The sequence below is a fragment of the Pristiophorus japonicus genome, chromosome 12, assembly GCF_044704955.1.
Source record: "Pristiophorus japonicus isolate sPriJap1 chromosome 12, sPriJap1.hap1, whole genome shotgun sequence".
Lineage (NCBI taxonomy): Eukaryota > Metazoa > Chordata > Chondrichthyes > Pristiophoridae > Pristiophorus > Pristiophorus japonicus.
Window position 1 is genome coordinate 55,846,313 of NC_091988.1, and position 144,179 is coordinate 55,990,491.

The following is a 144,179-nucleotide window of genomic DNA, read 5'->3' on the forward strand; positions in this document are numbered from 1 at the left end:
GAGAGCGGGGATGGAGAGAGCGAGAGAGACTGGGGATGGAGAGAGAGAGAGAGAGACTGGGGATGGAGAGAGCGAGAGAGAGACTGGGGATGGAGAGAGCGAGAGAGAGACTGGGGATGGAGAGAGCGAGAGAGAGACTGGGGATGGAGAGAGCGAGAGAGAGACTGGGGATGGAGAGAGCGAGAGAGACTGGGGATGGAGAGAGCGAGAGAGACTGGGGATGGAGAGAGCGAGAGAGAGGGGGATGGAGAGAGAGAGAGAGAGACTGGGGATGGAGAGAGCGAGAGAGAGACTGGGGATGGAGAGAGAGAGAGAGAGACTGGGGATGGGAGAGAGCGAGAGAGAGACTGGGGATGAGAGAGCGAGAGAGACTGGGGAAGGAGAGAGAGAGAGAGAGACTGGGATGGAGAGAGCGAGAGAGAGACTGGGGATGGAGAGAGGCGAGAGAGAGACTGGGGAACGAGAGAGCGAGAGAGAGACTGGGAAGAGAGAGAGCGAGGAGACTGGGGGAGGGAGAGAGAGGAGAGAGAGAGCTGGGGAACGGGAGAGAGACTGGGGAATGGAGAGGAGGGAGAGAGAGAGGAGAGAGAGAGAGAGAGAGGAGAGGAGAGAGAGAGAGAGAGAGAGACTGGGGAATGGAGAGAGAGAGAGAGAGAGAAGAGAGACTGGGGAATGGAGAGAGAGAGAGAGAGAGAGAGAGACTGGGAATGGAGAGAGAGAGAGAGAGAGAGAGAGAGAGACGAGATGGAGAGAGAGAGAGAGAGAGAGAGAGAGAGAGAGAGACTGGGGAATGGAGAGAGAGAGAGAGAGAGAGAGAGAGACTGGGGAATGGAGAGAGAGAGAGAGAGGGGAATGGAGAGAGAGAGAGACTGGGGAATGGAGAGAGAGAGAGAGAGAGAGAGAGAGAGAGAGAGACTGGGGAATGGAGAGAAGAGAAAGAGAGAGAGAGAGAGAGAGAGAGAGAGAGAGACTGGGGAATGGAGAGAGAGAGAGAGAGAGAGACTGGGGAATGGAGAGAGAGAGAGAGAGAGAGAGAGACTGGGGAATGGAGAGAGAGAGAGAGAGACTGGGGAATGGAGAGAGAGAGAGAGAGACTGGGAATGGAGAGAGAGAGAGAGAGAGAGACTGGGGAATGGAGAGAGAGAGAGAGACTGGGGAATGGAGAGAGAGAGAGAGACTGGGGAATGGAGAGAGAGAGAGAGACTGGGGAATGGAGAGAGAGAGAGAGACTGGGGAATGGAGAGAGAGAGAGACTGGGAATGGAGAGAGAGAGACTGGGGAATGGAGAGAGAGAGACTGGGGAATGGAGAGAGAGAGACTGGGGAATGGAGAGAGAGAGACTGGGGAATGGAGAGAGAGAGACTGGGGAATGGAGAGAGAGAGACTGGGGAATGGAGAGAGAGAGACTGGGGAATGGAGAGAGAGAGAGAGACTGGGGAATGGAGAGAGAGAGAGAGAGACTGGGGAATGGAGAGAGAGAGAGACGGGGAATGGAGAGAGAGAGAGAGAGAGAGACTGGGGAATGGAGAGAGAGAGAGAGAGAGAGAGAGACTGGGGAATGGAGAGAGAGAGAGAGAGAGACTGGGAATGGAGAGAGAGAGAGAGAGAGACTGGGGAATGGAGAGAGAGAGAGAGAGAGACTGGGGAATGGAGAGAGAGAGAGAGAGAGACTGGGGAATGGAGAGAGAGAGAGAGAGAGACTGGGGAATGGAGAGAGAGAGACTGGGGAATGGAGAGAGAGAGAGAGACTGGGGAATGGAGAGAGAGAGAGAGAGAGAGAGACTGGGGAATGGAGAGAGAGAGAGAGAGAGAGAGAGAGAGACTGGGGAATGGAGAGAGAGAGAGAGAGAGAGAGAGACTGGGGAATGGAGAGAGAGAGAGAGAGAGAGAGAGACTGGGGAATGGAGAGAGAGAGAGAGAGAGAGAGAGAGGAGAGAAATGGGGAATGGAGAGAGAGAGAGAGAGAAACTGGGGAATGGAGAGAGAAGAGAGAGAAACTGGGGAATGGAGAGAGAGAGAGAGAGAAACTGGGGAATGGAGAGAGAGAGAGAGAAACTGGGGAATGGAGAGAGAGAGAGAAACTGGGGAATGGAGAGAGAGAGAGAGAGAGAGACTGGGGAATGGAGAGAGAGAGAGAGAAACTGGGGAATGGAGAGAGAGAGAGAGAGAGAGAGAAGAAACTGGGGAATGGAGGAGAGAGAGAGAAACTGGGGAATGGAGAGAGAGAGACAGAGATTGGGAAATGGAGCAGAGGGAGAGTGAGACTGGGCAATAGAAGAGAGAGAGACTGGGCAATAGGAGAGAGAGAGAGAGACTGGGGAATAGGAGAGAGAGAGAGAGACTGGGGAATAGGAGAGAGAGAGAGAGACTGGGGAATAGGAGAGAGAGAGAGAGACTGGGGAATAGGAGAGAGAGAGAGAGACTGGGGAATAGGAGAGAGAGAGAGAGACTGGGGAATAGGAGAGAGAGAGAGAGAGAGAGACTGGGGAATAGGAGAGAGAGAGAGAGACTGGGGAATAGGAGAGAGAGAGAGAGACTGGGGATAGGAGAGAGAGAAGAGAGACTGGGGAATAGGAGAGAGAGAGAGACTGGGGAATAGGAGAGAGAGAGAGAGAGACTGGGGAATGGAGAGAGAGAGAGACTGGGGAATGGAGAGAGAGAGAGACTGGGGAATGGAGAGAGAGAGAGAGAGAGACTGGGGAATGGAGAGAGAGAGAGAGAGAGAGAGACTGGGAATGGAGAGAGAGAGAGAGAGAGAGAGAGACTGGGGAATGGAGAGAGAGAGAGACTGGGGAATGGAGAGAGAGAGAGACTGACTGGGGAATGGAGAGAGAGAGAGAAGAGAGACTGACTGGGGAATGGAGAGAGAGAGAGAGATACTGACTGGGGAATGGAGAGAGAGAGAGGGGAATGGAGAGAGAGAGAGAGAGAGAGAGAGTGGGGAATGGAGAGAGAGAGAGAGAGAGAGACTGGAGAGAGCGAGAGAGAGAGAGACTGGAGAGAGCGGGAATGGAGAGACTGGAGAGGCGGGGAATGGAGAGAGCGGGGAATGGAGAGAGCGGGGAATGGAGAGAGCGGGGAATGGAGAGAGCGGGGAATGGAGAGAGCGAGAGAGCGGGGAATGGAGAGAGCGAGAGAGCGGGGAATGGAGAGAGCGAGAGAGCGGGGAATGGAGAGAGCGAGAGAGCGGGGAATGGAGAGAGCGAGAGAGCGGGGAATGGAGAGAGCGAGAGAGCGGGGAATGGAGAGAGCGAGAGAGCGGGGAATGGAGAGAGCGAGAGAGCGGGGAATGGAGAGAGCGAGAGAGCGGGGAATGGAGAGAGCGAGAGAGCGGGGAATGGAGAGAGCGAGAGAGCGGGGAATGGAGAGAGCGAGAGAGCGGGGAATGGAGAGAGCGAGAGAGCGGGGAATGGAGAGAGCGAGAGAGCGGGGAATGGAGAGAGCGAGAGAGCGGGGAATGGAGAGAGCGAGAGAGCGGGGAATGGAGAGAGCGAGAGAGCGGGGAATGGAGAGAGCGAGAGAGCGGGGAATGGAGAGAGCGAGAGAGCGGGGAATGGAGAGAGCGAGAGAGCGGGGAATGGAGAGAGCGAGAGAGCGGGGAATGGAGAGAGCGAGAGAGCGGGGAATGGAGAGAGCGGGGAATGGAGAGAGCGGGGAATGGAGAGAGCGGGGGAGACACTGGGGAATGGAGAGAGCGAGAGAGAGAGAGAGAGACCAGGGATGGGGAGAGAGAGAAAGAGAGAGAGCCAGCACCCCCTTCCTCTCCAACATGGCAGGTTTAAAATCGTATCTGAAAGGCAGCACCTCTGAGTGCAGCAGTCCATGAATACTGCACTAACCTGTCAGCCTAGAGGATGTGCTCAGGTCTGAGAGTGGGGGGGAGGCGGGGGCGGTGTTGAAGCCATGATTTTTTGACTGAGGTGAGAGAGCTACCACTGAATCAAGGCTGACATGAACTAAATAAATTGTCCGGACTCTTCGCAGTACATTTCCCAGTGTGTGTGTGTGTGTATAGCAACAATCCCAATGTATAAATCCCTCAAATATATGGCAGCAATACTGACTTGTGACTCGTGTTGCCTTGTCATGTCATCTATTTTTCTTGTGCTTATAGGAGGCAAGAAGAAACCATTGAAACAGCCTAAAAAATCAAACAAGGAATTAGATGAGGTATGTATCTTTTTGTGTAATGGTCACTGGGTTTAAGCTTGGCTGAAGTTAAGTAGTGGCACCACTTTTTGGAAGGAGCCAGTCTTGCTGTCCAGTGCCATGACCTTTCAGTCAACCACTGATCACTGACTGTATCCAGATTCGGTGGAATAACATGCAATACAAATGTGGACATAGTTACTGGGCAAGAATAACCACGTTTTACAAAGGTCAAAACAAGGAAGACCATTTGTAGCACCTCGTCAACTTTCTACGTAAATCGAAGTTCTGCCCTCATTTTACACCCCCATCACAGCATCTAACTGCCTCTTAAATCATACTCTTTCTCTACGTGTAAGACCGTTAGATTGCCTGGAAAAGTCGCATCTTGGCACGAGTGCTTGTCTTTTACTAGTTTATGCCCGTGCCCTCTTGCAGTTGTGATATAACTTAAAGTAGTCCTTTGGATATGCCCTTCCTGTACCACTTTGTATCGAATGTACATCTTTAGGGTTCCCTCTCATTTATCTCCTTTTTAAGGTTGAAGAGTCTGAATTTTGTAAGTACTTCTCATAAATGGGTTATGTGACATTTGCTGCATTGCCCTTCCCAGCACCGCCTCCAGGTTTGGTTGTTTCCCTTGTGTCTCGGTGCATAAAGGGTGGCTGGACTAGAGCACTGCGCTGGTTCACGAGAATGTACGGTATACCGAATATAGCTCGGCATTCTGTTCGCTTTATTGATTCAAATGAAGAATAGACTAAAACCAAACCAAGATTACCGCTTTTTGTATCAACGTATGTGATTCGATTTGGGAAGGAGGGGTGACTGTCCAAATTCACCTCACGGAATTGTGACAAGATTAACAAAGTCTTAAATGCTTTTCTTCTATCAAAGCGTGACAGTGAATTTACACATGGTCTGTGCGGGGCTGGCTGAAAGAACCTGTTTCTTCAAGTCCTTCTAAAACTGGCTATTTCTGACTCGAGTCATGTAGTTCCAGTGGGGACTGCGTCACGTGGGTCAATTGGTCACGGTGCTAGAGCCGTACCCCATCCGAGACAATCCATGACCTTTCATGGAATCGTCACAGAAGGTCACAGCACTTGGCATGGCCAATTGTCAACAGCAACCAATAAAGCAAGCCGAAGGCTCAGTTACATTCTCTGAAGGATGTTCATGTACCAGTTAGCCTGCATAGTACGGCAAATTCTTGCGTTTTCCTTTTATTTTTGAATAAGTAGGGAGCACTGCAATTAGAAAGACTTGCATTTATGTAGAGCCTTTCACGACTACCAGACATCTCACAGCACTTTGCAGCCAATGAGGTACATTTGAAGTGTAGTCACAGTTGTGATGTGGTAAAATTAGCCTCGGAGCTAGGGAAGGGCAAAATACGAGCCAAGGTTGCGCTGGTCACTTACCAGTGATGTGGATCGATGTTGGCTGTGAGGACTGAGGCTCAGCTTTAACTGGTCAAACATTCTGCTGACACCTACTGTCTGGGTTCAGACATGCATGTAGGCAAGTTGGATGAGGTATTGAAGGGATTGATTAGAAGTGCAGGAAGAGGTTTAGTTGGGGAGTTCCAAAGGGTACGACTGAAAAATCTGCTGTCCATGGTCTGGCAAAGTAAGGGGAATGCACAAAAGCTCAATGTCAAATGGAAGGTTCAGCAGGGAATAGAGAGTTGGAGAAGATTGCAGAGATAGGGTGGGGCAAGATGATGGATTTATAGAGGAGGTCGAGGCTTTTAAATGTGATGCCTTGGGAGATGAGGTGACTTTTGGCAGGTCAGTGAGGCTGAATGGGAGAGAATAGATGATGGCATTTGGGTGAGTTGGATTTTATGGAGGATGGGAGGCCAACATGGTGAGCGTTAAAGTCTGGAGATGATGCAGGCATGGATAATCGCTCAACCATTGGTGGCCATGCCTTCTGTTCCCTAGGCCCCAAGCTCTGGAACTCCCTGCCTAAACCTCTCCGCCTCTCCGCCTCTCTACCTCTCTACCTCTTTCCTCCTTCAAGGTGCTCCTTAAAATCTACCTCTGACCAAGCTTTTGGTCACTTGCGCTAATTTCTCCCTGTGCGGTTCGGTGTCAAAAGTTTTTGTCTCATAATACTCCTGTGAAGCACCTTGAGACGTTAAATGCGCTATATAATTGCAAGTTGTCATTTTGTTTAGCCAGCATGCTCCGTGTTTGCTGAAGTCATATAGCCTGAATGACTTCCCCATGTCCTTGCAGGATGATGTTGCTTTTAAACAGAAGAAGAAGGAGGAGCAAAAGAAGCTTGACGAGATGAAAACGAAAGCTGCGGGCAAAGGCCCACTCGGTGAGTAACTTGATTGCTGAGTTTGGGGGGAGGGGAGGAACGTCACTACAAGAAAACAAGTTTGACAGTAAATGAAAGTCGATATCTGGCCCATGTGTGACATCAGCAGCACAAGGCCGGTCAGGAAAACACCCCTCTCTCCCACCCTTTAAACTCAAAAGACTTGTGCTCACTGACCATGGACAGATCCGGTTGTTGCAGGAAACCACAACCGTGCTGGCGCCAAGTGTTTTTATGTTGGTGTTCTGCAACAGTGCTGTCAAGCATGTGTGGTGGTGTGGATGGTCAACCAATATCTTCATCAGTAATGGCCGTGTTTTGGACTGATGAACGCTGAATGAGATTGACCAATATGAAAGAGTCAAATATACTACTGCGGTCTCTGATTCCTGTAACCGCAATCCAACGTGCATAGTGATAATTGAGGTATCACAGAACACTAGGACAGCTTATTTATAGTTTAGGGAGATGGAGAGATACTACGGTAAATATTAAGAGGAACATAAGAAGTAGCAGTAGGCCATTTGGCCCCTCAAGCCTGCTCAATGATATGGCTGATCTGATCTTGGCCTCAACTCCACTTCCCTGCACGCTCCCATAACCTTTGACTCCCTTATCGTTAATCTTTACTTATTTCATTCACCCTGGTTTCACCATTCCTTATGCACCAATCTCCAGTTGAGAATGCAGATCAAAATGCTGTCACGAATGCCGATTTGAAGTCTTTTAGACAGCGTGGCAGCAGCACAGGATTTAGCCATAAATATTTCACGATTTTACAGTTGCACTTAGTGGGTAATTAAAATCTCCTAGACCAATAATTTTGTTAGCCTCTCACTGTTCCCTCTAGTTCCTCTTCCATTTCCCTCCCACATTAGGGAGTCTAAAGCACAGCACCACTAATGTAGAATCCTAAAATGGTTACAGCACAGAAGGTGAACATTTGGCCCGTCGGGCCCATACCGGCTCTCTGCAAGAGCACTTCAGCTAGACTCACTTTCCCCGTAGCCCTGCAATTTTCCTTCAGGTACTTACCCAATTACTTTTTGAAAGCCATGATTGAGTCTGCCTCCACCACCCTTTCAGGCAGTGCATTTCCGATCCTAACCACTCGCTGCATAAAAAAAGTTTCTCCTCCTGTCGGCCTTTAGTTCTTTTGCCAGTCAACTTAAATCTGTTCTCTGGTTCTCGACCCTTCTGCCAATGGGAACAGTTTCTTTCTATCTACTCTGTCTAGACCCCTCATGATTTTGAATACCTCTCTCAAATCTCCTCTCAACCCCAGTTTCTCTAGTCAATCCATTTTTTATGTTGGATCTCTAACTATATTGATTTTGAACCATTTTTGTGTACATCTGTCCCCTCTCCAGCTTGTATTCTCTCTTCTGCCAATATTACCACTTCTCCTCCCATCCCTCCTAAAAAAAATAACCCAATATTTAATGTTCACTCCTGTTCGGTTTTCAGCCCAGTTTCTGTCAGTGCTGTTAAATCAGTATGACTTTCTGCGACATAATTGCAATACTTATACAGGTTGAACCCCTCGGGTCCAGGGCTCTCTGGTCCGGAAACATCCGTGGTTCGGCATTAGTTTGCAGAACAGCCGCTTTCCTGGGCTTCGAGCTCACTGTTAAGCGCTCTCGTAATGCTCAGCATCTCTCTGCTTCCTCATTGTGGAATTGTGGAACTTGACGGTGCATTAAAGGGGCATCAGACCTGAGACAGACAGACAGAAATGACCAATCACCAACATTTCCTACCTCCCCTCCCTCATTCAGCGATCACCAGCACTGACTTCCCATGGTTCAGAAAATTCTCTGTTTTGGCACCAGTCAGGTCCCGAGGTTGTCGGACCAGAGAGGTCCAACCTTTAATTTAAAAAATAAAATAAAAAATAATGCTACTCGTTTCCCATGATTTTGTTTTGTGCAAGCGAATGCCTCATTTCATTATCTTGGTCTTTTCCCTGCTTATAACTAGTTGATTTGATTTTTCCTTCTCGAAACCCTTTATTTCTTGTACATGCTATTCCTCTTTTGCTAAATTCTTTTAGTATAGTTACCTCATCTGTTTCTACTCTCTTTACATGTTTTTTTTCTCATTGCTTTTCCTTGCCCCATAACTTTCTAATTGAAAATACTCTTTGCTTCCCTATTTATTCTTTCCTGTTCCAGTGGAGCCCATTCTTGCAGAACAGCTCCCTTTCTCCCAAGAACTGTGCCAGTGCCCCATAAAATGATCCTCCTGGTGACCTGGCCAATATTTATTCCTCAATCAGCATAACACAGATTATCTGGTCATTATCACATTGCTGTTTGTGTTGACTGCTGTGTTTCCCACGCTACAACAGTGACCACACTCCAAAAGTATTTAATTGGCCCGAAAGCGCTTTGAGACATCCGGTGGTCGTGAACACGCTATATAAATTCAAGTCTTTCCCTATTTTAGCACGTCCCTTCCTTCTTTTAGCCTGTGGCCAGGATGAAACTGTGCTCTTGGGGCACTCTTATCTGTACTGAAACAGATAATGTCTCCTATTACTGCTGCATTCCTAACTGAGTTGCTAATCTCTCTCTCTCTCTCTCTCTCTCTCTCTCTCTCTCTCTCTCTCTCTCCTCCTCCTCCTCCTCCTCCTCCTCCTCCTCCTCCCCTCCCCTCCCCCCCCCCCACATATTAACCCTTGAACTGTGCTTTTTGTCTGTTTTGTCCCTCCTCCCCTGCCTCAGTACACCTCTCCCTGAAAGCAGTCCTGTCATTTGTTGTCAGGCTGTCTTGGCCAATGCCAACTAAGGCAAGTGATTTGGCATGGTGTGACATTATCCCCTTAGAAATATCTCTCAACTTACATTCCCACCTAGCTTTGTATCATCAGCAAACTTGGAAATATTACATTTGGTCCCCTCATCCAAATCATTGATGTACATTGTGAATAGCTGGGGCCCAAGCACTGATTCTTGTGGTACCCCACAAGTTACAGCCTGCCAATCTAAAAATGACCTGTTTATTGTCCGTTAACCAACCCTCAATCCATGCTAGTACCTTACCCCCAATCTCATGAGCCCTAATTTTGTTTAATACCATTTTGGGTGGCACCTTATTGAATGCCTTCTGAAAATCCAAATGCACCACATCCACTGAATTCCCCTTAAGAATTCTGCTAGTTACAACCTCAAAAAACTCCTAACAGATTCTTAACATGATTTCCCTTTTATAAATCCCTGTTGATTCTGACAATCTTAGTATTTTCTAAATGTCCTGTTACCACATTCTTAATAGATTCTTTCCCTACTACTGATAGGCTAACTGGTCTGTAGTTCCCTGTTTTCTCTCCCTCCTTCCTTAAATTTACATTTGCTATCTTCAAATCCGTGGGAACCATTCTAGAATCTGGAATTTTGGAAGATGGCGATCCATACATGGCGATGATACTTTCTATTTGTTTTTCCCTGTTACCATTCCCTAATGAAGTGGGCAAGTGACTTATTTTCAGTTCCCCTTCCCAAAAAATGAGTGCTTCAGTATAATCCCTTACTAACAATTCTGAAATAGTGGCTTAGGGCAATTCTTTTTCATATTTTGCCTTCAATCTTTGCTAGTGCAGAATGCCTAAAGTTTTGCTGGACTTGTGGCCATCCATTCTGAAAAGGATTTGTAAGTTACTTGTCTCCAAGCTTCTAGCCAATAGCATGTGTTTCCCAGGCATAGAATAGTACAGCACAGGAGGAGGCCATTGAGTCTGCACCGGCTCTTTCGAAGAGCAACCCAGTTAGTCCCACTCCTTGGCTCTTTATCCCTGCAATTCTTTCTCCCAAGTAATTATCCAATACCCTTTTGAAGGCTACCATTGAAACTGTGTCCACCACCCTATCAGGCGGTGCATTCCAAATCTTAACCACTCATTGCCGAAAGAGGTTTTCCCTTCACGCTGCCTCTGGTTCTTTGAGTAATCAATGAGTAGGTAATTAAAACCTGCCCTAGTTAAGTCATTTGTCATGTAAAAATTCCTGGTAGACTTGTGTCCTACCACCACACCCTACATTGGGACTTAGAAGACTTGAAAGAAAGAAAGAAAGTATGAATTGAAGCAAGTTGTGTGTGCGGACTTGTCCCAGTGGCTCGGCCAGTTGAGGCAGTGAGTAGTGTACTTGTTCACACCTGGAAGTTCCCAACTGAGTTTGCTATTCTCAGCTGGGTCAGTGGCTGGGATGCTACATTTAACCTTAGAGTTCCGGTGTTGGGAGAGACGAAAATCAGACGAGGTTCCAGTTTCTGCTTAGTGTCCAGTGACCGGGGATGTGCAGGTAGGATTGGGCCCCAATGGTCAACCAGTTTCTGGCACTCAAATCTGTGCTCAACGTGTGAACAGTCGGCACTCTGGTCTCCCTACTACTTGAGGGATATACTAGCATTGGAGGCAGTTTGGAGAAGGTTCACTAGGTTGATCCCTGGGATGAAGGGATTGTCATATGAGGAAAGCTTGGGCCTGTACTCATTGGAGTTTAGAAGAATGAGAGGTGATCTCATTGAAACATATAAGATTCTGAAGAGGCTTGACAGGATAGATGCAGAGAGGATGTTTCCCCTCGTGGGGGAATCTTAAACTAGGGGACATAGTTTCAGAATAAGGGATCGCCCATTTAAGACTGAGAAATTTCTTCTCTGAGGGTTGTGAATCTTTGGAATTCTCTGCCCCAGAGAGCAGTGGAGGCTGGGCCATTAAATATATTCAAGGCTGAATTAGACAGATTCTTGAACTGTGGGGGAGTCGGGGATTATGGGGAACAGGCAGGAAAGTGGAGTTGAGGCCAAGATCAGATCAGCCATGATCTTATTGAATGGTGTGAGGTGCTGGAGGATGTCTGATGCCTGATGCCTGTGGAGTACCCCAGCTAGGCGTAAGTGCTTTCAGGAGAGAGCGAGCAGAGGAAATAGTGTTCAGAAAGGAGAACCAACAAAAGCAATACTTGTGAGTTTATACAGGTGGTCTTTTTTTTTGCAGCTGCTGGAGGCATTAAGAAGTCGGGCAAGAAGTAACGGGGAAACATTGGAAGGTCCAAAATGAACTGTTGATGCTGCATCATTCGTCTGTCTCCAGGAAGTGGGGGGCTGCATTGTGACCTGCTTTTGTTACTTTTTGTCCCTGTAAATTGTATATTTGTTTAAAACCAATAAAGTGTTTTTTTTCCTGTTTTTTTTTTTAAGTGTCTGTTGTCACTAGAATGTAATAGTTGTATTTTTGTTTTCATTTGAACTGTTCATTTTATTATTTTTAAATGGCCAATAGTACAGTTACAAATTTGCCCTTCCAAACTTGGGTTGAGTCTGGAGACTATTTTGAGTTGTGTAACACATCAGGCTGAAGTATTGCTGGGTGCAATTTGAGGAGGTGAATTTTAAAATTGTGAGGCACGTGTGAGAGTGCATTGGTCGTGTTACACGAAGCCTGGTGTTAACATCAGTCTCTGGTTGCTCATTGTCTGTTTCAGCAGATTGGAACCGTATCCAGCCGAGGTTATAGGGGCATATGGACTATTGTCACTAACCTGTCTCGGTGCCAATTACTATCCATTTCCAAAAGGGGTTGGCAGATGACATACCTCAAAGTTTGGGCCAGGCAGAGGCGATGAGCCTGGAGAGGTGCAAGTGCAGGGCTTGTTGGGTCTGAGCATTCGCTGTTAGCCGCGTGGGTCCTTGCTGACTACAAAGAATGTGATTGCAGCACCGGGTGGAAGGAAGCAAAGGAGGATAATCTGATTATCGTCCATGGAGAGGAGCTTTGTTGCAGCTAATTTTTTACTTTACTTAAGGGATGTGGGTGTCTGCATTTACTGCCCATTCCTCATTGCCCTTGAACATCTGAGTGACTTGCTAGGCCATTTCAGAGAGCAGTTAGGAGTCAACTGTATTGCTGTGGGTCTGGAGTTGCATATAGTCCAGACCAGGTAAAGGACGGCAGCTTTCCTTCCCTAAAAGACATTAGTGAACCAGTTGGGTTTGTTACGACGATCAGATAGTTTCATGGTCACCATTACTGATACTAGCTTTTTATTCCAGCTTTAGTTAATTAACTGAATTTAAATTCACCAGCTACCGTGGTGGAATTTGAACTCCCGCCTCTGGATCATTCATTGAGGCTTCTGGATTACTAATCCTGTAACATAACCATCATCACCATAGGCAGTCCCTCGAGTCAACTTTACAATCTATATTAATTACTTAAATGAAGGTGATAGAAAATTCAAACAGGCTGCATTTAGACAGGCTGTGAAAATTCACAGACAACAAGTCAGAGATGCTACATGAGTGGTAGCATGTTGCATTAAGTCATCAATCAACTTGACATTTTAGGACCTTGGGTAGCGAGCCAATTAAAAGGTTAAAAGACTATTAATTGAGCCAATAAGGTCAAAGAAGGAGAGTTCTTTTCTGTAAATTGATCCAGGTATAAGTACAGCCATTTTGACCATGCGGTCCCAGAAGGACAAAGACCTGGTTTAAAGCCACGAACTTGTTACTGGTGTCTGCCAAAAATAAAGTGACATTAAAACTACAATCGGAGTTCGTATTTCATTGGAAATTAAGAGATCTAACAATTTTGGCGTCAAGAACACGATCGCTGAGGAAAGAAACTGAATTTTGGACATCGGACCTACATACTGAGGTAAGGACTCTTTACAAAAGTCCTCGGTCAAAAGTCTAAATTTGCCTCTCCTACGTGATTCCCAAAGCCTCCGGTTTGCGAACCCTCCCGTTGGTAGTCGGCTCGAGGTCCCATAGACGTCTAAACTTCGGCGGTGTGTTAGTTAATTAATCACCGACCTATTGATCGGCTGGAACGCCTACGACTTGAGACCACAGTAAAGAAATCAGTATTATGGCAGCAGGAGATAAGAGCAAAGAATTGCCTACAACTGTTAAAGGTGGGCGGACACCACCTGAGGTTTCGCTAGATGAGATTCTCGAACAGTTGAAAGAATACATAGAGTAACAATTCAACTTATCTAAAACCTGTATTAAGATCGAACAAAAGTACGGAACCTCCAAAGGACAATGGTCCTTGGACGAGATTAAAAAGGTCTGGGGAAAAACGACCCGTATGAAAAATAAAGAGCGAACTAGATGGTCCCTAGCTGTTATGGGAAAGATCCGAAACCGGAATGAAATTATAATGCGTTCCCAACATGATCGAGAACTGACCAGTACAAAGGACCAATTGCAAGCTGTTTGTGCACAGCTGCGACAGAAAATGCTTGAACTTGAAAAGCTGGAAGCGGAAGTTAAAGATCTTAAAGGTGAAATTAAAGAATGGAAAAAATCATTAGGTCAAGAGACAGTAATAGGAAAAGGAAAATGTATTGATGAATTCCCAGGGTACCCATGTTTGGATAAATTAAAAGCACAAACCCGAAGACACGACCGAAGAATAGATACGGTTTCTGAATCCTCCGACGATACAGTGTCGGAGGATGATGAAGAATTAGGGGTGCGCTTTGCCCCGTTTAAAAAAAGACGTGTTGTAGTCAAATCAGAAGAGACTGCGGATGAGGGCGGAACCAAAAAAACAAAGAGAAGGGTGTACGAAGAATACTTAGTTCATGATCCGGCAGACCCAGAGAAAATTGATAAATGGTCCAAGGAATTGCCCAATCCAAAGAAAGGGAGAGTAAAAACGTGGGACCAATTGGACCGCTTAAGAAATATATATCAACTTCATCCCTGGGACGGAGTGCAAATTTTGACCATAATGGTGCCAAAAACACAGGGAAGAAAATTACACGACAAGGTAGAAGAAGCTTTGGGGCAGGATGAGCAAGATTTAGATGCAGGATGGGAGGCGATTAAACACTAGCTGCAAGCCTTCAGTCCAGCTAAGACAGACTGGGGAAAAATTGCAGCCTGCCAACAGAAAGGAACAGAGGAGGTCCTGGAGTATGACGAGCGGTTTAGATGCACGTGGCTAGAACATTCTGGTATGAATAATATGGATGAACAAGTGTTTGGACCTCTGAAAGCAGCTTTCGTAGCAGGTCTAAAGCCAGAACTGTCCAAAATGCTTAAGGTAGTGTTACCGGACTGGGAAGATAGAGGAGCTACCTTTGCAGCATTGGTGGATCGATGTAACCAATTAGATCGGGATATGGGAGCTAAAGTCCGAGCTGTACAGGCTATGGGATGGAAATCCCAGGATTCCGATAAACAGTCATTAGGAAAATTACCCGGAAAATGTCATTATTGTAGAAAAGAAGGTCACTGGGCCAAGACGTGCAGGGCAAAACAGCAAGGTCGTGGCTGGGGAAGAGGACGCAGCCAGGGATACAATTCAGCCAACAAACCAGGCTTGTCACAAGATAATGACCTCATAGAAGCATTTAAGCGACTGACAATACAACAACAGAAGGAGTTACTTGGGATAGCAAAAAACGATTAGAGCCCACCCTGGCCCCCCTCCTCGCACTAATACAACAAAGGGGAGATGGGCTATATATAACTGTGAGGGTGGGCAATAAGGATGTGGACTGTCTTTTAGACACAGGGGCGGAATTAACATGCTTACCCCTACAATATGGAGACCTTTTGCAGTTGGATGGTAGGGCACGTACCGCCTATGGAGTTGGGGGCCATAAAATGGAAATTAAAAGGACAACACCGGTACTTATAGGGCTGGGTCCACATGAACTAACCACGCCGGTCTGGATAGGCCCAGTAGATCAACCCCTTTTGGGAATGGACGTTCTAATCTAAATAGATTCATCATTGCATTTCGAGAATGGTCGGGTGACATGGTCAATTAGAACTTTGAAGAAAGAAGAATTGAAGGAACACCCGATATGGGCTAAAGATAAGCTCGATTGTGGCCTACTCCAGATGGAGCCTGTGTCATTTACCGGGACCAAGCCTCCATGCACTGAACAGTATCCCATCAGTCCAACTGCCATCGCGGGAATCTTACCGGTTATTCAGCAATTGGAGAAACAAGGGGTGCTTATTAAAACGCATAGCTCCTCCAATAGCCCCGTGTGGCTGGTACAGAAATCTAATGAGACTTGGCGTTTGACTGTCGATTATAGGAAAGCTAACCAGTGTATTGATTAAAAAGCTCCTTTGGTCGCAGATCCCTCCACCATTTTTAATGCCCTCAAACCGGAACATAAATATTTCTCGGTTATAGATATGGCCAACGGATTTTGGTAGGTGCCTCTGGCACCGGAGGTTCGACAGTGGTTTGCTTTCACTGTCCAAGGACAACAGTATACTTGGACCCGGTTACCGCAGGGTTTCCACAACAGCCTTACGGTATTCCACATGGCTTTACAAAGCCATTTGCAAGAATTACCTCCCCTGTCATCCACAGTCATCCAATATGTAGACGATATCTTGCTAGCTTCAAACACGGAAGAACAGCATGAACAAGATTTACGAGCTTTGCTGGACCACCTTTGGCTGAAAGGACATAAAGCCAGCATCGACAAAGCACAAATATCCCAAGAAGAGGTTGTATACCTGGGACAAAAGATTTCACAAGGAAAGAGAGAACTTACCCAGGATAGAACTGCAGCTATTCGGGCTGCTAAAAAACCCACCACTATTCAGGAACTAAGGTCTTTTTTGGGATTGTGTAACTTTAACAGAAATTGGATTGACTCCTTGACACAGCTTGCTCAGCCATTGAATGATATTTTAAAGGGGAAACGTGCCTCTAAAGAAGCCATCACCCTCACTAAGGAACAGCAAGAGGCCTTCCTGAGTTTGAAAAAGGCTTTGTGTTTGGCACCGGCTTTGGGAATCCCCGACAGTGGTAAGCCATTTACCCTGTTTGTCCATGAGAAAGAAGGATATATGACAGCTATACTGACACAAGAACATGGGGATCGGCAAAGACCTATTGGCTATTATTCGGCAAAACTGGATGCGGTAGCCCTCGGATGGGGAAGTTGCCTCAGGGCCATGGAAGCGGTAATGATCACTGCGGGTCTAGTCCTCGACCAAAAGCTGATTGTCAAGTGTCCCCACACCGTACAAGCTTTGCTGTCTATGAATAGAATGTCTCAGGTGACAGCAGCAAGATGGACCCGCTGGACAGCAGTTTTGGAAGCTCCTAATCTCCATATCTTCCGGGCCAGCCCGGTTAATCCCGCAACTATGCTCCCGATGTCAGAATCGAGGGAGCAAGAGGGGGGAGAATGTGAAGAGCATGACTGCATGGAGATTTTAAAAGAAACAGAAGAAGCAGCATTAGCAGCAGAGGAGCCTCTGCACAACCCAGACCTCATCCTGTTTACAGATGGTTCCTCCTTTGTTGACAATGGTACCAGAAAAGCAGGATGGGCAGTTACAACCTTATATGAGGTAGTGGCAAAAGGATGTTTACCCTCAGGAACGTCAGCACAACAGGCCAAGTTACGGGCCCTGTCAGAAGCATGTCAAATAGCAGAAGGACAGACAGCTAATGTCTACACAGATTCGCGTTATGCTTTTGGAGTCGCTCACGACTTTGGTCTGTTATGGCGGAAAAGAGGATTCCTCACTGCTGCTGGTACACCTATCCGAAATGGAAAAGAAGTCCGAGACTTACTGGAGGCCATACAATTACCTCAGGAAGTGTCCATCCTGAAGTGTAAGGCCCATACCAAGGAAAATACCACAGAAGCACAGGGAAATGCCCTAGCCGACCAGGCAGCTAAAGATGCCGCCTCACAGGGTGTTCCCCCAGAAGAACCAACACAGATGTGCAGATTGAAAGCACTCAGGACTCTGACACGAGACCTTCAAACAATGCAAGGCGAGTGCTCCCGAGAAGAAAAATGGACATGGATTGAGGCAGGAATTAAGCTATGCGAAGATGGTGTCTGGAGACAAAGAGTTACCGACAAGCCAGTCTTTTTTAGCCCAACAGATCCACTCGTGGGGACACTTGGCCTCACAACAGATGACGGCACGGTTCCAGAAAAGCTGGTGGGGTCGGGGATTTAAAAAACATGCCCAGCTGGTAACAGACCGCTGTGTGGCCTGCCAGAAAAATAATTCTGGACCCATCACGGTAATGCCCCAACTGAGGCTCCCTGCCCCTGTCGGACCATTCCAGCATCTGCAGGTTGATTATCTATCTCTTCCTTCATGTCAAGGATACACTAACATTCTTGTCATGGTCGACAGATTCTCTAGATGGGTAGAAGCTGTCCCAACTAAAAGAGCCACAGCCAATCACACTGCAAAGGTCTTGTGTAAGGATTACATTCCCCGATGGGGAGTCCCGAGTAGCATTGACTCAGATCAGGGAACACACTTCACAGGTGCTGTCTGCCAAGAAGTCTGTAGGTTACTGAACATTACGTGGGATTTACACTGTCCTTATCATCCACAATCATCAGGACAAGTAGAACGAATGAATCGAACTTTGAAACAACGGCTTGCCAAATATCACCAAGAAGGAACACCATGGCCCCAGGCACTACCAATAGTGCTATGTAGCATTAGGGCAACCCCGAACAGAACTACAGGTCTAAGCCCATTTGAAATTATAACAGGAAGACCCATGTCGCTGCCAGGAACTATCGATTTACGGAAAGCTGATGTTCACTTAATGAGTGACACTTTGTTATCATACTGTCAGAACTTAACCAATGCTATTAGTTCTGTTTCCCGACAGATATCGGCAGCTTGGGGTAATCCACCCGAAGGAGGACACGATATCATCCCGGGAGTCTGGGTGTATGTGAAAAAGTTGCATAAAGAATCTTTGGGTGCCAAGTGGGAGGGACCTTATCAAGTGTTATTGATCACCCAGGCAGCTGTTAAAGTCCAAGGAAAGAAAGCCTGGATCCACGCTTCACACGTTAAACGAGCACCCATAACTGAAGCTGAAATTTAATAAGGACAATTACTTTTTGCGAAAATGTATAAATTTACTGTATTATTGATTGTAGGTATTCTAGGCATAGGCCTACTTCTTACTAGCCGACCTTCTGCACCAAAGAGAAATAGTAGGGTAGCAAGGGAATTACATGTAAATATCTTTTTATATATGTCATACATTTATGCCAAACAAGTTAACATTTCTAGTTGTTGGGTGTGTGCGCATATTCCTATTCACTCAAAGGGAGGGATTCACTTGAGGCCAGTTCCCTTGAATATCTCGGAAATGGCTGAGTGGATAATTAATCAAAACAAAACAGGCAATGCGTTTCAGGATACGGAAAACTGGGCACGTAAATGGAAGTCAGCAGGTTACAATCTGACTACCTTTGAAGGGGGATACCAACCGTGCTACAATAATTCCAAACGGCCCCCATTTTTTGTTATCATTAATACAACGGGAATAGGAAGACCAGGGGAATTGGTCTGTCTGATTAGAAACATCAAAGGAGGCCAAAATATGGGGTATAGTAACTGCTCCCGGAATTATAATATAATCAAGCCACGGAACCGTCCAAACTGGGCCGAGGTGGGAATTTTTAACAGGGATTCTGAATAAAACAGATGGAAAAGCCTGGACAGGCCCTGGAGTGTTGCTGACAAAGAAACAGCTAACATTCATTGCATATAATGGCACCTATTGGGTGTGTGGCCACAAGGCCTACCCTTGGCTGCCCCAGAATTGGACGGGATCCTGCTATTTAGCCTACATTGTGCCTTATATGAATCATATAAAGTCACTGTCGGAACATTTACACCATCCTAAGAGAGCTATCACAGAAACAGAGAGGTTCTTTGCCATTCTGATCTCCAGTTATGGGACCGCCAGACTGGCAAGGGAATCCATTAACATGGCATCTGTTGTGGAACGAGTAGCCAATGATACCTCAGAGGCCCTAGTTAAAATCAATGCAGAAATGGTAGCAATCCGCACAGTCGCCCTATAGAATAGACTGGCCCTTGATTACATCCTGGCTGAAAAGGGAGGTACTTGCACCCTACTCGGAACTGAGTGTTGCACATATATTCCAGATAGCTCCGAAGAAATTACCCACTTAGCGGAGCATATCCAAAAGGAGGTAGAAAAACTTAAGCAACCCCCATCATTCACTTTGTGGAGTGGAGCCACTGAATGGCTTGGTTCAATAGGAACTTCATTGGTGGAAGGTTTAATTCTATTTGTTGTAATTATTTTACTTTTATATTGTTTGTTTATGTTGATTAAATGTTGTTGCGACCAGGTGGCTGTAGCTGCTGTCCCGCATGTGAGACACCTTGCAGGTCCCAGCAGACCGTCTGTACGTGGCACAGGGGTATGTTATGCTTCAGGGAAGATTGTTTACTGGTTGAACTAAGATATTGATTTGGATTAAATTGGAATAAGGTTAATTAACCTACTAAAACCAGACTTCCATTGTGGCCACGATGGAACTCGGGTTGATGTCAATTTGTGTGGAAGCTACTAGTCCGGACATGTGGCGAAACACATCAACAAATTTTAGAAGGAAACTCTATTAACATGTATGAAATTATTTTGTAGAATGTTTAACCAGTGATACCTGATGTTTTATGATTCAGTTTGTGAAAGAATCAAAGGGGGGATTAATAGAGAATTCAAACAGGCTGCATTTAGATAGGCTGTGAAAATTCACAGACAACAAGTCAGAGATGCTACGTGAGTGGTAGCATGTTGCATTAAGTCATCAATCAACTTGACATTTTAGGACCTTGGGTAGCGAGCCAATTAAAAGGTTAAAAGACTATTAATTGAGCCAATAAGGTCAAAGAAGGCGATTCTTTTCTGTAAATTGATCCAGGCATAAGTACAGCCATTTTGACCATGTGGTCCCAGAAGGACGAAGACCTGGCTTAAAGCCAAGAACTTGTTACTGCTGTCTGCCAAAAATAAAGAAGTTAAAACTACAATCGGAGTTCGTATTTCATTGGAAATTAGGAGATCTAACAGAAGGGACCGAGTGTAATGTAGCCAACTTTGCTGATACAAAGGCCAATGCACACCAGCCACCACACGGGCTTGATGGAGTTAAGTCGTGGTCCAGTGGCAAGGATTAACTAAGACAACTGAGACCAGCTCTGCTGCACGGACCTAGTGCGCACACACTTCACAGTGTTGGCTGCTTCTGGACCCGAACTCGTGCCTCTCCTGGGCCCCGATCACGTCACTCTACGAACTCGCCGCTCCTGCTGTACCTGCCTGTGCTCCAGTCAGCGACCTGGATTTGGGTGATGTTAAATCCAGTAGCCCTCTTCAGTCCAGTCACATGCTCTTGTAAGGCCCCGACTTCCTCTGGTGTGCCTCTCACAGGTCAGAGCCACGCGAAATGCTGGGTCCTCTGCCTTCACACTCACATAACCACTACACTACCATTCCCTCCAATTGTTCAGAAACTTGAGCACATAAATCTAGGTTGGCAGTGGAGTGCTGTACTGTTGGAGGTGCTGTCAGTCAGATGAGACAAACCGAGGTCCCGTCTGCTCAGGTGGATGTAAAAGATACCCCACCACTCTTTTGAAGAAGAGCAGGGGAGTTATCCCCGGTGTTCTGGCCAATATTTATCCCTCAATCAACATAACAAAAACAGATTATCTGGTCATTATCACATCGCTGTTTGTGGGAGTTTAATGTGCGCAAGTTGGCTGTCGCATCTCCTACATTACAACAGTGACTACACTCAAAGTACTTGAGACGTCCGGTGGTCGTGAAAGGCACTATATAAATGCAAGTCTCTTTATAATTGCTTCTCGCTTTAAATTTGTCGAATAGTGATGGATAAAAATTGGATTGGCCCCTCGTTGAACTGAATTTGACAACTTTTATGTTGTAGCTTTTAATTTATGCAAAGATGTTTTTTTTTTAAATTTACTGCCAAATGCAGATTTGAAGGCCTTAACCTGATTAAATGGATCTTGTGATTGTTAACATTTATTTTAAAACTACTTCAAAAACTGGCAGAATTGAATATAATGTGCGCACCCAGTTTGGGACCTCTCAACCAGTGCCCCCACAGGAATCATGTATGTATGTATGTATGCCTGGCCATTCTTCGGTAAGAATTGTAAGTGTATAGCAGTAAATCTGGGAAGTCTATGCGCACTTGTTTTTTATGATTGCATTAAAAAAAATACTGTTAATTCTTGCAAATGAAACCGAAGAGGGATCTTGATAGATGTTTTTGAACACTGGTTCTGGATTTATAGATCTCTAATACCAAGCTGACGTATCTTACTCGAGAGTGGACAGAATGTGAAACTTGCTACCACATGGAGTAGTTGATGTGAATAGCATAGATGCCTTTAAGGGGTAGGCAGGAGGGAGAAAGGAATTGAAGGATAGGCAAATCGGGTGGGAAGAAACTCCTGTGGAGTAGGAAAGCCAGTTGGACTGAATGGCCTGTTTCTGTGCTGTAAATTCTATGAATTTGTGCTCCACTTATTCTGCCCTCTTGAGCATCCTTGATAATCAGTCAACCATTGGTGGCCATGCCTTTTGTTGACTAGACCCCAAGCTCTGGAACTCCATCCCTAAACCTCTCCACCTCTCTACCACTCTTTCCTCCTTCAAGACGCTCCTTAAAACCTACCTCTCTGACCAAGCATTTGGTCACCTGCCCTAATTTCTCCTCATGCGGCTTGGTGTCAAATGTTTTATCTCATAATACTCCTGTGAAGTGCCTTGGGACGTTTCACTACATTAAAGGCGCTATATAAATATAAGTTGTTGTTGAATGTAAAACAAAAACACATCCCTATATAATGCTTCAATTGTGTTGAATAGTGAATTTTCTCCCCTTGTAGTACTGTCTGTCTTCCACCAGGTGGTACTGCTGCATCATTTTGCTAAATCCAGGGGTAGCATATTCTGGCAGAAAACTGCACCCTTTGCAGACAACAAACACTGATTAAAACTTGCTTTTATATAGTGCATTATCATATTTCAAAGCACTTCATATACAATGTATTATTCTGAAATGCAGTGACTGTTCCTCATTCTAATAGTCTGCAGCTTTAATTGTTATGTAAATTTAAGTGTACATTTGTATATTAACTCAATTAAAAATGAAACTTTTACTGTAGCTACTTTTCAAAGGTTAGAAAATTTAAATTTAGGCTTATCTGTACTATGCTTATGAAAAGTTTATCTAAATGATTTGCATAAATAAAAGAATTGATAATCTGTGTGACAGAACTTTTATATATTAATTCTCGGGATATGGGCGTCACTGACAAAGCCAGCTTTTATTGCCCATCCCAAGTTGCCCTTGAGACGTTGGTGGTGAGCCATCTTCTTGACCCGCTGCGGTCCATGTGGTGAAGGTATTATGATGGGTAGGAAGTAGACTTGACTCTCCCAACGTACTCTTGGCAGGCCTCCCACATTCTACCCTATGTAAACTAGAGGTGATCCAAAACTTGGCTGCCCGTGTCCTAACTCACATCAAGTCCCGCTCACCCATCATCCCTGTGCTCGCTGACCTGCGTTGGCTTCCGGTTAAGCAATGCCTCAACTTCAAAATTCTCATCCTTGTTTTCAAATTCCTCCATGGCCTCGTCCCTCTATCTCTATAATCTCCAGCCCCACAACCCCCCCGAGATGTCTGCGCTCCTCTAATTCTGCCCTATTGAGCATCCCTGATTATAATCGCTCAACCATTGGTGGCCGTGCCTTCTGTTGCCTAGGCCCCAAACTCTATAACTCTCTACCTAAACCTCTCCGTCTCTCTATCTCTCTTTCTTCGAGACGCTCCTTAAAACTTACCTCTTTGACCAAGCTTTTGGTTATCTGTGCTAATTTCTACTTATGCAGCTGGGTGTCAAATTGTTTTATCTCATAATACTCCTGTGGAGCGTCTTGGGATGTTTCACTACGTTAAAGGCGCTATATAAATGTAAGTTGTTCCAGGATTTTGACCCAGCAACGAATAAGGTACAGCAATATATGTCCAAGTTGGGATGGCGTGTGACGTGGAGGGAAACTTGGAGATGACAGTATTCCTGTGCACCTGCTGCTCTTTGTTCTGGGTGTTGAAGGTCGTGAATTTGTGAGATGCTGCCGAAGAAGCCTTGGTGACTTGCTCCAGTGCATCCTATAGATAGAACTCACTGAAGCCTTGGTAGACTGGCGGTGGGGGGGGAGTGGATGTTTAATTTGGTGGCTGTGGTGCTGATCTCATGGACTTCTTTGTCCTGGATCATGTCATGGTCCTTCAGTCTTGCAGCTGCCCCCTTCCAGGCAAGTGGAGAGTATTCCATCACACTCCTGACAGGTGCCTTGTAGGTGGTTGATGTTGAGGAATTTGGTACTGGCAAATGCAGTTGCTGTACACGGGCAGAGACTACTTCAGCATTTGAGGAATTGTAAATGGAGTTGAACATTGTGCAATTGTTAGTGAACAGGCTGACTTCTAACCTTGTGATAAGGGTAGGTCATTGAGGCAAATGCAATTTAATTCTGAGAAGTGTGAGGTAATGCACTTGGGGAGGGCTAATAAGGAAAAGGTATACACATTAAGCGTGTCATGTATCTCACAGTACTGTATATAACTGTATCTTACCATGCTATATATGACTGTAACTAGATATGACCTGTAACCACAAGCATACTTTACCACCAGGGGTGCACTTGCAGGAGACACTGCATACCTGTTCCACACAGGTATATAAAGGCAGGTCTCAGGCAAGTGTGGCACTCGAGAGCTGTGAAATAAAGGTGCAGGTCCAGAGTGACCTTGACTTCAGCATGTGCCTCGTGTAAGTCTGTACTGCAGGGTCAGGACTTTACAGTGGCGACGAGTTACGGGATCACAGAATCCACAGAATGGCTACCAACGGCTCAGATGAGAAATACAATGCTGGAGATAATTGGGAGGACTTTATAGAAAGGCTCCAGCAAAGCTTTGTAACCAAAGACTGGTTGGGCGACAATAAGACAGACAAGAGAAGAGCCCATCTCTTGATCCAGCTGTAGCTCGAAAACATACGCCTTAATGAAGGACCTGCTGGCACCCGAGAAACCAGCAAGCAAGTTGTTTGAGGAGGTGAGCACACTGGTGAGAGACCACCTGAAGCCAGCGAGCAGCCTACACATGGCCAGACACAGGTTCTACAACTACAGACGCTGTGTGGGCCAGAGCATACCCGACTTTGTGGCGGAACTTTGGAGGCTGGCTAGTTTATGTGAGTTCTCCGATGAACTAAGGAGAGAAGTACTGAGAGACTTTATTATTGAAGGAATAGGCCATACAGGCATATTCCGAAAGCTTATAGAGACCAAGAACTTGACCCTAGAGGCAGCAGCACTGGTTGCACAGACATTCTTCGCAGGAGAAGAAGAAACGAGGTTGATCTACACTGCGGGTACGACAACTAACGAAACATCGGAACAAGGGGTTCACAGCGTAAAACGAGCCGCTACCCCCACACACAGACAAAGGCAGGAGAGCAGGCCTTCAACATCAGGCAGTGGTGCCAGAAGCCATCAAGGGCCACATGAACGGGCGTTCACACCTCATCAACCCACAATGTGAGCAATCAACTATAGACTGAGAGAAGCTCAAGAGAGATCAGCCAGACGCAGCTCATCCTTCGGAAACAATGGAAGCAGTCTGTGCTGGAGATGTGGGGGAAGGCACTCAACAAGGGGGTGTCAATTTCAGCATGCTGGTTGCAGAAACTGCAACTATACAGGGCATCTGGCTCGCATGTGCAGAAAAATAGCAGCTCGGCTGGTATACGAATCGGAAGGGTCGGAAAGCGGACCAGAAGACGGTGGGGACAGTGCCCGGAACGCTGGGGTACAGCGGGTCAACACGATCAATGGCCGCTGCTCCTACAACAAGACGCCTCCAATAATGATGAGGGTCCTACTCAACGGGATACCCGTCAACATGGAACTGGACACGGGAGCTAGTCAATCTCTCATGAGTGTCCAATAATTTGAACAGCTGTGGCCGCACAAAAGCAACGGACCAAAACTCACAAAGATCGACACCAAACTAAGGACCTATACCAAAGAAATCGTCCCAGTCCTTGGTAGCGCCATGCTCTCAGTCACACACAAAGGGACGGTGAACCGACTTCCCCTATGCATTGTCCCCGGAGATCTCCCAGCACTGCTGGGGAGAAGCTGGCTGGCAAAACTAAATTGGAAATGGGATGATGTTCACGCCATGTCGTCAGAGGAACAGACCTGCTGCTCAACAGTTCTAAGTCGTTTTGAACATCTCTTTCAGCCAGGTGTGGGCACCTTCAAGGGGGCTAAAGTTAAAATCTACATCACACAGGATTCCAGAGCGGTCCTTCTCAAGGCTAGAGCTGTGCCTTATGTGATGAGGAAAAAGATTGAACACGAACTGGACCAGCTTCTGCGGGAAGGCATTATCTCACCCGTGGAATTTAGCGACTGGGCAAGTCCCATCGTCCCCGTCATGAAGCCTGATGGATCCGTACGAATCTGTGGGGATTACACGTCTACCATAAACAGAGTCTCCCTACAGGACCAATACCCGCTGCCCAGAGCGGAGGACCTATTTGCCACATTGGCTGGAGGAAAACTTTTCTCAAAACTAGACCTCACATCTGCGTATATGATGCAAGAACTGACCGAAGAGTCTAAGCTACTCACCACCATCAACACACATCGAGACCTTTTTATGTACAATCGATGCCCATTCGGCATCAGGTCAGCTGCTATATTCCAGCGCAACATGGAGAGTCTGCTCAAGTCCATCCCGGGGACGGTTGTGTTTCAAGATGACATACTCATCACGGGCAGGGACACCGACTCCCATCTCCGCAATTTGGAGGAAGTACTAAGTCGATTGGATCGGGTAGGCCTAAGAGTTAAGAAATCCAAGTGTCTGTTTCTCGCGCCCGAGGTTGAATTTTTGGGCAGAAGGATTGCCGCTGATGGAATCCACCCAACAGAATTAAAAACCGAAGCAATTCGTCTGGCACCCAGGCCCCTGGAATGTCTCGGAACTGCGTGCCTTTCTCGGGCTACTCAATTACTTTGTGAACTTTATGCAGAATTTGAGCACACTGCTGCAGCCTCTCCACGTGTTACTCAGAAAGGGGTGCGATTGGTTTTGGGGGGACGCCCAAGAACGCGCCTTCAATAAGGCACGCAACCTTCTGTGTTCCAACAGTGTTTTAGCCTTTTTTGACCCAGGTAAAAAGCTAGTTATTACATGTGATGCATCAGCGTACGGGGTCGGGTGTGTTTTACAGCATGTCAATGATGCGGGTAAATTACAATCCATTGCTTATGCCTCCAGGTCACTTTCGCGGGCAGAGGACAGGTACAGTATGGTTGAGAAGGAGGCGCTCGCGTGCGTGTACGGTGTCAAAAAGATGCACCAATACCTTTTCGGGGCCAAGTTCACGTTAGAAACTGACCACAAACCCCTCACGTCCCTGCTATTCGAGTGCAAGGCAATAAACGGCAATGCCTCGGCGCGCATTCAGCAGTGGGCACTCATTCTGGCATCTTACGACTACACAATAAGGCACAGACCAGGCACAGACAACTGTGCCGACGCACTTAGCAGGCTACCCCTGGCGACCACGGAAGGGTCCGACGAACAGGACTGTGAAATAGTCATGGCAATCAATGCCTTTGAATCCACAGGTTCGCCCATGATGGCTCGCCAAATCAGAGTCTGGACGACCAGCGACCCCACGTTATCCTTAGTAAAAAGATGTGTTTTAACTGGTGACTGGGCAGAGGCTCGCGATGCCTGCCCCGAGGAGATCAAACCTTTCCATAGGCGCATGCATGAACTATCAGTATAGGCAGACTGCCTGATGTGGGGAAGCTGAGTAGTTATGCCCTTGTGAGGCAGAGAGGCATTTGTCCGGGAGCTCCACTGTATAGTAAATTCTATACATGATCAAATTTGGCTATTTGTCATTGAGTTTTCGGGCCAGTGTCCCTGATTTTCCAGTTTACTCTCACCTCTGGGAAGTTTTTTTTTAATTCAGTCACGGGATGTGGGCGTTGCTGGCAAGACCAGCATTTATTGCCCATCCCTAACTGCCCTTGGGGAGGTCGCAGTGAGCTGCCTTCTTGAAACAACTGGCTTGCTAAGTCAACCACATTGCTGTGGGTCTGGAGTCTAATATAGGCCAAACTGAGTAAGAATGGCAGATTTCCTTCCCTGCCATTAGTGCAGGACATTAGTGAACCAAACGGGTTTATTACGACAATCTAATGGTTTCATGGTCACCATTACTGACATCAATTTTTTAAAAGTTAATTGAATTTAAATTCCACAGCTCCATGGTGGGATTTGAACGCATGTCTCACAGATCATTAGTGCAGGTTTCCAGATTACTAGTCCAGTAACATAACCATTATGCTACTGTGCCCATATGTAGTTAAAGAGCCGCAGTAGTGGTCACCCCTGCCCACTGTCAGCTAGCATGGGGCCACAAATGAGGAAATAAATAAAATACATTGAAAAAAAAGGAAGACGATGAAAGTGTAAATTGTTGCACCTATAGCAACGCACTGACAGGCCAATAGTTCGATCTGCAATGCCTCAAACAGTTGCTGACTTTTTAGAGGGACTGAGCAGAGGCGAGTTGCTTTGTAACAAAGGGAAAAGTTAAGGAAAGTTATTCGAGAGTAAACGGATACTTCAGTGCCCCAGCAGGTTTTGTCCAAGGTTTGTAGCACAGCTTACTCCAGTATAGCGCTACAACTTCAGTTTGCATTTCAGGCGAATCATCTGATGATCCTGAATATAGTGAGCGCAAGCCTGGTCATTGATGACATACAGCATTCCCTGATTGATTAATGGCCATTTCCAGCATGTAACCCAACATCAATTAGGAGCAACGTGTAGGTGTGAGTTCCCAATTTCAGACTATCGTAAGGGAGAGGTGGGTGCAACAACAACAACTTGTATTTATATAGCGCCTTTAACATAGTGAAATGTCCCAAGGCGCTTCACAGGAGTGTTAATGTGATAAAAATTTTAAACCGAGCTGCATGAGTAGAAATTAGCACAGGTGACCAAAAGCTTGGTCAAAGAGGTATGTTTTAAGGAGCATCTTGAAGGAGGAAAGAGAGGTGGACAGGTTTAGAGTGGGAGTTCCGGAGCTTGGGGCCGAGGCAACAGAAGGCACGGCCACCAATGATTGAGCGATTATAATCAGGGATGCTCAAGAGGGCAGAATTAGAGGAGTGCAGACATCTCAGAGGGGTTGTGGGGCTGGATGTGATGGATGCAGACAAAGACAAACCTTGACAGAACAATATTTCCCTTCCCCTGGTTCTGCCTTAAATTGGTGTATATGTACATCGGACCGATAGATTGCACTCATAACTGATTCAACCCAGACAACACTGATTGTGTGGAACATCAATTAAATCATTTGTGCACATTAGATAGAATTAAACAGAGTCTACACCACAGAAACAGGCCATTCGGCCCAACAGGTTTATGCTCCACTCGAGTGCTGTCCTGTTCACTGATGCTGTCCAGGTCAGGTTCACTTCTCTCCTACTTGACCAATTTGAGTTCCACCTCAACAGGGTAGTGATCACTGACTTCCAAAGTCTGATCATAAAAGAAAAATATGGTTATTACCCTGGCTACTTCGTGCATTACCAATTAAGTAAAAGTAATGGCCGGGGTGCTGGCGCAGAACACTATGCGAATACCGCCCTGCCCCCACCCCACGCCTGCACTGTTCCCACCGCGCAGAGGGATTATATCGAATATACAGCACAGAAACAGGCCATTCAGCCCAACCAGTCCATGCTGGCGTTTATGCTCCAATCGAGCCTCCTCATGTCTTTCCTCATCTAACTCTATCAGCATCACCCTCCATTCCCTTCTCACTCATATGCTTGACCAGCCTCCCCTTAAATACATCTATACTATTCACCACTTCCTGTGGTAGCATGTTCCACATTCTCATCACTCTGGGTAAAGAAGTGTCTTCTGAATTTCTTATTTGATTTCTTGGTGACTATCTAGTATTGATAATATTACACTGTCCATGGCTCCAAACACTCCTTTCAGGTGAAACAGCAATTTATTTGTACTTTTAATTGAATATACTGTATTTGCTGTTCACAATGCGGTCTACTCTACACTGGGGAGACCAAACGCAGATTGTGCGGGTCGCTTTGCAGAACATAAGAACAAAAGAAATAGGAGCAGGAGTAGGCAATGCGGCCCCTCGAGCCTGCTCCGCCATTCAATAAGATCATGGTTGATCTGATCATGGACTCAGCTCCACTTCCCCGCCCGCTCCCCATAACCCCTTATCCCCTTATTGTTTAAGAAACTGTCTATCTCTGTCTTAAATTTATTCAATGTCCCAGCTTCCACAGCTCTCTGAGGCAGCGAATTCCACAGATTTACAACCCTCAGAGAGAAGAAATTTCTCCTCATCTCAGTTTTAAATGGGCGGTCCCTTATTCTAAGATCATGCCCCCTAGTTCTAGTCTCCCCCATCAGTGGAATAATCCTCTCTGCGTCCACCTTGTCAAGCCCCCTCATAATCGTACACGTTTTGACAAGAACACCTCTCATTCTTCTGAATTCCAATGAGTAGAGGCCCAACCTACTCAACCTTTCCTCATAAGTCAACCCCTCATCCCCGGAATCAACCTAGTGAACCTTCTCTGAACTGCCTCCAAAGCAGGTATATCCTTTCGTAAATATGGAAACCAAAACTGCACGCAGTATTCCAGGTGTGGCCTCACCAATATCTTATATAGCTGTAGCAAGACTTCCCTGCTTTTATATTCCATCCCCTTTGCAATAAAAGCCAAGATACCATTGGGCTTCTTGATCACTTGCTGTACCTGCATACTATCCTTTTGTGTTTCATGCACAAGTACCCCCAAGTCCCGCTGTACTGCGGCACTGTGCCATCTTTCTCCATTTAAATAATAACTTGCTCTTTGACTTTTTTCTGCCAAAGTGCATGACCTCACACTTTCCGACATTATGCTCCATCTGCCAAATTTGTGCCCACACACTGAGCCTGTCTATATCCTTTTGCAGATTTTTTGTTTCCTCCTCACACATTGCTTTTCCTCCCATCTTTATACCGTCAGCAAACTTGGCTGCATTACACTTAGTCCCTTCTTCCAAGTCGTTAATATACATTGTAAATAGTTGGGGTCCCAGCACTGATCCCTGCGGCACCCCACTCGTTACTGGTTGCCAACCAGAGAATGAACCATGTATCCCGTCTCTCTGTTTTCTGTTAGTTAGCCAATCCTCTATCCATGCTAATATTTTACCCCCAACCCCATGAGCTCTTATCTTGTGCAGTAACCTTTTATGTGGCACCTTGTCAAATGCCTTCTCGAAGTCCAAATACACCACATCCACTGGTTCCCCTTTATCCACCCTGTTCGTTACATCCTCAAAGAACTCCTTAAAATTTGTTAAACATGACTTCCCCTTCATAAATCCATGCTGACTGCCTGACTGAATTATGCTTTTCCAAATGTCCTGCTACTGCTTCTTTAATAATGGACTCCAACATTTTCCCAACCACAGATGTTAGGCTAACTGGTCTATAGTTTCCTGTTTTTTGTCTGCCTTCTTTTTTAAATAGGGGCATTACATTTGCAGTTTTCCAATCTGCTGGGACCTCCCCAGAATCCAGGAAACTTTGGTAGATTACAACCTATGCACCTCATCTTTTGTTTAGGCACTTTACAGCCTTCTGGACTCAACATCGAGTTCAACAATTTCAGACCATAATCTCGGCCCATATTTTTTTCCGTTTCCTCCTTTTTTTTTTACAAACCCCCACCCCCCTTTTCTTTTCTCTCTGATTCCCACGAAAGCTGGTGACGATTCTGCTATTCACACCCTATGTAGACTCATCTTTTGTTTCCTAACTTGTGCCATTACTATCTCATTTTTGCTCATCATCACTTTTGTCTCTCAAATCTCTCCTGCCTTCCACCCTATCACAGACCTTCCCTTTTGTTCTTTCCTCCCCTCCCCCATTACTAATTCCCTGGTCTCGTCCTCTAAGGGACCAACATTTACTTCAGCCACTCTTTTCCTTTTTATATACCTATAAAAACTCTTGCTATCTGTTTTTATATTTTGTATTAGTTTACTTTCATAGTCTATCTTCCCTTTCTTAATCACTTTTTTAGTCGTTCTTTGCTGGCTTTTAAAAGCTTCCCAGTCTTCTGGCCTCCCACTAGTGATAAGGGGATAAGGGGTTATGGGGAGCGGGCAGGGAAGTGGAACTGAGTCCATGACCAGATCAGCCATGATCTTATTAAATGGCGGAGCAATCAGTCCGGTGAAATGGCGGGTCACAGACCCGAAACGTTAACTCTATTTCTGTCCGGACCTGCTGAGATTTCCAGCATTTTCTGTTTTTATTTCACATTCCAGCATCCGCAGTATTTTGCTTTTGTATCTTATATCGATGGCCTCTAGTTATGCTCTTCCCCACAAGTAGAAACACTCTCTCTGTATCCACTCTATCAAAACATGTCATAATTTTAAAGACCTCTATCAGGTCAGCCTTCAGCCTTTTATTTCAAGAGAAAAGAGATCCAGCCTGTTCATCCTGTCCTGATAGGTATACCCTCGCATTTCTGGTATCATCCTTGTAAATCTTTTTTTCACCCTCTCCAGTGCCTCTGTATACTTTTAAAACTGGATTAAAATCTGCCCTTAAAACTCAATTCACAAAATCTGTTACCATCTGGCCTACCTGCTCGTCAGTCAGTTTCAGTGCTTCCTGGAAGTCGAAGGGCTTTGCGGAACTTGGAACAATCCCCTGATAAAACGTATCGCCATAAACGACAATTCTGTCAACAACAACAGGCACAGTCAGAGACAGTGCCAGAAGCAGTGTAAACAGAGAATTCTCTGTGGACTCCGCACACATCAATAGAAATGCTGCATTGCAACAAGACACTTTATACAGGAAACTAAAACAGTATATATTGTTAAGGAGTGCGATCTTATCCAAGACTGTTTCGTTTAGCGCGAGGTGCACTCATTTTGATTTAATGCTGACATACCATATGTATTTCACTCCTGAGAACAAATGCCGCTCCATATGCTTACATGGATTTGTGATCCATCTTATTCTTTTTGTTCATAATCTCATTCCTTATATTTCCCCAGTGTTGACAGCTCTGTCGGCTCCTGTCTCCCAGAGCGAGTTCAAAGTTTTCTCTTTTAAAAGTCCTTTCCCTTTGAGTGGAATTGTGTTTGACGTTGCTGGCATGAACCCTTTCCCCATATATGACCGAGGTAGTTAGGATTTTTGCCATATAGTTAATGAAAACGAAACCATTTTACATAGGTGGCATCTTGGTACAGGGTTTTCGGCAGGGAGATAATTGCTGTCCCAGTGGAGGAAGGGAACAAGTAGAGGTGAAGCGTGTCCTCAAAGAAGTGGGGAGAAAATGAATGAGCACATCAACCAGGGCTGCTCTTTCACATCGAACAGCCGGTTCGAGAAGGGCAATGCCACATGTCCGGGGCGGATGGGGGTGGTTGCAAGCTGGCTGCTTCCTCTTTCCCGAGTCTAGAACTAAGGGGGCGTAGTCTCAGGATAAGGGGTAGGCCATTTAAGACTGAGATGAGGAGGAATTTCTTCACTCAGAGGATTGTGAATCTTTTGGATGCTCAGTCGCTTGAGTATATTCAAGGCTGAGATAGATATGTTTTTTGGACTTTGGGGAAATCAAGGGATATGGGAATCCGGCGGGAATGTGGAGTTGAGCCATGACCTTATTGAATGGCAGAGCAGGCTCGAGGGGTCGTACGGCCGACTCCTGCTCCTTATTCTTATGTTCTCTCATGCCTAGAATGATAGGCAATACAATTTTAGTTTGCATTCCCACCTTCAAGTCAGAAGATTGAGGATTCAAGCCCAATTCGAACTTGAGCACCATGCTTAAAATGGCCCTTCAGTGCTGCACTGAGAGACATCTCGTCAAGAATTTAAACTCTCCCTGTTCAGGTGGATGTAGAAAAAAAATCTGACGACACTGTTTGAAGACCAGAAACTGTCGTGGAGCCAAAATACATACCGGTTTGTAAAACTCAAGTGGATAAATATCTACAAGAGAACAATTTTAAAGGATGCAGGTTAAAAACGGGGGAATGGGACTGAGTAGAAAGCTCATTCAGGTCTCATGTTGTGTGGAAAATGTTATGATTCAATGAGTTACATTAATTATGGATTAATATTGCATACAGCACAACAGATGGCCAGCAGTGAGTTACATAAAGAATATCCCATGCTGGCAGTAAGTTTTTATTAAAGGTACCTTCGGGAACGGCAGCCTGAATGAAGGTAATAATATAACAGTATTCTAGCCTTAGAATTTTTTTTGTGAAAGCAATCCATGGGGAAAAGACTACGTGAATAATACATCAACTTGTTGCTGGCAGTAACCCTTCAGGTCTTCTTTTAATGAGATGGTGATGTTAAGTGTACATAGCAACCAGGAAGGAGGCTGAGGAGGTGACTCACCTCGGGCAGCATGCACAGTGGCAGGGAAGTGCATTGAAGGTCCCTTGCTCCAGCTAGGTTAGCAGAAAGGGAAGACTGCTGGCACCCAGGCGATTCTGGGAGGGTGGCCGGAAAATTAGTGGGGCAGCAGTCGCTCAGAGCCACTTTCACACCTCTTCATGGGCAGTCAGAAATCCTGCCCATCTCCTCAGCTGGAAAATTACATGTAGTGGAGGGGAGGGAAGGCTCCTTCAAAAAATGGGGGAAGTAAATAACTGTAAAGGATGATGGGGAGGAGGAGGGAACCAGGCAATTAAGCAAGGACTTTGAACAGACTCTGTTCTCGTCCCAGGCTTGTGATCTGTTGCTTCACCTGTCATAGGCCTGGTCCGTCTTTTCATTTGCGGTCGTGTCCTCGTCATCCCCAATGAGCCAGTGGAACTTCTTATCTGTTCGGATCCGGATCGTCTTCATCTTCTTCTTCGATACGTACCTGCCGTCAGCATTGAAGTCTCCAAGTATCATGATGTTCTGTGGAAAGAGGAAGCTGTCAGGTGAGATGTGACACAAGGATAGCCCCTCCTGTGCGGTGTCTCATTGAATGAAGCCAGCTGAACTTAGAAATAACTGGTGGTGATATTAATGGATGTGCTTGTAATCCTCTGCTCACTATTTTAACGCAGTAACTCATTTACTTTAAATCGGTTAACTGCTCTCCAAAAAATAAATATCATACAAACGCATTAAGCATTGAATACATTCAGTCATTCCCAGGCTTAAATGTCTTATTTTTAGTAATGTTTAAATGACACTGTAATGCTTTCCATTCTTCCACAGGATTTTTATTTATCCCAAAATATTTCTTTTGATATTTTTAAGTAGTTACTTTATTGGCCCCTTATTGCAGCCGGTCCTAACTCACTACCGTGCTTGACAGTGTCCTGTAAGCAGTGATGCCAACATTGAGGAGAAGATTTGGGATGATGAAGTTAGGCAGATTGCAAACCCACTAAAGCAAAGGGAGTTGAGCGCTCCTGATGGCCAAGTCCTGAAAGGCGCCACTTTGTGTCAGCCACGGCTCTGGGTCAGAAGGTTGTGGGTGCAAGTCCCACTCCAGAGCAATTAATGAATATGATATAATTGTCGTCACGGAGACATGGCTCCAGGGTGACCAAGGTTGGGATCTCAACATCCAGGAATATTACATTCAGGAAGGATAGACAGATAGGAAAAGGAGGTGTGGTAGCGTTGCTGGTTAAAGAGGAAATTAACACAATAGTAAGGAAGGACATTAGCTTGGATGATGTGGAATCTGTATGGGTGGAGCTGCGGAATACCAAAGAGCAGAAAACGCTAGTGGGAGTTGTGTACAGACCATCAAACAATAGTAGTGAGGTTGGGGACAGCATCAAACAAGAAATTAGGGATGCTTGCAATAAAGGTACAACAGTTATTATCATGGTTGACTTTAATCTACATATAGATTGGGCTAACCAAACTGATAGCAATACGGTGGAGGAGGATTTCCTGGAGTGTATTAGGGATCGTTTTCTAGACCAATATGTCGAGGAACCAACTAGAGGGCTGGCCATCCTAGACTGGGTGATGTGTAATGAGAAAGGACTAATTAGCAATCTTGTTCTGTGAGGCCCCTTAGGGAAGAGTGACCATAATATGGTAGAATTCTTTATTAAGATGGAAAGTGACACAGTTAATTCAGAGACTAGGGTCCTGAACTTAAGGAAAGGTAACTTCGATGGTATGAGATGTGAATTGGCTAGAATAGACTGGCAAATGAAACTTAAAGGGTTGGCGGTGGATAGGCAATGGCAGACATTTAAAGATCACAAGGATGAACTTTAACAATTGTACATCCCTGTCTGGAATAAAAATAAAATGGGGAAGGTGGCTCAACCGTGGCTAACAAAGGAAATTAAGGATAGTGTTAAATCCAAGGAAGAGGCATATAAATTGGCCAGAAAAAGCAGAAAACCTGAGGATTGGGAGAAATTTAGAATTCAATAGAAGAGGACAAAGGGTTTAATTAGGAGGGGGAGAATAGAGTATGAGAGGAAGCTTTCCGGGAACATAAAAACTGACTGCAAAAGCTTCTATAGATATGTGAAGAGAAAAAGATTAGTGAAGACAAACGTAGGTCCCTTGCAGTCAGGTTCAGGTGAATTTATAATGGAGAACAAAGAAATGGCAGACCAGTTGAACAAATACTTTGATATCTGTCTTCACGAAGGAAGACACAAATAACCTTCCGGAAATACTAGGGGACCGAGGGTCAAGTGAGAAGGAGGAACTGAAGGAAATCCTTATTAATCAGGAAATTGTGTTAGGGAAATTGATGGGATTGAAGGCCGATAAATCCCCGGGACCTGACAGTCTGCATCCCAGAGTACTTAAGGAAGTGGCGCTAGAAATAGTGGATGCATTGGTGATCATTTTCCAACAGTCTATCGACTCTGGATCAGTTCCTATTGACTGGAGGGTAGCTAATGTAACAGCACTTTTTAAAAAGGAGGGAGAGAGAAAACTGGTAATTATAGACCAGTTAGCCTGACATCAGTAGTGGGGAAAATGTTGGAATCAATTATTAAAGATGAAATAGCAGCGCATTTGGAAAGCAGTGACAGGATCGGTCCAAGTCAGCATGGATTTATGAAAGGGAAATCATGCTTGACAAATCTTCTGGAATTTTTTGAGGATGTAACTAGTAGAGTGGACAAGGGAGAACCAGTGGATGTGGTGTATTTGGACTTTCAAAAGGCTTTTGACAAGGTCCGCACAAGAGGTTGATGTGCCAAATTAAAGCACATGGTATTGAGGGTAATGTATTGACCTGGATAGAGAACTGGTTGGCAGACAGGAAGCAGAGAGTCGGGATAAACGGGTCCTTTTCAGAATGGCAGGCAGTGACTAATGGGGTGCCCCCGCAGGGCTCAGTGCTGGGACCCCAGCTCTTTACAATATACATTAATAATTTAGATGAAGGAATTGAGTGTACTATCTCCAAGTTTGCAGATGACACTAAGCTGGGTGGCGGTGTGAGCTGTGAGGAGGACGCTAAGAGGCTGCAGGGTGACTTGGACAGGTTAGGTGAGTGGACAAATGCATGGCAGATGCAGTATAATGTGGATAAATGTGAGGTTATCCACTTTGGTGACAAAAACACGAAGGCAGAATATTATCTGAATGGTGACAGATTAGGAAAAGGGGAGGTGCAACGAGACCTGGTTGTCATGGTACATCAGTCATTGAAAGTTGGCATGCAGGTACAGCAGGCGGTGAAGAAGGCAAATGGTATGTTGGCCTTCATAGCTAGGGGATTTGAGTATAAGAGCAGGGAGGTCTTAATGCAGTTGTACAGGGCCTTGATGAGGCCTCACCTGGAATATTGTATTCAATTTTGGTCTCCTAATCTGAGGAAGGACGTTCTTGCTGTTGAGGGAGTGCAGCGAAGGTTCACCAGACTGATTCCTGGGATGGCAGGACTGATGTATGAGGAGAGATTGGATCGACTGGGCCTGTATTCACTGGAGTTTAGAAGGGTGAGAGGGGATCTCAGAGAAACATATAAAATTCTAATGTGACTGGACAGGTTAGATGCAGGAAGAATGTTCCTGATGTTGGGAAAGTCCAGAAACAGAGGACACAGTCTAAAGATAAGGAGTAAGCCATTTAGGACGGAGATGAGGAGAAACTTCTTCACTCAGAGAGTTGTTAACCTATGGAATTCCCTACCGCAGAGAGTTGTTGATGCCAGTTCATTGGATATATTCAAGAGAGAGTTAGATATGGCCCTTACGGCTAAAGGGATCGAGGGGTATGGAGAGAAAGCAGGAAAGGGGGACTGAGGTGAATGATCAGCCATGATCTTATTGAATGGTGGTGCAGGCTCAAAGGGCCGAAAGGCCTACTCCTGCACTTATTTTCTATGTTCTATGTTTCTATGTTTCCAGAGACTTGAGTGCAAAAATCTACACTGATTCCCAGTGCAGTACTAAGGGAGCGCTGCACTATCGAAGGTGCCATCTTTTGGATGGGACGTTAAACTGAGACCCTGTGGAAGTAAAAGATCCCATGGCACTATTTGAAAGAGGAACAGGGGAGTTATCCCTGGTGTCCTGCCCAATATTTATCCCTCAATCAACATCACTAAAATAACAGATTATTTGATCTTTATCGCGTTGCTTTTTGTGGGAGCTTGCTGTGCGCAAATTGGCTGTCGCGTTTCCTACATTACAACAGTGACTACACTCCAAAAGTACTTAATTAGCTGTAAAGCGCTTTGGGGCGTCCGGTGGCCGTTAAAGACGCTATATAAATGCAAGTCTTTCTTGTTTGGTTTTTGGTGTGGTACTGAGCCATCAGGAAGCTCATCAGGTTTGATCCGGCGTCAGTGGTGAGTTTGCCGACCTCAGTTGGAACAGGCATTAGAGATGCTACCATGTGCTTTGGTGCCTCAGGGTTAGACAGTGGCAAAATAAGCCAGGGTTTCTTCACCTGATCGCCAGCTAACGATACCCATGTGGGGCTCGTCTCTGACGCCCCTGCGACCTGTCAGGCATCCTGCCGACATTCATCCTCCATGCCCATACATTGGCCGAGACCCTAGAAGGTATCCGTGGGAGGCATGGCTCATGTTGGAAAAATGTTGGAGGACATAAATGGCGGTGCAATTGTTTTTTTTAAAGAGTGACACGAAAAAGAATAGGTTCCATTTTTAAACCACACTGGACTGTTCACTCCTAATGAGTGAGACTTGTCAGATCTTAGAAACATAGAAAACATAGAAAATAGGTGCAGGAGTAGGCCATTCGGCCCTTCTAGCCTGCACCGCCATTCAATGAGTTCATGGCTGAACATTCAACTTCAGTACCCCATTCCTATAGAAACATATCTTCACACACTTCCTAGGCCACACTGCACGTGGTCTTCTCAATCCCAAGCAATTTTATGTGGTGACCCTTTGGGATAGCAGTAGAATTACTCTTGAACAAAAGCAAACTACTCTTACACTCAGGGTGGCTGAGATAGCCCATGGGGCTTTAAATCTCTGAGTAGCGTCAAAAATAAGTTCTGGGATTATTTTTTACAATTTTCTCCTCCCCTCTCCTAGTGGTGCCGGCTTCTCCCGGGGTGCAGTTCCAAAGATGCAGCAGTCCTTCCGTTCCTTTACTTGTCCCATTACTATCTCCTTTTGCCTCACATCATCGTCCCTTTTGTCATTTCATCTCTCCTGCCTTCCATCCTATCAGAGGACTTCCCGTTTGTTCTTTCCTCCCCTCCCCCTTTCCCTGCCCTAACACCAGCTTAAAACCTGTTACATCTCTAACCTTTTTCAGTTCTGATCTGAAATGTTGACTCTGTTTCTCTCTCCACAGATGCTGCATGGCCTGCTGAGTATTTCCAGCATTTGCTGAATTACTCTTGAAATTCATTTGAATAGTTTATTCATAATCGTCAAATTTTGTTATGATTGCTGTATTCATAATTTTACCGCCAATAGTGCCATTTAAGGAACTATATGCAGTCGCTGGAATTCTCATTTGTCATCAATATAAAATAAGTCACCAAGAAATCAAATAGGGAATTCAGAAGAAACTTCTTTACCCAGAGAGTGGTGAGAATGTGGAACTTGCTATCACAGGGAGTGGTTGAAGTGAATAGTATAGATGCATTTAAGGGGAGGCTGGATAAGCATATGAGGAAGAGGGTTATACTGATACATTTAGATGAAGAAGAATGGGAGGAAGCTCTGGTGGAACATAAACACCGGCATGGACTGGTTGGGCAGATTGGTCTGTTTCTGTGCCATATATCCTATGTAATGCTATGTAAAAGGAGACAAGAGTAGATATGAGATTGTTGGACCCATTTCCCAATTAAAACCACCTTCTATTGTACATTCTGAATCACACTGATATCACAGTGTAATTCTCCCACCAGGGCCAATTCTGATACATGTGAATTTAATGTTACCATTCCTGTGCATGCTCTTTTGTTCATTTCCTCCCACCTCACCCACCCACCATACCAAGTCTGGCAGTTGTCACTTCCTTCCACAGATATCCCTGCCAATCTGCAGTTTCTACCCTCCCTCCCTCCCATATTGGTTTCTCTGATCTTAATCTGCACCATCTGCCTCCATCTGTCACTTCCACTCCAGTCTAACGTTCCCTTTCATCACTTTTGCCTGCTGCATTTTTCAAGTTCCACCTTCTCATTATTCCCAAAATTTTGTCTGTCCATCTATTTTGTATGCTTTGATTGGTCTATCAACCTGAATTTTCTCCCACCTCCTTGGCCCAGCACATTTCTTTGACAGGACTGTTGATCAGTGAGTGCGAATCAGGACAGGGCCCCAGCCATCTGAGTCATCATTGGGGCTATGGCATTGTTTCTTGACATGAAGATATTAGGACCACCTGCAACCAGCATTCAGTCCCGTAGGTTCTAGGTGCGATAAACTGTGCAGTGATCTGGTCAGACCACACCTTTAGTACTGTGTCCTGTTCTGAGGACCCAGGCACAAGGGGAGACATTCAAGCACTGAAGGCAGTGCAGAAAAGACCAGAGGTCTGTTCCATAGTGTCAGAGAGCTGAGCTATGCGGAAACACTTGGGAACTAGTTTTCAGTTAGGAAAGGAGCAATCTGAGACGTTTATAAGATAGTAAATGGTATGGAAGGGGTAAATCCGAAACACAACAACAACAACTTGTATTTATACAGCGCCTTTAACGTAGTGAAACGTCCCAAAGCGCTTCACAGGAGTATTATGCAATAAAATTTGACACTGAGCAGCATAAGTAGAAATTAGCGCAGGTGACCAAAAGCTTGGTCAAAGATGTAGGCTTTAAGGAGCGTCTTGAAGGAGGAAAGAGAGGTAGAGAGGTGGAGAGGTTAGACAGGGAATTCCATAGCTTGGGGCCTAGGCAACAGATTACAATCAGGGATGCTCAGGAGGGCAGAGGTGGAGGAGCGCAGATATCTTGGGGGGTTGTTGGGATGGAGGAGATTACAGACTTAGGGAGGGGCGAGGCCATGGAGAGATTTGAAAATAAGGGTGAGAATTTTGAAATTGAGGCTTTGCTTAACCAGAAGCCAATGTAGGTCAACGAGCACAGGGGTGATGAGTGAGCGAGACTTGTTGCGAGTTAGGACACGGGCAGCCAGGTTTTGGATCACCTCTAGTTTACGTAGGGTAGAATGTGGGAGGCCAGCCAGGAGTGCATTGGAATAGTCAAGTCTCGAGGTAACAAAGGCATGGATGAGGGCTTCAGCAGCGAATAAGCTGAGGCAAGGGTGGAGACAGGCGATGCTACGGAGGTGGAAATAGATGGTCTTAGTTATGCTGTGGATATGTGGTCGAAAGCTCACTTCAGGGTCAAATATGACACCAAGATTGCAAATAGTCTGTTTCAGCCTCAGACAGGAGTTGGGGAGTGGGATGGAGTCAGTGTCTAGGGAATGGAGTTTGTGACAGGGACTGAAAATGATGGCTTTGGTCTTCCCAATATTCAGTATTCTGCTCATCCAGAACTGGAGATCGGACTAGCAATCTGACAGTCTGAAAAGGCCACATAGTCCGCATGCCAGACACGAGACTCCCAAAGCAAATGCTCTACTCGGAGCTCCTTCACAGCAAACGAGCCAAAGGTGGGCAATGGAAACGCTACAAGGACACCCTCAAAGCCTCCCTAATAAAGTGCGACATCCCCACTGACACCTGGGAGTCCCTGGCCCAAGACCGCCTAAGTGGAGGAGCTGCATCCGAGAGGACATTGAGCACCTCGAGTCTCAACGCCGAGAGCATGCAGAAATCAAGCGCAGGCAGCAGAAAGAGCGTGCAGCAAACCAGTCCCACCCACCCCATCCCTCAACGACTATCTGTCCGCCTGTGACAGAGTCTGTGGCTCTCATATTGAACTGTTCAGCCACCAAAGAACTCACTTCAGGAGTGGAAGCAAGTCTTCCTCGATTCCGAGGGACTGTCTATGATGATGATGACAATTAAGAGACCATGGAGGAGTTGAGAGAAGTGGTAGTGAGGTAGAGCTGGGTGTCATCTGCGTACATGTGAAAACTGACGCCATGTTTCCGATGATGTTGCCAGGGGGTCACCAGAGGTAACGATGTGGGGGCGGGGAGAGAAGCCATTGCAGGTTATTCTCTAGCTACGATTAGATAGATAAGAATGGAACCAGGCGAGTGCAGTCCCACCCAGCTGGATGACAATGGAGAGGCATTGGAGAAGGATAGAGTGGTCAACAGTGTCAAAAGCTGCAGACAAGTCAAGAAGGACAAGGAGAGATAATTTGCCTTTGTCACTGTCACAAAGGAAGTCATTTGTGACTTTGATGAGAGCCATTTCGGTACTATGGCAGGCGTGGAAACCGGCTTGGAGGCTGTCATGTATCTTACATTATTATATATAACTGTATCCTAACATGCTATACATGACTGTAATAAGATATGACCTGTAACCACCAGCATACCTTACCACCAGGGGTGCACTTGCAAGAGACAGGTATATAAGGACAGGTCTCAGGCAAGTGTAGCATTCCAGAGCTGTGAAATAAAGGTGCAGGTCCAGAGTGACCCTGACTTCACTACATGCCTCGTGTGAATCTGTACTGAGGGGACAGGACTTTACAGTGGCGACGAGGATGGGATAAAAAGTACAATGCGGGAGACAATTGGGAGGACTTTATAGAAAGGCTCCAGCAAAGCTTTGTAACCAAAGACTGGTTAGGCGACGATAAGGCAGACAAGAGAAGAGCCCATCTCTTGACCAGCTGTGGCTCGAAAACATATGCTTTAATGAAGGATCTGTTGGCACCCGAGAAACCAGCAAGCAAGTCGTTTGAAGAATTGAGCACACTGGTAAGAGACCACCTGAAGCCAGAGAGCAGCCTACACATGGCCAGACACAGGTTCTACAACTACAGACGCTGTGTGGGCCAGAGCAGACCCAACTTCGTGGCGGAACTTCGGAGGTTGGCTAGTTTATGTGAGTTCTCCGATGAACTGAGGAGAGAAATGCTGAGAGACTTTTTCATTGAAGGAATAGGCCACGCAGGCATATTCCGAAAGCTCAGAGAGACCAAGAACCTGACCTTAGAGGCAGCAGCACTGGTTGCACAGACATTCTTGGTAGGGGAAGAAGAAACGAGGTTGATTTACAATGCAGGTACGACAACTAACAAAACATCGGAAGAAGAAGTTCACAGCACTAAACAAGCTGCTAGCCCCACACACAGACAAAACCGGGAGAACAGGCTCTCGATTGCAGGCAGAAGCCATCAAGAGCCACAGGAACGGCCGTTCACACCTCATCAACCCACAATGCGAGCAATCAACTACAGACTGAGGGAAGCTCAAGAGAGATCAGCCAGACGCAGCTCATTCTTTGGGAACTCTTTGAACAATGGAATAGGTCTGTGCTGTAGGTGTGGGGGTGGGCACTCGTCAAGGGGATGTCGATTTCAGCAGGCTGTTTGCAGAAATTGTGAATTTACAGGGCATTTGGCCCGTATGTGCAAAATAATGGCAGCTCGGCTGGTATACGAATTAGATGGGTCGGAAAGCGGACCAGAAGATGGTGGGGACAGTACCCGGGACACCGATGTACAGCGGGTCAACATGATCAATGGCCGCTGCTCCTACAACAGGACGCCTCCTATAATGATGAGGATCCTACTCAACAGGATATCTGTCAACATGGAGCTGGATATGGGAGCGAGTCAATCTCCCATGGGTGCTCAACAATTTGAACTGTGGCCGCATAAAAGAGACAGACCAAAACTCACAAGGGTCGACACCAAACTAAGGACCTATACCAAAGAAATCGTACCAGTCCTAGGCAGCGCCATGCTCTCTGTCACACACAAAGGGACAGTGAACCGACTTCCCCTGTGGATTGTCCCCGGAGACCCCCCAGCACTGCTGGGGAGAAGCTAGCTGGCAAAACTAAACTGGAAATGGGATGATGTCCATGCCATGTCATTAGGGGAACGGACCTCCTGCTCAACAGTTATAAAGCAATTTGAACATCTCTTTCAGCCAGATGTGGGCACTTTCAAAGGGGCCAAAGTCAAAATCTACATCACACAGGATGCTAGACCGGTCCATCACAAGGCCAGAGCTGTACCTTATGTGATGAGGGAAAAGATTGAACATGAACTAGACAGGCTTCTGTGGGAAGGCATTATATCACCTGTGGAATTTAGCGACTGGGCAAGTCCCATCATCCCAGTCATGAAGCCTGATGGATCCGTATGAATCTGTGGGGACTACAAATCTACCATAAACAGAGTCTCCCTACAGGACCAGTATCTGCTGCCCAGAGCGGAGGACTTATTTGTCACACTGGCTGGAAGTAAACTTTTCTCAAAATTAGACCTCACATCTGCGTATATGACGCAAGAATTGACCGAGGAATCCAAGCTACTCACCACCATCAACACACATCAAGGCCTTTTCATGTACAATAGATGCCCATTCGGCATCAGGTCGGCAGCTGCCATATTCCAGCGCAACATGGAGAGTCTGCTCAAGTCCATCCTGGGGACGGTTGTATTTCAAGACGACATACTTATCACGGGCAGGGACACCGACTCCCATCTCCGTAATTTGGAGGAAGTACTAAAGCGGTTGGATCGGGTAGGCCTACAAGTCAAGAAATCCAAGTGCCTGTTTCTCGCACCCGAGGTTGAATTTTTGGGCAGAAGGATTGCCGCTGATGGAATCCGCCCAACAGAGTCCAAAACAGAAGCAATTCGCCTGGCACCCAGGCCCCGGAATGTCTCAGAACTGCCGGCCTTTCTCGGGCTACTCAATTACTTTGGGAACTTTATGCAGAAATTAAGCACGCTGCTGGAGCCTCTCCACGTGCTACTCAGGAAGGGGTGCGATTGGTTTTGGGGGGGACGCCCAGGAACGCGCCTTCAATATGGCATGCAACCTTCTGTGTTCCAACAGTGTTTTGACTTTCTTTGACCCAGGTAAAAAGCTAGTTCTCACATGCGATGCGTCAGCGTATGGGGTCGGGTGCGTTTTGCAATATGTCAATAGCGCGGGCAAATTGCAACCCATAGCTTATGCCTCCAGGTTACTTTCGCGGGCGGAGCACGGGTACGGAATGGTAGAGAAGGAGGCGCTCGCGTGCGTGTAAGGTGTCAAAAAGATGCACCAATATCTTTTTGGGGTCAAGTTCGCGTTAGAAACCGACCACAATGCCCCACACGTTCCTCCTATCTGAGAGCAAGGCAATAAACGCCAACGCCTCGGTGCGAATTCAACGGTGGGCACTCACGCTGGCGTCCTACGACTATATCACAAGGCACAGACCAGGCACAGACAACTGTGCCGACGCGCTCAGCAGGCTACCCCTGGCGACCACGGAAGGGTCTGACGAACAGGACTGTGAGATAGTCATGGCAATCAATGCCTTTGAGTCCACAGGTTCGCCCATGACGGCTCACCAAATCAGAGCCTGGACGGCCAGCGACCCCACGTTATCCTTAGTAAAAAGATGTGTCCTAACCGGTGACTGGGCAGTGGCTCGTGATGCCTGCCCCGAGGAATTAAAACCCTTTCACAGGCGCATGCATGAGCTATCACTACAAGCAGAGTGCCTGATGTGGGGCAGCCGAGTAGTCATGCCTCTGCGAGGCAGAGAGGCATTTGTCCGGGAGCTCCACCGCGAGCACCCGGGGATCATTCTCATGAAGGCCATAGCCAGATCCCACGTCTGGTGGCCTAGTATTGATGCGGACTTGGAGCTCCGCGTCTGAAGGTGCACCATTTGTGCCCAACTCAGCAATGCCCCCAGGGAGGCTCCACTGAGCCCCTGGCCCTGGCCTACCAAACCGTGGTCGTGAATACACGTAGACTGTGCGGGCCCATTCATGGGCAAAATGTTCCTCGTAGTTGTAGATGCATTTTCAAAGTGGATCGAATGCACCATTTTAAACTCGAGCACAACCTCCACCACTGTGGAGAGCCTCGCAACCATGTTTGCAACGCACAGAATCCCTGACATATTGGTCAGTGACAATGGTCCGTGCTTCACCAACGCAGAATTCCAAGACTTCATAATTGACCATGGCATAAATCACGTCAAGACAGCACTGTTCAAGCCGGCCTCCAACGGCCAGGCGGAGAGAGCAGTGCAAATCATTAAACAAGGCATGCTTAAAATCCAAGATCCCACACTGCAGGGTCGCCTGTCGCGACTGCTGCTGGCATACAGATCTCGTCCGCACTCACTGACTGAGATCCCCCCCGCGCAACTGTTGATGAAAAGGACTTTAAAAACAAGGCTCTCATTAATCCTCCCAGACATGCACAAAATCATTGAGGCAAAGCGCCGTAAGCTGACTGAGTACCATGACAGAAATTCGAGGGGGAGATGGAATGAGATAGGGGACAAAATGTTTGTACTAAACTATGGCAGGGGTCCCAAATGGCTTGCAGGGACAGTAATGGGCAAGGAAGGAAACAGGCTACTGGTAGTACAAATGAACAATGGCAAAACCTGCCGGAGGCATGTAGACCAAGTCAAAAGCAGATTTACCAACAACACTGCGGAACCAGAGGCAGACTACAATGTGGAACTCGCACCACACCTGGTGGACAGACAGAGGGAACAACCTGAGGAAAGGGCAATCCCAACAGACAGCCCAGGCGAGTCAACAACAATCACACCTATCGAAACAAACAGCCCAGGCGAGATACCAGCAACCGCACCCAAAGAAAAACAGACACCAAGGCAAACAACTGAACCACAACTCAGACACTCTACGCGAGAGCATAGACGACCTGAGAGACTGAACCTATAAAGACAATAAGACCTTGGGGGAGGGTGATGTCATGTATCTTACATTAGTATATATAACTGTATCCTAACATGCTATACATGACTGTAATACAATATGACCTGTAACCACCAGCATACCTTACCACCAGGGGTGCACTTGCAAGAGACAGGTATATAAGGACAGGTCTCAGGCAAGTGCAGCATTCCAGAGCTGTGAAATAAAGGTGCAGGTCCAGAGTGACCTTAACTTCACTACATGCCTCGTGTGAATTTGTACTGGGGGGACAGGACTTTACAGAGGCATTCAAACATGTAAACTAGTAAAAGATAAATTTCAGACTTATCAGGAATTTCTTCTTCACACAGAGCATGATTGACACTTGTAATGGGGAGGAATTGTAAAATACTTCAGGATGGATGAACTAATATGAGCTGAATGGGCCTCCTAATCCATAATTACCTTGTAATTTTGTGAACTACAAGAGGGTAATTTGAACCAGGCTTGACTTATTATCAATTAGCAGGGAGCTGTCAATCTTTGCGAGGAATTTGAAAAGAAGCAGCACAAACAAGGCCGAGGAAAAGAAACAGAAGTAATGAATAAGGCACATCAGGAAAATGAGACACGGGGGCCAATCCAAGAGAGAAGAGGCAAACAGACAAAGAGCTACAACAAAAAGGAGCAAGGTGAATTAGAGAGGGAGGCACCTTAGGAGATGAAGTTATTGGGATTGGGAAAGTGACCAGGATGTTTACACATCATATTGAAATTCTACAACAACCTGCATTAAATGGCCAGAGAGTGAGTATATAACAGAATTCCAAACAAGAACAGTTCTGGTAAAGTGCGTTTTTCTTACATTTCGATGGGCTGTGTAAGAGGGGCTGATTGTAGTTTTTTAGTCCATCATTAGATGGTACCCTAATTTTCTAATTTCATTGTTGGGACTCTCAATCTTTACCATGTATTTTACTGAACCTTCAGCACAGTACAGTCTCGAGAGAGAGGGGAGACCTCTACTCTTCAGAGTGGGTTGGATACAAACCCAGATCCTGGAAGTGTAAAGACTGACTGTGTTCTGATCCACTTTGCCACCATCCCAAGTATCATCTGCAAATATCATACATGAACAGCAGGATTTGATTCCAGAAGTAAAATATAATTCTGAGGTAGGGACTAAATGGGACACGAGGTTAGGAGTCCATTTTCAGAGTTCCTATTCAGCAAAATAAGGGTTAATGTAGTCACTATATAATTAAAGTGAGCATGTGACTGTTGAGAGGCAGCTGGTGGTCACTGTGTGGTGGCCGTTGTCAAACATATGGGAGTGGGGCCGTGTAAAGTTACGGAGGTTGGCGAGTAACTTGTGCCATTTGATTGCGTGGCTTGTGCTGTAAAATCTAATACATAAATAGCACCTTTCTACATAGTTTTGCCTTCTAAAATGTATAGATACGAATAAATCTGGAAACATACCTCAATTTCCCACTCCTTTTTGATTTTCAGGACGACATCATAAAGTTCATCAATTTCCTTGACTGAATCCTCAGGGGTTGTGTGCTGAGGAATGAGCACAAAGTCCTGCACAGCTGAGAGCACAAGGAAACCCAAGCCAAAGTCAGTATAATGTATCAATTATCCAGTGTTTAATAAAACTCTCTAAGAGGGAGAAATTCAGTTGTGCCTCTATTCCCGGGCGGATCAGTACATTTTGCGCTGGCAAATGGTTTGCGTCTGCCGTCAATAAATTCATCAGCTGGGCCCGGAGTTTGGAGCGGAGCGCTAAGGGAGGGGATGCACTCTTTAGGGCGCTAGGCCAGCTGAGCAACCGAAAATCCCGAGCTAAACAGCCGGCCTTGGAGCGCCATAAGAGAGGCTGTGGGGGAGGGGGGGGGGGGAAACACTGAAAAAGACCCACCAAAAACACTCCCAATACATAACTCACACCACCACAACATAAATCGCAAAAATACCCCAAAAGCAATCACAGTTATCTGAGGTTGACATTATTACCTCACTGCAGCCGCTACAGCTCGGACTGCCAGCGTTCCTACTAGGGTACTCTATGGGGGGTGGGGGGGGGGTTTTAAAGGGAAGTTTACAAACATTAAACACTTCAGTTTTACAAATAAAGAGCCATCATCAATAATAAATGATAAAAACATCAATAAATCAACCAATAAATCAATCACAAAAAATTAATAAGAAATAATTTTTTTTTTAAATCAATAAATAAAACATTTTCTACTTACCGACTGCAGCACCGGGAGCCCTCCAATAGCATGCTGGGATGCCCCCCCCGCAGTGTGTCTCTGTCAGTGTCTCTATCTCTCTGTCTGTCTGTCTGTGTGTGTCTCTCATTCTCTGTCTGTCAGTGTCTGTGTTTCTGACAGCGAGGGGAGGGGGAGGAGTGGGGTAGAGGGAGAGAGGGGGGGAGCAGAGGGAGGGAAGGGGGAGGGATGGGGGAGAAGAGGGAGGGGAGAAGGGGGAGGGGGGACGGGAGGAGAAGGGGGAGGGGGGAGGGGGGTAGGAGGAAAAGGGGGAGGAAAGAAAAAGGGGGGGAAGGAGAGGGGGGGGAAGGAGAGGGGGGGAAAGGAGAGGGGGGAAAGGAGATGGGGGGAAGGAGATGGGGCGGGGGGAAAGGAGATGGGTGGGGGGGAAAGGAGAAGGGGGAGGGAGGCCGGGCCTGAGACTTTGGGCAGGGCCCAAGACTTTGGGCAGGGCCCGTCCCCAGCACCAGATTTACAGGTAGGTGGCGTTGGGTTGGATCGGGATCGCGGGTCGGGTCGGGGGGATCGCGGGTCGGGGTCGGGAGCGCGGGTCGGGTCGGGGGGGTGGTGGGAGGGAGTTCGGTTCGGTTCGGGTCGGGGGAGGGAGGGAGAGGGAGGTCAGGTCGGGGGGAGGGAGGTCAGGTCGGGTCCAGTCGAGGGGGGCGGGGGGAAGCAGGAGTCGGGTCGGTGTCGGTGTCGGGTCCGGTCCCGAGGCGGGGGGCCGGTGGGGGGGAAGCGGGAGTCGGGTCGGGTCCAGTCTGGGGGGTCGGGTCGGGTCCGGTCCGGGGGCGGGGGGGGAGCAGGAGTCGGGTCGGGGTCGGGTCCGGTCCAGGGGTGGGGGAAGCAGGAGTCGGTGTCGGTGTCGGTGTCGGGTCCGGAGGCGGGGGGCGGGAAGCGGGAGTCGAGTCGGGTCGGGAGGAAGCAGGAGCTGGCCGTGGGAGGAGTCTTATTCACGCAGCCCCAGTGAGGCCATTCGGCCAGGGCTAGAGGCTGCGTGCTTCGGCCCCTCCCACACAGTTTTGGGCCCACTGTAGCGCGCATGTGCAGAGGTCCCGGCACTATTTTCAGCGCAGGGACCTGGCTTCGCCCCCTACAGCTCGTGCTGCGCTGCGCTGAGCTGCACGTGACCTGCAGGGAGCCGGAGAATCTGGAAGTTTTTTTTAGGCGCACTTTGTGGCACGAAAAACGGGCGTCCAGGTCGGGACTGCACCGTTCTAGGCGCGTCTCGAAACTTGGGCCCTTAAAATGGTGACGTGGCCATTCGGCCCCTCAAAGCTCGTCTCTCCCTGGGAGCCTGATTCTCTTCTCTTAATATCCAACTGTCTTTTGAACATTCCCAATGTTTTTGTTGCACAGCCCTGTCCAGTCGATCCTTCTGATTATTTTGCACAGAACGGTGTTTTGAGAAATGCTAAAGCCACATTGCCTATTTGTTTACATCAGACAAATGCTGTGTCTGTATAATTCAGAGAATTAGTGCTGCAAAAAATTTTTAAATCATTTTTAAAAACCACAAGTTAAATATTAATGTCTCCATTTTAGGCTTTTTAGAATAGAACATTGGGATAGGGCACCTAACATTTTTTTTAAATGAAACCATATTCTCATAATTTTGTATTTTGGGGGGGCAGTGGCTCAGAATTTGGTGTTCTTGGGGGGGATAAATTAGGTCACCATCTACTCCCTCCCTCACCTTTGAACTCCACCCACCAACTTGGTTATGGACTGATAAACTCACCCAACTGTTGTAACTTTGAATGACAGACAGGTCTGCCTAGTTAAAGAGGAATCACCTGACCCATTTAAAAAAAGTTTTGAGACAATTTATAATTGTTTTAAAAATCTCCTAATATAATTTTTAGGTAACTCTCTTTTACCTTGTTCTCTTTCCCATTCCCCCAGGAATGTGGGCAGGGTGACTGACTCTCGTGTCATTCCCAATGCTGCTCTTAATATGAATGAATGCAAAAAGGCACATGAGAATAACGCACGATGACTTGCTCTCTGGTTTATTACTATTTTTTCTACATACCCCCTCCATTTTCGTGGAAAGCCCTAACCTCAGCCTCTCTGACTATATTGCTGAGATCGCCCACTTGCATATGGAGAGTTGCAGGAATGGTTTAACTGTGAGGGCTGTGGCTGTGGAACAGTGAAGAACTATACCTGTGGTTTGTGATTTGAACCAAACCATGAATGGTTCCCTGGAGAAAGCATCCTCGTCACCTTGCTGCATATCGTCGTATTGAAAGACATTTTCCACTTTCACGATATCGTCGCTACATGGAGAATAGATGCATCAGGTCAGCTGGTTGAGTGCATTAAGCAGTACAGAACCAAATCATACAGACTGGGAAGATCCCAGTTTTGATCGTTGGGTTAGGGGATCTCAGCTGGAGCAGTTTGGCTACAATTTGGCTTAGTTTTTCTCTCGCTAGGGAGTCCATATTTGTCTTTATAAACACTCATTTATTCACTTGTAGGAGAAGTCTTTGGTTGTTGCAGTGATACAATCACCACGTGGTCTTTGGTCGAACAGAAAACTTCTAGTTGTCCCTCTAGTGTCTGGAATTCCCTTCCGATAACATCTATTTTTAAATTAAGTAACTGTCCCTTCTAACACATAACATACAAGCTTTTAAAGAGCGTAATCCTTTAGGTATTGAGGTGGGGAGAATCTCCCTTTTCCTGCAAGGGACATAGAATGGTTACAGCACGGAAGAAGGCCATTCGGCCCGTTGAGCCCGTGCTGGCTCTCTGCAAGAGCACCTCAGCTAGTCCCACTCCCCCGCCTTTTCCCCGTAGCCCTGCAAAATTTTTTCTTTCAGGTACTTATCCAAAGAATAAAATTTGGACATATAGGAAATGTGTAATTAATTGCTACATCATCTGGTTCATAACCACTGACATCAATATTGTGTTCAATATTAGGAATATCGTTGAGCAGTTATGCTGGAACCAGAGTGATGCTCTGAATCACAATACAGATGAGTGGCTTGAATGAGGGTAAAAAAGATACACTTGTATTTATATAGCACCTTTCATGACGACTGGACCTCCCAAAGCGCTTGACAGCCAATGAAGTAATTTTAGAAGTGTAGTCACTGATGTAATGTAGGAAACGCAGCAGCCAATTTGAGCACAGCAAGCTCCTACAAGCAGCAATGTGATAATGATCAGATAATCTGTTTTAGTGATGTTGACCAAGGGATAAATATTGGCCAGGACACTGGAGGTATCACCCCTGCTCTTTGAAATAATGCCAACGGATCTTTTACGTCCACCTGAGAGGACAGACGGGGCCTCGGTTTAACGTCTCATCTGAAAGATGGCACCTCCGACAGTGCAGCACTCCCTCAGCACTGCACTGGAGTGTCAGCCTAGATTTTTGTGCTCAAGTCTCTGGAGTGGGACTTGAACCCATAACCTTCTGACTCAGAGGTGAGGGTGCTATCCAATGGGCGAAATATAAAAACAGATAGTAAGAGTTTCTACAGGTACATAAAAAGGAAAAGAGTGGCTAAAGTAAATGTTGGTCCCCTAGAGGATGAGACTGGGCAATTAATAATGGAGAACAGGGAAATGGTAGCGACGTTGAACAAATATTTTGTATTGGTCTTCATGGTAAAAGACACTAAAAACATCCCGATAGTGGATAATCAAGGGGCTATAGGGAAGGAGGAACTTAATATAATCACTATCACTAATGAAGTAGTACTCAGTAAAATAATGGGACTAAAGGTGGACAAGTCCCCTGGACCTGATGGCTTACATGCTAGGGTCTTAAAAGAAGTGGCTGCAGAGATAGTGGATGCATTGGTTGTAATCTACCAAAATTCTGGGGCGATCCCAGCGAATTGGAAAACCGCAAATGTAACGCCCCGATTTAAAAACGGAGGCAGACAAAAAGCAGGAAACTATAGACCAGTTAGCCTAACATCTGTCGTTGTTAAAATGCTGGAGTCTATTATTAAGGAAGCAGTAACGGGACATTTGGAAAAGCATAATTCAATCAAGCAGAGTCAGCATGGTTTTATAAAAGGGAAATCATGTTTGACAAATTTGCTGGAGTTCCTTGAGGATGTAAAAAGCAGGGTGGATAAGGGGGAACCAGTGGATGTGGTCCAGAAGGCATTCGATAAGGTGCCACATAGAAGGCTACTGCACAAGATAAAAGTTCACGGGGTTGGGGGTAATATATTTGCATGGATAGAGGATTGGCTAAATAACAGAAAACAGAGAATCGGGATAAACAGGTCATTTTCCGGTTGGCAAACAGTAACTAGTGGGGTGCTGCAGGGATTGGTGCTGGGGCCTCAACTATTTCCAATCTATATTAATGACTTGGGTGAAGGGACTGAGTGTAATGTAGCCAAGTTTGCTGATGATACAGAGCTGGGTGGGAAAACAAATTGTGAGAAGAACACACAAATCTGCAAAGGAATATAGTCAGGGTAAGTGAGTAGGCAAAATTTTGGCAGATGGAGTATAATGTAGGAACATGTAAGGTTATCCATTTTGGCAGACAAAATAGAAAAGCAAATTATAATTTCAATGGAGAACAATTGTAAAGTGCTTCAGTACAGAGGGACCTGGGGGTCCTTGTGGATGAAACACAAAAAGTTAGCATGCAGGTACAGCAAGTAATCAGGAGGGCAAATGGAATGTTGACCTTTATTGCAAGGGGGATAGAGTATAAAAGCAGAGAAGTCCTGCTGCAATTGTACATGGTATTGGTGAGGCCACACCTGGAGTACTGCGTACAGTTTTGGTCTCCGTATTTAAGGAAAGATATACTTGCATTGGAGGCGGTTCAGTGAAGGTTCACTAGGTTGATTCCGGAGATGAGGAGATTGTCTTATGGAGATAGGTTGAGTAGGTTGGGGCTATACTCGTTGGAGTTCAGAAGAATGAGAAGTGATCTAATCGAAACATGTAAGATAATGAGGGGGCTCGACAAGGTAGATGCAGTGAGGATATTTCCACTCATAGGGGAAACTAAAACAGGGGGCCATAGTTTCACAATAAGGAGCCGCCCATTTAAAACTGAGATTAGGAGGAATGTCTTCTCTCAGAGGGTTGTAAATCTAAAGAATTCTCTACCCCAGAGAGCTGTGGAGGCTGGGTCATTGAATATATTTAAGGTGGAGATAGACAGATTTTTGAATGATAATAGAGTAAAGGGTTATGGGGAGCGGGCGAGAAATGGAGCTAAGTCCATGATCACATCAGCCATGATCTTACTGAATGGCGGAGCAGGCTCGAGGGGCCAAATGGCCTACTCCTGCTCCTATTTCTTATCTTCTTATGAGCCACAGCGGACACACAACTTATTTTTTTTATTATTAGTTTTCCTCACTCATTTATTTCTTACTAGGATGTAGTCACCAACTTTGATCTTATTAGATTTGGGCTTGACGTTTTCAATTGGCGTACTCCTATGTTTGCGTTAGTATTGTTATCTTGCTTCACAATCTGATCATTCTGTTTGGAAGTGATAGTGTGAGATATTGTGATTCTCAATTTGTGATGGGATAAAGTTGTTGCAGTGCTTTACATGCGCTGGAGTCATGTGTCAAACGGCAGGAATGCTCAAAGTTGTTGCGGCCAAGATGAGCCACCGAACTGAGCAGAATGGGTACACTGTTTGATGGTTCGCTGAAGTCTTTCAGCCTCAGAATTTTTGTGACTGGCCATTGTGGAGGTGATCTGCAAACTGCTGGAATTCTGAACTTGGGAATGGCGATCCATTATCTGACTTTAGCATCTCAGGAATTCCATGTTGGGTAGAAAACTGCTGGAAATTGGGAGAAGTTAGCGACTAAGGGGTCTCTTAGGTGATCCCTCGTATCAAGGATGACTTGCTTCCATGCCAAAAAGGGATGAGTTCACAGGTGTTTCAATGAAGGATTTAATATTCCAGGTCCCGAACTACATGCTGAAGGGTGGAATGCCTGTGCATGGATTTTTTTAATGTGTGGTGGCCGTTGCATTCCAGCCACCACACGGACTTGACAGAGCTAGGACTTGGTCCAGTGGCAAGGATTAACCAAGACAACTGGAGACCAGTTCTGCTGCACGGACCTAGTGTGCACACACATCGCAATGTGGGCTGACCCTGGGCCCTCGCCTCTCCTGGGCCTTGATCACGTCGCTCTGCAATCTTTCTCCGCTCCTTCGCCCCAACCTCTCCGGTCCTGCTGTACCTGCCTATGCTCCAATCATCGACCTGGATTATGGTGGCATCCAATCCAGTCACCCTCTTCACTGCCGTCGCCCTCCTGCACCAGCTTGCACCATACCATTATAATCAGGATGCTCAAAAGGGCAGAATTAGAGGAGCGCAGACATCTTGGGGAGGCTGGAGGAGATTACAGAGATAGGGAGGAGTGAGTCACGGAGGGATTTGAAAATAAGGATGAGAATTTTGAAATCGAGGCATTGCTTAACCGGAAGCCAATGTAGGTCAGCGAGCACAGGGATGATGGGTGAGCAGGACTTGGTGTGAATTAGGACACGGGCAGCTAAGTTTTGGATCACCTCTAGTTTATGTAGAGTAGAATGAGGGGGGCCAGCCAGGAGTCTGGTTCAGCCTCTGACAGACGTTGGGGAGCGCTGCCTCAGCACTGCACTGGAGTGTCAGCCTAGATTTATGTGCTCATGTTCCTGGAGTGGGAATTGAACCCAGAACCCTCTGACTCAGAGGCGTGTATGCTATCCACTGAACTGGTGTTGCTTTACAGCCACACGGCTTCTAATGGCTACTCCTATCTTGCTTTCTATACCTGGAAATCACATTCTGAGAAGACACAGAATAGTCTGCATAATTATGGTCGCACTCGCGCATGACAAATGGCCGGTGGGTCATGGAGAGCGACCAGCATCTGTGGAACCGTGCTGCAGTATGAGCCAGTGCCTTGAGGGAGGAAAGGAGAAAATTGGCAGCAAAGGAAAATTCGTTGAGATGATTTTTAGACAAAAGATGATGAATGTCTACGGTTGTTTTCTATTCCACAAAGTATAATGGCTGCCAGCATTAGTGAGCGCTCAGAGATTTTACTTTAACTACCACTATTCTTCTGCCAATGCTCTTGGAAAAGTATCTGTAATCTAAAAGATGTGCCAGTAATGGGATTGCAAGTTTATTTCAGGCATTAATCTTTATTTCCTGAGCACAAGCATCATCATGTATCAGTGACATAGAGGACACTGTCAATTGGCAATTGCATTCACAGCCGCTGCTGGCACAAAAACAGACCCAAAACTGAAATGATTTTCGGAGTATGTCTTAAGAGCATATAGTGTAGGAATGGTGTGCATTAAGCAGAAATGTGCAGTGTTATACAATGGGAGGGTGTGATTTCACCCCTTCCTCCTTCCCCCCCACCCCGCACCCCCCTTACACACACACAAATTGACTTCATTGGGTAGAGGCTGTGTCTTGCCACATTGGGAAGGAAATACATGACTATTTTTGAATGAAGTGGATCTGAGAAAATCTAAGGAAATAAAATCAATATTTTAAAAAAATTGGAGAGAAAGTACAAAGTATCAAAGCTATCTAAATTGCAAACTTTGATAATATCCTGATTTAAAAAAAACTTACATCTGCGTGCACTCCCATCAACTTTTGCCATTTTAAATTCCTCTGTCCACATTTATAATGGAGATGGCCTATGTAAACTTGTCATGCTGTAATTACACCCTCCCACCAATGGAGGCGCCACATACATTTATAATGGAAGTTAAGAATAATGTCAGAATGTGTAACTTTAAAATGGGGACCAATTATCCCCTACCCTCTAATCCAACTTCACCTGAAGACTATATTGTTTTAATTCCCCATGTGCAACTCCATGACAGATCAACTGGTATATAATTTAAAAAAGGCAGTAATTTAATGTAATTTGAAAGTTTATTGACCTCGATCAATGTACTATGAATAAAATCTATGTCAATCAAATCTCAAGCTCTCCCAACAACGCATCCAGTTGTGGGTAGTAAGACTGTGTACATTGTATAAATTAAGATTTTCAGATCAGACCGATCACTCAGAAAACGCCTACATGCCTTTTGAAGGAAATGGGACCATGGACTATCTAATGATGTTCACAGAGTGTATGATCAAATACTTGCCACAGGAAAATGTAACCAATACTATCAGCTGTTTCTTGGAAGTCAAATTCTCAAGAACAACAGGCATATTTCTTTGGCAGCTGTGACAAGGATCTGCCAAGCTTCATGTTGCAATGCGATTCAAGATTTAGATAGATAAGTCTACAAGAGGTGGGATGATGACATTTGTCTGGTTAGTTTCAGAACACTTCCCTGTACTTTTGTGATTCTCTTTTCAATTAATTTAGGAGCAGGGTATTTTGATCCATGTGAGCAGTTTTTTGGGGGGCACAGGCACACATGCATGCTCCGCAGTAGTTTGAGCAGGTGCATGAAACCAGTAGATACATTGTTGGAACCATCACGTATGCTATAAATCAAGTGTGTCCAATCTGCTGCCCTAGTGGCACACGAGGCAGTCTGGCCCTTAAGGAAAGAACTAACATTCATATAGAGCCTTTCACAACTTCACGACGTCCCAAAATGCTTTAATAGCCAATTAATTACTTTTTGAACTGTTGTAATGTAGGAAACGCAGCAGCTAATTTGCTCACTGGAAGATCCCACAAACGGCAATGAGATAATGACCAGATAACCTGTTTTGGTGATGTTGGTTGAGGGATAAATATTGGCCAGGACAAGAAGAACTCCACTACTCTCTTCGGAATAGTGCCGCGGAATCTTTTACATCTGCCCTCGGGGTCTTGGTTTAATGTATCATCTGAAAGGTAGCACCTCCAACAGTGCAGCACTGCCTCAGCACTGTGCTAGAGTGTCTGCCTAGATTTTTGTGTTCAAGTTTCTGGAGTGGGGCTTGAACCCACAACCTTCTGGCTGAGGCAAGGGTGCTACCCACCAAGCCAAGCCTAGGCAACCTAGTCCTATTTGTACTTGCATCTCTTATTTGCTGGTTTGTCCTGCCTTTTGTGGACCTGGAGGTTTGGAAACAGCTATTTCTAGCACTGTTACCTCACTGTTGGCTAAATCCAAGATCAGAACACCAAGATCTGTCATTAAGAATTTGAAGCAAATGAATGGTAACATGAAGTCAAACTTGCATTACTACAAAGCTCCGTACATAGCCAAAGTCAAAAACTTAAACACCCCTGGTACAGATCATAAATACATATAAGTGTCAACAGGTTACATCCACTCTGGTTCTAAATCTTGAGTCTCTACAGGTATTGTAACTAACAGCTAATGCAGGCAATATAACCCAATTAGGACATCTCTATTATGTAATAATTGTAATAAAAACCCACCCATCTGCCTGTGAAATATAACCCCGGTCATTAGATGTGAATTTTTCTACTGAACCTGGTAACTATTCTCATCTATTTGGACCCCGATTCAAATGATTGTTTATCAGCTTGCTCTATGACTCATTAGGTTATAAATGAAGTGTGGTAGCTCAAGAGATAGAACTCTTGACTCTCATTCAGCATCATCAAAAGCAGAGCTTTAAAATCCTGGTCAGAGATCTTAGTTGGATCTTAGACTGGCTTAGCCAGTCACATGATGTTCACAAGATTCAATTAAACCCCAGCCAGTTAGGTTCAGGGGATCCACGATGAGGCAGGTGGTTGTGAGCCTGGTGGATGAACTGGTAATGTGTAGTGTGATTGTTAAACCTTTGCTAATAAACCAACTAATTCTTAATCCCCCCAGAGCCTGTTTCTTTCTTTTTTTCTCCTTGTCTCTAATGGCAGCTGGTCATTCACACCCTATCGTGACTAATGTTTTTCTAACTCCTGGCATTACCATTTTAATTTGGGCCATCATCCCTTTTTGTCTCTCTAATCTCTCCTGTCTTCCAACCTATCACAGACCTTCCCTTTTAATCTTTCTTCCCCTCCCACTTTCAGTGCTTGTTAAGAATGTGTTCTGTCCGAACACTCTCCAGTTCTGACGAAGGGTCATCGACCCGAAACATTAACTCTGCTTTCTCTCCACAGATGCTTCCTGACCCGCTGAGATTTCCAGCATTTTCTGTTTTTATTCCAGATTCCAGCATTTGCAGTATTTTGCTTTTGTATTAGTTCTTAATGTGTTGTGTTGCTATGAATTCTTAAGCAAAGAACTCGGGAAGCAAATACATTACAGTTGGCTCCAGCAGTAGAGAACTGTAATGCTGATCAGAGAGCTGCACTGGAGCTGGAGTTTTGGCCAGAAAACCCCAATGACTCCTGAGAGTTGAGTTTGTCTCCAGTCACCGCAGTTGGCTCCAGCAGCAGAAAACTGTAAACCTGGATGGAGAGACCCAACAGTAAAGAGTTACAATCTTGATGAGGAGGAGTTGGACTAGGATTCCAGCCTTCACACGTCTCCTTTTCTAACCATCAGTTACTTTTTTCTTTAATAAGCTACAATGAGAATATGGGACTTCAAGTGTCATAACCTACGAGGCTAGGGACCAAGAACTGGAAAGTGGGATTAGGCTGGATAGCTTTTTGTCGGCCGGCGCAAACACGATGGGCCAAAATGGCCTCCTTCGGTGCTGTAAATTTCTATGATTTACAATGCAGCCCAGGCTCAGGAGAGCAAGCTAACTGAGTTGCTGTCATGCATTGCAATGTACAGCTGGATTTCCAGTGGACAACATTCCATGTACAGGACTCTAAGGTGCATTTTGACCAGCACGCATGCACGGAGTAGTGATGCCCTGATGCTGTTATGTTACTACGAAGGTAATGGAAAAATTTGTGTGTGATGACGTGACACAACTTCGTAATGTCATCATTGAAATGCACTCTCACGCCACTCCAGTAATGTGTTTACCAGTCCCATTAACCCCAGCAACAGCCAGGGAAACCCACTTCAAATAGATGTTTTGTATGGTTGTGGCTGCTGGCTGCATTAAGACCCACGCTACAGGAACCAGCATCTGAGGAGCATTGTAAAGGCAGCTTTCGACTGGCTTACAAGACCCCTTCAGAATATCAAACACACTCCAGCCTTTTGTGACAGAATGTGTTGCATTCCAACACAAAATGCCTGAGAAACAAAATATCCTCCTAATATCTGTCACAACCGCTCCTGACTGCTCACCTGGGATCAGTCATTTCCCCAGCACACGTTTTACCATCTTTGCCTGTGCTTATCTCTTCTGTTTGTTGAAAGGATCTGTTGCTTGGTGTCATCAGTACAACTTCTGATATAGCAATCCAATTACTATTAACCAGTCAAAAATAAATATGGGCGGGAGGGGAATTGTCCTCCTTTATTTTATGCTGTTGTCACTGTAAAGTGATGTTTGAAATTCACAGTAATGAATTGAGTGACAGAATGAGTAATGGGAATGGTAGCACAGTGGTTATGCTGCTGGACTAGTAATCCAGAGGCCTGGACTAATGATCCAGAGACGTGAGTTTAGAACCCACCATTGCAGCTGGGGAATTTAAATTCAGTTAATTAAATAAATCTGGAATAAAAAGCTAGTATCAGTAATGGTTACCATGGGCTCAAGTTTCGGCCTGAGTTGCTCCTATTTTTTGGGAGCAACTAGTTTAGAATGGAGCATCTTAGAAATTGCAATTCTCGGCATTTAGTTTGCTTCAGTTCTAGTGGGTTAGAATAGTTTCATTTGAGAACAGATTTTTTTTTCCAAAAGGGGCCGTGTCCAGCCACTTACGCCTGTTTTGCAAGTTTAGGCAGCGAAAACTTATTCCAAACTAATTTAGAATGGAGTAAGTGTAGATTTTTGTACGCTCAGAAAAACCTTGCCTACACTTTATAAATTAGGCGTAGGGAACGACAGATCTGGGGGGAGGGGGGGAGGGAAGTTTACAAGCATTAAGCACTTCACTTACAAATAAAGAGCCATCATCAATAATAAATGATAAATAAATCAACTAATAAATCAACCAATAAATCAATCAAAAAAAATTAAAGTTAATAATAAAAAAATCAATCAATACATAAAAAATTAAGTTTCTATTCACCTACTGCAGTATCAGGACCCTTCCAACAGCATGCTGGGACAGGGCCCCCCAGAAGATGCCGGTCAGGCGGTCCCGCCGCTGCCACCACTTTGGGCGGGGCCCGCTCCCAGCAGATGATCACCGCCACCAAGAACTTTGGGCGGGGCCCGCCCCCAGCGAGATACCGGGCGGGCCCCGCCGCCGACGACAATGCCACTTCGGGCGGGGCCCGCACCCAGGAGAAGCGAGGCCGCCACGGAGGACTTCGGGCAAGTCCCGCCGCCAACGAGGTAAGAGGTGTCAGGCCACTCGGCCCAGGATAGGGGCGACGTCCCTTCGGCCAGAGATAGGGTCGTCGCCCGGAGACAGGACGCGCTGGGAGGGCCAGAAGCTACTGCGCATGTGCACAGCCTTCACTGCGCACGCGCGCAACTGCCAGCACTGTTTTTGGCGCAGGGCTGTAGCTCCACCCTGAGCAGCTCCTGCTGCACTGTGCCGAGCTGGAAACGGGCCTACCGATATCGGAGTATCACAAGGTAAGTATTCAGCGCAATTTCTGTTCTACAAATTAGGCGGGCCTCTCCGATGTGCACCGTTCTAGCGGGGGACCGAAACTTGAGCCCCATGAAACTATAACATTGTCATTAAAAAAATACCAACTGGTTCACTAATGTCCTTTAGGGAAGGAAATCTGCTGTCCTTACCCGGCCTAGCCTATATGTGACTCCAGACCCACAGCAATGTGATTGACTCTTAACTGCCCTCAGGAATGGCCTAGCAAACCACTCAGTTGTAGCAAACTGCTACCGAAACCAATAATAAGAATAAAGCCGGACGGATCATCTGGCATCGACCTCTGCATCAACTTCAGAACTCCCTCCCTAACAGCACTGTGGGAGTACCTTCAGCACATGGATTGCAGCGGTTCAAGAAGGTGGCTCACCACCACCTTCTCAAGGGCAATTTGGAATGGGCAATAAATGCTGGCCTTGCCAGGGACGCCCACATCCCAAGAACAAATTTTTTTAAAGCGTGTCTCAGCAAGCTGACTTGCTGGCATGGCCTCCTTTGTAACTGCTCCAGGTGTTGTTCCAACCTTTATGTTGCATCACCTGCCCTCTAATTCCACACAATACCAGCAGTTAGTTCAGACCTATCAATTGGCCCTTCATTGGCACTTTACAAATGCACTTCTTTTTGAATTTTACAAATATTGTTGAAGAATTTCTTGCATGAATACACCTGCATTACCTAACCCAGTTATTAGGGCCAGTTATATAAGCAAGCGTGGTCCTTAAACTGCCAGCTCTCTGCCATTCCATTTACAACTGCCGATAACTTCTTTTTAACTTTTACATTTTTAGTTGTCTGGAAATTCTTCTTGTTCCGCGCCTCTGTCATTTAAAAACTTCACAGCAAGTAGTTTATTGTTCCAACATTGCAGTAGACTTTGCAAGTTTGTGATAAATCTTTAATTGTTACGTTGTAAGATTAAATAGTTGGCTCCAAAATACGACACACAGTGGCAAAGCCGTTCCAAATCTGAACTGAAAGAACAAAAGACTTGCACTTGTATAGTGCCTTTCACAACCTCAGGACATCCCAAAGCACTTTACAGCCAATGGAGTTCTTTTGAAGTGTAGTCACTGTTGTAATGTAGGAAACATGGCAGCCAATTTGCACACAGCAAGCTCCCACAAACAACAACAACTTTTATTTATATAGTGCCCTTTTAACATAGTAAAACGTCCCAAGGCACTTCACAGGAGCATAAGAACATAAGAAATAGGAGCAGGAGTAGGCCATACGGCCCCTCGAGTCTGCTCCGCCATTTAATACGATCATGGCTGATCCGATCATGGACTTAGGTCCACTTCCCTGCCCGCTCCCCATAACCCCTTGTTCCCTTATCGGTTAAGAAACTTTTTTATCTCTGTCTTAAATTTATTCAATGACCCAGCTTCCATGGCTCTTTGAGGCAGCGAATTCCACAGATTTACAACCCTCTGATAGAAGAAATTCCTCCTCATCTCAGTTTTAAATGGGCAGCCCCTTATTCTAAGATTATGCATTGTAAAACAAAATTTGACAGGAGCCACATGTGATATTGGGGTAGATGACCAAAAACTTGATCGAATAGCTAGATTTTAAAGAACGTCTTTAAAGGAGGAAAGAGACATAGAAAGGCAGAGTGGTTTAGAGAGGGAATTCCAGAGCTTGGGGCCTTGGCAGCGGAAGGCATAGCCACCAATGGCTGAGCGATTAAAATTAGAAATGCTCAAGAGGCCAGAATTAGAGGATCTAAATTTTCCTCAGACCTGTCCTGGACATTCCAAATTGTTTCAGACCAATGAAAAAATATTTTCCTGGCCAACATTTTTCCCTCAACTAGCACCAACCAAAATAAAGATTACTTGGTTATTTATCTCATTGCTGTTTGTGGGATCTTGCTGTCTGCAAAAAATGGTTGCTTTGTTTGCCAACATAACAACTAGAATAGAATTTTATCTGTACCATGTGGGCAAAAATTATTGCCTAGGTATAGCACAGAGGAAAATCATGCAAGGAGGACTGCTTGTCTGTAACAGAGCCCACTGGATTTTCTTTCCATTTGTATTCCATTGCGTTTCAAAGTAATGTATCATACACAAAGCATTTTCAGATGTTTCTGACAGATGTTCAGAAAATTGGATGGACCCATTGGCAACAACCATATTAGCAGGATAAGACTAACGCAATCTCAATCCAGTCTAACCTGCAAAGTCGTCCTCATCTGGGGCTCGTACCCAAGTTAGGAGACCTGTCCCACAGACTACACAAGCAGCAGCCTGATATATTCGTACTCACAGAATCACATAAATCAGCCAGCATCGCAGATTCTATACCACAATCCCTGGGTATGTCCTGTCAACAGGATAGATTCGCCAGAGGTGGGGGCACAGTAGGAATGGCCCTAACAGTCCTTTGCATTGAAGTCTCATGGCTTCAGATCAAGCAAAGTCAAGTTCTTGCTGGTCATCACGTACCGCTCCCCTCCATGTTGAGAACTTATTTGGAGGAACCTCTGAGGGAAGTAAGGACACAGAATGTACTCTGGTTAAGGGGAACTTCAATTTCCACTACCAAGAGTGACTGGGCCTGCATCAGCTGGTGAGGGAGCCATTATAAAGGAAGTAATGACTTGACTTTGTCCTCGCCAACCTACTAGTCCCACACACGTCTGCATGATTACATTGGTAGAAGTGACCATCATGACACTTGCCACAAAAAAACAGGGTAAATCTAACCTAACCAATTACCACCAATCAGGCTCCTCCCACTTACCAATAAAGTGATTGAAGGGGTCATCGATTGTACTGTCAAGTTACACCTACTCACCAATGTTCAGTTCAGGTTCCACCAGAACTCATCACAACTTTTATATGCATGTATGCATGTAGAAGCTGCCAATGAAATAGATGAAATCACTGTATTCAAATATGGAAAATTAGAAAACTTGTTATGACAGAAATAAGCTGGAAACATGTATCAAGCAAAAAGGTAGTTGTTTGAACAGTGCACTTTCGCACACTAGAGAAGCAAGCCAAACTCAACCCTTTGTCTGAGTGTCACATGTCCAAACCCTACCTTTGACAACATTAATATTATTTTATCTCTGTCTTTCCTTAACCTGATTGATTATTTAAAGGGATCATATTGCCGATTTTGACATTCTTGTTCCAATATTGCAAACTGACACCAAAACAAGACTCAGCAAACACTATGGGAAATATTTTAACCTAACTGTCTGAACGTGAAACCCATGGGATCCACCCGATCCCAAGGGTTTCCTGCCCGGCAATTTAGGTTAACATTTCCGCTGTACTATTTACAAATGATATTGGCAAACATTTTAAATTAATTCTAATTGTATCAGGCATTTGGGTGCACTGTTCAGTTTGCAATCTTTTCTGTTGTTCCTTCACTCACCGATAAATAAAGAGGTACTGCTCCTTGTACGTTCCTCGCCCCAGGGGCTTGCTTATTGTGTAAGAGTAATGGCATTCAGCCTGTCTGCAGAAGTGAAAAAGTGGAAAATTAGCAAATAGCAGTCAGACCTCTCCAACCTATATATTAAAATCCTAGAGTTGGTAATGCTGTTATGCCACCAGTACATCGTAATCAGTGAATAATGGAATTCTGAGAATGAATTATTCTCAGAATAAGGGGTCGACCATTTAGGACTGAAATGAAGAGAAACATCTTCACTCAGAGGGTGGTGAATCTTTGGAATTCTCTACCCAGAGGACTGTGGAGGCTCAGTCTTTAAATATATTCAAAATCAGAGTTCGATAGATTTTTGGATATTAAGGGAATCAAGGGATATGGGGATAGTGCAGGAAAGTGGAGTTGAAGTAGAAGGTCGAATGGCCTACTCCTGCTCCTAATTCTTATGTTCTTATGTTATTGATGTCATATTAGTAATACATATTATTCTTACTCACTACATAGCATTCCTACATTTCAACAGTGACTACATTTCAAAAGTACTTTATTAGCTATAAAGCACTTTGGGGATGTCTAAAGGGCATGAAAGTCGTTGTATAAATGCTAGTTTTTTTATAAGTGTCGTTGTACCCTTCTCAGCCTGTTCCAGCTGAGATTCTCCTCCAAGATCCTGCTCGAAATTGTGGAGGATCTCAGGAGAGAATGACGGATAATTCATGCAGTGAGGTCTACTGCTGCCTTATTGCCTTAACCGAAATGTTCCTCCCTCCATGCCGTGGGACCGCCATTGGCCACGTCTTCCCAGCCCACTGCGTGCAAATGGCGGCAGAGGGTAGGACAAGGCCTTGGTGGATATTCCTTGTGTCCGCCTATGTTACCACAGCATCCACAGAGAAGGTGCAGGAAGTCTTGGGAAGCAGTGGTAATGGTCCTGTGATGATCCCATGGAAGGAGAGAGCATTGTCTAGACTTCCTCTCCTTCACATCGTGCCCAATGATTTGTGTCTGTCAGCCTCGGTCTCTGCCATGTTCTATGCAGGTATTAGCTGTAGTTACTGCCATCTTTGTGACACTCTGTCACTTTAATTCCATCTCCACCAGCAGGAATTTAATGGCAGGGCTTGATTAACATATTTTCTGTCTCGCCCCGTTGCCCCCCCCCCCAACCCCCTCCAACAGATTGAGAGGCTGGCTGGCTGTCGGGCGGCTAGGCCTGTGGTACCAGGCCGCAGCCAGGGAGCGGAGAGGAGGACGGGAGGGGTTGGAAAGACCAGGATCGGAGAGGGGTCAGAAGGCCAGGATTGGGGTGGGGGAAGGGGGGGGAATCGGAGATCGGCGGGGTGGGGGAGGGCTGCCGGATGGCAGGATCGGGCAGAGAGGGAGGTCGGAAGGTCGGGATTGGTGGGCCAGAGTGGGGATCGGGAATTGTAGGCCGGATAGAGGGTTGAAGATTGGAGGCTTTGGGGGGGGGGGTCGGGGTGTGGGGAACAGAGGTTGAGGGATGTCCAATTGCGGGAGGTTTGTGAGACAGGGACACTGGATCCAGCAGGTAAGTGAGAGGGCACTTGTCTCCTATATCCAGCAGTCTTCGCCCTCTTTTTCCTGGGTTCCCCGAGGCCCAGGAAACCTAGCCACCCAAAGTTAAATTCAAAATGGAGAATAGAAATGAGGCATGCAGCCTCATTATAATATTTAAAGTGCCAAGCGGCCTCCTGGGAGCAGGTTGCCCCCGTTAAGTGGGCGGGATCGATGTCGCGATTCAGATTTCTGCCCGACCAAAACATGCCTGTTTTTCAGGGTTAAAATCCCTCCCATGATCTAGTGGCTAGTCTACTACCGCAGCCACCCCACTACCATACCTAAAAAGTTTTGCTTAGTGACTGCACTTACTTATTCAGCTCCTCCATCAGCTTTGTAGTGGATTTTCCTGTCTTGTCAGTGACTTCCGTTATTAGGATGATGTCATAGCGCAACAGAATCTAAGCAAATATAGCAATTATACAATATTATCATCTAGCGCATCTCTAGATCAGTAATTTCTAAAACGTTGTTTGATCAAAAGTGACATAGAGGCATTCAATGGGTCTTAGTATTTCTGGTGAAATACATTCCAAATCTAAAATCCTTTTGATGTAAATTTGATGTGACACTAAAGGTTCAATCTGCCTGACTTGGGTATCTTGAAGAGAGAGTCAGCCTTACAGCAATCAGATTGCTTTGCAAAGTGCCTCACGTGAGACCCAGGGATTAAGAGGTTGGCGATGAATATGCCTGGTAGACAGCATTGGATTTGGAAATCTTGAACATCAAAGTGGTTGACTTGTTGTAAGCTATCCAATACAGATACTTCCACCCACTGAAAGTAGATGCCTATCACATAGCTGATGAAGCATGTCTGAGACTTTGGGCAACAGTCGCTGGAAAGCATTACTAACAGGCAAAGTATGAGAACAGATAATGTTTGGTACCTGCAATGAGTGGGTTGCAGCTAAGCAATCAGTTGCTGCAGATGCTCCACATCTCCAACCATTCACAAAGAGATGGTGTCCATACTGTGGTCAGCAGGGTAATGACAAGACACTAGCACATTTTATGCTAAGTTGTGTCAGTAACCTTACCATTTATGAACAGTTTCTGGTACCTGTTATCCACTTAGTGATTGCTCAAACCCATGCTTGTCAGTTGTCTAATGATCAAATAGTGATTATTCTCCATTGGGAAATGAGTGGAGTTAAGTTAGCTCCAAGATGATATGACTAGCAAGGGAATTTTAGAACCAAGGCACTTCTCTGTGATACTTAATAATGCAAGATCTGAGCTAGGCAGATCCACCATACTCTGGAGCACTGCTGTTGATCCACCGCAGGGCCTGGCTCATTAATGGGACCAACAAGAGTAGAGATTCTTCCCTCTCTGCTCCAGGCAGCCCTGTTGGACAGTGCTGTAAAAGATACTGTGGTTCTGGATAGAGAAGCAGCAGGTAGCTTTCCAATACTCTTATTAACTCCAGACTTGGGGCCAGAAATTCTGTAGCGCCCCGATGGGGGCGGGAGGCAATCTCACATCCGGGGCGATAACTATGCACTGAGTACTTTATGATGTCACGATCTGCAAGGCCCGGGCAGTAAGAGTTGCTGCCAGCACTAACCCGGCACTAAAGTTCGCTAACCCCTTAATGCCCCATCGTTAACCACTTAATGCCCCATTAGCTCCCCACCCAGGCGCTAACAGGAGGCACTAAGCAGCTGAATTTCTCCCCCATGGTTTCTCCAATTTTCCCCAAGGCAACCTCCCATCCTCCTTGCTCTGTAAATTTCAACTGGGAAATGAAAATCTTGTTTCATTCAATCCTTCAAAAGCACCGGGGGGTGGTGGGGGGGGGGCTGTAATATGAATTTGTGAAATGGCATCTCTCCCGATTTTAATTTCCATTACTAATTTTGCTATTGGCCATTTTACATTATCACTGAAAGCCAGAATTAGCCTCATGTTCTTTTTGTGTTTAATCAATCTCTCTCATCTTTCATTCCTTTGCCCATTGACATATTTGCCTTGTTTCAACTGGAGCTTGTATACCTCCTCCATTGCCAAAGCTGCCTCCGCAAAGCTCTGTTTCATCTTTTGTGGCAAACTCTTCTCAGAAACAATTCTTAACTTTCTCTGCAATCCAAGTTATTCCAATACTTGAATACAGTACAGTTATTGGAGGGGAACCTTCTAAAGCCTCTTATACTTTCTGGACTGGATACAAAATAAAATATTTTTTGATGCCTCTTTCATTCCAAACCAGTAATTAATATCTATGCTGCAATCTGTCTTGTCTCATAATGTGCACCAATGATTTTTCTTCTACCTGAAAATGTTTGGGTGCTTGGCCATTGGCACAGAAGGAGACACATACGTAAATGGCCACAAATATATGTGTGCACCTATATGATTATAAATGGTGGGAGAGAAATGTACACACATTTAGAATCACTGATATATGTACACATAGATCCTGCAGACATTATCCTACTGGGAGAGAGTGAGGGAAGGAGACAGACCCACGCAGTAACATGCAGATACATAGAAATAGGCATGGACACATGCACAAAATGAGATTCAGAGAAAGAGACACACAACGAGAATAATGACACAAAATGCCAGAGACACGGTGAGAGACAGAAATTAGAAGCAGAAGAGAACCAATTCTTAAAGGGGACTGAATTCCATTGGGGTGGGGGGAGAGGGGGGGGGAATACTAATAATCCCACAATTTATTACAATATTTTCATGGCAACATTCTTAATTACTTTTATGCAATTCACGTGACTGAGTTGGCAGTTCCTAAATGATTAATTGGATCTAATGGGTTGTTTGCTCAGAAACATGTATGCCATTTTTCCAAAGTGAGCATGTTAGAACCTGAATCTGACAGTGTTGTAGCCAGCAATAATTGCATCTGTGACATCATTGCACATTTTATAATCCCTGCTGTGTATATTTTTTTAAAGAATGGTCTGCTGGGGGAGGCGGGGTTGGGGCACGGGATTGGAATTCTATCTGGCACTAGCCTCCAAGTGGTGCAAGGTTTGGAATTGATATTTCATCTGCATTGTGTGATGGCTTGGAATCTTATAGAGTGGCGATGTGGTGCACAACTTGCAGCGTAAAAAGAATATGTTGATACTCACCTTGACAATTGTTGAGACAACTTCAGGTTTGGAGATTTTACTTGGCCCAAGCCGTTGGATATTAAACGCAGCAATCTTCATCTTCACTCTCAAGTGTTTGATTCAGGGTTCTAATAAAGCAAAATAAACAAACATATTCTCTATACGTGGATTTCTTGCTGGCACAAAACTGATTGTTGAATTCAAAAAGGAACTTAATTTACTCTGTGTTGCCGTATATTAGCTTTCTCTCCCTCACTCAGCTTTGAAAACCATAAGACTTGGCTTTTCTGAAGCCCAAGAATAATGGTTGTCATAATGCGCAGCAGTTAAACAAAACCATATCCATCACTCTTGGTCTTCACTATTAAAACAGAGATCACCGATATATTCCCACTGGTAGTGAACACTGAAAGTGAACACCTACCTAATGCTGCTTTGGTAGCCTTTGATAGGGGTGACCATACCATCCTCTCCACCATCGTCCAGTTGGGTGGGACTGCACTCGCCTGGTTCCATTCTTATCTATCCAATTGTAGCCAGAGAATCACCTGCAATGGCTTCTCCCCCCACTCCCACACCATTACTATCATTGGCCCCTTCCTATTTCTTATCTACATGCTGCCCCTCAGCAACATCATCCGAAAACACAGCATCAGTTTCCACATGTACGCTGACAACACCCAGCTCTACCTCATCACCACTTGTCTCAACCCCTCCACTGTCTTTAAATTGTCAGACTGCTTGTCCGACATCCAGTGCAGGATGAGCAGAAATGTTCTCCAATTAAATAATGGGAAGACCGAAGTTCTTATCTTCGGTCCCTGCCACAAACTCTGTTCCCTAGCCACTGACTCCACCCTTTACCCAGGGATTGCCTGAGACTGAACCAGACTGTTTGCAACCTTGGTGACATATCTGACCATGAAATGAGCTTCCGACTACGTCCGGGCCATCGCAAAGATCTCCTATTTCCACCTCCTGAACATCGCCCGTCACTGCCATTGCCTTAGCTCATCTGCTGCTGAAACCTTCACCCATGCCTTTGTTACCTCTAGACTTGACTATTCCATCATCATCATATGCGGTCCCTCAAACGAGGATGACTTGCTTCCACATCAAAAGTGATGAGTTCGCAGATGTTTCAATGAAGGACCCGATATTTCAGTCCTGAACTCCAGGGGTGGAAGCTGCCTGTGTGTGGATTTTTTTAACGTGTGGTGACTGTTACACATCAGCCACCATACAGGCTTGACAGAGCTAGGCCTTTATCCAGTGGCGAGGGTTAACCAGGACGACTGGAGACCTGCTCTGCTGCACGGACCTAGTGCGCACACATCATCCGAAAACACAGCATCAGTTTCCACATGTATGCTGACAACACTCAGCTCTACCCATGCTGCCCCTGGGCCTTCGGCTCTTCTGGGCCCCATACCCCCATTTACCGCACCTCCGCCACGATCTCTTGCCGCTCCTCCACCGCAAACATTCGCCGCACCTCTGCCACAATTTCTCACCTCTCCTGCGCCATGATCTCTCGCCGTTTCTCCGCACCAAACATTTGCCACACCTCCGCCACGATCACTCGCCGAATCTTAGCCACGATCCCTCACCGTTCCTCCGTCCAGAACATCCGCCGCATTTCTGCCTCGATCTCTTGCTGCCCATCTGCCCCGACCTTCCCGCTCCTCTGCTGTTCCAATGCACTCTTGGCCACCCTCCTATCCTCTGTAAAGTTGAGGTCATCCAAAACTCTGCTTCCTGTGTCCTAACTCGCACCAAGTCCCGTTAACCCAACACCCCTGTGCTTGCTGACCTACATTGGCTCCCGGTTAAGCAACGCCTTAATTTTAAAATTCTCATCCTTGTTTTCAAATCCCTTCATGGCCTCACCCCACCCTATCTCTATAATCTCCTCCAGCCTCACAACCCTCTGAGATATCTGCGCTCCTCTAATTCTGGCCTCTTGAGCATGCCTGATTATAATCGCTCAACTATTGGTGGCCGTGCCTTCAGCTGTCAAAGCCCTAAGCTCTGGAATTCCCTCCCTAACCTTCTCCACCTCTCTACCTCTCTATCCTGCTTTATCTGCCCTAATATCTACTTAGGTGGCTCGTGTCAAATTTTGTTTTAGAACATCAGCCATGATCATATTGAATGGTGGAGCAGGCTCAAGGGGCCAGATGGCCTACTCCTGCTCCTATTTCCTATGTTTTTATGTTCTTATTCCTGCAAAGTGCCTTGGGATATTTTACTACGTTAAAACGCTACATAAATACAAGTTGTTGTTTGGGTGTGTTGTTTACGCTTCCCTTGTGCTTAGTTCGTAAAGCAAATTCAGAGCCACATAGACTAGGTAGGTCTTAGATTCAAACTGTTATCCGCGCAGAAGTAGCTGGTCTCTGCGAGGACAACAGTCATAGGTGTCATGTATGTATGCTTGGGTTCATACCACCAGGGGCGCCACTGTCGGAGGTCATTGGGCTGTACGCATGTGTGTGCGGGCCAGGTATATAAAGCAAGCCACCATATAATGTGGGCACTTGGGACTGAATAAAGTTGAGCCAGGTTTGCACCTGAGTGAGTTTACAATATTCAGTCTATCGAGTTATTACATACATAACAATAGGATATACAGCATTCGGCCCAACCAGTCCATGCCAGTGTTTATGCTCCACTTGAGCCTCCTCCCATCTTTCCTCATCTAAATCTATCATCATAACCCTCTATTCCCTTCTCCTTCATATGCTTATCTAGTCTCCCCTTAAATGCATCTATACTATTCACTTCAACCACTTCCTGTGGTAGTGAGTTCCACATTCTGAATTCCCTGTTGGATTTCTTGGTGACTATCTTATATTGATGGCCTTTAGTTTTGCTCTTCTCCACAAGTGGAAACACGATCCCCATATCTACTCTATCAAAACCTTTCATAATTTTAAAGACCTCTATTAGGTCACCCCTTAGCCTTCTCTTTTCAAGAGAAAAGAGACCCAGCTTGCTCATCCTTTCCTGATAGATATACCTCGCATTTTTGGTATCATGCTTGTAAATCTTTTTTAAACCCTCTCCAGTGCATCTACATCCTTTTTATAATATGATGACCAGATTTGTACACAGTACTCAAGTGTGGTCCATACAAGGTTCGATACAAGCTTAGCATAACTTTACTACTTTTCAATTCTATCCCTCTGGAAATAAACCCTAGTGCTTGGTTTGCTTTTTTTGTGGCCTTGTTAATCTGTGTCGCTACTGTTAATGATTTGTGTATTTGTACTCCGATATCCCTTTGCTCTTCTATCCCATTTAGATCCGTATTTTCCAAGTAAGATTGTGACCTCGTACTTTTCTTACCAAAATATAATGCCTCATATTTATCTGTGTGAATTTCATTTGCCAATTATATGCCTGTTCTGCAAGTTTATTAATGTCATCTTGTAATTTGTTGCAGTCCTCCTCAGCATTCACTATCTCCCCGCCACGACCCGTCCCCCCACCCCCCTCCCCAATTTGGTGTCATCCGCAAATTTAGAAATTGTGCTTTTGATTCCAAAGTCTAAATCATGAATATAAATTATGAACTGAGGTCCCAGCACTGATCCTTGTGGAACACCACTTCCCACCTTCTGCCACTCTGAATAGCTTTACTCTTTATCTCTACTCTTTGCTTTCTGTCTTGAAGCCAGCTAGTTTGCTACTTTTCCCCTGACTCCACATTTTCTGACCTTATTCATTAGTCTATTATGTGGTATTTTATCAAATGCCTTTTGAAAATCTAGATAAATTACATCTACTGCATTACCCTTGTCTACTCTCTCTGTTACCTCTTCATTATTATATTTTTGGTTTCTAGATGTTCTTCCATTTTCTCCTTCAGTAAGGATTCCATTATTTTTCCTACCACCGATGTTAAGCTGACTGGGTTATATTTCCCTGGACATGTTCCATCTCTCTTCTTAAATATAGGTGTTACTTTAGCTATCCACCAGTCCTCAGGCACTATACCCTTTTCTAACGAATTATTAAATATGTGCAGTAATGCCTCTGCTATCTCTTCCCTAGATTCTTTTAAATTGTGCAGATGTAATCTGCCTGGACCAGGAGATTTATCCTCTTTGAGTTTGGTTAGTTTATTTAATATTTCTCCTTTTTTTATTTTAAATGCAGTTATCTCATCATCCAATGTCCTGTCCATCTGTTCTGTCTCTCCAATTGGGCACAATGGCTGCTGGGTGAGACAAGTGAAAGTTCAGCCAAGATTCTTGCTTCTTATCACAATCCAGTGGCCATTCTGGAACATGCATATGTGTGAACATTAGTTGAATTGCATACTGACACTCAGTCCACAATCTCGCCAACCGTGGTGAGTCAGGGGTGGCCGGAGTCAGTGACGGGTGGTAACTCTGCTCCTTGCTCCAGCCCACACTGTATGAAGAATCTTCCGTTGATTGGGCTTATTAAGCCTGCCCTGCGAGGTTCCAGACCAATTGAAGGAAGCGGCTCTGATGATGTAATTTGATCACACATCATCAGCTGGTTTCCTTAAAGGGACCATGGCCACATTGATTTTGACAGTTGTTCTTTCAGTGCTCTGCAGCTTTGAGGTGCTGCAAACACTGATTAGCACTGCATTGCTGCACCCACTATAGATACCCTAGAGGAGTATAGAAAGTGCAGGAGTGAAATTAAAAAGGAAATTAGGAAAGCAAAGGGAGAGCATGAAAAAATGTTGGCAAGTAAAATCAAGAAAAACCCAATGATAATTTAGAAATACATTAAGAGCAAGAGGATAACTAAAAGAGTAGGACCTGTTAGAGATCATAAAAGGTAATTTGTGTGTGGAGGCAGAAGATGTGGGTATGGTTCTTAATTAATACTTTGCATCTGTTTTCACAAAGGAGAGGGGCAATGCAGACATTGCAATCAGGGAGGAGGAGTGTGAAATATTAGATGACATAAACATAGTGAGAGAGGAATTAGTAACGGTTTTAGCATCTTGCTGGATAAATCCCCAGGCCTGGATGAAATGTATCGCAGGCTGTTAAGAGAAGCAAGAGAGGAAATAGCAGAGGCTCTGACCATCATTTTCCAGTCCTCTCTGGCTATAGGTGTGGTGCCAGAGGACTGGAGCACTGCTAACGTTGTACCGGTGTTTAAAAAGGGAGAAAGGGATAGACCGAATAATTACAGGCCAGTCAGCCTAATCTCATTGGTAGGATAATTATTGGAAAAAATTCTGAAGGACAATATAAATCTTCATTTAGAAAGACACGGATTTATCAAAGACAGTCAGCATGGATTTGTTAAGGGAAGTTCATGTCTGACTAACTTGATTAACATTTTTGAGGAGGTAACAAGGAGGGTCGATGAGGGTAGTGTGTTTGATGTAGTATACATAGATTTTTAACAAGGCTTTTGATAAGATCCACCTTGGCAGACTGGTCACGAAAGTAAAAGCCCATGGGATCCAAGGCAAAGTGGCAAGTTGGATCCAAAATTGATTAGAAGCAGGGAGCAAAGGGTAACAGTCGATGGATGTTTTTGTGACTGGAAGGCTGTTTCCAATGGGGTTCCACAGGGCTCAGTACTAGGTCCCTTGCTTTTAGTGGAATATATCAATGATTTAGACTTGAATGGAGGGGATATGATTAAGAAGTTTGCAGATGATACAAAAATTAGCCGTATGATTGATAATGAAGAAGAAAGCTGTAGACTGCAGGAAGATAACAATGAACTGGTCAGGTGGGCAGAAAAGTGGCAAATGTAATTCAATCCAGAGAAGTGTGAGGTAATGCATTTGGGGAGGGCTAACAAGGCATGGAAATATACAATAAATGGTAGGACACTGAGAAGTGTAGAGGAACAAAGGGACCTTGGAGTGCATGTCCACAGATCCCTGAAGGTAACAGGACAGATAGATAAGATGGTTAAGAAGGCATATGGAATACTTTCCTTTATTAGTCGAGGCATAGAATACAAGAGCAGGGAGGTTATGCTTGAACTGTATAAAACACTAGTTAGGCCACAGCTAGAGTACTGCGTAGAGTTCTGGTCACCACATTATAGGAATTATGTGATTGCACTAGAGAGGGTACAGAGGAGATTTACAAGGATGTTGCCTGGATTGGAGAATTTTAGCTGTGAGGAAAAATTGGAGAGGCTGGTGTTGTTTTCTTTGGAACAGAGGAGGCTGAGGGGAGAGCTTATTGAGATGTATAAAATTATGAGGGGCCTAGATAGCGTGGATAGGAAGGACCTATTTGCCTTAGCAGAGGGGTCAATAACCAGGGCAATAGATTTAAAATAACTGGTAGGAGGTTTAGAGGGGATTTGAGGGGGATTTTTTTCACCCAGTGGGTGGTGGGGGTCTGGAACTTACTGCCTGGAAGGGTGCTAGAGACAGAACACTCACCACATTTAAAAAGTACTTGGATATGTACTTGAAGTGCCGTAACCTACAAGGATATGGAGCAAGAACTGGAAAGTGGGATTAGGCTGGATAGCTCCTTGTCAGCCGGCACGGACACGATGGGCTGAATGGCCTCTGCTAAGTTGATATGCTTCAGTCATAAAACTGGCACAGGGCATACAAATTTCTCCCCTGATCTTCCACACCTCTATGTGAAGCAAACTGCTCTAGTTACGTGGATAGACTGGAGAAGCTGGAGTTGTTCTCCTTAGAGCAGAGTAGGTTGAGAGGAGATTTGATGGAGGTGTTCAAAATCATGAGGGGCCTGGACAGAGTAGTTAGAGAGAAACTGTTCCCATTGGCTGAAGGGTCGAGAACCAGAGGACGCAGATTTAAGGTGATTGGCAAAGGTGATATGAGAAAAATCTTTTTTACGCAGCAAGTTGTTAGGATCTGGAATGCACTGCCTGAAAGGATGGTGGAGATAGATTCAATTGTGGCTTTCAATAGGGAATTGGATAAGTACATGAAGGAAAAAAATTGCAGGGCTATGGGGAAAGGATGGGAGAGTGGGACTGGCTGAAGTGCTCTTGCAGAGAGCCAGCACGGGCTCAACGGGCCGAATGGCCTCCTTGTGTGCTGTAACCATTCTATGATTCTATGGTTCTAATCCCTGGCAAATTTTTCAGGGGTTCTTCAGATCAGCTGCCATAACTTTGGCAAAAGATCAGCAGAACCTCCCTTTATATGTCTATCCAGGGTTTCCATTGAAGTTACCAGCAGCCAATCTGAAGAAAGCACCAAATAATGTCTTTATAACTCGTTCACAACTGGTGGGGAAAAAAACATTTATTTTTAAAAGATATCAATGGCCCCAGAATGAACTACTTTTTCTGTTAAGTTTAGCTTCTATCCTGTGGGGGAGGGAACAGGTGGAATCTTGTAGTAGTGTCCATGAGTGCGATGCTCTCTGAGTTAAATAGGCAGATTATCGCTAATCTTTTCATTACTTTTTAAAACTGTATCACAAGCCTACTCAGTCTTTTTTTTATGCAGTGAAAATAAATCCAGTTGCTTGAGTCTTTCTTCATGAATTAATCTCAATTTTTCTTTGTTGTGCTGTTCTATACTTTAAACCTGCATGACCTGAGGCAGTGGTAGAGTTCTTGTGTAAATATTTTGTTATGTTTTCAGATGCTGGGTGGTGCTGAGGATTGTTACCACAATCCTCAGTGATGAGGCATAAAGTTCTGTCTCACTCTTCCTTGCCCCACTACATACTTCAAGCTCTGCTTTGTTTCAGTGAATGTCAACATATGTTTGTTTTGAAACTAAGCACAAAGGTCTTCAATAAAATTCTCACACTATGGAAATCACATGCGAGTGTTCTTGCAAACCACAATTTGAACAGTGCAAGTTTTTAGCAGAAAAAGGACAAGCGTCATCAGACTAAGTGATTTAACTTGGGCTACGTTTTGAATGTTTTCTGTGCTTTGCAGAACCTCTCTGTTTGCCTGAGCTCTTATTATCATCCCATAATTATTGCTGCCTCATTGGGGCGCAAACTGGACCCTCATTATTAACACTTTCACCGGACGTTCTGTAACTTCATCATCATCATAGGCAGTCCCTCGAAGCGAGGATGACTTGCTTCCATGCCAAAAAAGGATGAGTTCACAGGTGTTTCAATGAAGGACTTAATATTCCAGATCCTGAACTACATCGTGAAGGGTGGAAGATCCCTGTGCTTGGATTTTTTTAACGTGGGGTGGCCGTTGCACACCAGCCACCACATGGGCTTGACAGAGCTAGGTCTTGGTCCAGTGGCAAGGATTACCCAAGACTAACTGGAGACCAGCTCTGCTGCACAGACCGAGCGCCCACATGTATCGCAGTGTGGGCTGACCCGTGCTGCCCCTGGGCCCCTCGCCTCTTCTGGGCCCCAGATTCACGCCTCTCCTGGGCCCCGGTCACTTCCCTCTACAGACTCTTGCCGCTCCTTCACCCCTCCTGCTGTGCCTGCCCGCACTGCAATCAGCGAACTGGCTTCGCAGCCGTCGCCCTCCTGCAGCAGCACGCTGCTCCCTGCAGTGGTATGCCGCCGCACGCTGCTCCCTCCAATGGCCGCGGCCTGCTGATGCGTGTGGCGGCCTGGCCCGGAAATCTGTAACTTATCAGTTAAACCAGTCCCGGACCAAGTTATTTTTTCTCTACCAACCCCAACATCTATTGAATGCGAGAATCAGGCTTCATGCATTTCTTCTGTGTCTGGAATAAAATGACCTCAAAATCTGACACCGGTCTAACAAAAAGAGAAGTCATTTCAAACTGAGCTCAGTTTAATAGTTTTGTGTTGTTAGGTTTCTCTGTATTGTTGTTGACCAATGATTTGCAAAGACTCTGCAGACTAACTGTTATCTGATTTACAGATAGCATGTGGTCGTCTCATAATAATGTTGGAGACAAAATGTTTCTTTAACAAGAACTAGGAGATTGACTTATCAATTCCCTGAGTAGGTTGTTCTCAGGAATTGCTCTTTTCAAAGCTGAACATTCCTGAAAGTAGTTAGCAATGGAGAAAAACAACTTAATCCCCTACTTTTAATTAAAAGCTTAATTTTTAACTTCCCTACTAGCATTAATGCATTAAGCAAATAAACGAATGAAAGAATTCCTTACCTGCCACGTCCTGTATCTATTCTGTGTTCCTTTGGATGAGCAACTTAAGCCGGTGTTGCTTTTGAGCAACAGTTGAAAATAGTTAGAACCTGATAGACGAGTCCTGAAAGTGAAACAAAACAACAGTACATCTAAAGGGGATGCCGTCTGTGCTTGAATTATAGTTAAATGATGTGGACTATGCCAAAGGACTTTGTGCACAGTCCTAATTTATTGCCTGCAATAACCACTTCCTCTCGATAAGAGGCTAGAAATTCAGTCACTCATTACACAAAGAATCTCACGCCCTCAATGAAGGCAAAGAAAGACTTGGATTTATATAGCACCTTTCACGACTACTGGACGTCTCAAAGCACTTTACAGCCCATGAAGTACTTTTGGAATGTAGTCACTGTTGTAATGTGGGAAACATGGCAGTCAATTTGTGCACAGCAAGCTCCCACAAACAGCAATATGATAATGACCAGATAATCTGCTTTGTTATGTGGATTGAGGGATAAATATTGGCCAGGTCACTAGGAGATAACTCCCCTGCTCTTCTTCAACATAGTGCCATGGGATATTTTACATCCACCTGAGAGAGCAGATAGCATCTACCAACAGTGCAGCACTCCCCTAGAACATCAGTTGAGATTTTTTTGTGCTCAAATCCCTGGAGTGGGACATGAACCCACAACCTTCTGACTTAGAGGCAAGAGTGCTACCCACTGAGCCATAGCTGAGATTGTAAACATGTCACAAGTTTTCTGGCTCACATATGCACACATGCAGACACTTAAGCCCCAAGTTTCCGGCCGCGCCAAAAACGGCACAGCCCCGAGCTGCACGCCTGTTCTTCGCGCCTAAAAGTGTGCAGGAAAAAAACTATTTAATTCTCCGGCTCCTCGGAGCTCGATCTCAGCTTGGCGCGGCGTGCACTTCACAGCGGGGGGGCGGAGCCAAACACTTGTGCCGATTCTGTAAGCAGTGGGGGTCGGGTCTAATTTAAATGAGCCAACGTCGTGCCGGCAACCCTGCGCGTGCGCGTTGGAGCGTGCGCGCACGCGCAGTGTCAAACAAACATTGGCACTCGGCCATTTTTAAAGGGACTGGAGAAAAAGTGAAGATTTGTCTCTTGGACCCCTAGAAAGGCTTGTAATTTAATTTTTGTGATATTTTTGTGTGTGAGGGAGTGCTTTTAGCAGCACTGTTGAATAAATCACCTGCTGAAATCAGTGAGTTCAGCTTTTCACTGCTAAACTTGCAGAACCAATACTGCATTGGGGCATGCAAATTAAAGACTGTGTGTTTTGAGAAATAAGAGTGCCAATTCAACTTTGCAATGGATCAACGTCCACCAAGAACAAAGAATTTCTTGCATGTGGAAGTAGAGATATTAGTCAACGTAATTGAGCAGAGATGGCAGGAGCTAGATACCAGCAACAGAGGTCACATAAAAGTGCCACCAAAAGAAATGAAGAAACAGTGGAACCAAGTTGCAGAAGATTACTGAGCAGTGGTGCATACCATGAGATCTGGAAGCCAGTGTAAAAAGAAATGGCATGACCTTGGTCAAGTAGTTAGTGTAAGTAATATTTCCCATTTTTAATTTAATCGTAATTGTAACCTAGCTATCTGTATGTCCCACCTTGCAGACTGTCACACTCTGTAAAAAGTTATATTTTACTCTTTGCAAAAGAAATTGGCCCACAACAAAAGGAAGGCAACTCGGACAGGAGGACGCATGCCCAATCTGCATCCACTGACACCCTTGGAACAAAGGGTAGCTGCTATGATGAGTCGTACATGGAGAAAAGCAATCAGGACAGCACGCTAGGAAGAGGGTAAGTCCTGAAAATGCATCGTGGCCCTTTAAATCAACCTGCTGCCTAACCTGCTATGTGTGAGAGTACTCATGCCACCCATCCGGTCCCCTCCCTTGCTGTTAAACATTTGACTGTTCTGATGTATTTTGCAGAACATGATGATGATGATGATGACGATGCTGCTGCTGCCAACCCTGAGGATCCTGAGGGTACAGAACAAGAACCAGTACAACCAGCTGCGGACGATCCAGACTGGATGATGGCAGCGATGACTGAAATATCTGCAGGGGAGAGCTTCCAAATTAATGTTTATGAGCCCCCATCAAGGGGCATCAGAGTTTCAACCCCCAGCATAGGTCTTGGTTCCACCTACCACGAGTAGAACTTTATGCGCACTCCCATTCATCTTTTAGAACTCGACCCTTGTTTCGGGACATGCCATGTGTATCTCAAATGCACAATGTTGCTTTCATGCAATTAAAAACTAATGTTACCCCTCATTCTTTAAAGTATTGGTGGGATAAAAAGGCATTTTAAAACACAGGTAATTCCAATTCAGAGCAATTCTAATGTAAGTACATTCCAATTATGGGCCACCTGCTCAAGCTCTTCCGCCCCTCCCATGACATACTGGTGTGGCACTATGCCATGGGTAGGTGGTCCCACATCTAAGCGCAATTTCCTGATCTTACCTGAGGCAAATTGTTTTGGGTTAATGTTTATCTGCATAAACCTTAATGTTGCAGCCCCCAGATTAATGACTTCAATGTACATTAGTCTAGTTTACTCTGAATTAGATTAAAAAAATATAAATATAGGGATACATGGAAAAAGGAGGGAAATAGAATTAGAATGTCGAGCTTCCATGTGGAGCTAGTGCTAGGACAGGCACAGGCGGCCGATTGGCCATTTCCTGCACTGAAAATTCTATGATTCTACAATCTCTCAATTAAAAGAAAATATATGTACAAAGTTTGCAGGGATTTTTTTTACCCTTACTAAGGATTTCAACCATTTGATTAAATAATACATTTGTAAAATAATTAACTTGGGGAGCATACCTCCTGAATTATAATTTAAGATACATTTTCTAAATGGCACTTTAGTCTGCACACTTAAAGTGCTCATATCAAATTTCTGTCTAAAACAAATGGGCTAACGCTTGCATTAAAATATCTTAGACAGGAATTTGATGCGAGCACATTCAATGTTCATATGAAAATTGAGCCTATTGAAAATATACCCTAAGGCTTATTCCCACGGACTATTCGTGATCTGACGGTATGCTCATCAGTTTTCCCACATCACTGGAGTCCATTACCAAACACTATATAGCTTTGACATTATTAACACTCCACTATTCCAGGGTGCAGCACCATCAATTATATTATTTATCATGGTTACTCTTTAACTTCAGATTTTAGATATTCCTCGGTTCGTGCTTCTCATCAGAACAACTATCTGCCCTGGAATTAATCAAAGCTGTGTTACTCATGCCTTTTAAACATCCATGTTAAACTGTGATTCTTCTGTCTTAGAAGTTTCCAAATACCTGTTAATACTTGCATGGTGAGAGCCTTATGTTTTGTAGGAATGCAACCTAACAGATTCAGATCTGAGTGTACAATCATTGAATGATCTGAGATAGGGGTTATCATAGGCAGTCCCTCGAAATCGAGGAAGATTTGCTTCCACTCTAAAAATGAGTTCTTGGATAACTGAACAGGAATTACAGTCTCTGTCACAGGTGGAACAGACAGTCGTTGAAGGAAAGGGTGGTTGGGATTGGTTTGCTGCACGCTCTTTCCGCTGCCTGCGCTTGTTTTCTGCATGCTCTCGGCGATGAGACTCGGTGCTCAGCGCCCTCCCGGATGCAGTTCCTCCACCTAGGGCGGTCTTTGGTCAGGGACTCCTAGATGTCGGTGGGGATGTTGCACTTTATCAAGGAGGCTTTGAGGGTATCCTTGAAATGTTTCCTCTGCCCATCTTGGACCCGCCTGCCGTGTAGGAGTTCCGAGTAGAGTGCTTGCTTTGGGAGTCTTGTGTCAGGCATGCGAACAATGTGGCCTGCCCAGCGGAGCTGGTCAGGTGTGGTCAGTGCCTCAGTGCTGGGGATGTTGGTTGGCCTGGTCAAGGACGCTAACGTTGGTGCGTCTGTCCTCCCAGGGGATTTGCAGGATCTTGCGGAGACATCGTTGGTGTTATTTCTCCAGCGATTTGTGGTGTCTGCTGTATATGGTCCACATCTCTGAGTCATTCAGGAGGGCGGGTATCACTACAGCCCTGTACACCATGAGCTTGGCGGCAGATTTGAGAGCCTGGTCTTCGAACACTCTTTTCCTCAGGCGGCAAAAGGCTGCGCTGGCTCACTGGAGGCAGTGTTGAAACTCGTCATCAATGTCTGGCCTTGCTGATAATAGGCTCCTGGGGTATGAAAAGTGGTCCATGTTGTCCATGGCCACGCCATGGATCTTGATGACTGGGGGGCAGTGTTGTATGGCGGGGACAAGGTGGTGGAGGACCTTTGTCTTACGGATGTTTAGTGTAAGGCCCATACTTTCGTACACCTCAGTGAAGATGTTAACTATGACTTGGAGTTCACTCTCTGAATGTGCGCAGACGCATGCGTTGTCTGCGAACTGTAGTTCAACGACAGAGGTTGGGATGGTCTTGGATCTGGTCTGGAGACGACGAAGGTTGAACAGGTTCCACTGGTTCTGTAGTTTAGTTCCACTCCAGCGGGGAGCTTGCTGAGTGTGAGGTGGAGTATTGCAGCAAGGAAGATTGAGAAGAGGGTTGGCGCGATGACGCAGCCCTGCTTGACCCCTGTCCAGATGAGAATTGGGTCTGTAATGATCCTGACCAGATAGGGGTATTTACATTCTAAAGGACAGAATTTTTTTATACAAGATATATTAAATACCATTTTATTCAGTCTTTTTGAGGAAGGAGATGAATCTGAACTGACTTCCAATTTGGTTTCGATAGTTTGATTCTCACTTCCTAATTTCCCTTTAAAATGCTGCAGGCTTCCTGCATTTTAATTAAGCTGAAAGCAATAAGAATTCAGCATCAAATCTGGGAATGGATAAGAATATGTTTGAAGGGTAGAAATCAGTGGTTACTTGTTAGAGGAATTATATTGGGATTTGGGGGAAGTGCTGAGTGGGACTCCTACTGTTTCTAATTTACACCGATGACTTCGTTTTGGAAATTCAGTGTAAAATTGCAGATGATTCTGAGGACGAGATGGTTCTGGGAACTACAATCCAAGTTGGATATAATATGTAAGCAGATGGAACAATGGGACATTCAATTTAATAGAGTGTAAAGTACTGCCTGTAGGAGGACCAATATAAATATGCTGTGGCTGGTGTCATTTCGGTAAAGATGTACTTGGAAAATGTCTAGGAGACTTAGACTCGACACTCAGCAGATATCTGTTAAACACACATATATTCAAATACAATCTGTAAGTTGCTTGTATTTGAATTGAATGACTTGCCCCTTCCTCACATATCTACCACCTGAGTTTCCACCTCTTCTCAACAACTTCACTCTCATTTTGGGAAGTTGTCCTGCAGCATGTTAAAGAAGACCACCCAAAAAATCAGCTGGGACTTTCGCTGATGCCGCTGGATGGACCGGCCACTTGCTAGGCCATTTTCCATCCAGGAGGTAAAGTTCCAACCCATACCTGTGGATGATGTCTTCAAGGGGCAGCATTTAGATGAGGAAGAGGAGGAAGCCAAGGATAGGGGACTCCAGAGATAATAATGCGGGGGTGGAGTTTAGTGGAGAGATGGGTCTGATGAAAAGACGAGGTCATAAGGAGAGGGAGGAGAGAAACTAGAGAGATGTGGGTTCAGGGCAAGGTCGGTGTAAATTTTTTAAAATCGCTAATCTTGCTTGAGGTTTGTGAATTCTGTGCTTGTGTTTATTAATCTTGTGCTCATTCTCCAAATTAAATAGTTTGTTTACTTCCACCTAACATTGTCTCTACCTAACATTACTTTGAAGTTCCATTTTTAAGCTTTCACTAGATATTGCTTTCATATCAACTTGGTTCATGTAATGTATACACCTATGAGTATGTTCACAGGCTTTTAGAGCTGTTGCATCGTGAGTGGCTTAGCCAGTCGCGTGATGTTCACAAGACTCAATAAAACCCCAGTCAGTTAGGTCTAGGTCATCCACGATGAGGTATGCAGTTGTTAGCCAAGTAGATTAACTGGTAATGTGTAGTATGATTGTTAAACCTTTGTTAATAAACAAACTAGTTCTTAATAGCAATGTGTTGCTATGAATTCTTAATCATAGAACCCATGAAGCAAATACATTACATGTAGAGGGTTGTGGTGATCTGGAACTCACTGCCTGGAAAGGTGTTAGAGGCAGAAACCCTCACCACATTTAAAAGGTGCTTGGATGGGCACTTGAAGTGCAATAACCTGCAGGGTTACGGACCTAGAGCTGGTAAGTGGGATTAGACTGGATAATCTCTTGTTGGCTGGCACAGATACAATGGTAAGTACTTCAGGAAATCGAATACGGTCAGAGTGATCTCCTGGACTAGTTTCGAACGTCTGGATGGGTCGGAGAGGAATTTTCCCAGATTTTTTTCCCCAATTCGCCTGGATTTTTATCTGGTTTTTTGCCTCTCCCAGGCCATCGCATGGCTCCGTGTGAAGTGGAGTGTAAAATGTTGCGATGTATGGGATGTCGCAGTTGTGTGGGTCGGACTGGTTGGGTTGGATGCTCTTTACCTTTCCGCCATTGTTCATTGGTTTATATGTAACCTTCAGGGCTACTGACCGAGGGCCATGTGGCTCTTTGTCAGCCGGTACGGACACGATGGGCTGAAATGGCCTCCTTCTGCGCTGTAGATTTCTGTTTCTATGTTTCAATTTCCTTCACTCTTGACTGTCAGAAGATTGTTTCAGACCTATTCCAGGCCTTGATCATATAACCTAGGTTTCACTTTAATGCAGTATTAAGGGAGTAGTGCATTCTTGGAGATATCACTTTCAAATGAGGGACTGAGGCCCCTCTCAACCAACACCATCAAAATAGATTATCTGGTCATTTACTGCTGGTGGGACCTTGCCATGTTGGTTGCTGTGTTTACCTCCTAAATTTTAAAAGTAATTCATTCGGCTGTGAAGGATTAGGGGCATCCCAATGATTTGAAATTAAGTACATAGATTGACGTACGTTCTTTCTTTCTTGCTCAGTAATGAGGACCTCTTTTATTAGTGAGCTCTCACACCAAAGTGTGACCATACATACAGAATTCTGATTTCAAATCATGCCGAGGGGTCGAACAGCTACCCTTATTACAGTATTTAGCTTACTAGAAATTACTCTCCCAAAACTCAGAAAGTGGAAGAATAAACTTTAGAGCAGACAGTGAAGGCTATAAATATCAGAATTGATTTATGATAAGTATAAACTTTACAGCAGACAGTGGTGAATCATGGAATTGATTTATTAAAGTTAATGGACTATAGCAATATAGAAATTTGCACTATTTTTACAGAACCTTTAACTCGCACACTCTCTTCGCACACAAAGAAAATATAAGTACCTGAAGGAAAAAAAATTGTAGGGGTACGGGGAAAGGGCAGGGGAGTGGTCTTGCAGAGAGCCGGCACGGGCTCGACAGGCTGAATGGCCTCCTTCTGTGCTGTAACCATTCTATGATTCTATGTGACACTAGCAATGCCTTTTGAAAATCCAAGTAAACTACCTTGATTGGATTCTCCATGCCCACTAGTTCAGTTGTGCCCTCAAGGAAACCCAGCAGGTTTGTAAGACATGACCTGTTATGTCTCATACCACGCTGTGTGCTCCTTATGATGCCTGTGCTCTTTAAATGTTCATTTATTGCATCCCATAGAATGCCTTAACCAAAGCATTTTCCCACTCCTGATGTTAAGCTAACTGGCCTGTATTTACCAGGTCTGTGCCCTACTCCTTTTCTTTGACTATTGCAACTACATTTGTAATTCTCCAGTCCTCTGGTGTTTCTCTAGTTTTTATGGAACTCCAAAAAATATCTGCCACGACATCACTAATCTCTTCATTCCATTCTTGAGAATCTTGGGATATATCCTACCTGGCCCAGCAGCCGTTTGACTTCTTCCCATTTCTGCACAATATGATCTTTGGTAAATTCAACATATGCTATGGAGTGCTTAGCCCCAGTTACCATGGCTGGAATGTTGCTGCAATCCACCTTTGTGAAAGCTGATGTGAAGAATCCAGTCACTATATCTGCCAGATCCTGGTTATGTGTAATAGTTTAACCCATTTCATCCTTTAACAGACTCAGTTGTTCTTGAACTTCCCTTTTATTATTAACATAGTTTATTTTTTTTGTCCCTCTTGCTCCCCGTTGTGGCTTTTCCCTCCACTTCTTGCTTTCCTGCTTTAGTTAGTTATCCTCAGTTGCCTTTGTGGGAATCTCAATCCTCTCAATTTTTGTTTTTTTGTATCTCTTTTAAAGTGATTGTGCTTATTTTTTTCAAGCTACTTTTCAAATTTTTTTCCATTTTTCATCATAGTTTATTAAAAATGCATCGGCAGCCTTTTTGAAGCAGTATGTCAGACAGCATTTCCCACAGTATTGCCCGTTGAAGTGACTGACCATAAACACACCATTACCACATCCCCCGGAAGGATATGCGTGTTAGACGATAGATTTTTGCATATTCATCAACCTTGTAATATTTAAGGACAGCAAGCTTGACCTTCTTCCTCTTATGCTGGTTCTTTTTTGGGGTGGTGTAAGACTTCTTCCTCTTCTTGGCACCACCATGAAGTCTCAGTACGAGGTGTAGAGTTAACTCCTTCTGGATGTTGTATTCAGAGAAAGTACGGCCATCCTCCAACTGTTTTCCAGCAAAGATCAGTCGCTGCTGATCAGGGGGAATACCTTCCTTGTCCTGGATCTTAGCCTTTACATTTTCAATAGTATCCGAGGGTTCAACCTCGAGAGTTATTGTTTTCCCCGTTAGGGTTTTCACGAAGATCTGCATTTTTCAAATTCAATCGACCCGCACTGTCCGCTCAGAGTAGTCCAATGTGGTCTAGGTCTTCCTCTACTTTAAAAAAAAATTATACACTTTATTTCATTATGTGCCCTTTGTAGTTCATATTTTCCTGTACTCCCTCAGGCTGCTGTTATATGACAACATTTGTATGAATGCAGACTGTTTTTAAGTGCACTTTGATGCTGTCATGTATCTTACATTATTATATATAACTGTATCCTAACATGCTATACATGACTGTAATAAGATATGACCTGTAACCACCAGCATACCTTACCACCAGGGGTGCACTTGCAAGAGACAGGTATATAAGGACAGGTCTCAGGCAAGTGCAGCATTCCAGAGTGACCTTGACTTCACTACATGCCTCGTGTGAATCTGTACTGAGGGGACAGGACTTTACAGATGCAACAGTGGTTGTCCAGCTCCAGTGTTGGAACCAAATCTAAAACAAATCTGTGTGAGATTACTTCGAGGAGGTGGTCTATTAGCTGGAATAAGGTCCAGGGTAATTCCAGCCTATTAACTCCTTCAGTTCAATGGCTGGCCTTGCTCAGATTGGTTTTAAAATGTGCTTGGGGTAGAAATTGCCCCCCGCCCGAAACAAGCGTTTCGATGTTTTTTACCGCAGCTGCGTTTCAGGTCGAGTCTTTTGGGAAATTCTGCTCTTTGTTTTTTTTTTGTTTTGATCCAGAAATCGGTCATAATGGGGACGGTGGCTATACCTGAGGGGCAAAAACGTGGGGTGACAGCAACTGAAGGGTGAAAGTTGGGGGCGGTGCGTATTCACTATCACGATGACGTCATCGTGGCGTCGCGTCACCATGACTCTCCCCTTCACTTAAAGGGGAGAGCCTCAGCGCTTTTTAAACTTTGGTCCACGGGGCCACCAGGGAGGGTTTTAGCCAGGCCAGTGGCCTGACACCCAAGAGGGAGTGCCAGGTTTCCTGTTGGCGGCCCGGCCGAAACCGGGGGCATAATTGTTGGGTCGACAAAACAAAATATGGCGGCAGTGATAGTGAGCCCTCCCCTTTAAGAGAAGCCACACCGTCACTGCAGAAGACTGCAGCCTCACTGGACCACCAGAAAAAAGGTTGTTTTGGCACAGCCTTAGAGCCGAAGATTTTCCGAGGGGAATGTCGCCGTCGGGGGGTTAGATCGGTGGTGCGCATTGTGATGATGTGCTTAACACCGATCGGGGGGGATCAGGGCACCGGCAGGAAAACTCAGGAGGGCAATTGGGCTAGCAGCGTCCATTCCACCTAAAGCCGGTGGCCACTGCACTCCGCAGCATGGCTGCTGATTTGCGGTGCTAACAGGCCTTAAGGAGAGGGACAATTTCGGCCCCTTTGTGTTGAAGGGTGATTGTGCAATCAGCCCTTCTCATTTTGTCCTTATCCATGTTCTTGATGTAAATCTAGAGACTAGTAATTACACCATAATTAATGTAACTTGCCAAGAATTTGCGGTCAGTAGCTACCGTGACTGCACTCCAACATTACTTCATTGTCTGTAAAACACTTTGAGATGTCCGGTGGTTGTGAAATGTAAGTCAATCTTTCTTTTATGTTTGCTCAGTATCAAACTAATAATTATCTGAGATCTGGTTCCACCCAAGGGTATCACAGATGAAACTCTTGGATCCGACCTAATGTTATTGATGGGATTGAAGGCCGATAAATCCCTGGGACCTGATTGTCTGCATCCCAGAGTAGTTAAGGAAGTGGCCCTAGAAATAGTGGATGCATTGGTGATTATTTTTCAACATTCTATTGACTCTGGATCAGTTCCTATGGACTGGAGGGTAGCTAATGTAACACCCCTTTTTAAGAAAGGAGGGAGAGAGAAAATGGGTAATTATAGACCGGTTAGCCTGACATCAGTTGTGGGGAAAATGTTGGAATCAATTCTTAAAGATGAAATAGCAGCGCATTTGGAAAGCAGTGACAGGATCGGTCCAAGTCACCATGGATTTATGAAAGGGAAATCATGCTTGACAAATCTTCTGAAATTTTTTGAGGATGTAACTAGTAGAGTGGACAAGGGAGAATCAGTGGATGTGGTGTATTTGGACTTTCAAAAGGCTTTTGACAAGGTCCCACACAAGAGATTGATGTGCAAAATTAAAGCACATGGTATTGGGGGTAATGTATTGACATGGATAGAGAACTGGTTGGCAGACAGGAAGCAGAGAGTCGGGATAAACAGGTCCTTTTCAGAATGGCAGGCAGTGACTAGTGGGATGCCGCAAGGCTCAGTGCTGGGACCCCAGATATTTACAACATACATCAATGATTTACATGAAGGAATTGAGTGTAATATCTCCAAGTTTACAGATGACACTAAGCTGGGTGGCGGTGTGAGCTGCGAGGAGGACGCTAAGAGACTGCAGGGTGACTTGGACAGGTTAGGTGAGTGGGCAAATGTATGGCAGATGCAGTATAATGTGGATAAATGTGAGGTTATCCACTTTGGGGGCAAAAACACGAGGGCAGAATATTATCTGAATGGCGGCAGATTGGTAAAAGGGGAGGTGAAACGATACCTGGATGTCATGGTACATCAGTCATTGAAAGTTGGCATGCAGGTACAGCAGGCGGTGAAGAAGGCAAATGACATGTTGGCCTTCATAGCTAGGGGATTTGAGCATAGGAGCAGGGAGGTCTTACTGCAGTTGTACAGGGCCTTGGTGAGGCCTCACCTGGAATGTTGTGTTCAGTTTTGGTCTCCTAATCTGAGGAAGACGTTCTTGCTATTGAGGGAGTGCAGCGAAGGTTCACCAGACTGATTCCAGGGATGGCAGGACTGACATATGAGGAGAGAATGGATCGACTGGGCCTGTATTCACTGGAGTTTAGAAGAATGAGAGGGGATCTCATAGAAACACATAAAATTCTGACATGACTGGACAGGTTTGATGCAGGAAGAATGTTCCCGATGTTGGGGAAATCCAGAACCAGGGGACACAGTCTACGGATAAGGGGTAAGCCATTTAGGACCGAGATGAGGAAAAACTTCTTCACTCAGAGAGTTGTTAACCTGTGGAATTCTCTACCGCAGAGAGTTGCTGATGCCAGTTCGTTGGATATATTCAAGAGGGAGTTAGATATGGCCCTTACGAATAAAGGGATCAAGAGGTATGGAGAGAAAGCAGGAAGGTGATACTAAGGTGAATGATCAGCCATGATCTTATTGAATGGTGGTGCAGGCTCGAAGGGCCGAATGGCCTACTCCTGCACCTATTTTCTATGTTTCCATGTTACAAACAGCGGAGATTAATTACTACTTTCCTAAACTCTTCCTCACTTTCCAGACAGCAGAAAACTGTGCGATGGTCAGGGAACAATACAAATTATTTTCTTTAAAGGATGATTTTATAAACCCAGAGGGGCCAAAATTGCCCCCTTTTTAATGCCCATTACCGGTGGTAGTGGGGTGGTAAGGCCTTTCCAACTGGGGACAGGCGGATGGTGCAACCCGTCCGCAATTTCCCTCGGGTCGGGGGCAGTGGGAACGGGTTTCCGCCGCGTCCCGTGTTTCTGCCCCGCCTGTTGTCGGCCATGCGCTGACCCCTTACCGACTGGCGGCGACCCCTTCTCCGCCCCATGGGAAAAATTGCCCCGTGAGAGCGCAGCCGTTGCCGATCTGTGCCCCCGACAGCTTTGCAAGTCGGGAAACTGCCAGTGGCTGGGCGATGCATCTGCTCTTAAAGGTGAGGGTTCACCGCAGTGGCCACCATTTTGTTTTAATTGTTAGCCAACTCTGCTCGCCAAGGATGCCTCGCTAGGCCTCGCAGCATCCTTTCTCTTTAAGTGAAGGGGAGAAATTCAGTCGTGCCTCAGTTGGGGCGTTAATCCAGGCGGAGCGGTAATTTTAGCACATTAAAAAAGTTTGCGCCTCTCGCCGAGCAATTTGTCAGAATTGAACATAAGAACATAAGATAAGAACATAAGAACATAAGAATTAGGAACAGGAGTAGACCATCTAGCCCCTCGAGCCTGCTCCGCCATTCAATAAGATCATGGCTGATCTGGTCGTGGACTCAGCTCCACTTACCCGCCCTCTCCCCGTAACCCTTAATTCCCTTATTGCTTAAAAATCTATCTATCTTTGACTTGAAAACATTCAATGAGCTAGCCTCAACTGCTTCCTTGGGCAGAGAATTCCACAGATTCACAACCCTCTGGGAGAAGAAATTCTTTCTCAACTCGGTTTTAAATTGGCTCCTCCGTATTTTGAGGCTGCGCCCCCTAGTTCTAGTCTCCTCCACCAATGGAAACAACCTCTCTACCTCTATCTTGTCTATCCCTTTCATGATTTTAAATGTTTCTATAAGATCACCCCTCATCCTTCTGAACTCCAACGAGTAAAGACTCAGTCTACTCAATCTATCATCATAAGGTAACCCCCTCATTTCTCGAATCAGCCTAGTGAATCGTCTCTGTACCCCTTCCAAAGCTAGTATATCCTTCCTTAAGTAAGGTGACCAAAACTGCTCGCAGTACTCCAGGTGCGGCCTCACCAATACCTTATACAGTTGCAGTAGGACCTCCCTGCTTTTGTACTCCATCCCTCTCGCAATGAAGGCCAACATTCCATTTGCCTTCCTGATTACCTGCTGCACCTGCAAACTAACCTTTTGGGATTCATGCACAAGGTACCCCCAGGTCCCTCTGCACCACAGCATGTTGTAATTTCTCCCCATTCAAATAATATTCCCTTTTACTGTTTTTTTTCCCAAGGTGGATGACCTCACACTTTCCGACATTGTATTCCATCTGCCAAACTTTAGCCCATTGGGCGAAGAACTGAAGGTGGCGCAAAATCAGTCATTACACACTTGACCTGGAGGGGGCACTAACGTAATTGCCAGCGCTAAATTTAACTGACCCATTGCACATGCATCGATCTCCGATTGCGATCCCGGGAAAAGCCAACTCTTGAAGGCGGGGCATACTAGTGCATCCATTAAAGTTTTCAAAATCACTTGTTTTCAACCTGTGCTGTTATGTCTGTCTACGCTGCTGCAATCTTGGAGGCTCACGCACCGTGCTGTGTGTAAATGTTACACTGACTGTGACCCCCCAAGGGAAGCGCTTCCTCATCCCTTTAAGTTGCCACCAGTTAACGACTCTGCAAGCCCGTACCAACTGTTTTTCCAGACATTGTTATTTGTGGGTGGTAAATGAGGGGGCCATACCTAATTTAGCGAGCTGGGCGCAAGTGTGGGCATTGCACTAGGACTGACGTCATGAGCGGAGTGATCATCAGCAGCCAGACGCTAGCGGTTTGCGTCCCTGCTGGATCTCTAACTAATTTTCCGGTGGGGCGTTAAGCTCTAACACTTGCATTACCGCCCCCTCTGGGCATTAACTGAGGCTGTAGACAACTGAAAATCCAACCCTTGAGATTCAAAGGAACACATCAAGATGTCCTCCATAACATTATATTAATCAAGAAAGTCCTTTCTCAGCACTGAGCTGGTTTCTGTGTGACTGCAGAAAGTCATCTGACTGGTTATGTGGTCTGCAGAAGAAAGGAGCACATTTCTGTAGTGATTCTGAGACATCAACTGCTAACAGTGATAATCCGGTGGCACGAATTTCATTACTGCATTTGGACTGCAACTCAGTAGAAACTATTCATCCCTCTACTCAGTAAGTGCAACTCAGCAGAACCAATGGCAGCTCCTAACAGTCGGGGTTGAGTCATTCTCTTTTTGCTGCACCTCCTATCTGTCTTGTGCTGTCCCAATGTCTGTATTCCATCTGTAACATAAAATACAAATGAGGAAAGAACAATCAGCTCCTCCAGATCACTCGGATTTAATTTTGTGCATCAGGCAGTATAATAACAGGCAGTTAAAGGACAGATGTCTCACACAATTGACTGTAGTAATTACTCCTGCCCTAATTGAGACATTCTGTTTCAGCCTCAAGCCTGTAACTGTTTGCTACATCCTTAATGTAAGGCCAACTCCACAGAACCTGTATCACACTCTTAACTTTCCTGTTCCAAGTGCATAATCCTTCCCCGAACATCAAGTAAAGTCATAGGAACAGAAGTAGACAATGCTGGGGGGAGGGTAGAACCATTAGTAGCATTAGATCTGAGGACAAGTTACATTCTAGGCAGAAGGTTTGAGGAGCTAACAAAGCAACATCAAGATGCTCGAGGGGCTAGATGGCCTACTCCTGTTCCTAATTCTTATGTTCTTATGTTATGTTCTAAGAGGTGATAGATAAGCTCAAGAGTGACATTATCTTAATTGCTGCTACTCTTCTATGGAAGCATGAAGAAGAGAAGATAGTTGACTTCAAGGAGTGGACACTAAATTGGAATGTACAGGGGATACTTGGGGAGTTTTCTAAGGCCGATAGAAGCTATACAGGAAAGATGGTCTATACATAATCAGATTTTGGAGGGGGCAACTAAGTTCTTGGCTCAAAACATGTCAGCTGCCATTGGGATTCGGGAGATTGGTAAGATATGTAAGCAAATGGTAGTTAACTCAAGTAAAAAAAAAATGATTTATTGGTCTAAAGGGGGGAATACAGGTGTAATAGATGCTGCATTACAGAGCCCTTTGAAGGGATAAATTGAGTAGAAATAGTATGGGAAAATCAGGAAATGACAGAAGCCTTGAATTAACTTTTCACATGAGTATTCAAATTTTGACAATTCCACGTGCAGCTTAGGAATTTAGAGTGCCAATGAGCACGTCATAAAGAAATTTAAAGTACTAATTCCCTTAAATGGTTTGCTAGAGCATAAACCCAGCAGACCTATCTAGGTGGAGCTGGGGTTGGAGTTGGAAATTGGGAAGGAGAGAGGAATCATTGGTTTAAGACTCCATTACATCTCACAGGAGGTGAGAGAGGATATAAGATGGGCCGGCTCCAGCAATTGATGAATCAAGAATTCTGACATTTACGCCATAGGATATGACAATCTAACGTGCAACACTTTAAAACAGTCAGAACAGCAGCTGACACCTGATGCTGACACCTTCAGCATGCCTTCTGTTGCCTAGGCCCCAAGCTCTGAAACTCCCTGCCTAAACCTCTCTACCTCTCTTTCCTCCTTTTAAGATGCTCCTTAAAACCTAGCTCTTTGACCAACCCTTTGGTCACCTGCCCTAATTTCTCCTTACCTGGCACGGTGTCAAATTGATTTGTCTCATAATATTCCTCTGAAGCGCCTTGGGGTGTTTTAGTATGTTAAAGGTGCTATATAAATATAAGTTGTTATCATTGTTGTTAAAGATGAATTGCTGTGTTTTAGTGTGTCGTTAGTCAGAAACTCATAACTTTACTTTGGACTAGTCTTTTGTCAATTCTCTTTGCTCTTTATGCTTGAGGCTCTTGGTTTGAATTTGTCCTTCTTCCTTGAGACTATTGCTTGTTTTTGGAATATCCCTAAAATACAGGAGAAAGCTGCAAATGTTTTCCCCCATGGGGATTCCTCTCTTTGTGATTTATTTGTTGGAGGAAGGAGATGAGGATGAACCCAGGTCACCAGGCTCATAAGGCTCCTCCTGCAGATAGCCAGGCACCAGGGTGCGTAACCCCAAAAGATCTTTCCTTTATACATCCATGGAATTATGTGTCAGGAGGACTCAGTATTCTGTGGGGCCAAGCATCCTGGAGCTGCCCCTTGCTCCAGAACGCTCTTCATTGTAGAGAAGCCCTCTCTGAAGTTGCTGCAAAGGATGGCAGTGAATCAACTGCTGCACATCTTTGGAGAGTCCTTGAGGTGTCTTCATATGGTTCTGATGTTCTGCAAGCATTTATTTTTTTCATGGCAGGACCCTTGAGATCTTCGTCTGAACACTCAACAGCCAGGGTCTGGATTTCCCAAAGCCTTTGCTCAGGTACACCATGTTTGACCTTCAATACCTCATTCTCTGACCTCCTTGTGAGTTGTAAATCACAGTATGTCAATTCCTTATCTAGACAATCAATATCATCCCAAGTTAGCCTATCTGGGCTGGTGAGTGCAAGTGATAGGGGGGCCAAGACAGAGTGAACCAATTTCTGCCGGCAATGCCAGATACTGAAGCTTCCGCCATTGGTTCCTTCTCACTTTCTCCTAACAACGTATTTCTTGCTTCCAGCTCCTGTGGAAGTGAGCAGAATGAGAAATGTAATTAATTTGCTGCCGTCCATTTTTCCTTCCTGTTGGGCTTATGCAAATGTTTCCTTCAAAAAAGAGGCCATTTCTGATCTTTTGACCATTTGGTCAGCACAAATCTGTGGGTGTAGGCCCTCTCATGTGTCCATCCTATATAGCATTAGCTGTGTGAGTTTCCAGGATTTATGTTGCCTCCCCTTCCTATAGTCTGCCCTCAGGAATTATGCACAGTGTTTACCTGTATGACAAAAGACTGCTTGTTACTGTCCGTTACAGACTGTTGAATTTGACAACTCTTTGAGAATACTCAATACTTCTCTTATGGAATTCTCAAGATATAGTGAGCTTTCAACAGCCTGCATGTATTTCAGGATGCTATATTCATTCATTGGAGTATCCCAATTGTAGGTGCTATTACAGTTCATTTATTGCACAGGGTGATAACCTTCTATTTGTGAAAAGTATTAAATGTACACTAACAGCAGCTGCAGCCATAACACTTACCTTTGTTAATCTCGTGGAGTCATTGAACTTTATCTTGCATTGGAGTGGGGCCCTGAGGGTTAGGGGGCTTCCACTTGTATCCTGTGTTACTTCCGTCCACATGGTTCCAGTTGCTGGATGTTGGGTCTGTTGCCACGCTCTCCCACTGTTGCATCTCCCCTCATGTCTAATTTCAGTTAGAAGAATATGCTTAGCACTCTCAGAAGTTTGCTTTCACCTTTCTCCATGCTGTTTCTGCTTTAAGAGCAGTCCAGCACCCTTCAAACTTATTTCCCTGCCCCCACCTTCTCACAGCCCCCAAATGTTTCACATCTGGTCTGGTTGCAATTGGCATTTGTGCCTATGTCCTACCCATCAATACTCTAATGAGGTGACCACTGCGATTTCTGGTGGGGTTAGCGACTGGGCTATTGGGCAGGTGGAAATCCAGTATCGAACAGTGGGACTTGGAAGTTCAGGGTGTAAATTCCTACAAAATAGGGATGCACTCTACAAACCTCAATGAAATAAGTGAGACTATTTAATATGTCCAGAAGCTCCTCAAACCCAAGAGCTGTACCTGAGAATTGGAGGGTGCCTTATGTAACCACAATTTTCAAAGAAGGAGTAGGATGTTAATCAACGAATTACAAACCAGTTAACATAACATCATTAGTAGTGAATGTTCATCTAATCAATGGCCATCTAAAAAGCACTGAGGCCATAAAGGATAGGCAATCTCTTTTTAGAAGCAATAGTTTATGTCTCGCAGGTAATTAGGATTCTTTGAGGAGGTAGCCAATGATAGTCCCAGAGTTCTTTTTCCGATAAGAAGCCTATCTGATTTACAAATAGCTCTACTTCAAACTGTTTCAGCCTGTACAGTCTGCTCTACTGATTCAGTTCCTGGAACCTGATTCTATTCAGGATGGTGCTTGTTTAGTTTTGCTCCAGAGATTGCTTCCCTTTGGAACAAGATTACCAAAGTACCATCCTAGGAAAATGCGTTTTGGTACCTTTTGTACACTAGGTTTCAATGGCCCCGATTTATGGTTGTTATCTGTCGTGTCAGAACAAGTTAGACCAGGTGTAGTTGGTCTTCATCCTGCTGCTGTGCCTTGGATCCTATTTGCAGGTTAGCTCTGCTGCAGACACTCCCTTTTGCTCCCGGACTCATGATATCTAGTTGTTGTTTTCTGGGTGCATTTCACACCTTTAATGAATATCAACTAACATAAATACAATTGTCTATGTTCCTGTTAGGCCCCTCAGTTCTGCTTTATACATTAATTGCTCTTACATACTTTGTAATGAATTATTCCAATTAACCTGTTCCATGTGAATTTTCTTCTCTAGTACGCCTAATTTATAAGTTTTTTTCAATCAATGTATTCATTCATGGGATTTGGGCGTCACTAGCAAGACCAGCATTTATTGCCCATTCTTAATTGCCCTTGAGAAAGTGGTGGTGAGCCGACGCCTTGAACGGCTGCAGTCGGGTGGTAAAGGTACTCCCACAGTGCTGATAGGGAGAGAGTTCCAGGATTTGATCCAGCGACGATGAAGGAATGGCAATATGTTTCCAACTCAGGGTGTTGTGTGACTTGGAGGGGAACAGGGAGGTGGTGGAAACCTGATTTTGTGATTCTTACTCAATTAATCGGTGAATTTCCTCCATAAACAATTTAGTTGCTTGAAATAAGCCTTCTGGATGAACTGCTGCTTCTGGAATCAATTTTGCACCTTTAATATTGTCTATAGCACTGCTTTGCATTACAACTCACCCAGCCACTGCTCCCTCCCACCTTCTTCTTGCTTCTGTACCTTAAATTAATTGTGATTATGTTTCCCTCAACTTCCAAGTTAATAAATTGGCAACAACCTGGAATTAAGTTCCTCGGAGCCCTCAATTGAATAGATTAATAGCAACCTGCAAATTAAGTTCTACAATAAATTAAGTTCTTATCCACTGATAATTAATGCAGACTACTACATAAGGTTACATCCTCAATTAATATGCCTGATCCCTTATCTGTAATGACTTGGTGTGCGTGCAAATGCATAAAGTATAAGAAATGAAATATTTCATAAATATTAAACCTGCAGTGCGTTCAGATTTAGTCTTTGGGAAAAGGAGGGAGTAATGCTTTTCTTTAAAAGATTGCATGTGGGTCTCCTCATCCAATTAGTGAAGGAGAAGACAGAGCCAGGAGAAGGTGACAGAGGAAGCCTCTATTGAGTCCTCTTGTCCTTAGCACTGGGTTTGCTCTTTGTTGTTTCTTACAGCGTATCGTTAATAGAGGCATATTAATAAAGAAACTACACAGAAGATGCAAGTTGTGGCCACTGTGACTTTTACTGTATACGTTTAACCTCTTTTACCTTGTTCTATCTGGTTATATACTTAAGCCGTGCATGTAGATTATCTTTCTTGAAAGAAAGAAATACTTGCATTTATATAGCATCTTTCACAACCTCAGGACGTCCCAAAGCGCTTCATAGCCAATGAAGTACTTTTGAGGTGCAGTCACTGTTGTAATGTAGGAAATGCGGCAGCCAATTTCTGCACAGCAAACTTCCACAAATATCAATGTGATAATGACCAGATAATCTGTTTTAGTGATGTTGATTTGAAGGATAAATATTGGCCAGGACATAAGCTTTTACATCCACCTGAGAAAGAAGACAGGGTCTCGATTAAATGTTTCATCCAAAAGACTAGATAGAATAGAACAATCCCAGAACATTTTTAAAGCAAAAGTTATGATATATCAGATATTAAACTCTAGTGATCCTGGGAAGGACTCATGTCATCAGCATAATTGATGGGATAAATTACAAGTGTCCTTTGAAATGTGAGGTACCCTCTGGTTCCAGAAACCCAAGTACTGCTGGTGTTACAATTTCCCTCCTACATCTCCTGAACATAGTGACTCAGGCTAGGGTATGGTTGTATATAGCCATCTAGTCCCTCATTGAAATGGCCATTTTGTGTTGCTGGACAGTGAGTTAATCACAGACGCCAAATAGCGAGCCTAACTATGGCCTTACCTTCCATCCATGCATGCATACTTCCAGCAGGAGGCTGCTAGATAGCAATCGGGAGCCGGAACACTGACCAATCTTTCTGCTCCCTGACCCAAGCACATTGATGTCAGTTGCAGTGCCTCCTCTACTGTCCTGGCTAACTAAACACAAGCCAGGAATTGAGCTAAAGACTTACTTGGGCTCAGCAATATACCTGGCATTGAGAAAAACTGAGGGTACAATTCCAACTTCTTGAAGGGTTTTGCTGATCCAGTTTTCAGTAGCCCACAGTTACTAAAACTGGGGCTGAGAGATTAGAATTGCTCAAAGTGGGAAAAATTGGATGACCACAATCCTAGGTGTAATGTATGCACCTGTGAATATGCTCACAGGTTTGCAGAGTTGTTGAATTGTGATTGGCTTGGATTTATATAACGTCTTTCACGACCACCGGACATTTCAAAGCACTTTACAGCCAATGAAGTACTTTGGAAGTGTAGTCACTGTTATGATGTAGGAAATGCAGCAGCCAATTTGTGATGTTCACAAGACTCAATAAAACCTCAGTCAGTTGGGTTTAGGGAATCCACGCTGAAGCATGCGGTTGAGAGCCTAGTGGATTAACTGGTAATGTGTATTGTGATTGTTAAACCTTTGTTAACAAATGAACTAGTTCTTAATAGCAATGTGTTGCTATGAATTCTTAAGCAAAGAACCCATGAAGCAAATACATTGCACTTAGCTTTGCATAATGTGTACAGATCACAATGTGGTAGTAATGCATTTTGCTTTGTGCATATTATTTGGGAGGCAATATTACAGAAGAAGTAGCTACATATAATGATGTATAAAGAGAATTTTAAATTGTGTATATATAGATGGCCTGGTAATGCTGTTGCTATTAAGATGTCTCAGGCTTTGCACACTAAAGCAAGGGGTTGTTTCCTTTCACCTTGAGCCAAGGTAAAAGAATTTGAACAAATAGAAATTTGGACCAGGTGCTCAGCTAAGATGGTGCATTGATGGTCTACGATGGAGATAGGTGAATTCCTGGACTGGGTTTGTTCACAGTTTAATTGTTAAAGCCCATTCACCAAAATACAGCTTGATGCAGGCAAGCTTTGAAAAGTATTCTTGAAGTGATGTGCACCACATGAGTTATTGGATGGCATTATAATTCTGACCAGTACAACATATTTTTCTTGATGTATTCAGCACTCCATTTGAATTTCTCAACAAAAAGGGTGAACCTTTGCTTGGCTTGAGCTGCTGTGGAGGCAGTGTAGACCCATTGTGCATAGATTAAACAGACGTAGTTTCCTCTTTCCTTTTGATCTCCATCTGTTCAGAGTCTTTCAATGAGTCCAGTGCCATCAATTTGCTTTGATACACTCATCCTTGGGTGAGTCTTAGCTTCACCCATAGAAAGAAAGAAATATTTGTTGGATTTATATAACGCCTTTCATGGCCACCAGACATCTCAAAGCACTTTACAGCCCCAATGAAGTACTTTGGTAGTGTAGTCACTGTTGTAATGTAGAAAACACGGCAGGCAATTTGCGCACAAGCAAGCTCCCACAAACAGCAGTGTGATAATGACCAGGTAATCTGTTTTTTTGCTATGTTGATTGAGGAATACATATTGGCCAGGATACCAGGGATAATTCCCCTGGTCTTCTTTGAAATAGTGCCATGGGATCTTTTACGTCCACATGAGGGGGCAGACAGGGCCTCAGTTTAATGTTTCATCCGAAAGACGTCACCTCCAACAGTGCAGCACTCCCTCAGCACTGCACTGGAGTGTTAGCCTGGATTTTTTTTTGTGCTCAAATGCCCAGAGTGGGACTTGAACCCACAACCTTCTGACTCAGAGACAAGAGTGCTACCCATTGAGCTACAGCTGACACATGATCTCTTTACTCTTGATCTTGTTACCCCAGGTCCCTCAGTCAAATTGCTTCCAAAGTTGAAAGCTCCTCCTTTCATTCCCTGCTACACCCTTTCGTGATCTTGAATTCCTAGCAGCTGAAATCCTCCACCACACTCCCAATCACATCTCTGGCTCCACTCCCTCCTCATCCCTGCTGTCTCACAATGCATAGCTGTTGTGTCAGCCTTCCATTTGGCAATTCTTTCGTAATCCTTCCTCTTGCTCCATGTTTGCTTCTACATCTTCCTGTACCACACTGTAATGTTGTGCTTTTCTTCTCGTCCATTGTATTGTGCTCTCAAGACTTTCATTCTTTTGCACATTTAAAGCAATTCTGATCCACAACCCCAATTGCAATAGGTTATCCACCTTGAGATACTCTCCCCTCCCCACCATTGCATAAGAATAATTGCATGTGTAAGTATATTACTCATGAGGCATGTTGAATAAATTTTATGTCTGAGTGCCTGTAATAAAGAATTTTCCTTTCCAAAGCATTTACCCCATGGCTGTACTCTGTGGGTTGTAAATACAATAACAGCAACACATTTAACTTGTGTTCTGTCTGTAACCAGCTGCCTTACATTAATCAATAAAGTTGTGGACGTAATGTTTCACCTTTCTGTCATCAGCCGGTGGGACGAATAAACACAATTGATCTTGTTGCAGTTTATATGTTTGATGAATGCATTCAATAATTACAGGAGAAAAGCACAATTTGTTTTTTTTTGTTTATCCTTTTAGTAACGTGTGCTGTTTTCAGACTTGCAACCTGATTTTTCCTTCCCAATAAATGAATTAAATCTCCCTTGGCATGATCCCACTGGGCGCTCGTTGCAGTCAGAGAGCATGATCTCTCATTCCCCTATTGGGCCGTGTGTGAGTGTAGAGGGAGAGGTACAGTCTTGACCCCTACGGTGCTCGAGAAAATAAATTAATCTCAAATGAGGTAAATGCCAATGTTAATTACTCAGCGGCTGAGAATGATCAGGAGAAGCGCCTCCCATGAAAACACAAGGGCAAATTATCTGAGCTGTGGAGTTTAGGTGGTTGATCAGGTTCAACAGTAGGAATGGATAGGACAGTTTCTGAAAAGAAGTGGAAGCAGGGGAGGAGCCCAAGGAAATAAAATAAAAGAGCCAGAAACAAACTAGTTTTACATAGGATTATATGGTATACACAGCACAGAAACAGGCCTCTCAGCCCAACCACTCCATTCCAGTGTTTATGCTCCACTCAAGCCTCCTCCCATCTTTCCTCATCTAACTCACTATCAGTATAACTCTCTATTCCCTTCTCCCTCATACGCTTACCTAGCCTCCTCTTAAATGCATCTACACTATTCGCTTCAACCACTCCCTGTGGTAGCGAGGTCCACATTCTCACCATTCTCTAGGTAAAGAAGTTTCTTCTGAATTCCCTATTGGATTTCTTGGTGACTTCTCTTTCAAGAGAAAAGAGATCCAGCCTGTTCATCCTTTCCTGATAGGTGTACCCTCGCATTTCTGGTATCATCCTTGTAAATCTTTTCTGCACCCTCTTCAGTGCCTCTATATTCTTTATATAATATGGCGACCAGAACTGTATGCAGTACTCCAAATGTGGTCTCACCAAAATTCGATACAGGTTTAGCATAACTTTTCTACTTTTCAATTCTATCCTTCTAGAAATAAATCCTAGTGCGTGGTTTGCTTTTCTTAATGGCCTTATTAATCTGTGTCGCTACTTTTAGTGATTTGTGTATTTGTACTCCCAGAACCCTTGGCTCTTCTACCCCATTTACCCAGTTAGATTCTTATTTTGCAAGTAATAATTATGGAAGGAAAAAGAAAACGCTGCAAATGCTAATAGTGCTCAGCAGGTCAAGCAGCATCTGTGGAGAGAACAGATTAGTTAACATTTCAGGCATGGACTCAGTGTCAGAACTGGAGGTTATTACAGATAAACAGCATTTGAAAATAAACAGAAGAAAGGGATGTGAAAAAAACATATGCACACATGCATGAGAAAATAAATAAAAACTCTGTGTCATTCTATTTGTTTGTGTGCATGTTTTCCCTCCCCCTCCTTTTCAAATGCTATTCATCTGTAATATTCTCCAGTTCTAATGTCGGATCCACACCTGAAGTATCAACTCACCTGTTCTCTTCGCCTGACCTGCTGCCTGACCTGCCTGCTGAGTGTTTCCGGCATTTTCTGTTTTTTTCAATTAAATTTTAGTTATTGAAGGAATTTGGACAACTGTGGAATATCGCCATGGGAAGAGGATATCCAGGCTGGAACTGGATAAAGCGGTGAACAGCAGAGCTGGGAGGACAGCTAGGACAGAATGCCAGCAGACATCACATTGAACGTGGTTGGCGGTAAGGTCAGAGTTCACCAAGGCAACAGAAGGAATGCAATGGAGCCGTGTTGAGCCCGAGAGTGAGAGAAATGGGAGAGAGCTTGCAGGGTGTACAGGGCGAGAGCTTAAAGAGAGCAATTAATTCAACAGAGTTGAGTCCGGTTACTGTCTAATGATTGGACACTGTTTAAATACTAATACTTTATTTGCTACGGTCAATTGCTTAAGAGTTCCTGTGAATTGATTAATTCAAGTGTTTCATTCAAAGTTTGAGATTTTTTTTAATTGGATATTGATATTTATTGCTGTAATTCAGTTAGCATATCATTATTTTTCCATGTTGGGGTAAACAGCTCAAATTGATTAAGCTGTCTGGAATAATTTATTAGGAACTAGTCCGTATTTATTAATTACATCTGACACTGGCCTGCAAACAATTAGTTAGTGTTAATTAATTACTATATATTTGTCTATTAGCTAGAGGATATTGATTTATTTAGCAACATACATCAGTCATTGATTATTTCCTGATATTCCATCCATAGCAACCCTTTCATAAATTGTGATCAGGAACCATATCTCCTCCCACCGCACCCCATCCACGCTGGATCAGTGGATAAATGCATTTACTCAGGTCTGATCTATGTTTAGTTAGTTTTTCCCAGCTGAGGTAGCAGTTGTGGCGCTGCCATTGGCTGCAATGCAACGGGAACAAGGAGGGGATGAAAAGCAGCCAGGTTTTAATCCTAAGGAAGAGTGCATGTATGGATGGGCGGTAACCAGGATCCAGGTTAATGGCGATGCCTCCCATGCTCAACTAGCCTGTATTCAAGCAGAAGTGGGTGATGGAAGAAATCAGGAAAGAGAAAGGAAACCACATAAATTACTTCAATACAGTCAAAGCCTAGATTAGATCTCCAGATTCAATAAATACGGGAGTCTGAGTGAAGATGTGAGAATGGTTAATGCTCAGAGATTTGGAACTCACTCAAAGTAGGAACTGAACTGATGTCAGTAATGAAGGTGGCCATTTTGCTAAAGACTGTTATCCTCAGGCAAGGCGCTGTTATCACGGAAACTGTCTTTATACAGATTGCGGCCTCGAGGTAAGGGTCAATATTGAGGCCATTGACTGAGTTGGCATTATATATCTGAAATGAGGCATGGAAACCCAAGAGCACAAAAGCTAAGCAAAGAACCTGAGGCGAGAGGCTGGAAATTTGGAGACTAGGGCAATCAAGGGATATGGAGATCGGGTGGGAAAGTGGAGTTGAGGTCGATGATCAGCCATGATCTTATTGAATAGCAGAGCAGGCTCGATGGGCCGTAGGGTCTATTCTTACTCCAATTTCTTATGTTGTTATCTTCTTAATTGCGGGGCCTACAGTCCAAAGTAAAGATCTACAACAAGAAGAAACTTATGCAACATAGTCAAAACACTTGCAGGAGTAGCTTTTCTTCAGCTCTATGGTTTAACAGTTTGGTTGGACGAAAGCCCTTATTGCAAAATTGAGCACAAGCTTCTCATCGTCTTTCATGCATTCAAGCAAATGAATGGAAAATCATGAGCAACGTGTACCCGGTTTTGTGATTAGGGCTTCCGCCAACATTTTGCACGTTGGCGCTGAAGCAGAAAATCTACCACACAATGTCCAGTTAGATTGGGCAAGAGGAGCCAACCAGAGTGGGAGAACCCGTGCAACATGTTTGCAGGTACACACGATGCAGATTACAGAGCCCGCTAAAGGAAACTGGGAAGGGCACAAAATTGACTTTGGACACTTGTAGTGGTGTATACTCTCACAGTAACAGTAAAATGTAGTCAGAGAAAGAGTTGTCTTTCATAAGAACATAAAATCATAAGAATTGAGTGCGTAGAGTAGGCCATATGGTCCTTCGAGCCCATGCAATAAGAACATGGCTGATCTTCGATCTCCACTCCACTTTCCCACCTGATCCCAATATACCTTGATTCCCCTAGAGTCCAAAAATCTATTGAATATACTCAGCGACTCAGCATAATTTCAGCTGTTATTGGGCCAGAATTTGTGGAAAAAATAATGGTATGTGAACGACGCATGCCATTATTGATGTGTAAATTGGGCAGGAATTTGGAGTGAGGAAGAGAGACCCCAATTGGGAATTGCCACAGGTGGCTGGAGGATAGCACCGCTCCATTGGTGGCCTCACGAAAATGGCAGCTCACCCTCAACCTCCCTGTGAGTTTCAAGAAGTTGCTGCGTTTGCACGTTAATTGCCCATTAACCTCGTCATAGAAAGTTAAGTGTAGTAATTAGTAGCAGAGATACCCCTTTAATGACATGATGATTAAATGACTTTCAATCAACCTTTCTGGCCCACAAAGTGAATAATTTAAACCATGGACTCTCATTCGTTCAGATAGTTGATTATTGTTGGAGATTTTAAAAATGTTATTTTAAATTTTACATTTCTTTTTCTTTTTTTCTCTCTTTTAATCCATTCTTTCCCTCTCTCTTTATATTTCTTTCAGTACTTGATTTGATATTGAATTCACCCACTGTAATTTACCCTCCTTCTCAGTCCTTCCTCTGTTTATTTCTCAATCCTTAAATCTCACTGGTTAAGGAGATGCACTGTTGGTCCTGACATTCACTAAGATCCCAGATGCCCTGTTGCCCACACCACAACGTTAGTAGCTTACACTTTCAGCAACTTACAGGGCAAAACACTTTTGAGCTGAAGAGTGCAGGAAAAAAGTCTAGCTAACAGTCTAACTCTAGCAAATTCCAACCCATTCTTTCACAACTTTTTGATAAAATGTGTAGCAACTAAATCTGTTACAAGCCATGTCCACTGAACACTGTCAGTTTTCTTATTGAAGTTCATAAAGCAATCCATTATCTTGTGTGACAAGTCATTGTTGTGTGCCGAAGGTTATAGAATTAATCAAGAGCAGATAGATAGTGTGGAAAAACAAATGCTCACCTATCAATCAAAGTAACTTAGCTGATACCAGTTCTGCAAACAGAATGACCAAGAATTCCCTGTTTGCTACTTTGGCTACCTTGTGTCAACTGTGTCTCAGTGGGTCAGTGACTCATGCCTCTGAGTCAGAAGGTTGTGGGTTCAGGTCCCATTCCAGAGACTTGAGCACAAAAACCTCATGCTGAGGGAGTGCTGCAGTGTCGGAGGTGCTGTCTTTCGGATGAGCCGTAAAACCGAGGCCCTGTCTGCCCTCTCAGGTGGACGTAAAAGATCCCATGACACTATTTCGAAGAAGAGCAAGGGAGTTTTCCCCAGTGTCCTGGTCAATATCTATTCCTCGAATAACATAATTGAAACAGATGATCTGGTCATTATCACATTGTTGTTTGGGGGAGCTTGCTGTGTGCAAATTGGCTGCTGTGTTCCCAGCATTACAACAGTGACTACACTTCAAAAAAAAAGTACTTAATTGACTGTAAAGCTCTTTGGGCTGTCCAGTGGTCGTGAAAAGTGCAATATAAATGCAAGTCTTTTTTTTCCCATTCAATAGGTAAGCGTGAATCCAAGTAATGGCACTTTCACTTAGCTGGACAATGGCTTTAAATGCCCAGCTACAGAAAATTCTGGCTCATTGATATTTGTGGGAACTTGCTGTTGCCATGTTTACAAAAGTGACTATACATCTAAGAGTACTTTGTTGTCTGTGAAGCGTATTTAGATGTGAAAGGCGCTATATAAATACAAGTTCTTTCTCCACACATCCCCGGTCACTTTCTCTCCATGGTTTGATCCACCCTGCACTTTCCCAAAAATCTAACCTCGCAGTGATTGCCTCCTTCCAGTCCTTGTCAAAGATTTGAACCTATTTTACATTTGTTCAATAAATTAATGTTGCGTTGTGATTTCATCTTCAAAGATCACTCCGTTTTAAGCAAAGTTCTGAATCGTGAATTTATTCCCTAATGACTGAAGGCATTCTGCCTGATATGTATTCCTCTGGAGTAAACCAGTATATAAAGTCTGTATAATAAATTACTTCCCTTAAGCACTACTTTACAGCTGACCAACTAATAACTTCCTGCACAATGGATCAAAACAAAGATTGGGGCTCTCACATGGGGAAAAGGTAAACCTGAAATAAAGATGAACAAACATTTAAAAAATATTTTTTAAAGTTTTTTTTTAAGTTTCAAAAATATAAATTTTTATCATAATGGAGAAATTTGACATTGCACAAAATTAAAATTAGTTTTCAGGGCTGTAACTTTTGTTGAGCAGTCAATACACTGTTACATCTATTCCAAAAAGGCCTAACTTTTAATGGGTAATTTAACAATATTACCATGGAAAAGCTGAAGTTTTCATCAGTTTCAATGATTTCATTGATTGCCAACGATGAGGCGGGGGGGGGGGGGGAGATCCACAGTGCAGCCGGTGTCGGAGGGGGAGGGGGCACAGGGCAGCCAGTGTCGGGGGGAGGGGGCACAGTGCAGCCAGTGTCAGGGGGAGGGAGGGGGCACAGTGCAGCCAGTGTTGGGGGAAGGGGCACAGTACAGCCAGCAAAGTGGAGGGGGGAGGGGCACAGTGCAACCAGTGTCGGGGGAGAGGCACAGTGCAGCCAGTGTCGGGGGGATGGAGGGGGCACCGTGCAGCCAGTGTTGGGGGGAGGGGCACAGTACAGCCAGCAAAGTGGAGGGGGGAGAGGCACAGTGCAGCCAGTGTCGGGGGGAGAGGCACAGTGCAGCCAGTGTCATGGGGAGGGTACAGTGCAGCCAGTGTCGGGGGGAGGGGCACAGTGCAGCCAGTGAAGTGGGGGGAGAGGCACAGTGCAGCCAGTGTCGGGGGAGGGGCACAGTGCAGCCAGTGTCGTGGGGGGCACAGTGCAGCCAGTGTCATGGGGTGGGGAGGCACAGTGCAGCCAGTGTCGGGGGGAGGGGCACAATGCAGCCAGTGTCGGGGGGAGGGGCACAGTGCAGCCAGTGAAGTGAGGGGGGACACAGTGCAGCCAGTGTCAGGGGGGGCACAGTGCAGCCAGTGTCGGGGGGGGGGGGGGTTGAGGGGGCACAGTGCAGCCAGTGTCGGGGGGAGGGGGCACAGTGCAGCCAGTGCCGGGGGGGCACAGTGCAGCCAGTATCGGGGGGGGGAGGATCCGCAGTGCAGCCAGTGTCAAGGCAGTGAATGACTGACCGTAACGTCAGAATGTCCATGTTAGAATGAGCATGCGCTACACCCTGATGTTGCAGTCAGTTTCAAAGGGATAATAACAACAAACGAGTTTGATCGTAACATTCAGGAGACAAGGTCCAAATGTGCCATGTATATGAGTGAAGCTATATAAAGAGACAATTTTGATTGGGAGGGAACACATAACTAAGAATCGGGAGAATACAACAGCGAAAGCAGACTAACGAGTGTTGACACCGTCCAGTTTTTGACTGACAGTCTGTGAATCTGGACAGAAATGAGCCAGGGAGAAAGTCTCTCAGAGAAATAAGCACAAGAGATAAGAGGAGATGGGAGTAGAAGAGGGCATGGCCAGAAAAAAAAACAGGTATTCAAAATGGGCTAAGGAGGGATGACTGTTTTCTACCATCTGAGCTCTGAAAAGGAGATCGGTAAGAAGGAGGCAAAGCAACTGGATGGGAGACAGAGGGGAGGTGATCAGAAATACAGTAACTGAGAGAATAGAGAGAAGAGAGAATGCTCATAATCAACTCATAATTATGCTACTCTGTAACATTTTTAAAATGTCGGGATTAAAAGCAGGTTCTCATTTCTTGCTTCTCTTTGAGAATTCTGCATTGTGATTGGCTGCTTAGACAGCTTGTTAACCTCACAGCAGATCATGTTAGGCATTCCCCACTATTGAGCACTGCAATCTCTTGCACATGAAAAAGGGTAAACTTTCTCATCTCTATGAGCAGCTTTCTTCGGGGCCAGCGATAAATAAAAACATAAAAATATAAGAAATAGGAGCAGGAGTTGGCCATTTGGCCACAGAGCCTGCTCCGCCATTCAATAAGATCATGTTTTTGCTTCGCCGCTGACCTCAAATTCCAGGCCAATAAAGCACATATCTTCTCATTATAAGGCAGCAAGTACTGAGAGTCCTTCTTACTTTGTGTTATTTGCCTGGGAAATGGACTCTTGAGGTTGCCGTGATTACTGAGACATGTCTTCATGCATAGGGGCCCTGGACACTGTGGACCACTACCCATATCTCAGGAGCCTCCTATCAACAAGAGCAGGCATCAACGACAAGATCCAACTGCCAGTGCAGCCTTCGGCTGCTTGAGGAAAAGAGTGTTTGAAGACCAGGCCCTCAAAACTGCCACCAAGCTCATGGTCTACAGGGCTGTAGTAACACCTGCCCTCCTGTATGGCTCAGAGACATGGACCATGTACAATAGACACTTCAAGTTGCTGGAGAAATATCACCAATGATGTCTCAGCAAGATCCTACAAATCCCCTGGGAGGACAGGCGCAACAACATCAGTGTCCTCATTCAGGCTAACCCCCAGCATTGAAGCACTGACCACACTCGATCAGCTCCACTGGGCAGGCCACATAGTCCGCATGCCAGACACGAGACCCCCAAAGCAAGTGCTCTACTCGGAGCTCCCTCATGGCAAGCGAGCCAAAAGTGAGCAGCGGAAATGTTACAAGGATACCCTCAAAGCCTCCCTGATAAAGTGTGACATCCCCACTGACACCTGGGAGTCCCTGGCCCAAGACCGCCCTAAGTGGAGGAAGTACATCCGAGAGGTCGCTGAGCACCTCGAGTCTCAATGCCGAGAGCATGCAGAAATCAAGCGCAGACAGCGGAAAGAGCATGCAGCAAACCAGTCCCACCCACCCCTTCCCTCAACGACTATCTGTCCCACCTGTGACAGAGTCTGTGACTCTCGTATTGGACTGTTCAGCCACCAAAGAACTCACTTCAGGAGTGGAAGCAAGTCTTCCTCGATTCCGAGGGACTGCCTATGATGATGATGATGATGATGAATCTTATTCTAAATAGAGATTTTAGACGTAACTCATTTGGGGGAGAAAGGCTTTTTAGTCATTAATCACTAGGTCTCAATCCTAGGTTGTTTGAAAATTCCATTTCAAATGTGCCAGGTTCCATAGCTTTGTGTAGCTTGGCTCCTCACTGGTCTGGTGCAACTTAGCCACTCACTGGATTCCTGCAGCCCTGCCCCTGAGTAGGTACATGCAGCATAGCCCCTCAGTACACTCCTGCAGCCTAACCCCTCAAATATGCTCCTGCAGTCTGGTCCCTCCCCAGGCTCCTGCTTCTGACTATTCTGTGATGCCACAACTGCCTTCCAATTTTTGATAGAGCAGTTCCTGTTATTCACAATTTGGGAGTTTCACTATCTTTTTCCTCGTTGATTTTATGCTTATCGAGCTATTCTGTTGCTGAATATTGATAATTTTTCTGGATGGGAACTATAGTATCTCACTCTCCTTTATGAATGATTGTTAGATTTTGCAATCATATTTCACTGCATTTTTATGAAGAATATACATGATAAAACAGACAATAAATCTTGAGATTTAATAAAACTACAAATGCTGAAAATGCATAGCAAGTCCATAAGCATCTACAGGAGCAAAGACGGGTCGATGTTTTGGGTCTTGGCCCATCATTTAGAGTTGGTGTTCTGATGACGAGTCTGTACACAAATATTAACCTTTATTCTCTTTTTCCAGATGATGGCAGCTACGGCTGGTATTACCAAATGCGGTAAAACATATATATCATATGTGTATCCTGAATTATCCGGCTAAGAAACAGCTTGGGAGTTAGAAAGGAAAAAAATGCAATTATTGGAAATCTAAAATAGAAATTACTAGAAATACTTAGTAGGTCCATGGACATCTGAAAGAGAAAAGATAGGTTAACGTGTTGGGGAGAGAGCGAGGGGTAATTTTCAACATCGCTCTCTGGGTGGTGACTTGGTGGAATAGATCACCTGCCCATTGTAGAATCTGTTTTTAATCTTTTCATTCAGGAGTCCTGATAGTTTCGGACTATGTTTTTTATGAGGTACATGGTGTTGTGCAGTGTAACAGGCGGCATATTTAAAGCTTGTAAATTGACGAAATTTCTGTTAATGACGACACTGGAGCACGAGGTTAAGAGTGGGAGATCTGCATGGAAACGGTGTTGCCAGACAATTATCCTCAGATATTCTCTTGGGGAATATTGTAGGAGGAAGGAAAGAAGGACAGAGTCAACACTAATCAGCTAATTGCAGTTTAGCGATTTTCCCTTTGAGGAGAGATTAGGTTTACCAAGAACAAGGTGCTGTTAGTGAGAGAACATTGACCCACCTTCTTCAATCTGGGGTCTGTATAATTTTATTGAGACTGCACCAATTGATAAGAGTGCATCTTGCTTATATAGACTGTCTGTATCACTGTGTGTACCTGGGACTGATGATAGCAGTTACCTCGCGCCAATCTAGGTTGCCTGACTACATGTATAGGTTGACATACCTGCCGCTGTAATATCTTGCTCACTTGGACTGTCTGCCTGTATTTCTGTATCTATAACTGAGAGTTATAATTCTGCCCCCTTAAACATCCTTGATTATAATCGTTCAACCATTGACGACCATGCCTTCTGTTGCCTCGGCCCTAAGCTCTGGAACTCTCTTCCTAAACCTCTCTGCCTCTCTACCTCTCTTTCCTCCTTCATGACACTTCTTAAAACGTACCTCTTTGACCAGCTTTTGGTCACCTGCGCTAATTTCTACTTATGCTGCTCGGTTTCAAATTTTTTATCTCATAATACTCCTGTGAAGTACCTTGGAACATTTAACTATGTTAAAGGCACAATATAAATACAAGTTGTTGTTGTTGTTGAGAGTGTCTTTATACCTCATTATTAACGAGTGTGATGGACTGTTAGACTATCATAAACATTACTTTAGCATGTCACAAACATAGAATTTCAGACTGTGCATGTACATTGCTGGGCTTTGTGTGCAATACAATTGATCATAGAATGGTAACTGCACAGAAGGAGGCCATTCGGCCCATCGAGCCCATGCTGGCTCTCTGCAAGAGCACCACAGCTAGTCCCATTCCCCTGCCATTTCCCCGTAGCCCTGTAAATGCTTTTTTTTCAGGTACTTATCCAATTCCCTTTTGAAAGCCATGATTGAGTCTGCCTCCACCACCCTTTCATGTAAATGTATGTGTATATATACGTGGCAGCCAATTTGCGCACAGCAAGCTCCTACAAACAGCAATGTGATGATGACCAGATAATCTGTTTTAGTGATGTTGATTGAGAGATAAATATTGGCCAGGACACCAGTGATAACTCCCCTGCTCTTCTTTGAAATAGTGCCATCTTTTACGTCCACCTGAGAGAGCAGACAGGGCCTCGGTTTAACGCCTCATCCGAAAGACGGCGGGGCCGAAATTCAGGGTCTCAAAGAGACCCGTTAATGCCCGTTTGCGGTGGCCATTCCTAAAAATCAAATGGCCGCCGCTTTGGGGTCAACAGGCCGGCCTGACCTGAATTCAGATCGGGATTTTTCGGCTTAGACTCCATCCCGCCTGATTGGTTGCACCATCAATGAAAACAATAAAAAAGCAGTAAAAATACTTACCCATCGATTTTCACCTCAATCCCTCGTTCCCCCGCCGCATGGTGCCCCCGGCAAGTTATCCTGTCGGTGCACCATCTCCGGACTAAGTGTGGCCCGGCAGCGTGGCCATCCTTAAAGGGGAGAGCCCACTGCTGCGACCCCAATGGAAAAATTTTTGCCGGCCGACTTGCTGATTGGCCGGCAAAATACTGCCCCCCGGGTTCGGCCGGGCTGCCAACGGGCAGCCTGTCACCCCCTCTTGGGTGCCATGCCGCTGGGTTGGTCCAGCTGAAATCCTTCCTGGCTGTCCAGTGGCCAAAGTTAAAAAAATGATCGAATCTCTCCCCTCTAACGGAGAGGAGAGAGCGTGGTTACGCACTCGCTCTGTGACGTCACCACGACTCCACCAGTGGAATCCCCAAACTGACCCATTTTCAGCCAGTCAGGTTGGCTTTGAATCTAAGGCCCCCACCCCATTATGATCCATTTCCTGTAAGACTTCTGGTGCACCTGAATTTCGGCTCTGGCATCTCCGACAGTGCAGCACCCGCTCAGCACTGCATTGGGAGTGTCAGCCTAGATTTATGTGCTCAAATCCCTGGGTTGCGACTTGAATCCTCTGACTCAGCTTAATTTCAACCCTTATAGTTCAGTAGAGAAATTAGATAAACTTGAAACAACCAGCATATGTAACACAAAATATAATTGGCTTAAAAAGCAATGGAATTAAGGTAAGTACTGAATAAAAGAGAAAGGAGATTCTGGCTTGATTTTTGACTACTTTGCTCAGCGGATCGAAGAATATTTAAATTTATGGAGTCATTATTTGCATAAACACGTGCAGACTTGAGCACGTAGTTGGAGCACACTAAAGAAAGAGAGAAAGACTTGCATTTATATTGTGCCTTTCACGACCTCAGGATGGGTAGAAGCCCTTTACAGCCAATGAAGAACTTTGAAGTGTAGTCAATGTTGTAATGTGGAAAATGGTGGGAGCAGAAAATTGTAGGTAAGTGAAATTTAAAGGCCTGGGGACAATCAAAGGGACATGACACAATACTTCTGAAAGCCTTTAGCAGCTTTGAACAAGGCTGACAAAGCAGAAGATTAAGAAGTCACAGCCAAAAAGAAAGCCTGCTGGAACAGCCCAACACTAACTCCTCCTTGATGGTGGCTGAAGTCCAGGTGATGCTCCATGTGGTGCTAGCAAAGCGAGTCATCATAATAAGAACATAAGAAATAGGAGCAGGCCATTTGGCCCCTTGAGCCTGCTCAGTCATTCTATAAAATATATTCAATAACCCAGCCTCCACAGCTCTCTGGGCCAGCTAATTCCACAGATTTACAACCCTCAGAGAAGAAATTTCTCCTCATCTCAGTTTTAAATGGGTGACCCCTTATTCTGAAACTATGCCCCCTAGTTCTAGATTCCCCCACGAGGGGAAACATCCTCTCTGCATCCACCTTGTTGAGCCCCCTCAGTATCTTTTATGTTTCAATAAGATCACCTCTAATTCTTCTAAACTCCAATGAGTATAGGCCCAACTTGCTCAACCATTCTTCATATGACAACCCCTTCATCTCAAGAATCAACTTCGTGAACCTTCTCTGAACTGCCTTCAATGCAAGTATATCCCTCCTTAAATAAGGAGACCAAAACTGTACGAAGTACTCTCGGCGTGGCCTCACCAATATCCTGTACAGTTGGAGCAGGACTTCTCTGCTTTTATACTCTATCCCCCTTGCAATAAAGGCCAACATTCCATTTGCCTTCCTGATTACTTGATGTACCTGCATACTAACTTTTTGTGTTTCATGCACAAGAATGCCCAGGTCCCTCTATACTGCAGCATTTTGTAATTTCTCTCCATTTAAATAATAATTAGCTTTTTTATTTTTCCTCCCAAAGGGGATACCTCACACTTTCCCACATTATGCTCCATCTGCCAAGTGTTTGTCCATTCACTTAGCCTGTCTATATCCCTTTGCAGATTTTTTGTGTCCTCCTCACAACTTGCTTTCCCACCCATCTTTGTATCATCAGCAAACTTGGCTACATTACACTCGGTCCCTTCATCCAAGTCATCAATATAAATTGTAAATAGTTGAGGCCCCAGCACCGATCACTGTGGCACCCCACTAGTTACCGTTTACCAACCGGAAAATGACCCATTTATCCTGACTTTCTGTTTTCTGTTAGTTAGCCAATCCTCTATCCATGCTAATATATTACCCCCAACCCTGTGAGCTTTTATCTTGTGCAGTAACCTTTTATGTGGCACCTTATCGAATGCCTTCTGGAAATCCAAATACACCACATCCACTGATTCCTCCTTATCCACCCTGCTCGTTACATTCTCAAAGAACTCCAGCAAATTTATCAAACATGATTTCTCTTTCATAAAACCATGCTGACTCCGATTGACTGTATTACGCTTTTCCAAATGTCCTGGTACTGCTTCCTTAATAATGGACTCCAGCATTTTCCCAACGACAGATGTTAGGCTAACTGGTCTATAGTTTCCTGCTTTCTGTCTGCCTCCTTTTTAAAATAGGGGCATTACATTTGTGGTTTTCCAATCTGTTGGGACCTCCCCAGAATCCAGGGAATTTTAGTAGATTACAAGCAATGTATCCACTATCTCTGCAGCCATTTCTTTTAAGACCCTAGGATGCAGGCCATCAAGTCCAGGAGTTTTCTCCACCTTTAGCCCCATTATTTTACTGATTACTTTTTCTTTAATGTAGTGATTGTTTTCAGTTCCTCCCTCGCTGTAGCCCCTGTAGGGGTACTGAGGTGAATGATCAGCCATGATCTTATTGAATGGTGATGCAGGCTCGAAGGGCCGAATGGCCTACTCCTGCATCTATTTTCTATGTTTCTATGTTAGCAGAAGATGCTAACACAAAGCTTTGTCTTTTTTTTTAATGTCAATGATCCTATATAGACAGTTTTCCCATTGTTATTTCCAGGTAGGCATGACCGTGTCTGCAAGTACAATTGGTGGCATCTTGGAAGCTGTGATCGACTGGGTTCTGCTGGCTGATGATCAGCCTGTGATGTCCTCTTTCCGACAATGCCACTGAAAGCATGTTCTGGCAGCTTTAAGCTTACTTCCGGGTACGGCTCTGTGCTTACCAATCCTGGATGCCTTTTGAACTGGTGTAGTTTCTAATGTAACAGGTGCAGGAGGCATCATAACAGCCCTCCTGTGTTATTTTCAAATGTTAATGAACTTGCATATGCGAATGAAGCTTCCATGGAAAATGGCCTAATGGGGGGAAAAGGAAATGCTCAAATGGGTGTTATGGATTTGCGCCTACCTTTCAACCAATATCACTTCATGAAGGTGCGCTACAACCAGAAATTTTGGTTCTACTGTGTAACGCACAAAATATACAGGCACTGCTGTGAAATATGCAACACAGAGGGACATTGTACACTGAGCAAAGTACAATATAGGGAGGCACTGAATGTAGCCCAATATGGAGACATCCTGTATACTGAGCAAAGTAGATAGCAAGGCACTATAGGTTGTCTAGTGAAGCATACTTTAGCGAGATACTATAGGGTGTAAAGCACAACATAGACATGTCAGCTGAGTAAAGCATAATATAAAAGCTGTATACTGAGTAAAACTATAGGCCTGTAATTTGCGGTAAGCGGCGAACCAAAGGGGCTCGCACTGGCCTCAGAGAAAGCTGCCAACAGAGATCTCGCGATCTCTTGGGCGAGAAGTTTACCTTTCTCGACGTGCAATTGATTGTAGCATTGAGTAATGGGAATCCCTATCAAAAAGCTGCAATGATGTCAACAAGTTGTCTAAGCAGCCAATCACATTGAAGAATTCTCACCGACAGCAAACCAGAAATAAAAAGCAGTTTTTATCCATACTTTAAAAAACGTTAGAGAGCGAAATAAAGATTGGGACTTTCGCACAAGGCAGAAGCTGAAATATCATGAACAAATTTACAATTTAAAAAAAAATGTAATTTTTATCGGGGAAAAAAGCTGAAATTTTTGTTGATGGAGAAATTTGACACTCCACAAATGTAAAAATTTATTTTTCAGGGCCAAAACATTTGTTTATCAGTCAATATGCTGTTAAAACCTCGTTTACACCTATTCCAACAAAGCTTAACATTTAATGGGATATTTAACAGCAATATCAGCACAGAAAAGCTCAAATTTTCATTAGTTCCACTGATTTCACAGATTTTCGGCTATGGGGAGAGGGGCTAGGGAGGTCTGTGGTGAGGGGGCGGGGGAGGAGAATGTCCACAGCCCAGCCTCAGTTGGAGTAATGAATGACTGACCGCAATTTCAGCATCTCCGCGCTTATCTGCGCATGCACTGAATCCTGAAGTTGCAGTCAGTTTCTGAAGGGTAATGACAACGAACGCTGGCAGTTCACTATCATTACCCACCGCAAAATCCGGATCATGGAGATACTGTATAATGAGTAAAGCACAATCTACAATGTTCGAAAGTTGAAAAATCTGTTGTGTTGTTAATGTCACTTTCACAGTGCTATGAGTATTGGGGAAATAGACTTAAAGTTGCCGGGAAGAAAATGCATTCAGTAATTTTTGAGGTCTGTTGTTCGTAATTTGATTTTAATTTTCCACTTGACTGTTTGTTAAATGTTTTTTTTTGAATGTTATGAATAGAAAGATCAACACAGACCACAAAACCATTTAATTTTATCTAATTATTTTTGAGGTTGATACTTATCAAAATAGGTCATACTTTTCATCCAAAATGAGTGCATGTACCACATGATAGAAATTGAGAGAACTGTGTTCCACTTTTGGTGACAATATAGTATTTGTTATTTTCTGAAAAAAATAATGAATTGTGTCATGTTTCCAGAGGTAGTTGATTTGTTTCACAAATACATCTGGGTTCCTCTTTGGAAAATATACATCAAAAGGAGGGGAATTCCATTCAACACCTGACTGAAACTGCGATTCGAAACATTACGTTTTAAGGAGGTTGAGTTTGATAAAGCGACACCTCGGGTGGCTTTAGAGTTCAGTAGAAAAAAGCAGACATCAAGCAGGAAGGCAAAGGGGAGAGAGACAGAAGCACAATCAAAGGGACAGTTTTTTTTTAGCAGATTTAGAAAGACATCAACAATGGAGGTTTTCTTTTAATGAGCAGGGAATAAACATGGCACATCTACAATTTGTCACCAAAAGTGGAACACAGTTCTCTCAATTTCCATCATGAGGTACATGCACTCATTTTGGGTGTAAAGTATGACTTATTTTGATAAGTATCAACCTAAAAAATAATTAGATAAAATTAAATGGTTTTGTGCTCAGCTGTACTTTCCAAAGCCTTGTCCACTATTTAACGAATAGGTGTGGATTCAATGTAAGGGAAGAGTGAGGACTATTAATGAAAGAAAGAATGTAAGTTGTGAGGAGCATGCAAAGAGGCTCTACAAGGGATATTGACAGGCTAAGTGAGTGGGCAAGAACATGGCAGATGGAATATAATGTGCAGAAATGTGAAGTTATCCACTTTGGTAGGAAAAATAAAAAAGCAGAATATTTTTTAAATGGTGAGAGATTGGGAAATGTTGGTGTTCAGAGGGACCTGGGTGTCCTTGTACACGAATCACTAAAAGTTAACATACAGGTACAGCAAGCAATTAAGAAAGCAAATGATATGCTGGCCTTTATTACAAGAGGATTTGAATATGAATAAAATGTCTTACTGCAATTATATAGGGCCCTGGTGAGACCACACCTGGAGTATTGTGTATAGTTTTGGTCTCCTTACCTAAGGAAGGATATACTTGCCATAGATGGAGTGCAACGGAGATTCACCAGACTGATTCCTGGGATGGAGGGGAATTATTCTCTGAGGAGAGGTTGATTAGGCCTATATTCTCTAGAGTTTACAAGAATGAGAGGTGCTCTCATTGAAAGTGTAACATATATAGCTCCACCTGTGGATTCATGTGGCACTGCAGCTAGTGCTGTTTATAATAAAAGGAACCGGTCACCTGACTGGAGTTCCGGAATATTCTGCCATCTTAAGGCTATGTGTGTGTCTGTGAGTTACTGAAAATATAACAATGGCGACGAAGATGGGTTTATCGGGGGGAAAAAAAGCTGACATTTTTGTTGATGGAGAATTCAGTCAACTGACGGAGAGACTTTGAAAGCTTCTCTGTTTTGATTAACAGCTACAACTCCAAGGTAAATTACAAGCGTACTTGTTTGAACTGCCAGAGTCCAGATGACGGTGCCTATGGGAATAATAGGGCATTTGCGGAAGTTTCAACATCACCGTGAAAGTTTTAGAGCATATGTGGAGCGGTTAGAAATGTTTTTCACCGCAAATAATATCATCGAAGTCCCCAATGATGAAAACCATAACCGGGTGCTGTTGGAACGACAAGGGGCTATTTTCTTATTGGAAGCAGGGCCCGAGGTGTATGAAATCTTGAAACATTTTCTTGTGCCTGTCAAGCCAAAGGATACAACTCTTAAGCAGATTCAGCACTGCAGCCCTGAGCCCCTGGAAATTGCTAAAAGTTATCATTTCGGAATACGAGATCAGTTAACCGAAGAAAATATTGTAGCATTAAAAAAGCTATCTATTCACAGTAATTTCGGAAACTTTCAGGACCGAGCATTGCGTGACCGCTTTGTTTGTGAGATGAAAAATGATGCGATCAGAAGAAAGTTATTGACAACTCCTAACTTGACTTTTGGTTTAGCTTGTCAGACAGCTATGTCAATGAACATGGCCGACCAATATTCCCAAGAATTTCATACTATTTTCAGTCGTCAGACAACCGAGGTGAATTGCTTGTAGGTTAAAAGTAATCGGCAGTTGAGCCCCAAAGTCTCAGAAACTGACGATGGTTACCGAGCATTGAAGTCCTGCTATTGGTGCCTGGGACAACATATTGCTCAAAGTTGTCCACATATGAAGGCAGAGTGTTGCATCTGCAGAAAAACTGGGCATCTTGCAAAGGCATGCCAACTGAAGGGTAAACCAGCTTTCAAAACTATAAGTAGAAATCCCCAGAGACTATATAGAATGGAAGACAAACAACAGGATGAGGAGGTTTTAGAGCTACACATCGTCAGGAGCACGAGATTAACAAACATGTTAATGTGGATTAGAAAAGTATCATAATCCACATAGATGTTGCAGGAACCAAGATACCCATGGAAATCGACACTGATGCATCCGTGAGTGTAGTACCGGAGTCGCTATACCTCGACAAATTGCGTGATTTCCCATTGGAGAAATCCAAGATGGAGCTGCGAGGCTACTCGGGAAAAAACATTCCTGTGGTAGGTCGTATCACCGTACCAGTGAAATACAAGGATCAATTTCAGAGCTTGCCTCTATTAGTAGTGGCAGAAGACAAGCCTGCCTTCCTAGGAAGAAATTGGTTGGGATTATGAAGCTGGATTGGAGTGAGATTTTGTGTGTTGAAATGAGATTTGCATCAAAGGATGATGCATCAAGAATTATCCGAAGGTGTTCTGCGAAACGGGCAGTCCGATCCAAGGCTTCAAAGCGAGTGTCAGGGTACAGAAGGATGCCAGATCGGTTTACCTGCAAGCCACATTCCGTACCATATGCACTCAAGGAGAAAGTTGAGCAAGAACTCAAAAGACTAGAGACTGAGAACATTATTTCTAAGATAGATCACTGTAATTGGGCTACACCTATTGTTGTTGTACCTAAGTCCGATGATAAAGTAAGATTGTGTGGTGATTATAAAGTAACCGTAAACCAGGTTCTAGAGGTTAATGTCCCCAATACATTGCCAAAGGTAGAAAATTTATTCACAACATTGACAGGTGGTCAGATCTTCTCAAAGTTGTATCTTACAAATGCCTACTTACAGCTTGAACTAGATGAGGAGTCCAAGTCATGTTTGACTATAAATACTCATCTAGGCTTATATCAATTTAATAGGCTACCATTTGGCGTGTCTTCCACCCCTGCCATATTCCAAGGGGTGATGAACCAGATTTCGCAAGGTATTGAAGGGGTAGTATGTTATTTAGATGACATACTAATTGCAGCACCAAATAGGCAAATTCATAATAACACATTGAATGAAGTTCTCAAACGGCTAGAGAAGCACAGAGTACGAGTGTCTGCTCGCAAGTGTGAGTTATTTCAAAACTCAGTGGAGTATTTAGGGTACAGAGTAGACAAAGATGGTTTACACCCAACCATGGGAAAGCTGGATGAAATCAGAAATTCACCCACTCCCAAGAATGTCACTGAACTTCGATCATTTTTGGGTCTTTTGAACTATTATGGGAAGTTCCTACCAAATTTGGCTACAGTATTACATCCACTGAATGAACTATTGAAAAAACAGGTCCATTGGAAGTGGTCAAAAGAATGCGATACAGCATTCAAGGAGTGTAAAAGCAAATTGGTGGAGAGCATCATGTTAGTTCACTATGACATATCTAAGGAGATTAAACTAGCATGTGATGCCTCTCCGTATGGAGTTGGGGCAGTGATCTCTCATATGTTACGTAGTGGGGAGGAGAGACCAATTGCTTTTGGTTCACGCACTCTTAGTGCCAGTGAGCATAATTATGCACAAATCGAAAGGGAAGCTTTGGCATTAACTTTTGAGGTCAAGAAGTTTCACAAATACTTGTATGGTACTAAGTTTACCATCGTTATGGATCATAAGCACCTAATAGCAATTCTCCATCCAAAGTCCCCAGTTCCAACATTAGCTGCAGCCTAAATGCAGAGATGGGCTTTGATTTTGTCAGCATATACATATGATATTGAATACAGACGATCAGCTGATCACAGTAATGCTGATGCTATATCTAGATTGCCTTCCCCATCACAAGTTACAACCGATAGGGAAGAAGTGTTCTATTTTTCATACATTGATGAACTGCCAGTCACAACTGAAGAGATTGGTAGAGCAACCAAACATGACCCAGTTATGTCAAAGGTGTATGGTTATATTGCAAATGGATGGCCAAACCATTTAACAAACAAAGATATTCATCCATTCTTCATTCATAGAAATGAATTATCAGTCGATAAAGATTGGGGTGCAAGAGTGATTATACCAAATAAATTCAGGTCCAAATTATTAGGAGACCTCCATGACCAGCACCTGGGAATGTGCTTGACCAAGAGTTTTGCACGCAGTTACTTATGGTGGCCAGGTCTTGATAAAGATATAGAGTATATCGTCAGTCAGTGTACCACATGTCAATCGGTAAGCAAGAAACCACCATCCGTACCATTAAGCCATGGAAATGGCCTCCCAGTATGTGGCAAAGACTACATATTGATTTTTCTGAACTAGAAGGATAACAATTGTTCATTGTGATTGATAGCCATTCTAAGTGGGTTGAGGTGTTCCCAATGTGGAAAATAACAAGTAAAACATAAAACATTTTACCAAGATTATTCTTTTCATTTGGCCTCCTAGAAGAAATTGTTTCGATAATGGACCACAATTCCGTTCAGAAGAATTTGTACAGTTCACGAGCAAAAATGGTTTGAAACATACCAAGATTCCACCGTACCACCCTGTTTCAAATGGTGCAGCAGAGCGCACTGTACAAATTGTAAAATGTGCCCTCATCAAACAAATGTTGGATCCAAATCCAAAGAAACAACAGTTGTCATTGGACCACTAATTGGCTAATACTCCTCACACAACTACTGATAGAACACCAGCAGAGTTGTTTCTCAAATGACAGCCACAAACCAGATTCTCGTTGTTAAAACCAAACTTGGCACAGTCCGTAGAAGAGACACAATTAAGACAGAAAGAGAATCATGATAGAGGTAGAGTAAAAGAGAGAAGTCTGAAATTAAATCAGAAGGTGAGAGTGAAGAACCATCACCAAAAATGGTTAAAGTGGTTACCAGGAAGAGTGGTGAAGGTATGTGGTCCTCGCACATATTTAGTCAAGATGTTTGATCATGGACAAGTTAGGTTTGTTCACATTGATCATATTTTACCTACAGACGTTAAAGTAGTTTAAGGTGGGAATGATTCAATTATTTCTGACTCATCAGATAGTTTTGATACACCAGTAGCATATCCAATGTACTGGAAACAAATCCAAGAGAAAGTCAGAATTTAAGTCCAAGTCCGAGTCAGGCAGACAAAAAATCTGAAGTTAGAGTGAGTTCAAATGGAAATCGAGGGCATCCCTTGGAGGAAAACTTTCCTCGGGATCAGCCTCGAATAAGTTTAAATTCAACACCATGTTTGGACGGTTCTGCTGGAGAGCAAAGGTATCTTCTTCAAAACAGAAAACAAGTGGTCAAACTTGATTTGTAAATATGTTGATGTATGACTAAGTCAGTACAGTGTGTGACTTGGAGCGGATCGTGGCAGTGATGGTGTGTTCATGATATTGCTGTTCTTGCTCTTCTCGGAGGTAGAGGTCATGGGGCTGGGAAGTGCTATCAAAGTAAGATTGGCAAATTGCTTCAGTACATCCTGCAGCCAGAGTGTGCTGATGCTGGGGAGGTGGATATTGAGTTCAGGGGCATCAATCAAACAGCTAATGATGATGCTAAGCTTTTTGAGTATTGTTACTGCTGCACCAATCCAGGCAATTGTTGAGTATTTCATCACACTTCTGACTTCCAGGTGGTGGCGAGACATTGAGGGATCAGGAGGTGAGCCACTCATCATAGAATAATCAGCTGCTGCCTTGCTCTTGCAACCAACGATGTTCATATGTCTGATCCAGTTAAGCTTCCGGTCAGGATGTTGATAGTGGGGGATTCGGCATTGATGGAGCCATGGAAGGTCAGAGGAAATAATTGGGCCTTTCCTTTCTGCGGATGGTCATTGGCTGGCACATATGTGGCACAGAGGTTATCTGCCATTTGCCACCCAAGCTATCCAGGTCCTGCTGTGGGTTATTATGGGTCGCTTCATTGTTGGAGGGTTTGTGAATTGAGGTGAATATTAGCTTTGTCAGTAAACGCCCCCCACTCCTGACCTTATGAAAGAGGAAAGGTCATTGATGAAGCAGCTGAAGATGTTTGAGCCAAGGATGCTGTCCTGAGGAACTCCTGCAGCGATGTCCTGGGGGTGACTCCAACAACCATGACAATGTTCTTGTGCCCGTCATGTTTTCAGCTACTAAAGGGTTTTTCTGTTGACCCTCAATGATCTGTTTGTCCAGGGCTCCTGGGTGCCATGGTCGGTCAAATGCTTCTTAATGTCAAGGCCAATTTCTCTTATCTCTCCTCTTGCATTGGCTCTGCTCTCATGCCTAGATTTTATCAGGTTTTGTAAGTAAAGTCTCATGGAATTACATCATCGGCAATGCTTTTGTTAAAAGACACTCAGGCCAGCGCCCAACAACCGGAGCCCCAACTCAGGCACTCTACAAGGGAGCATAAACCACCAGAGAGACTCAACCTGTGATCCCAATAAGACTTTGGGGGGGGGAGGTGATGTCATGTATTCAACCAGCATTGTAACCCATGTATAAACTGAACTAAGTTGTACACTGTGAGAACACTGACCACTAGGTGGTGAACTTGTGGTAGACACTCCTAACCGAGACCTTCAGATATAAACCACCCACTTCCATCACTTGAGTGCTAAGGAATAAAGGACAGGTCACAGACTGACCTTCTCTCAAGCATGGGCCTCGTGTGCATTTATACTGTATAGTAAGGACGTATCAAAAGTGATTGCAAGGCATTCAATATTGTGGTGGCTTGGTTGCATCACTAAATATATTTATCTGTTATAAAGTTGTATAGAATTATCCCACTCCTCCCATCCTCATTCCCACATGTTGAATCCGCAAACTCTCCTGTGTTGTCTGAAGCGATGTCTCATCCAAAACTATCTTGTCATTTTCTTGAGACCAAAGCACTTGATATATTTAGGAAATGGTTAAAATCTGTAATGGTAAGATGGTCAGGTTAATAATTCAGAAAGGATGAGATCAAATAGGCAGAAGGGCCCCACATCTTCTCAACTCATCCTGTACATGATCTTGAGTCCAGCAGAGGCAAACAGCCATCTCCTTTTCCCTCTTTTACCATAGGAAGGTGCTCCTCGTAAAGACCCAATTATGATTAACAACCCACCATGCAGGGAGTTGCGAGCACCTTACGGCCACATTCAGCATCTTTATCGTTTGATTTGAGCTTAAACAATTACAATCTGATGCTGTCAATCTGGCCAGCTTCCCCGGCAACTGCAGGGTAAAGCTGCACTTCATCTCCTGGCTGCCTCTATTGTCAGAATGCCCCTCATTGTAATCAGAGCAACATTGACGTCGAATATTGTTTTCTCACTCCCCCGCAGTAATGAATTTGGCCATTGTTTGAGTCTGACGCTGTTGCTCCTGGGCACAGATCTGTTGTGATTGTTTGTATAACTCGTTCCCTAGAGATAGGGAAATCATTTGTCTGGACCTGGACTCCACAGCAGCGGTTGTTGGGGGGAAAAAACCATTAAGCAGAAATGAGAGGCTTCAGTCTCCAGGCAACCTCAGCAGTCGGAGGCCAGACTAGAGGTGGCACAGGCCCTCCGCAGCATTTTAGGGACCGTCGACAATTTCCATCCTTTTGGTAACAACACCAAGAATATTCCCTTTGCTTCCTTCATCCCAGAGGGGTTTTGCAACAAGTGACCAAGTGTGGTAATTGTTTTTCTGTTTTAAAAAAAAAAGTTGTACCTAAAAATATTAACCCTTTCACCACAAGGTACGTTCACTGTTTTAAAAAAACCTGAGAAATATAGATGGTCTCTTACTGAAGATTCAATTGCTGTGTGTCTGAAGTAAGTTTGCTGTAATCGATTAACTTGTTGCTTGGATTTAACCTGATTCAATGAAGCATGGTCAGGTAAATTTCACATTTGTTTAAATTTTTTGATTGGTGCTTATTATTTGCATCTGTGTTTAAAAAATATCTATTGATTTTGTGTTCCAGCTACCACAAATTTGACCTTTTAGGTATTGATGTACTCTTAAAAAAATAATCAAGGATGCAAAGTTGGGAGTCTAGGTGACAAGAACAGAATAAATCTTTGCTGATTCCGAGCAATAAATGTGGAGTAGTACGGTTAAACTCTACTTCAGATGAAAGATTCCTGATCTGTCGATGACTCATGACTCATGGGGGCCGAAATTCATTAACTCACCACTGACTGTGGCCCACTGCGGCCTACATTGCACTTGCAGATTCGCTCAGTGCCACTTTTGAGATAGCTGGAGGGGAGAGCAATGTCTCCGACAGTCGGCAGCACAGTAGAGTGTTTGTTTTTACACTCTACCTTGATTCATTTGACCTCGGGAATTATAGGAAAAAGGATAACCCGTGACACAAAATTTAGGCTTAACCCAGTGTCAGTTTTATGAAGGAAAAACTAACTAAAACTACAGAACTAGATCCCTGAGAGAATTGACTGAAGACATACAATCACCCGTCCAGTTTATCGCTTTAATCGAGGATCGTAGGTTCTTGGTCGTTGGTTGCTTGACCGGATGGTTCCTCTCCTGGCCGTTTTTCTCAGTTGTGTTCCTTCCGTGTCTGTTCTGTACCTCGCTTCGGTACGGTACCACTCTTCGCCCCTCTTCTTCGCTTCTGTTCCTCGTGCTTCTGAGCCACTTCTAGCTCACACATTTATATCCATGTTATGAATAATCCCCTGCTGCTGCCGTTTTCGACATTGAATCGATACATTGTTTATGGTGATCTTGTTTGATTGACTGCAATGATGGACCCGAATGTTCCCAATTTGCACACGGAGCCTACCAAGCAAAAGATGACTCCTCATGCTTAATACCTCGTTCTCCAAAAATGTACACCTGGGGTGATTCCTTTATTGTTCTGGTCTCCTTGCAGACCTGGTGTCTCCAGTGAGATTTGTTTTTCTCCCCTCTGGCCAATTAGGTCAGGGCCTCTTCAGTTAGTTAATGAAAATGTAACATCATCATCATAGGCAGTCCCTCGGAATCGAGGAAGACTTGCTTCCACTCTTAACACGAGTTCTTAGATGGCTGTACAGTCCAACACGAGAACCACAGTCTCTGTCACAGGTGGGACAGAGAGTCGTTGAGGGAAGGGGTGGGTGGGACAGGTTTGCCGCACGCTCTTTCCGCTGTCTGCGCTTGATTTCTGCATGCTCTCGACGACGAGACTTGAGGTGCTCAGCGCCCTCCTGGATGCACTTCCTCCACTTAGGTTTCTCTTTGTCCAGGGACTCCCAGGTGTTAGTGAGGATGTTGCACTTTATCAGGGAGGTTTTGAGGGTGTCCTTGTAACGTTTCCTCTGCCCACCTTTGGCTCGTTTGCCGTGAAGGGGTTCCGAGTAGAGCGCTTGCTTTGGGAGTCTCGTGTCTGGCATGCGAACGACGTGGCCTGCCCAGCGGAGCTGATCAAGTGTGGTCAGTGCTTCAATGCTGGGGATGTTAGCCTGGTCGAGGACACTAACGTTGGTGCGTCTGTCCTCCCAGGGAATTTATAGGATCTTGCGGAGACATCGTTGGTAGTATTTCTCCAACGACTTGAGGTGTCTACGGTATATGGTCCATGTTTCTGAGCCACTCAGGAGGGCGGGTATTATTACAGTCCTGTAGACCATGAGCTTGGTGGCAGTTTTGAAGGCTTGGTCTTCAAACACTCTTTTCCTCAGGTGGCTGAAGGCTACACTGGCACACTGGAGGCGATATTGGATCTTGTCGTCAATACCTGCTCTTGTTGATAGGAGGCTCCCGAGATAAGGGAAGTCGTCCACGTTGTCCAGGGCAGTCCCGTGGACCTTGATGACTGGGGGGCAGTGCTGTGCGTCAAGGACAGGCTGGTGAAGGACCTTTGTCTCACTGATGTTTAGCATAAGGCCCATGCTTTTGTATGCCTCAATAAATACGTCGACTATGTCCTGGAGTTCAGTCTCTATATGTGCGCAGACGCAGGCATCGTCCGCGTACTGTAGCTCGACGACAGAGGTTGGGGTGGTCTTGGACCTGGCCTGGAGACGGCGAAAGTTGAACCGGTTTATGAAAATGTAACAACTCCATTGCTGTTATTCATAAAAACCAGTTTGGTACTTGACCACAAAAATTGTCCTTAATTGGTGGTGAGTCACCACCTGCTCCCAGGCTGGCGCCCTTTTGCTCCCTTTGTCCAGTTAATTCCAAAAGCTTGTATCAAATCAATTTCATCACCTTTTGAGTTCGTGGCCTCGTTCTGTGCTTTCTAGAAAAATTGTAACCTTACAGCAGTGGGCGGTGAGTTGATGAATTTTGGCCCCCATGAGTCATGAGTCATCGGGCCCACCAGGAATCTTTAATCTGAAGTAGAGTTTAACCGTATTACTCCACATTTATTGCTCGGAATCAGGGGAGAGGAGGAGCTGACCTCCCGGCCGCCAAACTCCCATATTGATGCGGGTGGGAGTCGGCGGGACTCGGCGGCAGAATGGGGGTGGACCGTTGCGAGGAGCGTCTGTCCCCAATGGTAAGTATGAAGGTCGTTGAAAAAAGGTTAGTGAACATTTTTTAATTGGTTTTTCCAAAGCGACTTACCTTGATGGGGTCCCCTAAAGGTCTTCTGATAGTTTTTTTATTTTTTGTTATTGATTTTTATTTTTAGGTCTTCGACCCTCTGTGGGCTCGACTCTATCCTCGGCAGCACTTGGGCAGCAATCGCCTCTGCCTCCAAGAATGGGAGCTCCCGCTGGCTACCGCCCAGATTGGCGGCGTAGGTCCCTCATTTGCCGCCTGCCGACCTTCGAGGGACCTTCTTCACGAATATCCCACCGAAAGTACCGTTGGGTACATTGGCGGCACTTGGGTGGGCGGAGGCCTTGACCAAATTCGGTCCTATGGTCTCCCAGATGCTGCCCGACCTGTTGAGTATTTCCAGCATTTTCTGTTTTTATTAAAGGCTCCTGGATTCTTTTGCTCCACTAATGTGCATTTTGGTCACAGCAAAGGAGCTGGGAAGCCTAGGAAGTCGTTGACTGGCACAAAGAGAGGATCATAGATCACATCCTGGCTTGGAGAGCAAAGTCAGGAAGAGGCAGAGGTGATGATACATGCTGCAAATCAGGGAATTAGGAATGAGGAGGGAGAATATTCTAAGGTGGGGATGGGAGCTGTGTATGGACAGTGCAAGTAGAGGCAAAGGGAGAGTTGAAGACGAATACAGATATTATGGCCAAGAAATTTGATCGCACAGCACCCGTTTTACGGGCATTAAATGAACTCCTAAGCATCTATATGGTGGGCACAAAGCGCATATTTCCAGGTGGAAGGGGGCAACCCACCTTATTTGATTGAGCTTCTCCGGTGGCATCTGGAGCAATACCAGAAGAGTGAATGCGTTATTTACATTCGGGTTCTGTTCCGGTTTTGGTAACTCCCGGCATCTAGCTCGCCACGTGCTGAACCCGACCAACAACATGTCGCGCTAACTGGCAGGAAGGACCCCTCGCCAGCGCTATTTAAAGGGTTCATACAGTATTTGCTGGAGCAATTTCTGAGGCGCCTTTGCTTCCATAAAGGAGGCTGTTCCCAAAATATATCATCTGCTGCAACCACAACTTGTGCCTCGCACTAGGGCATGGACAACACTGCCTGTGACTATCGAGGTCACCATGGCCCTTAACCTTTATGGCACAACCTCTTTTCAGGCTGTAACAGGTGACATCAGCGATAACTCCCAGTTTGCAATCCACCATTGTATCCGTGAGGTCGCCGAAGCTCTCTATTCAAGGAGAAACATCTTCATCTCAGTGTCCTCGTCCAGGCTAACATCCCCAGCATTGAAGCACTGATCACACTCGATCAGCTTCGCTGGGCAGGCCACATAGTTCGCATGCCAGATACGAGACTCCCTAAACAAATGCACTTTGCGGAGCTCCTTCACGGCAAATGAGCCAAAGGTGGACAGCGGAAACGTTACAAGGACACTCTCAAAGCCTCCCTGATAAAGTGCGACATCACCACTGACATCTGGGAGTCTCGAGCCGAAGACCGCCCTAGGTGGAGAAAGTGCATCCGGGAGGGCGTCGAGCTCTTCGAATCTCAACGCTGAGAACGTGAAGAAGTCAAATGCAGGCAGATGTGCGGCAAACCAGTCCCACAAACCCCTTCCCTTGGCGAATATCTTTCTCACCTGTGACAGAGTCTGTGGCTCTCGTATTGGATTGTTCAGCCACCAAAGAACTCACTTCAGGAGTGGAAGCAAGTCTTCCTCGATTCCGAGGGACTGCCAATGATGATGGACAAAGAGAAGCAGGTCAAGAGAGCACTAAGCATGGTAGGCTTCCCTAGGGTACAAGGTGCCAGAGGCTGCACCCATATTGTCTTGCATTCTCCCTATCTTAAGCCTGGCATCTTTATCGATCACAAGAGATTCCACTCTCTCAATGTCCAGCTGGTTTGCAACCACAGGCAGTGCATCATACAGTTCTGTACCCAGAATCCCGGTAGCAGTCATGAATCTTTGACCATGACAAGTCCTCTGTGCCGCTTTGATTCCAGCCAGGCTGTCAAGTTACAGGCTGGCTACTTGGCGACCCCCTCTGAACATGGCTCATGACTCCGGTTAGGAATCTGGGCACAGCTGTAGAGCTAGCCTAAAAGAGCCACGCCACCACAAGCAAATAATCAACAATGCTTCCACTGCCTGGACTGTTCTGGATGAGTTTTACAGTACACCTCTGAGCAGGTATCCAGATTTGTAGTCAGTTGCTAATGCTGCACAAAATTTGGCATTGTGAATGACCAGCTCTCACCGTCGCCTGGCAATGAGGAGTGCAGGAGGAGGAGCATCACGAGGAGGAAAGACATCAAGCCCCTAGTGCCAGAGCTCTGAGATCAACTCATCGAAGAGCGCTTCACCTAAATAATCCCTCCCATCCCCTATACACCAACTATCCTGCAATCTTTACCACCACCCTAGCTACCACCATCTGATTGACTTCCTACACTCCAAACTTATGGGTCTTGCCCGACCTTCACAACGGAGATAAACACCAACACCAAATCCTGAGCAAACTAATTTATCGAACAACTCAATTCCATCTCTATCCAACAGTTACCAGAAATAATTATAAATCACCCTTGTGCCAGCCCTTTGAGCCTGTCTTGGGGCTCATTTCCCTTTCCTAGTGCTCCTATAAAGTGTTTCCTCAGTGGCTATACTTGCGAGGTGGAAGGCAGTTGAGCTTCCTTTGAGGACACTTCAAGCAGCTATGGGACTAAAGAGTGCAGCTGTAATCTGCAGCATCTGCAGTAGGCCCAGTCAGTCTGGCCCAGCTGGCTGTGTGGCACTATCAAGGGCACTGACGGAGTAGTTGGTGGGGCAGCAGGCATACTGTCATTCTGAGAGAGCAGGTGCCTCTCCCTTGGAGCCAAAGCCGCTCTCCTGGGACTGTGAGAACAGAGTGCAGGACTGATGTGACACATTGGAAGCCCCTTGCAACGCTGGCTCTCTGAGCTCCCATTGTGAGCTGCCAGAACTGTCAGTAGTGGCTCCATCATGGTGGGCGCCACTGTCGTGTTGATGGAGCTGACCATTGTTGGGCAGAATGGTCTCCATGCTCCAACATGCTCTATGTGCACAAAACTTTGACACAACTTGGACCGGACTCCTCCGTGCTCTGTGACACTGTACGTAAGTTCTTCAGGTTAATCCTTTTAGATTTCTTGGCTGAGCTGAAGGATGTCCTCATCCTTCTATGAACTGGCGATGTGGAGGATCCTTCAACTGAATCTATACCCCTCCTCCTCTGCTATCTGTTTTCCCATTTTGGCTGTCTGATACCAGTGATGTCACCCTTGGCTTCACCCATCTGGTGCTTTGTGTAATGCATGACTCATTGTATCTTTTAATGTGGAATTTCTTACGCCATTAATATTAATAATTGATTTATTTTCAGCATATTTGTGACTGTCCCATATTAAAGACTATAGTGAGTCAATCATGCAAAAGGGCAATTTAAAAACACACAGGCAGGTAATAAGTGCACTCAGGCATTCCCATCACTAATTATACATGTTAAGAATTTTTTTAACAATATATACATACCACCTATTGAATGAATGTTTCACAATGCTGCAGGGAGCAGGTGACACAGACACATATTTTCTCTGTTGTGAAGCTGGCTATCTCTATTCACTCTTACTCTTTTGTCTGTCAAGCCAAACCTCCCCTAAGGTTCCCCCCTGCCTTAGCCCTATACTTACATCTTTCTCTAGTTTCTCTTCTATCTATCCTCATGCCCTCTCCGAGCTCATCTTGTCTATTGGCCCATCTCCTACTCCCTCGACCCTATTCCCACCAAACCACTGACCACCCAACTTGCCTGCCTGGCCCCCATATTAGCTGATATTGCTCACTGCTCCCCCTCATGGGTATCTTCACATTCAAATATGCTGTCATCACCCCTTCGCTTTAAAAAAAAACCTACCCTTGACCCCTCTGTCCTTGTAAATTATCTCAAACCTGCCTTTGCTCTCCAAATCACTTGAACGTGTAGTTGCCTCACAAATCAATTACAAACTTTCCTGCAATTCTATGTTTGAATCCCTTCAATCAGGTTTCTTCCCATCCCTGCTCATCCTTCTCAACCTTGTCTGTAGCTTTTGACATGGTGGACTGCCCTTGCCTGGTTTCTTTCCCATCTATCCAGTCATAGGCAGAGAATCATCTGCAATGGCTTCTCCTCCTGCTCTCGCACCATTACCTCTAGAGTCCCTCCTATTCCTTTCAGCGACATCATCCAAATATACGTCAGGTTCCACATGTTGGCATCCAGCTCTACCTCACCACCACATCGCTCAACACCTCCAATGCCTCTGAAATTTCATGCTGCTTGTCCGACATCCAGTATTGTATGAGCGGAAATTTACTCCAACTAAATATTAGGAAGATCAAAGCCATTGCCTTCGATCCATGCCATAAACTCTGTTCCCTAGCCACCAACTCCATCCCTCTCCCTGGCCACTGCCTGAGGCTGAACCAAACCATTTGCACCCTTGGCGTCCTATTTGACCTGAGATGAGCTTCTGACCCAATATCCATTCTATCACCAAGACTGCCAACTTCCCCCTCTGTAGCATTACCCGTCTCTGCCTCTGCCTCAGCTCAACCCTCATCCATGCCTTTGCTGCCTCTAGACTCTACTATTCCAATGCTCTCCTGGCAGGTGTCCCAGCTTGCACCTTCTGTAAACCTCAGCTCATCCAAAACGCTGCTGCCTGTATCTTAACATTAACCCATCACCCCTGTGCTCCCTGACCTACATTGGCTTCCGGTCCAGCGATGCCTTTAAAATTCACATCCTTGTTTTCAAATCCCTCCATGGCCTTGCCCCTTCCTACCTGTGTAACCTCTTCTAGCCCCACATCCCTCTGAGATCTCGGCGCTCCTCCAATTCTGGCCTTTTGCTCATTGCCGATTTAATTACCACCATTGGTGGCTGTGCCTTCAGTTGCCTAGGGCCAAAGCTCTGCAATTCCTTCCCTAAACCTCTCCGCCTCTCTACCTCCCTTTCCTCCTTTAAGATGCTCCTTAAAACCTACCTCTTTGAACAAACCTTTGGACACCTGTCCTAATATCTCCTTGTGACTCGGTGTCAAATTTAGTTTGATAAAGCTCCTGTTAAAGGCACTATATAAAGGCAAGTTGTTGCGTCTCTCTTTACTCCCTCCTTCAATCTCTTCCGTGCTTTACTTTTCTCCCTCATTCTCTCTTCCTCTGCGATATGTCTGTCTCTTTTGCCTTTCTTTACTCTGTCTTACTGACGCTCTTTCTTTCTTGTCCTGTGCCTCTGTTCCAGATGGCCAGTCATGCAATATATTGCAAGCTGGCACGACAACTATATTATCATTACACAGTCCTCAGACTGCAGCTGAACCATTCTCATTGTAGTGCCACAGAAAGTCGAAGACAAAACTCCTACATTGTCCCTGTTCCATCTATATCTAATTTTTGAACTGGGGAAAAAGGTGGAAACTTTGACCACGGCTGATCTAAATTTAGTGCAGTCAGAAAGTGCCAAGCCACAATCATGTGCTGTTGTTTGATTCACTGAGCCACTGACATTGTATCAGACCCTGTAGGTTATCAGGCGTCTTGGTAATGGTATGCAATGGTCATCTTGGAGGCATAAGCAGCAATAAATATAAAGGGGTGGATTTTTGTTGGGCTTGCGCCTCGATTGGCGCCCTGGAGGGGCGGTGATGGGTATGCAAATGATTTCCAGTAGCACGGCCAGCTTCCAGCCCCCCGCCGGGTCATTTGGTGCCGGTTTTGCGGGGGCGCAGATCAGTACCGCCTGGGAGCGTCAAGCCGGTATGCAACGCCTCCGGTTGCAACACCGGTGTGAAATTTGTTTGGAGCGGGACCCGTAGCGCTCCGTATCACGCTGTAGTGGGACTGCCTGGGAAAGCGGGTGGGACGAGCTGTTTTGGTGAGGGAAGGAATGACTACATAAGGTAAGTGTGATTTAAAAAAAATTATTATTATTGCAATTCATCTTTATGTGGGCTGAGTGAAGTATTGGGAATGTTCTTTTATCTTTTTTGTGGCGATTTTTTTCTTCCAGAGAAGCCTCTCTTAGGCCGCTCTGAGGCCGGCTCTTTGGTAACGGATTTTCAGTTGTTCAGCCGGATAGCGCCCTAGGAGTGATGTGGAATTAGGGGACATAGTCTCAGAATAAGGGGCCACCCATTTAAAACTGAGATGAGGAGGAATTATTTTCTTCTCAGAGGGTTGTAAATCTGTGGAATTCTCTGCCCCAGAGAGCTGTGGAGGCTGGGTCATTGAATATTTTTAAGGCGGAGATAGACAAATGTTTGAGCGATAAGGGAGTAAAGGGTTATGGGGAGCTGGCAGGGAAGTGGCGTTGAGCCCATGATCAGATCAGCCATGATCTTATTAAATGGCAGAGCAGGCTCGAGGGGCTAGGTGGCCTACTCCTGCTCCTATTTCTTATGCCCTTACGTTCCTTAGCGCTCCGCTCCACACTCAGGACCTAGCTGCTGAATTTAGTGGCTGCAGACGCAACTCATTTCCCGGCGCAAATTTTACCGCCCTGCCGCCATTATTGTCCGAAAAAGCCGCCAACCGAAAATCCACTCCAATGTGTTTAAAACCCTTTTATTTAGCTTTGTCTCTCCTTTCCGTTCAAACCGTTTCAAAGGTGGCTTACCCTGTGCATGCGCAAGGAGCCCTTTGGTTCCAAAGCCCCAGTGACAGAGCTGACTGCTATTGAGAATTCCCTTCAGCTTTCTCCTCAGTTAAACAAAAACAAAAATATACACAAAGACTCTTCCTATTCTATATTGCATGCAACAATTTGCTGATCACTCCTTGCCTTTGTGTGAATAATTGAGTTTCTTTATGGCTGATGTGAGTTTATTTAAATAGGATCCATTTGTTTATGAAAGGTTGTGGACAGGTAGAAGCTTGCTGCAGCAACATATTCTTTGTACAGGCTTTCTTTCTCAGGGAAATCAGGTTTTTCATTGACGCTGTTATCAGCAGATTACATTTGCACCTGGAGGGAGCAGAATTGTACCAGCGACAAGAGGAACTGCTATTCCAAACCAGCACAGTAGGACGGAAAGGCAGAGTTAGTTATAGAGAGAATGGTGCGCATAGACAAGAAGAGAAGGAGATAGAGTTAAAGACCGAGAGAGAGACTTTACACATTCACAAAGACAAGAAGAGGCACAAAGACAAAGAGAGAGAGAGAGAGAGAGAGACAAGGAGAAAAAGATTGCAAAACCAAGAGAGAAAGGGAGACACAGACAAAGAGGTGTGAACAAAGAGAGAGCTAGAGAGAGAAAAAAAGAGAGGGGGACAAGGTGAGAAAGAGAAGTATTGAAGAGGAAGAAAAAGCAAAGCAGCGAGAAAAAGATAGACACAGGAAAAGAGAGACACACACAGGTGGATAAACAGATAGGGAAGCAAGAACAAAGGCCCAGGTAGAAACACAGGGCTCGCAACAGCTGCCGAGTGTAAGAGAGAGATACATGTATACATAAAGGTTGAGGCGAGGAAGTCGAGAGAGAGAGAGAGACGTCGGCTCATAGAGGCAAAGGCAGAAAGTAAAAGTGAGAGCTGGAGCAAATAGAATATTATCAGGCACAAACTGCTGAACAAGAACCGGGGACAGAAAATGATCAAAACAGAAGTTTACAGCTGAGTTGTGACCCTCCGCACCCAAAGGAGCCGAGTAAGTGATTTGCATGTAACGATAGGTAACTGAAAGAGAATCAATTAAACAGGGATGATTCAGTGGGTAACTGCAGCAAATGTTGTGGTACGAAACCATACAGGCTAGAAAGGTTCCAGGTTTGATAAATGGTCTGTGTTGAGTTGCTCGCCTGTGTCAAATACCTTGCTGTGACTCTCTGTCTAGGATCACACATGAAGAATAACCACTTGGTGAGGTATCAAAGGGATGCTGATACCTGAAGATCTGCTGTTGGCTACTGGGTCTGAAGAGGTAACAGAAGTGTAATCCTATTTAGGAAACATTCTAAATGGCTTTTTTTTTTGCCACAGTAGAGCTAAGTTTTAAAATCATTAAGAATTGAAACAGGTATTTTGCAGTAAACTTTGTCGTAATGCAAGTTAGCTTTGGACCAGGATTTGGTATTTGGTGCTATATGTGAAAGCTGGATTGATCACCCACAGAAGTGTAATTAGAAACCAAAATGTCTTCAATTTACAGAGAATGGTAAATCATGCTCTTGGGTGCAGGTTTATTGGTCAGGAATTTTCTCCAGATGACTCTTGATATCAGATTATTAATTGAACAAAGTGTTATAGATCTATAGCCTCTTTTTGAACTGAACAGTTGAAATATTTTGGTTGAAAATATCACTCATGACCATATTGGCATATTAATGTGCAAGAGTTTGCTGCGATCTATATAATACAAAAATATAAAAATCTATTTATTGGGGGTAAAATTCAACTTCGGCGAGGTATGAAACAGGTGGCAATGGATCAGCTACCTGTTATACATCTCATCTGATTTTCCTTTCCGTAATTGTAATAGTCGGGGATTTCAACTACCCTAACATTAACTGGGATAGAATCAGTGTGAAAAGTATAGCGGGCGCAGAGTTCTTAAAATGCACTCAGGAGAACGTTTTTAGCCAGTACATAGGAAGTCCAACAAGAGATGGGGGCGGTTCCGGACTTAGTTTTAGGGAATGAAGCTGGGCAGGTAGAAGGGGTATCAGTGGGAGAGCATTTTGGTGGTAGTGATCATAACTCAGTTAGATTTAGCATAGTTATGGAAAAGGACAAAGATAGATCAGGTGTAAAAGTTCTCGATTGGGGAAAAGCCAATTTTACTAAGCTGAGATGTGATTTAGCAAAAGTGGACTGGAAACGGCTACTTGAAGGTAAATCAGTGTCAGAGAAGTGGGAGGCCTTCAAGAAGGAGATAGTGAAACTCTGAAAATGGCATGGCATTTAGAGGCTCAAGGTAGCTATCTCTGCGTTGCAGTATCTTTTATTGGGTGATGGATACTCACTCTTCCCTTAATCCATTTTCATCTCTTGTCACTGGCTCATAGAGGCCGATTTTAATATGCCAAAGTTGGCGTCGACGGAGTGGTAAGTGCCTCAGAATGGGGTCGTTCTGTTGACGCCGATGCTCTGGAGGCCGCCATTTTAAAAGGAGCTGATCCACATTGAGTCCAGAAAAAAACTGCTGCTGACCACTCATGGCAATGGCCACAACATTTTTAAACACTTGGTTTTTTGTTATTCCTCCAATCCTCCACAAAAATATTACGGTTTGTAGCCGGCCCAGGCATGACCCCCTTGGTTTTCTCCTCCCCCCCCCAAACACACACACACTCTGAAAGACATATCTACAGCTGCTGCCTGTCTGGCTGACATACTTGTGGCCCAAAACCAGCTGCACAATAGTTAATATCCACCCAATAGCTTTTTGCACTGACAGGCCTCTGGTTCCTTGACTAAGTAGCTACATATGTGAGCCTAGCCAGTGAGTATTGGAAGACTATTTGACTGAGAAGGACATCACAGGCGAGCCTGATTTTGTTTTGATTAGACATGCCCTTAAGGAACATAGGGACAGGAGTAGGCCATTCAGCCCCTCGAGCCTGTTCCGCCATTCAATGAGATCATGGCTGATCTGTGACCTAACTCCATAAACCCATCTTTGCCCCATATCCCTTAATACCTCTGGTTAACAAATATCTATCGATCCCAGATTTAAAATTAACAATTGATCTAGCATCAATTGCCGTTTGCGGAAGAGAGTTCTAATCTTCTACCACCCTTTGTATGTAGGCATGTTTCTTCATTTCACTCCTGAAAAGTCTGGCTCTAATTTTTAGACTATGTCCTCCAGTCCTAGACTTGCCAACCAGCGGAAATAGTTTCTATTTACTCTCTCTGCTCCCCTTAATATCTTGAAAACTTTGATCAAATCACCGATTAACTTTCTAAATTCGAAGTTGCTAAACTTCACCTAATTCTTGTTTAATCTTGTTGCTGAAGTAACTTGAGCACAGTTTTTTTTCTCTCTTTCTCTCTCATTTTTTCTCTTTCTCTCTCTCTCTCTCTCTCTCTTTTCCTTCCCCCCACCCCCGCCCGATACACAGCCCCACACAAAATCCAATAGAGGGTGCTATGTTTCAAATAGAAGCAGAAACTGTGGTTGATTTTCCATTCCTCAGATCCAATAGTTGACGCCAATTAAAGCAGTCTGATCACTGCCCTGGTAAATGTCAGCTTAGCCAGCATAGACCCTAGACCTTCCCGGTGTGCTTGGCTGAGCAGCAAATTAATACTGAGCCAGAAAGGTTTCATTTTTCTTTTTTAATTTGCCCTTTGTCCAGATTGGAACGTGTTTACACAGCAAGTTACAGAGCATGAAACATTTACACACTGAAGTGCTGAGACTGAAACATTTATGCACTAGGCGCTAAGCCAAACCTATTTGCGTAACTATTCTTACAGTTTTTTATTCGTAAAATCCCGTTTATTGATGAGGAGTGTTTGATTCTCTATTTTGAATATATTTATTTAGAAGCTGTGTCTTTTTTTTTATTGTTTGACCTCTCACGGGAGCAGAGTTCAGAAGTCAAATGGCTAACGCAAGTGAAGCTGATTTGCATAAAGTAAATTGTTGTGTGATTACTCTAACCGACTGTAAATGCGCAGCAAAAGAAGACGACTTAATTTGGGTTGCGAGTGGAAGGTGCTTGCTTTCCAAAAGTCTTTCCCCTTTGTTTTCTGATGTTTGTACGTGTAACTCCGAGTTTACGGATCACGTAGCAATGACAAAACAACATTTATTCTGCGGATTGAATTGCAGTACGACCTACATACAGCACTGAGCAGACAGGTATGGATTCATTCAGAGGGTGTAAGACAAGGCATACCACTTCCTTTGTAAAGAGCGGGTATCTTAAAGTGAATTCAGGCCACCCTTTAAAATATTGGCCAGTGTACAGTTGTTACACAGTGGAATAGTGGGTTATTCCAAAAAGGAGGGAAAACTCATAATCTATAAATTATAAAATCATAAGTGGCTAATGAGGTAAACTCTCCCTCGTCACCATTTATTTTGCTGACAATACAAACAAAAACATTTCTTGAAAGAAGTTCAGCATTGTTCTGACATCTGTACTGTGTTTCTTAAAATGAGAAACTTAGGGGAAGGGCCACAATCCAAAATTCAAAAGAGCAGGAGAGATGAGGCAAATCCAAGCAGTACTGAGAACTGATTAGTTTAGGTTTAAAAAACCGAGAAAAATTGTAGGAGAAGGAAACGACTGATGGAGATAAGGAGTTGCACAGTTTTGAGATCTTGGGAAAGAATGAGTTAGAGCAACAGATGACGTGATGAGTCTCAATTTCAACAATGAGGATGTAGGGAGCAGGATGTGTGTGTAGTAGCACGTTGGAACTTGTGAGGAACAAGATAAGAAAGTTCAGAGAATAGGAAACCTAACTTCTTGGTGATAGATTTAGTAATCTCCATTTGACATCTGAGAGAATAATCATAGAATCATAGAAAAATTACGACACAGAAGGAGGCCATTTGGCCCATCGTGCCGGTGATTCATCAATGATGGCACGGATGTCAATAGATGAAGAATGATTAAGGATGCAGCCATTAAGGTAAGAAATTGGATTTGTGAAACCCATGAGATCTTATGGTTGCAAGGTCTATAAACCCTGTGGAATGGGTATCAATGTGTTACATGCAACCATCTTTGGTGATGCCTCACTGTTATTTCCTTAAGTCTCGCCTCTGTCATATCCTCATCATCCTCCTTTTCATAATACAGAAAAAGAAGGATTCCCATCTGGAAATCTAGGTTTGTTCCTTCAAAAGTTTCAAATCTTCAGGCACTCACTGTAAATAGTGCTGTTGCATTCAAACATCATTATCCTGACAAAAGCTACAAGAACTTCAGAAAATATTGACCTCCACCACGCAATGTCACCTCTGAGACATGCTCTCTCCTTAATATTGCTCCTTGTATAGTGGCATAGTTACTGTTGGCAGTTTAGAGGCTGTAATGTCTGTAACTCCACCCGGTGAACATATTGTGTTACTGCAAATAAAGGTTCAATAAAGTCAGCTGACAAGAAGCTTCGAGATACTCCTGAGAGCTGCTGCCATTTTAGGAAGCTGTGTGTGCTTGTGTTCTGTGAAGTATATCTCAATGGAGATGAGGATATTTCGAATGATATAAAGCTGAAATTTTTGTTGGTAAAGGATTCAGCCAACCTTCAGTGAGACTTTGGAAGCTTCTCTGTTTTTGTAAACAGCTAAAGAAATTCGAGGTAAATTACGAGCACACTGTTTGAACTGCTAGAGTCAAAATGGCTGCACCCGTAGGAGTCATGGGGCATTTAAGTGAATATAGACATGACCGGGAAAGGTTCAAAGCGTATGTGGATCGGCTAGAAACTTATTTCACTGCAAATAGCATAATCGAAGTTCCAGACAATGCTGACCAGAACTGAACAGTGTTGGAATGAAAAGGAGCTATTTTCTTATCTGAAGCTGGCCCTGAGTTGCATGAAACGCTGATAAATCTATTTGTGCCTGCTGAGCCAAAGGACACAACGCTTAAGGAGATTTTAACTAAGCTGGAGCAGCATTACAACCCCATACCCTTAGAAATTGCTAAAAGCTATCGTTTCGGTATACAAAATCAAAAGGCTGAGGAAAATATCAGTGAGTACATTGTAGCATTAAAAAAAACTATCAATTCGTAATTTCAGAACTTTTCAAAATCGAGCATTGCGGGACCATTTTGTTTGTGGGATGAAAAATAATACGATCAGAAAAAAGTTATTGACAACGCCTGACTTGGCTTTTGATACAGTTTGTCAGACGGCGAGGTCGATGGGCATGGCCGACCAATATTCCCGAGAATTTCATAATAATTACAGTCGGCAGACTACCGAGGTGAATCGCCTGCAGCTTCAAAGTAAAAGGCGGTGGGGCCCCAAAGTCTTAGAAACAGGAAATTATAACAAAACATTGAAGTCATGCTATCGGTGCCTGGGACAACACATTGCTCAAAGTTGTCCATATGTGAAGGCAGAGTGTTTCTTCTGCAGAAAGACTGGACATCTTGCGAAGGCATGCCGACTGAAGGGTAAATCAGCTTTCAAAGCTATGAGTAGAAATCCCCAGAGATTACATAGCATGGAAGATCAACAACAGGACGTGGAGATGTTAGAGTTACACATCAGGAACACGAGGTTAACGGACAGAAATTCAAAATGTATCAAAATCCACAATGATGCGGGATTCAAGATACCAATGGAAATCAACACTGGTGCATCCGTGAGTGTAGTACCAGAGTCGATATATCTCGACAAATTGCGTGATTTCCCACTGAAGAAATCCAAGATGGAGCTGCAAGGCTACTCGGGAGAGAACATTCCTGTGGTAGCTCATATCACCGTACCAGTGAAATATAAGGATCAATTTCAGGACTTGCCTCTAATAGTAGTGAAAGGATACAAACCTGCCTTACTAAGAAGAAATTGGTTGAGATCACTGAAGCTGGATTGGAGTGAGATTTTTCATGTTGAAACGAGATTTGCATCAACTCTTGATGTCATCAAGAGTTATCCAAAGGTGTCTGTGAAACGGGCAATCCGATCCAAGGCTTCAAGGCGAGTGTCAGAGTACAGAAGGACGCTAGATCGGTTTACTACAAGCCACGTTCCGTACCATATGCACTCAAGGAGAAAGTTGAGCAAGAACTCAAAAGACTAGAGACTGAGAACATTATTTATAAGATAGATCGATGTAATTGGGCTACACCCATTGTTGTTGTACCTAAGTCTGATGGTAAGGTAAGATTGTGTGGAGATTATAAAGTAACCGTAAACCAGGTTCTAGAGGGTAATGTCCCCAATACATTGCCAAATATAGAAGATTTGTTCACAACACTGAAAGGTGGTCAGATCTTCTCAAAATTGGATCTTACGAATGCCTACTTACAGCTTGAACTAGGAGTCTAAGTCATGCTTCACTATAAATACTCATCTAGGTCTATATCAATTTAATAGGCTACCATTTGGAGTGTCTTCTGCCTCTGCCATATTCCAAATGGTGATGAACCAGATTTTAAAAAGTTTTGAAGGGGTAGTATGTTATTTAGATGACATACTAACTTCAGCACCAAATAGGCAAATTCATAACAACATATTGAATGAAGTCCTCAAACAGCTAGAGAAGCACAGCATATGAGTGTCTGCTCACAAATGTGAGTTATTTCAAAACTCAGTGGAGTACTTAGGGTACAGAGTAGACAAAGATGGTTTACATACAACGATGGGAAAGCTGGATGCATTAGAAATGCACTCACTCACAGGAATGTCACTGAACTTCGTTCATTCTTGAGTCTTTTGAACTATTATGGGAAGTTCCTACCAAATTTGGCTACAGTATTGCATCCACTGAATGAACTATTGAAAAAACAGGTCCATTGGAAGTGATCAAAAGAATGCGATTCAGCATTTAAGAAGTGTAAAAGCGAATTGATAGAGGACACCATGTTAGTTCACTATAATGTATCTAAGGAGATTAAGCTAGCATGTGATGCCTCTCCATATGGAGTTGGGGCAGTGATCTCTCATATGTTACGTAGTGGGGAGGAGAGACCAATTGCTTTTGCTTCACGCACTCTCAGTGCCAGTGAGCGTAATTATGCACAAATCGAAAGGGAAGCTTTGGCATTAATTTTTGGCGTCAAGTAGTTCCACAAATACTTGTATGGTAGTAAGTTTACCATCGTTATGGACCATAAGCCCCTGGCAGCAATCCTCCATCCAAAGTCCCCAGTTCCAACATTAGCTGCAGCCCGAATGCAGAGATGGGCTTTGATTTTGTCAGCATATACATATGATATTGAATACAGACAATCAGCTGATCATAGTAATGCTGATGCTATGTCTAGATTGCCTTCCCCATCACAAGTTACACCTAATAGGGAAGAAGTGTTCTATTTTTCATACATTGATGAACTGCCAGTCACAACTGAAGAGATTGGTAGAGCAACCAAATGTGACCCAGTTATGTCAAAGGTGTATGAATATATTGCAAATGGATAGCCAAACCAGGTAACAGACAAAGATATTCATCTATTCTTCATTCGTAGGAATGAATTATCAGTTGATAAAGATTGTATCATGTGGGGTGCATGAGTGGTTATACCAAATAAATTCAGGACCAAATTATTCGCAGACCTCCATGACCAGCACCTGGAAATGTGTTTGACCAAAGGTTTTGCACGTAGTTACTTATAGTATAGAGTACATCGTGAGTCAGTGTACCACATGTCAATCGGTAAGCAAGCAACCACCATCAGTAACATTACAGCCATGGAAATGGCCTCCCAGGGTGTGGCAAAGGCTACATATTGATTTTGCTGAGTTAGAAGGACAACAATTATTCATTGTGATTGATAGCCATTCGAAGTGGGTCAAGGTGTTCTCAATGTGGAAAATAACAAGTAAAACATTAGACATTTTGCGAGGATTATTTTCTTCATT

The 144,179-nt window shown here is 44.6% G+C and overlaps 2 protein-coding genes and 1 pseudogene across 2 annotated transcripts in view; 1 reads left to right on the plus strand and 2 right to left on the minus strand.

Annotated features, from left to right (window-relative positions):
• tma7 (translation machinery associated 7 homolog) overlaps positions 1-11,673 on the plus strand; it is a 15,892-nt gene extending 4,219 nt beyond the window's left edge. The window contains exons 2-4 of the mRNA XM_070894914.1: positions 4,115-4,170; positions 6,396-6,483; positions 11,483-11,673. Of these exons, the coding sequence (XP_070751015.1) occupies positions 4,115-4,170; positions 6,396-6,483; positions 11,483-11,517 (179 nt within the window). The 3' untranslated portion in view covers positions 11,518-11,673. The remainder of the gene's footprint in view (positions 1-4,114; positions 4,171-6,395; positions 6,484-11,482) is intronic.
• Positions 11,674-28,801: 17,128 nt separating this feature from the next.
• Positions 28,802-78,777, minus strand: dnase1l4.1 (deoxyribonuclease 1 like 4, tandem duplicate 1). Its single transcript, XM_070894915.1, has 9 exons — positions 78,758-78,777; positions 69,691-69,800; positions 66,905-66,993; positions 64,997-65,080; positions 51,159-51,271; positions 48,199-48,311; positions 34,262-34,419; positions 32,131-32,227; positions 28,802-28,979 (listed from the first exon to the last, which is right to left on the minus strand). Exons 2-9 carry the CDS (start codon positions 69,769-69,771, stop codon positions 28,923-28,925), a joined length of 792 nt encoding a protein of 263 aa, XP_070751016.1. The 5' UTR covers positions 69,772-69,800; positions 78,758-78,777; the 3' UTR covers positions 28,802-28,922.
• An 8,323-nt stretch (positions 78,778-87,100) lies between these two features.
• Positions 87,101-87,613, minus strand: LOC139276770 (ubiquitin-ribosomal protein eS31 fusion protein-like; annotated as a pseudogene).
• Positions 87,614-144,179: the final 56,566 nt, after the last annotated feature.

Bases quoted from the DNA above. Each gene is read 5' to 3' on its own strand.
- dnase1l4.1 (XM_070894915.1), bottom strand. From the start codon at position 69,771: ATGAAGATTGCTGCGTTTAATATCCAACGGCTTGGGCCAAGTAAAATC. The intron at 66,994-69,690 runs GTGAGTATCAAC...ATATTTGCTTAG, and splicing joins TTGTCTCAACAATTGTCAAG to ATTCTGTTGCGCTATGACAT. The intron at 28,980-32,130 runs GTAGGCCAGATG...TTTTATGATCAG, and splicing joins TGAAACTGACTGACGAGCAG to ACTTTGGAAGTCAGTGATCA.